The 126,836-nt window shown below is 43.7% G+C and overlaps 1 protein-coding gene, 1 long non-coding RNA gene and 3 pseudogenes across 9 annotated transcripts; 1 reads left to right on the top strand and 4 right to left on the bottom strand.

Annotated features, from left to right (window-relative positions):
- Window positions 1-1,072: 1,072 nt before the first annotated feature.
- On the top strand, window positions 1,073-3,894 carry LOC306637650 (keratin, type I cytoskeletal 18-like; annotated as a pseudogene). The gene has a single exon. The product of its transcript is annotated as a keratin, type I cytoskeletal 18-like (transcript).
- Window positions 3,895-11,420: 7,526 nt separating this feature from the next.
- Window positions 11,421-21,290, bottom strand: LOC306670337. Its single transcript, XR_013766383.1, has 3 exons — window positions 21,131-21,290; window positions 17,628-17,706; window positions 11,421-11,976 (listed from the first exon to the last, which is right to left on the bottom strand). It is a non-coding gene; the product is annotated as an uncharacterized lncRNA (long non-coding RNA).
- Window positions 21,291-66,511: 45,221 nt separating this feature from the next.
- TMEM44 (transmembrane protein 44) lies at window positions 66,512-103,219 on the bottom strand. Of its 5 annotated transcripts, none has more exons than XM_079156241.1 (12): window positions 102,647-103,219; window positions 100,237-100,363; window positions 98,694-98,787; window positions 97,401-97,567; window positions 97,088-97,174; window positions 94,418-94,588; window positions 92,826-92,972; window positions 90,428-90,532; window positions 84,273-84,431; window positions 74,296-74,325; window positions 70,073-70,787; window positions 66,512-67,472 (listed from the first exon to the last, which is right to left on the bottom strand). In XM_079156241.1, exons 1-11 carry the CDS (start codon window positions 102,787-102,789, stop codon window positions 70,677-70,679), a joined length of 1,341 nt encoding a protein of 446 aa, XP_079012367.1. In that variant the 5' UTR covers window positions 102,790-103,219; the 3' UTR covers window positions 66,512-67,472; window positions 70,073-70,676. The 5 variants fall into 5 exon arrangements, with proteins under 5 accessions (XP_079012367.1, XP_079012366.1, XP_079012370.1 ...); XM_079156240.1 differs by having other exon boundaries at window positions 74,296-74,328; window positions 102,647-103,216; XM_079156244.1 differs by having other exon boundaries at window positions 74,296-74,328; window positions 102,609-103,111.
- A 4,115-nt stretch (window positions 103,220-107,334) lies between these two features.
- LOC306637649 (myb/SANT-like DNA-binding domain-containing protein 2) lies at window positions 107,335-110,676 on the bottom strand (annotated as a pseudogene). Its single transcript has 2 exons — window positions 110,624-110,676; window positions 107,335-108,391 (listed from the first exon to the last, which is right to left on the bottom strand). The product of its transcript is annotated as a myb/SANT-like DNA-binding domain-containing protein 2 (transcript).
- Window positions 110,677-110,995: 319 nt separating this feature from the next.
- On the bottom strand, window positions 110,996-113,470 carry LOC306637834 (melanoma inhibitory activity protein 2-like; annotated as a pseudogene). The gene has a single exon. The product of its transcript is annotated as a melanoma inhibitory activity protein 2-like (transcript).
- Window positions 113,471-126,836: the final 13,366 nt, after the last annotated feature.

Below are 126,836 nucleotides of genomic sequence, written 5' to 3'. Positions count from 1 at the left end.
TGCCCAGGGATGCTTTACCACTGAACCAGTTACCCAACTTTTTAAATATTTTATTTAGAGACAGGGTCTCACTGAGTTGCTTAGGGTCTTGCTAAGTTGCTGAAACTGGCTTTGAACTTGTGCCTCAGGCTCTGGAGCTGCTGGGATTACAGGTGTGTGCCACTGTGCCCAGAAGCCCTTTTTATTTATTTATTTAATTAATTATTTTATTTTGAGATCGGGTCTTGCTAAGTTGTTGAAGCTGGCCTTGAACTTGTGATCCTCTTACCTCAGCCTCCCAAATTGTTGGGATTACAGGTGGCACCATGGTGCCCAGCTCCCCTCAACACTCTTTATCCCCATTTCTTGATTTGTTTTATGCCATAGCATCAATTGCCACCTGCCATGTTATAGACAGCATTTTATTTATTGTCTACCTCCCACTATCCACTAGAATGTAATGTCTACAAGGCCATTTTGTCCATTGCTCTCTCCCTTATCTAGAAATATTCTTAGCACATAGAGGATGTTTGACAGATGTTTGTCATTGAATGAATGACTCTTATTCTCCCAGTTCTGCCCTTTCCTCTCTCACCACTGTTCACGATTGTCCCCATGCTGACTGCTGGGCTCCATGGACTCCCATTTGGTCTATACCAGGATCTATGGCTTGAAACAGTGGAGGAACGAACTTCATGAATGTGACCAATGAATGAGAATCTGAATGATGGTGTGCCCCAGGTGCCCTTGCACCTCACTGAGGCTCTCCAGAAGGCCAGACACCTGATGCTTAGGTCTCCTCACATGTGCCTTCTCTGAGGACTACACCTCCATTCAGGGTCTCCATCACTACTAATCTTCAGCAGCCTGCTCTCTGTGCCCAGTCACTCCCATACCTCTCCTCTTCTAGATTTTGCTACTGTCTTTCCAGACTTGCTGGGAAGATTTAAGCTCCTGGCTCATCAGTTCACCCTCAGAGGCACCAGGACCTGCTCTTCATGTGATGCACAAATGAAGAATAAACACTGTGGATTTAATTTCTCAATTGTTTTCTTTCTTTCTTTTTTCTTTCTTTTTGCGGTGCCGGGGATTTGAACCCAGGGCCTTGTGCTTGCGAGGCAAACGCTCTACCAACTGAGCTATATCTCCAGCCCTGTTTTCTTTCTTGAACAACATTATCAATTCTTGCATGTCTCCGGATAGGGGTGTAGCTCAGTGGTAAAGAACTCAATTAGCATGTGCCAGGGCATGAATTCGATTCCTAGTACTGCAAAAACACAAAATCTACTTGCATGTATCATCCTCTTGAATTATCAGAGCCTGATGCTATCATCTAAAATAGGGAAAGATGAGAGTCATTTGCTTCTCTGTTTCTCTGTCTGAAAAAAGGTGAGTCATATTATTTTTGGAGTCTATGAATCCAGCAAGCACATTAACAGCTTTGCATGACACTTTTGACAAACAGCACCTATTTAATATAAAAATGTCTAATAAATGTTTGCTGACAGGAATGACAATGACAATTGAATGTGAGCTGAAGGACATCTACTTAATGTCAAAGTTCCCTTTTATCATTATGTCTGACAGCCACTTAGGATCTATAAAATGACTATCAATCACTGTATATTAGCATTAATTTTTAATTGCTAAACGTTTTCACAACCAGAAGGATCTAGACACAGAGGTCAACTAAAAGCAAAGGGGAGAGAGCACTGTCTCTTTGTAGTCTATTCTGCTCTGTTGTGTAACTGGTACTTTATCTGGAAAAAAAAATCGTCTCCTCGGGTGTTGGTTTCTATCTAGGCTTATTGGCATGCATTCAACCTGTGTTATTCCGCCTTGGTTTCGTCATTCTGCTTTATTTGATGTGAAACCTGTTTCAAAATGTAGCTCTTCTCAGAAGAGTGCCTGCTATTCTCCTACAGTCTGTCCTGAATGGAGGCTTTCTGCACCTGCCTGAGGCCAGTTTTGGGCCCCACACCTGGACAGGTGACGTTCCTGGACACAATGCCCTCCCAACACACACACCAGGAGCATCCTTTGGTAAACACTAGCTCTGCTGGTCTGCAGCCACCACCAAGATCTCTGGTTTCACTCTTGCTGTGATTCTGAGGTCAGTGTTAAGGATAGTGAACTTTTCAAAACAGTCTTCCCTTTCTTCTCTAATCTGGTAGAAAAACAAATCCTGAGTTAGGAACCAATCAAGTTGAAGAGAGTGAGGTTAAGCCAAATAATATTGCACTTGACTTTCTCTGACGCCAATTCCCAGAACCTCTGGAGAGGTGTGAGAATCTGTGGCAGGGGTTGTTTGGTTGCTTGGCTACTAGGGCTACTGCAGGGCACCCAGGTACCATAGTTCAGGGAGGACGAAGAAAGGAAAAGGGTTTTCTCCTCTATATTGCTGTCTCCTCCCATCACCTACCCCCACCAACCTCAAAAAGGGTCTTAAGAAGCCTGGTGGGTGGTATGCCTGTAAGGCTAAGGCAGGAGAATTGTTGAAGCCCAGTCATGGGCCAGCCTGCGCAACATAGTAAGATTCCATCTAAAAAAAAAAAAAAGAAAAGAAAACAACCAGTGCAGCCCAAAGTCAAATCCTGGTATCTTGCCTTTCTCTCTGGACAGTAGGAACTTCACCACTACTTCACCATCTTCTCCATCAACTGCTGGTCCTGGGGTCTGGCTAGTCTCCCAGTTATTGGGTCCAACCCACCAGCAGAGCAGCCAGCATCTGTGAGGTGCCAGGGGTTCAGGTTCCTGGTTCTTCATGTATCACTCCACCAATTTTGTGGGTTACTATGGGTCCTAGGGGATGACTGGGGGTTTTTGGGAATGGGTGGCATCTAAAGCAAGTAGACTATGCAAGACCTGAACAATTGCCTGGCTTCCTACCTGCACAGAGTGAGGAGGCTGGAGGGCAAAATCCAGGAACATCTGGAGAAGAAGGTGCCCCAGGTCAGAGACTGGGGGCATTACTTCAAGACTACTGAGGAGCTGCAGGCTCAGATCTTTGCAAATTATGTGGACAATGCCTGCATCATGCTGGAGGTTGATAGTGCTGATGACTTTAGAGTCAAGTATGAGACCGAGCTGGTCATGTGCCAGTCTATGAAGAGAGACATCCATGGGCTCTGCAAGGTCACTGATGACACCAATATCACTCAGCTGCAGCTGGAGATGGAAATCAAAGCTCTCAAAGAGGAACTGCTGTTCATAAAGAAGAACTTTGAGGAGGAGGTCAAAGGCCTTCAAGGCCAGATTGGCAGCTCTGGGTTGACCATGGAGGTGGATGCCTCAAAACCTCAGGACCTCAGTAAGATCATGGCAGACATCTGGGCCTAGTATGATGAGCTGATTCAAAAGAACCAAGAGGATCTGGACAAGTACTGATCTCAGCAGATGGAGGAGAGCACCACAAGGGCCACTTCTCGGTTCACAGAAATCAGAGCTGCCAAGATGATGCTCATGGGGCTGAGACACACTGCCCAGTTCTTGGAGATCTACTTGGACTCCATGAGAAAACAAAGGCCAGTTTTTAGAGAACAGTCTGAGGAACATGAAGGCCCTGCTACATCATGGCAATGGAGAAGATCAACAGGGTCCTGCTGCACCTGGAATCAGAACTGGCAGAGGAACAGTGCCTGATAGGACTAGGAGGCCCTGCTGCACATCAAGGTCAAATTGGAGGCTGAGATTGCCGCTTACTGCTGCCTGCTGGAAGATGGGGAGGACTTCAGTCTCAGTGATGACCTGGACAGCAGCAACTCCATACAAACCATCCAAAACACCATTACCCACAGGATCGTGGATGGAAAAATGGTGTCTGAGACCAATGGCACCAAAGTGCTGAGGCAGCAGGAGCAGGAGACCCTAGGGGAATGGGAGACCAATAAAAATTCAGAGATCACTAGACATTAAAAAAAAAAAAAAGGCTGGGCAAGGTGGCACCCAACTGTAATCCTATGGCCTCGGCCACCTATAATCCTGTGACTGAGACAGAAGGATTGTAAGTTCAAGGCCAGCCTCAGCTACTTAGTGAGACCCTGTCTCTAAATAAAATATAAAAAGGGCTGGGGATGTGATTCAATGGTAACGCACCACTGGGTTCAATCCCCAGTACCGAAAAAAAATAAAAAATAAAAAAGATTACTAAGAACTGGGCTGTCACAGACTGTGGAACCAACCTAGATGTCCTTCAATTGATGAATGGATAAAGAAACTGTGGTATATATGTACAATGGAATATTACTCAGCTATAAAGAGTAATGAAATTATGACATTTGCAGGCAAATGGATGAAATTGGAGAATATCATGCTAAGAATATCATGATAAGCCAATCTCAAAAATCCAAAAGAGGAATGATCTCACTGATAAGCAGATGATGACACATAATGGGGAGTGGAAGGGGGGCAAGCATGGAGGAAGGAGGGACTGTATAGAGGGAAAAGAGGAGTGGGAGGGGTGGGGGGGAAGGAAAAAAATAACAGAATGAATCAAACAACATTACCCTATGTAAATGTATGATTATCCAAATGGTATGCTGCTACTCCATGTACAAAGAGAAACAACATATATCCCATTTGTTTACAATTAAAATAAAATTTAAAAAAAGAACTGGGCTGTCAGTATCATCCTTCTTTTGGAAAACTATAAGGTGTCCCAGGTAAAACTGGAGAATATCTGACTTGGAAGAAAATGTTGAGTTCTCAGGGGTAGAACTGTGGCTCAGTGGTAGTGCTCTTGCCTAGGCTGTGTGAGGCACTGAGTTCGAATCTCAGCACCACATATAAATAAATAAATAGTTAATGGTCCATCAACAACTATAAAAAATTTTTAAAAAAGAAAATGTTGAGCTCTCAAGTATAACAGCTTCATTGAACTGATGGGAAATTGAGGTTCAGAGAAGGAAGGAAGCTTTACCAAGGTGACACAGTTGTGGGCAGAGCTGGCAATAGAATCCAGGGTCCTTTGAACCCCTTTCCCTCTGCTCCCACTCCTACCCTCACCTACATTTTCCCAAAGTGTAGTCTTGCCCCCTAAAACTAGCTCCTCCCCTCATTTTCCTGTTTCCATGAAAAGCCCTTTTCTTCCCAGTTAATAAGATTGGAACCCAAGGGTCATGATTAACTCATCTTTACCCCACGTTTCCAGTTAATGAATCCTGCTGAATCTTACTTTAAAATACCTTAGTCTTAGTCTTTTTTTTTTTTTTTTGCGGTACTGGGGATCGAACTCAGGGCCTTGTGCTTGCGAGGCAAGCACTCTACCAGCTGAGCTATCTCCCCAGCCCCACCTTAGTCTTAAGAAGGCATGACAGTACAGACCTGGAATTCCGGCTAATCAGAAGACTAAGGCAGGAGGATCTCAAGTTCCACGCTAGACTTGGCAACTTAGAAAGACCCCGACTCAAAATAAAAAATAAAAAGGGTTGGGGATATAGCTCCGTGGTAGGGCACTCCCGGGTTCAACCTCTGGTACCACACTCACACGAAGAGGTGGGGCCTAGTGGGAGTTCTTGGAGTCACTGAGGGTGAGGCCTTGAAGAGGATAGTAGGACCCAGGTCTCTCTTGCTTTCTTACTTCCTAGCCATAAGGTGACCAGGTTTGCTCTGCCATTTGGTCCCCCATGATGTGCTGGCCATAGGTCCAAAGCTCCAGGGTCAATCCATCATGGACTGAAACCTCCAAAACTTTGGACCAAAATAAACCCTTTCTCTCTGTAAGTTGATCTATCTCAAGTGTTTTTACATTAACAGAAAGCTGACTAATATATCTCATTTACTCCTCAAAAAACCACTATAAGCTGGTCAGGTGTGGTGGCACATACCTGTCATTCCAGCTACTAGCCAGGCTGAGGCAGGAGGATGACAAGTTTGAGGCAAGCCTGTGTAACAGTGAGACCTTGTCCCAAAATAATATGAAAGGACTAGGGATGTAGCTTAGAGGTTCAATCTTCAATACCATACAAAGAAGTAGAAAAAACCCTTCAACCTGGATGCCTTTGTCACTTGCATTTTATAGATGAAGAAACTGAAGCACAGAGCAGTCAGAGAATATGTCTAAGATCATAGAGCAAGAAAGTGGAACTGGCATTTTGAAACAGCAGGTAGTTCAGTGCTGAAGTCCAAACTTTACTACCTTACTAGAGAGCTTTTCTCTGAAGGACCCACATTTCTACTTCACTCCTCCAACTAAGCCCACTCAGTGGTTCCCCTCTGCCTGGAGCTAAGCTAATTAACTTCCCAGTGTCTCAATTTCTTCATGTATTAGTTGAGAATGATAATTGTAGTCACTTCATGGGGCCGTCATGAGGATTAAACAAGGTCACTCAGGCAAAGCACTTAACTCTGTTCCCAGCACAGACTGACGCTTGATCAGTGTTAGCTATCATTTAGTTACGTTTGGACCCTATTCTTCACTGCTTCCTTACAGGACTCCTTTGATTAGGATGTTGCTGCAAATAAATAGTGCTCAGTGCTGAATCAAATGCAGAGGCAGTTTTTCCCTATGTGTGTATGCCCATACGTCACATCTGTTCTTCAGATTCCCTCCTTCAGTCCTCCCTGTCCCATCTAAACTCTTGGAGCACTTATTCCCACCATACGTTTTTCTTCATTCTGACATTTGTTTAATCATTCATTAAACTTAAACTTGTTAAATCTTTCATGTGCTTTCTCTAATAATAACAATAACTATATTTGACCTTGTACTTTGTACAAAGGGCACCATGCCACAACCATGTATCTGTAAACCCTCCCAAAAGGAAGGGGGCTCCAGTTTTAGGAATGTTTTAGCTCTGCTGGCTACTGAGTGGAAGTCCCACAGATCTACAGACCCTGGGGGAAGCTCAGGATGATGCAGGCAGGACCTCCGACTTCAGGACATGTGTAAAGCAAGATCAGTCTCCTAGGCAAAGAAAGATCTCTGCATGCACAGTGGCGAAGTCTGGCAGAGGCATTAGAGAGAGTACTGGCAGTTTGCAGGCACAAGGATATAAACTGGATGGGCAGAGCTCCATGTCACCGAACAGTGCTGTGGCTGGCAGGGCACACCCTTGCTGAAGGCAGACATTTGGAAAAAGAAACTACTAATGCTGTGAGGATCCTGTCCGGAAGTTTGACTTCATCAGAAGCTGAGAGATCAGCATTGAGAAAAACGGGAGCTGTCATCTATACAACTGGAGGACATGACTTTCTCTGCCTTCTTCAATCATACCGCCACAGCTGCATGGCACCATCTCCTGATTGCAATCCGGTGTCCTGAGGGAGAGAACTGACTGCAACTTGACAAGAGTAAATTGCTACGTTATTTCTCACTTTTTAACCTACGAGACTGATTTTGGTTTAACATATCCACCGCTTTCCTTCCATCCAAGCATGTGAGGTGGTCTGTGGCAACAGGCTCAGGGAGAGGAAGAGGCAGACCATCTCTTCTTGGTGAAGATTTGGGAGGGGCCTTTCCTGACAGGAAGGTTGGGAAACGCCCTAATGACAACAACAGTGAACAAGTCACCTGTCCAGGTGAGTCACTCCTGCGGAGGATAAAATCAACCCTTCAGGGAGTTATTGGTTTCCTTTCTCCACATCCTAACCCCCTTGGTTCTATAGCCAGTTGTAGCTTCATACAGAAATAAGTTTCTTGGGGAATGTGGCATTATCTAGCAATTTTACATAGATAGTCACTCTTTGATTCTGAAATTTTATTTCTATTAATTGATCCTAAAGAAACACAAACTTTCAAAAATTAATTAATTATACACAAAGCTGCTGCTCATTACAGCCCTATTGGTAGTAGCAAAAGATTGGAAATAACTCAATGTCCATGGATTGAGGACAGGGTAAATCAACGAGGTGCATGCCAATGGAGTGTTCTGCCGGTGGGAAAAGAAACGAAAGTAGCCGGGCATGGTGGCGCATACCTGTAATCTCAGCAGTTCAGTAGGCTGAGGCAGGAGGATCACAAGTCTAAAGTGAGCTTCAGCAACTTAGTGAGACCTATTTCAAAATAAAAAATAAAAAGGCTGCGATGTGACTCAGTGGTGAAGCACTCCTGGGTTTAATCTCTGGTACAAAAAAAAAAAAAAAAAGGAGAAGAAATGAGGAGTGTTTTGTATTTCTTTACATTTCTGGGGTGTGATTGCCAGGATATAGTGTAGCATTATGAGTAAAAAGCTAGGTGAAAAAAATATTATAGTATGCTATCATTAGGGAAGAAAATATGAAGATCTATATGAGAAAGAGATAGAAATAGCCTTTTCCAAATATATCTTATTTTGGGGGCAGGGGATATAGCTCAGTTGGTAGAGTGCTTGCCTTGCAAGCACAAGGCCCTGTCTGAGTTCAATCAGCACTGCAAAAAAAAAAAAAAAAGAAAGAAAAGAAGAAAATATACATATATATATACATATATATATCTTGTTTCGTAAATTTGTGAATACTTTTAAATGATAAAATTCAACTTGACAAGCTTTGCGCAGTGGCAGTATCATAGCCAATGAGGTTTATCTGAGGCGCAATTATTGCTAATTGAAAAAAAAAAATTCAACTTGACAAAAATGAAACAAGTAAATTTGTTAAATTGGTGTCATAATTGTACAGTGAGGAACTATTATTGCACATGACTTTAAAACTCAGGAATTGGAATCCCTAGGGGAATATTCCTTAGTGGCCAAACCCAAACCAAATCAAACCAAAATCACCTTGCATTGTTTTTAGTAATGTGAGTCCAGGTGCCATGGTGCACACCTGTAATCCTGGCTACATGTGAGACTGAAGCAGGAAGATTTTTGCGTTTGAGACCAGCCTCAACAACATAATGACATTCTGTCTTTAAAAAAAAAAAAAAAGGGAATGGTATTGTTATTCTAAAACCATTTATCATGTATCATATGGAAGAAAGGAAGTATGGCTGTAAAATCAATAATGTTAGGTAGAAGGTCTTAAGTCCTAATAGAAATATCATTAAGTACCTTGGAGACTGAGGCAGGAGCATCAGGAGTTCGAGGTCAGCCTGGGTCACATAGTGAGATCCCATCAAGGAAGGAAGGTCATTAGGAGTTTAAATGGGCTGGTGACGTGGCTCATTGGTACAGTGCTTGCTTAACATAAGGAAGATCCTGGGTTCAATTCCCAGCCCCTGCCTTGCCCACAGGCGTGTACACACACACACACACACACACACACACACACACACACACACACAAAGAACTCATGGGTTGTTGTCCTGTTGAAAAAAAAAAAAAAAAAACAGTTTCTAGAAAACAAAATCAACTCCGGAGCAAGCAGTCCTCACACACAGAATGCGGTCTGTAAATGTCATTTTACTAAAAGGAACCAGGGCTTCTTAGAAAAAGGGCTGATTCTAGATCTGGGCACCTGGTAAGGAAATGTACAAGATGGATCTGGAATGTTATATTATATACCGGATAGTAAAAAGCCTAGTAATGATATTAGGGTGATATCAAAAGGACAGAAGAGTCAAAGAGGCTTCTATTAAGCGAAATTGGGATCAATAATAATTACTAGTGCAATGGATTCAAACTCACCAAATATATCTAAAACCATAAATTTATAATATTTTAAAAAATCAAGTCCAATGGACACCTTTGATGGGCTCTAAATAAATTGTAATGAATTCATTCTTTATTTTGAAAACTGGTAAATAAAGAGAAAGAAGTGGCTATCCCACCTTTACAATGATAAATGTATCTTAGGTAAACCGTATAGGCAATCAGGGAAGACTCTGTTTATGAATAAATTGTAACTATTAAATTAAGAAGGACTGGAAGGATTAAAATATCACAATTGTGCAATCCCTAATGAATGATTATACCCGGACTTTATTTTTTTTTCTTGATACTGGGATTCAAACCCAGGGGCATTTTACCACTAAGCTACATTCCTAGCTCTTTCTAATTTATTTTTGAGACAGGGTCTCACCAAGTTGCAGAGGCTGGCATTGAAGTTGTGATCCGCCTGCCTTTGCCTCCCAAGAAGCTGGGATTACAGGAGTGTGCTACTGTACCAGATCTGACCCAGCTTCTTTAAAAATAAATTATAGGGAGAAGGATCTTACTGAATGAAAGAAACTTGAGAGGCATATTAAAAATCTTCATAGATGAAAGTGATCTGATGACATGATTTATTTCAGAATAATCTAGGGAAGGATTAGTGATAAAGTGATATTGGCAAGAACTCTTATTCTATTCTATTCTATGAAAAGAAGTGTCGCCCAACTAGAATTGAAAATAAGGCCAACTAAGACCCTTATTTTTTAAAAAAATTAGCCATGAACTGTGGAAGCGGGGTGATAGGATCTTGGGGTTCATTATACCATTTTCTCTTTCCCTTCCCTGCCCTTTGAAAAAAATTTTTTCAGATTGTTTTTCTTTTTGTTTACTTCGTTCTTCATTCCTTCATTCCTTCTTTCCTTTCTTTCTTTCTTTTTTCTTTTTTTTTTTTTTTTTCCTTTTTTCGGGGTTGGGTCCAGGGCCTTGTATTCTAAGCAAGCACTCCACTGTTGAGCTACCTCATCAGCCCCATTCTCTCCTTTTATATTAAAAATTTTCCATAGTCACTGGGCACAGTGGCACACACCTGTAATCCCAGCAGCTCAGGAGGCTGAGGCAGGAGGATCGCAAGTTCAAAGCCAGCCTCAGCAACTCAGTGAGGCCCTAAGAAACTCAGTGAGACCCTGTCACTAAATAATACAAAAAAAGACAGGAGGTGTGACTCAGTGGTTGAATGCCTCTGGGTTCAATCCCTGGAAGGAAGGAAGGAAGGAAGGAAGGAAGGAAGGAAGGAAGGAAGGAAGGAAGGAAGGAAGGAAGGAAGGAAGGAAGGGAGGGAGGGAGAAAGGGAGAAAGAGAAAGAAAGAAAGAGAGAGAGAGAGAGAGAGAGAGAGAGAGAGAGAGAGAAAGAAGGGAGGGAGGGAGGAAGGAAAAGGAAAATAAAGAATAAAGCCTCAGAAAAGCTAAACAACACAAACAAAGCAGACATTTTCAGATGGTAGTGCCCCACTCCTAAATTGCAGTCCCAAGTATAGGCTCTGCCCCTCAATAACTTGTCCTATACCCCTGGAGCTCAAGGGTTACTTCTATCTGGGAGGGAGACATTTCTCCTGGTTTGAAGTGTCCTTCTGCACCTGGAGGCTGACTGACTATATGAAAGTATCAAGGCAGATTAAATCATTCTGCAGAGTGCAAGGGCTGAACTTTTGGGTTACTGCCTTACCAAGTTTAGTCTTTTGTTCTTCTTCTACCTATTCACTTATTCACTAAACAAATATTAAATTTCTGCTGTATAAGTGTCTTTTTGATAATATCACAAGGTGTTCAAACCAACCCAAAGTAGCCATATAGAATGAAGGAAAGAAAGTGAATTTTGAAGTGAGGTCATCTTGGTGGCAGTTCTGGCTTAGCCACTGTGACCATGGACAGGTCTGACTCCATAACACCCTGTTCTCAGTACAATGGTAAATGGTGATAATATTCACATTATTTTGTCGTTGTCAGAATTAGAGACCACACAGACATTATTACCCTATGTAAATGTATGATTACATGAATGGTGCGAATCTACATTGTATACAACCACAGAAATGAAAAGTTGGACCCCATTTGTGTACAATGAATCAAAATGCAGTCTGTAAAAATAAAAAAATAAATGCTGCTTTCACTGGAAAAAAAAGAAAAAATTAGCTTAGACGACAGCAAGAATTCATAGACACTAGAAAACTATTTTAGATCTAAGATCGAATTATTCAAAGAGTACCTTTGTAAAAATAAAATGCTCAAAGAGTATTAAAAAAAAAAAGAATTAGAAACCACAGTGGGGCAAGGCTTGGCGGAGCTCCTCGCATACAGTGACCTCTTTCTATTTATTCCTGGAGAGAAGGGCTTGTACTGTTAGACCTTTCCCTTTTGAAAACAGCTGGTACAGAGCCCAAGCAATAACCTGGCGGTAGAGCATAGGTGGCCCAGGAGTTCTCTCTTCCTGTTGCTGAAAAGAGAAAAGAGGAGACCTTTCCACCTGCCCCTCCTTCCATGTTCTGCTCTTGCCAAGTTCTGCCTTCAGGCAAAATGTTCATTAAAGGAGCACTAATTAAATCAATTGTGAAAGTGCAATATATCCATACAATGAAAGACTATGCAACTATTAAAAAGGAGGCAAAGCTATATGTCTAAAGACAGAAGTTCACAATATACACTTAAGTAAAAATAGCAAGTTGCAAAATAGTCTAAAGTTACCATTTCATGGTCAACTTTACTGAGTTATAATTTGTGTGTGTGTGTGTGTGTGTGTGTGTGTGTGTGTGTGTGTGTGTTGCTGGGGATCAAACACAGGGCCTCACACAAGATAGGCAAGCACTTTACCATTGAGTTACACCCACAGCCTCTGAGTTATAATTTAACTGAGTTATAATTTAAATGCAATAAAATTCACCTATGTTAACTGTACACTTACATGAGTTTTAACAAATGTATACTGTCAGGTAACCATCACCATAATCGTGGTATTGATAGACCATTTCAGCACCCAAAAAGTGACTTTAAAAATTTTGCAATCATTCATATCTCTATCTTTTGGCCTCTGGTAACCATTGATCTGATTTTTAAGGTTTTTGACTTGTTTTAGAATTTTATATAATAAGCTATCTGGACTTGAGTCTGGCTCCTCTCACTTAGCACAGTGCTTTTGTGATTCAGCCATTTTTTCCTATTGATGGTTCATTTCTTATCATTGTCAAGTACTATTCCATGTTGAGGATGTCTCACAATTCATTTACCGACTGAGGGCATTTGGATTGTTTCCAGTTTTTGATCAGGAATAAATTCATGAACAGACACCTATCCATCATCCAACGCTCAAGGTTCACCACCCGATCATCCAACAGCTGCCAGCAGACTGACCACAGACCGCCAGTGGAGCACCAGCTGCCTGCTGTCGCCTGGAAGTTCACTGTCACAGTACCTGCAGGTTTGATTACACGTGGCTGCCGCCATTTTGAGACAACAACCAGGCCCCGTAGGTCCCCTGGCCGGCCTGATTGAGCCCCGTCTCCAGGATCCCTCAGCCCGACCGATCACTCCCTGCCTCTGGGGCCCTCAGATCAACTGACTGCTCCCTGCTGCCAGGATCCCCAGACCAACTGACTGTGCCCTATCACCAGGAACCCAGACCGACTGATTGCACCCGGCCTCCAGGATCCCACAACTACACCAAACACGCCGGACTCCAGGACCCCTGCCGGACCAACTGCATCCCGTCTCCAGGACCTCCAGCTAACCACGTCCACCCCTGAGCTGCAGCTCCCCATTTGGCAACATATTTCGAAGCCAGAGCGGCCATCTTGGATAATCCTGGAAGCCGTAGCTCTGATCTTTGGGTGGGGCAAATCCCATCCTGAGACGCCTGCTGGAGGCTTGAAGTTCATTGTCAGGTACCTCTCACGCATCAGACTACTGAACACTGGAAGGTTTCATTAGTATATGACTGTTATACAGTAGATTTTCTCTTTTCTCCTTTTTTAAAAAAAAATTAAGTTTTTATTTCTTTACTTTTCTTGCTTTCTTTTCCTTTTGTTTACCTGTTCCCTCAGAGTCTCTTTCTCCCTTTTTGCATGCTAACATCCGATTTCTTTTGATTACACTCTCACCCTTTCTATTTTCTAGAACTTCTGTATATTCTTTTCTATCCCATTAACAGCCATATTCTACATCCCTCTGCATCCTCTTTGTCCTCCATTAGAAATTGCAGACTTTTTGCAAACCTGTTTGTTTTACCGAAGATAACATTTGAACTCATTTTGTTTATTATGACAATTTTGTTATTGTCCCCATAGGGGCTATTTGGTCTAGGATTGCATAGTGTCTGATTTGGGCACTGCTAATATTGATCTCCCCTTAAAGAAAGGGTTTTGGAAACCTGTAGGGCCACTATAAGCCTATAGGGGGAAATCTGCAATACCCCAGATCTGCACTGCTAGAGGGGAAGATACATGAACAACATGAAAAAACAAGGGAAGAAAATGATCCAAACAAATCTAGATTCTATAGTAATAGAATCTAATGACAGTATGTTAGAAGAAATGTCAGAAAAGGACTTCAGATTATACATGATTAAGATGGTTCACAAACCAAAGATGAGAGAAGAGAGCAAATGCAGGCCATGAATGATGATACCAATAAGCTGAAAGAGCAACTGCAGGAAGCAAAAGATCATTTCAACAAAGAGAGATTCTCAAAAAAAAAAAAAAAAAAAAAAAAAAAACAAACGGAAATCCTTGAAATGAAGGAGACAATAAACCAAATAAAAAACTCAATGGAAAGCATCACCAACAGACTGGACCACTTGGAAGACAGAACCTCAGACAATGAAGACAAAATATTTAATCTTGAATATAAAGTCGCCCAGAGAAGATGGTAAGAAATCATGAACAGAATCTCCAAGAACTATGGGACATCATGAAAAGACCAAATTTAAGAATTATCAGGACTGAGGAAGGCACAGGGATACAAACCAAAGGAATGAACAACCTATTCAATGAAATAATATCAGAAAATTTCCCAAACCTGAAGAATGAAATGGAAAATCAAATACAAGAGGCTTACAGAACACCAAATGCACAGAATCACAACGGATCCACACCAAGGCACATTATAATGAAAATGCCTAGCATTCAAAATAAAGATAGGATTTTGAAGGTTGTGAGAGAAAAGCATCAGATTACATATAGGGGGAGACCAATACGATAGCAGCCTACTTCTCAATCCAGACTCTAAAAGCTAGAAGGGCCTGGACCAACATATTTCAAGCTCTGAAAGAACATGGTTGCCAACCAAGAATCCTATACCCAGCAAAACTAACCTTCAGATTTGAAGATGAAATAAAATTCTTCCATGACACGAAACTGTTCCTTCTTCATAGCAACCCCTTATGTTGTCCTTTTACCGTCACATGCATCCCCCTTTCCTCCATCCTAGTCCCTCGCAATCTCTACTTTAACCACCATTTCTATCATTTTATCATTTCAAGAATGAAATGTAAGTGTAACCATACAATATGTAATTTGGGGGATTGGCTTTTTTTTTCACTCAGCATAATTCCCTGGAAATTTATCCAAGTTTTTGCATGCATCAATAGATTGTTCCTTTTTATTGATCAGTAGTGTTTCATAATGTGGGTGTACCAGAGTTTGCTTGATCATTCCCCTAGGGAAAGACATCTAGCTTGTTTTCCGTATTTAACTATTATGAATAAAGTTGATATGAATGTTTGTGTTCAGGTTTTCCTGTGAACATGAGTTTTCTTTTCTCTGGGATGAACGAGAGTAACTGCTAGGTTGAATGGGAGTCACGTGTTTCATCGTATAAGAAATGGCCAGAGCTAGGGATCTGGCTTGGTGCTTTATCCAGGTTCCTCCAATGCTTGTCTAGCATGTGCAAAGCTCTAGGTCCTAGCAAAGATTTTTTTGCACCCTGTAGATTGCCTTTTTGTCCTTTCAGCAGAGTCTTTCACAAAAAAATAAATTAATTAAAAAAATTTGATGAGATCTGATTCATCAATTTTCCCTTTTATAAATTAGCACAGATTTTTAAAATGTAGACATATGTTTTCATTCATCTTAAATAAAAACCTGGGAGTGAAATTGCTGGGACATATGGTAAATATGTGTTTGATGTTATTTGTTAAAACTATAGAATTGTTTTCCAAATTGAACCATTTTGCTTCCTACAAGCAATATATGAGAGTTCACTTGCTCCACAACTTTGCCAACACTGGTTATGACTAATATTTTAAAACTCAGTCATTCTGAGTATGCAGCTCAGTAGTAGAGCACTTGTCTAGCATGTGTGAGGTCCTAGGCTTGACACCCAAGACCACAAGGAAGGGCAGTGGGAGAAAAACTCTCCCTTTTTTTTTAATCAAAAGAGAGCCAAACATATCCTTTTATAAGGCACCCACTCCCACAATAAGAAATCCACTCTCATCGTCCCACATTAAAGTATTCATGAGGACCTTCATGGTTCACTCACTTCTTAAAGGTCTCATATCCTAACACCATCACACTGGAGATCAAGTTTCTAATACCTAAATTTTGGGAGACACATTGAACTATATCATTAGCCTATTCACATCTTTAGCTGGTTATAAAAAATGTTTGCTTTCAATTGGTTGCCATAAGACTTCCTTATATATTCTGAATACAAGTCCCTTGACAGATACATGTTTTGCAATTGACTTACAGCTTTTCATTTGTGGGCATGTAGTACTTGGGTTTGAACCCAAGGCCTGGTGCATGCTAGGCAAGTGCTCTACTACTGAGCGAAAGCCCCAGCTCACTATTTCATTTTCTTAACAACATCTTTTAAAGAGTGAAGTTTTAAAAAATTTTTATGAAGTTGAACTCAGCATTTCCCCTCTGCATTTTGTGGTCTGTTTCATATAATAAGATTGTTCAAACCCAGTCACAAAGATTTTCTCCAATTTTTTATTCCAGAAATGTTATGCCTCTAGTCTTTGCATTTAGGCCTCTATTCAGTTGAAGTGAATTTTTGCATATAATAGGAGGTAAGGGCAGAATTGCATTTGTTGACATGTGAATATCAATTTTTGCACTGTGGAAAAGAGTGCCATGTTCTCATTGGACTGCCTTAGCATTTGCAAGGAGTTTGTAAAACTGTACAGTCAGAGGGAACAGTTAAGACACCAACTGCAAGTTTGGGGGTTTCTCAAAACCACCCTCCAGTTGGATACTTTGCTAGAATGACTCACAGCACTCAGGAAAGTGCTTTTCTTACTATTAGAGTTTATAGCAAAAGGATGATGATCAAAATCAGATAAAGGAACAGATACGTAGGTTGAATTCTGGGATGGTTCCAAACATGAAATTTCCACTGTCCTGGGGAATTTGTTTTCCTGCTTGCATTAACCAAGGACATTTACCTGAGTTTTGGTGTCCAGAGGTTTTATTGAGGTTTCATTACGTAGGTTTGGTTGGTTGAATCATTGCCCGTGTGGTTGAACTCAATTTCCAGCCCCTCCTTTGTGGAAGTTGGGCTGATATCATGTGTACCAAAACCCCAATCCTCTAATCACATGTTAGGTCTTTTTGCCATGACCAGCTCCTACCCCAGAGGAACCTCATTAGCATAAAATGTCATGTGTACTTCCAAATATCCATCATGAATAGCAAAGACAACCCTATCAGTTAGAAAGTTCCAAGGGTTTTAGAGGTACCCTCCAGAAGTTGGAGAAAAGGCCAGACTCCTTTTTAGAGGCTGGATTCCTTACTATATGGCATCTTTGTCAAAAATAAAAATACAATGTGATTCATGTACAAAGATTTGGGCCATGTATATGTGAGTCTATTTCTGGACTCTATTCTGTTTCATCATCTACTCGATGGAGTTTTCTGTGGATTTTTGCAATACTTCATTTTTAAGTAATGTGCATACAATGCTTTGCGGTAAGGAAAAAATGATAAGGATATATGCAAAGAAAAATTATCACCTAAGGAGAAAAAAGTACTCAACACAGTGATTGAACTATAACACCTGGGATATTTCCCAGAAAATGAAACAAAAATAGAGATAGAAAGTAAGAGAGAAAAGTAGGGTGTGAAGGAATGCACCTGAAGTGCCAGTTACCTGGAAGGCTGAGGCAGGAGAACCACTGGAGTCTAGGAGTTTGGGACTAGTCTGTTGGCAACATAGTGAATTCCAAAATCTTACAAAGAAAAGAAAATATGAGAAAAAAGATTAAAATATTAGACTAAGAGTTCAGGAGGTCTTACGTCTGGATATCAGTGCTTCCAGAAAGAAAAAGAGAAAACAAGAAATCAAGCAATGACAAAATTACAAACAGAATGAAATATCAGATTGAGAGACCTATTAAAGGCATTACTATTTTAAGGACTAAAAGAGGATTTTACTGCCTTTAGAGAGGAAAAAAGTGGTTCGTATATGGAGTTTGGGTGTTAGAATGACTTTGGACTTCTCATCAGTAACAGTAGAAGCCAAAAACAATAAAGCAATGCCTTTAAAATGCCAACGATGATAATTTCCAGTTTATAATCTATACCCAGATATTCTATCAATTGAGTATGAGAGTAGGAATGAACATTTTCAAGTATGAAAGTTCTCAAAATTTCTACCTATCCTGCAACCTTTCTCAATAAGCTAGTGAAGAATGTGTTCCACCCAAAAGACAGAGCAAATTAAGGAAGAGGAGCTAAAGAGGAGAGAAGCAAAGATCTTCCCCAAGAAGACTGTAAAGGGAAATCCTATGATAACAGTTGTGTCTAAGATGCAGAGGGCAACCAGTTTCATTCAAAGTGTAACTCAAGAAACAGATGGTGCTGGGGATGTAATCCAGAGCCTAGAGAAAGTACTTACATAGTACATATAAGGCCCAGTTCAGTCTCCAGCACTGCAAAAGACAAACAAAACCCCCACAATGACAAAAAACAAACAGGAAAACAAAACAAAAGATAAATTAAGAACTGTCATCATTAAAATCTCCACTGACATTACACCCTTGTTCAAACTTGAGGACAGGTTGTCCTACATTTGTCACAGCATATAATCACATAATATGGAAATTTCTGCTCACCTTTCTGTCCTGCTGATAGAATTAGCTAAGGATACTCATTTCATGAAAACTATCCCATTTCTGAAGTGTTCTTCTTTGACTTACTCTTGAGAGTGGGCCACAGGTTCTAGTGAGCTTAGAAGGAGAAAGTATAAAATATCCCTTTTGCTCTAACCCTATTTCTATAGGGTATTCAGGGCCTAGTCACACTGCAGATCTGCCACATGCTCAGCCATAGGTAAGCCCTCGTGGCTAGAGACATTACTAATGAAACTTATGTTCCTTACTCAGACACGCCCCTCACAGGGCCCTGTACATAATTTATCATGTCATTTGAATTTATAACCTTCTTAAAGTGTCCTCCAAATTATATGATTTTTAGGCTCCACAAATCCTGGATCTGCTTTGCTAATGACTTTGCCCTTTGCCTTCCCCCAGAAGAGTTTTGTTTTTTTTTTTTTTTTTTTTTTTTTTTAATGGTACTGGGGATTGAACACAGAGGCACTTAACCACTGAAAAACACTCCCAGCCCTGTTTATTTTTTTATTTTGAGGCAAGATCTCGCTGAGTTGCCTTGGGTCTCACTAAATTTCTGAGGCTGACATTGAGCTTGCAATCCTCCTGCCTCAGCCTCCTGAGCTGCTGGGATTACAAGCATGCACCACCATGCCCAGTTTAGAAGAGGCTTTTGAAACCTCAGGAAATTGAATGCTACACTATAACCCAGCAATCCCATTCTGCTCGTTTTTCTGGAATTCTTATTGAATACGGGTAATGGTGCTTTTTCCTTTCACAGCTAACTTTATGCGAGCCACTCAGTTATTCAAGTCCAAGTAATGCATTATTTAGAGATATGTTATATAGGGAATAAACCATAAAGATAACTGGAATGGTTAATATAAAAGTCAGTGGAGTGTTTACCAGGGGTGGGGAAAGTTGAGGGAAGCAAATAGGCTGCCAGGCATCAAGGTACTAGTATGTAACAGGTGTTTGCTCTATTACTTATCTTTGAACTGTGCACATAATCTTCTGTAAATATGATACATGTTACAATTTTTAAAGCTGGAGCCAGGCATGCTAGTGCATGCCTGTAATCCCAGCAATTTGAGAGGTTAAGGCTATTGGATCACAAGTTTGAAGCCAGCCTGGGCAACTTAGTGAGATCCTGTGTTATGGTTTAGATAGTAAGTGTCCCCCAAAACTCATGTGTAAGACAGTACAAGAAAGTTTAGAGGTAAAATGATTGGGTTATGAGAGCTTTAACTTAATCAGTGCATTAATCCTCTGATAGAGATTAACTGGAAGGTAACTGTAGGCAGGTCAGGTGTGGCTGGCGAAGGTGGATCACTGGGGAGTCTTGGGATATATATATATATATATATATGTATATATATACATATATATATATATATGACACTGGGGAGTCTTTGGGATATATATATATATTTTTCCCTAGTGAGCAAGGCTCCCTCTCTGCTTCCTGATTGTCATGTCCTGAGCTGCTTTCCTCTACTAAACTCTTCTGCTGTGATGTTCTGCCTCATCTAGGACCCAGAGCAATGGAGCCATTTGACTATGGACTGAGACCTCTGAAACTGTGAGCACCAAATAAACTTTTCTTCCTCTAAAATTGTGTTTGTCAGATCTTTTGGTCACAGCAACAAAAAAGCTGACTAAAACAACCTGGCTCAAAAAAACAAAACAAAACAAACAAACAAACAAACAAACAAAACAAGATAGTGAAGATACATAAAGGACAGTGCTTCCTCTCTTGGTTCTCAGCTGCAGATAGTGAGAATATGCACAGAGTCATTGTCAATTAATTGCCAGTTAAATATAAAAGGAAACAGTGATATTCCAACCTTCTAACATACTAATAAACCTGTACCTGGTTAGAGAGGAAAGTCGTTCTTGACATCCAGTGTGCTAATTGGGCAAGGAAGGGAGAAAGTCCAGCTGACTTTTTCAGCCCTTTGGCATGTAGCATCATGCTGGGTTCAAAGAGAATTAAGAGTCTGGTCTTCAGTTCTGCATGTCCAGTGGTGTTAGCCACTCGCCTGGAACTTCTCAGGCTTAAAAGTAATACCTCTTTATGACTGGCCACCGTGAACTCCTTGAGGACAAGAATCCTGTCCTGTGCTTCTCTAAATTCCTGAAGCCTAGCAGAATAAGCTGTTAACAACAAGGTTAACAGGTTTTTGGCAGCCTGGATACCCTGATCCAGCCAGAGCACCCCCTCCTGTTCCACAGGGATAGCACCCTTCCAAGGGCCTGGTGGTCTGACCCTGAAGCTTAACCAGAGGCTGGAGCCCCCCCTCAGCTGAAGGCAAACCCACCCACCTGCCTGTGGGCCTCCTCCCTGCACAGTGCTCATAATAAGGATTCAGGAAGTGGAAGCAAAAAATAGAGAAGTGTAGGCCACAGGCAGACTTTCCCAGGCAGGCTACTTTGCTTATCTTCCTGTACATAATTCCTTCCGCCACACTGTAGATAGGGTCAGCTCCTGCTTAGTTGTTAGAAGGTGATCGAGGAAGCTAATACCACCAAGCTACACACTTACCAGTTTACCCTGCATTAGAGTGAGGCAGAGTTTCAGAAACCGGATGTGCAGTGAGGAGCAAGCCCAGAACCTTCCTGAGTCACAGGGGAGTCATTTGACCATTTAGACCCACCCACTCTGTATTCACGTGAATGTGCTGACTGCCTTTGGGACCAGCAGGTGGTTTCTGTGCCCTCAGCACCCTGGAAGCTGTATAAGGCCTTATCCACAGCCAGAAATGGTTTTGATTCCAAATGTTCAGTGTTGGAGTTGCAAGAATGGTTCAGTTTATCTACTCCACCAAGAACTCGACCCAGAAGAGAACTGGTTTAGAAAGATATTCAAAGAACTGGGTGCAGTGGTGCATGTCTGTAATCCCAGTGGCTTGAGAGGCTGAGGCAGGAGGATCACAAGTTCAAAGCCAGCCTCAGCAATTTAGGCAGGCCCTAAGCAACTCAGTGAGACCTTGTCCCTAATAAAATACAAAAAAAGGGCTGGGGATATGGCTCAGTGGTTAAGTGCCCCTGGGTTCAATCCCAGTACAAAAAAAAAAAAAAAAAAAAAGTGAAAGAAAAAGGCCAAGAATAGAGTGCACCTAGCAACCCCATGTTTATTGATCTGTCATGCACTCTCCAGTCCTAGATTGAGCTCCCCTCTGGTTTCTCATGGACAAGAGCCTGTTTCCTGCCATAGGAAGGTACAAAGTCTCCTCCTTGACATTAGGATAGCATTCACATTCATGTAACTGCAGAGACACCTTATTAGCTCAACTGGCCTGTCGAGATAAATGATGAACACTCCTTCTTTCTTTCCAATGTGACAAGCTTTTGGGATAGGAATTCTCATTTGCCATCTATTTTACATTCATGTACATAATGAGTTTCCGAGTCCTTGAGGAAACACTGTGATTTAATTAGTAGAAACTATAATAGCCAAACCTAGTTATGAGGAGCATTTGGGCACCCACAATAAACAGGACTTATATTTTTTTAGCAACTGATACATCCTGAAACAAGAAATGCTTTCTGGAACAAGGTGGGGTTTCTATAAATGAACACGTTATCCATGTCCCAATTTAGCGAAAGCAATTTTCCAAGAATTTCTAAGAAATTTCTAAGAAGTCGGCTACCCCAAGTACCACGTGTGAGAAATAGAAAGTCTGGTGGGTCATTTTCAAAATCTAGTATTTAACCTAAACTGGATTTGATTGTAGCCTTTCCCTCTTTTCACACCCTAATTCTAAAATTAGCCAATCACATAGACTGTAACCCGAAACTCCTCCAATCAGAGTGGAGGGCAGCGTGGGCGCTAGGTTCCAGTTATAAGCCGGCAGAGTGCCTGCCCATGTGAGCATGCTAGCCAAGGTTCCCCTAGTACGCCCTTCTGCAGAAGTAAAGGTTTGCCTTGCCTACCAACTTTTGAGCACGTGTTTGAGTCCTTGCAGCTACTGGTCTTTCCTAACAAAGGGGACTAGGTGCCTTTTCTGCCCTGCCCCTGATGTGTTCAGAAATAGGAGTGACAGGGGCAAGAAGGGAAGTACATAAAGGGGATGGGGGGCAGAAGGAAGAGTGACACAGAAAGGTAGCTGGATCATTCTAATCATTCCTTTTTTGGAATCTATTGCTGGAGTCCCTTCTGTGCGGGGGCGATGGAACATGAAATAAGACTCCATGCTTTGAAAGGAGGGTGCTGTGCTGCACTCGGTGAAGACTACAGCTGGCTGGAACAGGGAAGTGTCTTCAGCTGGAGACCTCCGCTCCAGGTCTCTAGTCAAAGCACTTTCACTAATTTGCTGCGTGACTTTGGGCAAACTGCTTTCCCTCTCTAGATCTGCATATCCTTGGCTGTGAAATCAAAGGTGAGGAAGAACTGGCAGAAGACATGGAATGTGTAAAGACCAGCCATCCCTCTATATTTTTGTCTAGGGTCAACCTGCTCTCCATAAAGAATTTTTCTAATCTCCACTCTGTTCAGATACCAAATCAACCCCATTCTCCTTAGTCTCAGCAAGTGATCTGGCTCCAGATTTTACAAAGAAAAATGAAATCTCAGATGAGTATTGACCCAACCTCCTACCCTCCATCTGCACCCAGGCCTCTCCCTGTCCCTCCAATGCATGGAGGAAGTATCTTTCTTGGTGTTTCAAGTGAGCATGTCAGGTTGGCGATGTGGTTCAGTGGTATGGCATTTGCCTAGCACAGATGATGCCCTATGTTTAATCCCCAGAACCACAAAAAATAAATAACATTTAAAACAAAATAAACAAAAACCTTCTTGGAGCTGGGTGTGGTAGCGCAGGCCTGTAATCCCAGCTGCTCAGGCAAGTCAGATCTCATATTCAAGGCCAGCGGCAGCAACTCAGCCATACCCTATCTCAAAATGAAAAAAAATTTTAAAGGACAGGAGGGGTAGCTCAATGGTAGGGTGCTTGCTTAGCAAGTGAAAGGTCCTGAATTTGATCCCAGCAATACACACACACACACACACACACACACACACACACACATACACACGCACGCACAGGCACACGAGAACATAAGTGCACACACAGAGGGTGATAAATGCCATGATAGGGAGAGGTCATTTACTTCAGGTATAGGGATGGCTTTGATGCAGTAATTTTAAGTGGTGACTATTGAATTAGGCAGATTAAAGGTTGATGAGAACCAGTGCCTGCCCGGTGAGGATCCAGCGCCTCTCGCAAGCAACATGCTGTGGCTTCCCATCTACAAACAGGTGGCATTCTCCATCTTGGGACACCTGCCAGAGACTAGAAGTTCATTATCAAGGTACCTACAGGTTAGCTGCTGCTGCCACCACCAACTAGGGACGTAGCCGCTTCCATCTAGGGATAACCGCTAGGACCTGAAAGATCATTATCAAGGGCGCTGCAGGCTTGATTATATCTTAGGTATCCCTGCTAGGTGTGCTAATAGCCACCATCTTGCTGCAGAGGCAGGAGAGAGTCTTCCAAGGGATCCATAGGTGGGAAAAGGGGGAGAGGGCATCTTGACCCTGGCTCATCCAGCCAACCAGCCCAGCACCCACCAGGACAACTCAGGCAGCACTTGCTGGGACCCGACATCAGCCTGGTCCATAACTCATTACCCAGTACAGCACCCAAAAATCACTGGATCCTGCCAGTTTGGCAATCAACAGGGCCCTCCGGCTCTTCAATCCTCAGTCTCCTAACCACTCCTGATCACCAACATGGTCCAGTGCCTGAAGCTCCATGGCTGGCCCACAGCTCTCAATGCCTGGTCCTGATTTGCCCAATACAAAACAGCTTCTGAGACAGGCATGCAGGTCTCGGTGCTCAACCCTTAGGACCTCTGGGGAGAGAGGTTCCTGCCAGGGATGTCAAAAGGGTCAGGAGAGATACAGTTTAGAGACCAGGAATTGTGGGGTCCACAAGTGAGGGAAGGGGCTAAGACCAGGCTCCTGCTTCACACGAGTATATCCCAAAGGAGAGTCCTGGGGTACAGTCTTCCAGAGGCACTGGCAATTGCTATATCCTGCCTCCAGGAGTCTTGCCTCCAAGTCTAATCCTCCCACCTTAGTAACTATCATCATCCTGAGGGTGGAGTTACCAGCAAACTCCAGACAATCCTACCTATGAGAAAAGAAGGGTAGCGGAGAACATATTGAACCCCAACAGAAACAATTGTTCAATTTTCCTTCAATACTCTTTTTTTCCTTCCATTTTTTTCTTCTTTCATTTCCCACTCACATGTCCCCAACATCTTTGAAATCAAATACTTTTTATGCATCAGGCTATTGAGAACTGGGAAGTTTGAATAGTATATTACAATTTTGTTGTAGTTTCTTTTTTATTTTTTTTACTTGCTCTCTCTATTTTTCTCTTATCTATTTCCTCAGAGTCTCTTTCTCCCTTTTCTCTTGCTAACAATCAACTTCTTTTGATTCCTCCTTCACTCCTCATATGACCTAGTACCTCTGTATTCTCACATCTTACCTCATTAACCTCACATCCTACACCCCTCCCCCATCCTCTCTTTGTCCACCATTAGAAATTGTAGATCTTACTGCAAACCTTTTGTTTATGTTGTAGATAAAAAGCAAACACATCATCTCTGTTAAATACAATACTGTTAATGTCTTAATAGGGGCTATTTGGATTAAGGATGCATATTGTTTGCATTAGGTACTGTTAATATTGATCTCCCCCTTAAAGGCAAGGTATTGAAACCTGCAGGGACACCATAAATCTATAGGGTGGAAATTATAATACCTCAGATCCGCACTGCTAGAGGGGAAGACACATGAACAACATGAAAAAACAAGGGAAGAAAGTCTCGCAAACAAACCAAGATGAATCAAATACAATCATTGACAGCATGGTAGAAGAAATGTCAGAAAAAGATGTCAGAAAGTACATAGTTAAAATGATCTGCGAAGTAAAGGATGATATAAGAGAGGAAATGCAGGCAATAAAAGATCACTTAAATAAAAAATTAAAAGAGCAAATCCAGGATGCACAGGCTTATTTCAATAAAGAGATAGAGATTCTGGGGAAATAAACCACCAGAAATCCTTGAAATGAAAGAGACAAAAAACAAATTAAAAACTTAATAGAAAGCATCACCAACAGACTAAATCACTTGGAAGACAAAACCTCAGGCAATGAAGACAAAATATTTAATCTTGAAAATAAAGTTGACTACCCAGAGAAGATGGTAAGAAATCATGAACAGAACCTCCAAGAATTATGAGATAACATGAAAAGACCAAATTTGAGAATTATTGGGATAGAGGAAGGCACAGAGATACAAACCAAAGGAATGAACAATCTAGTCAATGAAATAATATCAGAAAATTTCCCAAACCAAAGAATGAAATGGAAAATCAAATATAAGAGACTTAAGAACACCAAATGTACAAAATTACAACAGATCCACACCAAGGTACATTATAATGAAAATGCCTAACATACAAAATAAAGATAGAATTTTAAAGGCCACAAGAGAAAAGCATCAGCTTACATATAGGGGGAAACCAATATGAATCTCAACTGATTTCTCAACCCAGACCCTAAAAACTAGGAGGTCCTGTAACAATATATCAAGCTCTGAAAGAAAATAGATGCCAACCAAGAATCTTATATCCAGCAAAACTAAGCTTCAGATTTGATGATGAAATAAAAACCTTCCATGATATACAAAAGTTAAAAGAATTTACAAATAGAAAGGCTGCAATACAAAACATTCTCAGCAAAATATTCCATGAGGAGGAAATGAAAAATAACAATGAAAGTCAGCAAAGGGAGGAATGACACTAAAAGAAAAGACAATCAACATTACATCTCAAAGCCCTAGAAAAAGAACAGAACAACACCCAAAGCCGTAGAAAACAGGAAATAATTAAAATCAGAGCTGAAATAAGTGAAATTGAAACAAAAGAAACAATTGAAAAAATTGAGAGAACAAAACTGATAAATCCTTAACTACACTAACAAAGAGGAGAGAGAAACTCAAATTACTAAAAGTCATGATGAAGAAGGAAAGATCACAACAGATACTATTGAAATACAAAAGATAATTAGAAGCTATTTTGAAATTGATATACTCCAACACAATAAAAAATCTCAAAGACATCAACAAATTTTAGAGACATATGATTCACCCAAACTGAATCAGGAGGACATACACAATTTAAACAGTTCAATTTCCAGCAATGAAATACAAGATGCCATCAAAAGCCTATCAACCAAGAAAAGCCCGGGACCAGACGAATTTTCAGCCGAGTTCTACAAGACCTTCAAAGAAGAACAAATACCAATACTCCTCAAAGTATTCCATGAAATAGAAAAGGAGGAAACCCTTCTAAACTCATTCTATAAAACTTGTATCAACTTGATACCAAAAGCAAACAGACTCAAAGACACATCAAGGAAAGAAAACTTCAGACCAATATCCGTGATAAACATTGATGCAAAAAATCTTAAAATTCTGGCAAATAGCATACAAAAACATACTAAAAAGATAGTGCACCATGATCAAGTGGGGTTCATCCCAGGGATGCAAGGTTGGTTCAACATCTGGAAATCAATAAATGTAATTCATCACATCAATAGACTTAAAGTTAAGAAACATATGATCATTTCAATAGATGCAGAAAAAGCATTTGATAAAATACAGCACCACTTCATATTCAAAACACTAGAAAAAATAGGGATAGTAGGAACATACCTCAACATTGTAAAGGCTTTCTATGCTAAACCCAAGGCCAACATCATTCTAAATGAAGAAAAACTGAAAGCATTCCCTCTAAAAACTGTAACAAGGGAGGGATGCCCTCTTTCACCACTTCTATTCAACATACTCCTGGAAACTCTAGCCAGAGCAATTAGACAGCCTAAAGAAATTAAAGGGATACTAATAGGAAAAGAACTCAAACTATCACTATTTGCTGATGACATAATTCTATATTTAGAGGGTCCAAAATTCCACCAGAAAACTTCTAGAACTAATAAATGAATTCAGCAAAGTAGCAGGATATAAAATAAACACTCATAAATCTAATGCATTTCTATTCATAAGTGATGAATCCTCTGAAAGAGAAATTAGGAAAACTACCCCATTCATAATAGCCTAAAATATATATATAAAATACTTGGAAGGGCTGGGAATATAGCTCAGTTGGTTGAGTGCTTGCCTCACAAGCACAAGGCCCTGGGTTCAATCCCCAGCACCACCAAAAAAAAAAAAAAAAAAAAAAAAAAAAAAAAAAAAGAAAGAAAACTACAGAACACTAAAGAAAGAATTTAAAGAAAACCTTAGAAGTTGGAAAGATCTCCCATGTTCTTGAATAGGCAGAATCAATATTGTCAAAATGGCCATACTCTCAAAAGCTTTATACAGATTCAATGCAATTCCAATTAAAGTCCCAATGACATTCCTCATAGAATGAGAAAAAGCAATCATGAAATTCATTTGGAAGAATGAGAGACCCAGAATAACAAAGCAATCCTGGGCAGGAAGAGGTATCACAATATCAGAACTTAAACTCTACTATAGAGTAATAGTAATAAAAATGGCATGGTGTTAGTACCAAAACAGACAGGTAGACCAACGATACACAATAGAAGACACAGAGACAAACCCACATAAATACAGTTATGTCATGCTAGACAAAGTTGCCAAAAACATACAATGGAGAAAAGATAACCTCTTCAACAAATGGTGCTAGGAAAACTGGAAATCCATATGCAGCAAAATGAAATTAAACCCCTATCTCTCACCCTGCACAAAACTTAACTCAAAATGGCTCAAGGACCTAGGAATTAGACCAGAGACCCTGCACCAAATAGAAGAAAATATAGGCTCAAATCTTCATCATGTTGGCTTAGGACCAGACTTCCTTAACAAGACTCTAAAAGCACAAGAAATAAAATCAAGAATCAATAAATGCGATGGATTCAAACTAAAATGTTTTTCTCAGCAAAAGAAATAATCAATAACGTGAAGAGAGAGACTACAAAGTGGGATAAAATCTTTACCACACACATTTCAGATAGAGAACTGGTCTCCAGAATTTATAAAAAATTCAAAAAACACCAAAGATATAAATAACCCAATCAATAAATAGGCTAAGGAACTGAGCAGATACTTCATAGAAGATATACAATCAATCAACAAATATATGAAAAAATGTTCAACATCTCTAGTAATTAGATAAATGTAAATCAAAACTACCCTAAGATTTCATCTCACTTCAATTAGAATGGCAAATATCATGAATACAAACAACAATAAATGTTAGCAAGGATGTGGGGGAAAAGGTACATTCACACATTGCTGGTGGGATTGCAAATTGGTGCAGCCACTCTGGAAAGCAGTATGAAGATTCCCTAGAAAACTTGGAATGGAACCACCATTCGACCCAGTTATCTCACTTCTAGGCCTACCCAAAGGACTTAAAATCAGCATACTACCATGATGCAGTCACATCAATGTCTATAGCAACTCAATGTACCATAGCTAGATTGTGGAACCAACCTAGATGCCCTTCAATAGATGAATGGATAAAGAAACTGTGGTACATATACACAATGGAATATTTACTCAGCCATAAAGAAGAATAAAATTATGGCATTTGCCCGTAAGTAGATGGATCTGGAGAACATCATGCTAAGTGAGATAAGCCAATCCCCAAAAACCAAAGACTGAATGTTTTCTCTGGTAAGTGAATGCTGATACATAATGGTGGGGGGCGGGTAGGGAAGAATGGAGGAACTTTGGATTGTGTAGAGGCAAATGAGGGGAGGGGAAGAGGCAAGGGGTAGGAAAGATGGTGGAATGAGACAGACATCATTACCCTATGTACATGTATGAATGCACAAATGGTGTGATTCTACATTGTGTACAACCAGAGAAGAGGAAAATTGTACTCCATTTGTGCACAATGAATTGAAATGCATTCTGCTGTCATGTATAACTAAATAGAACAAACACTAAAAAAATAAAATAAATAAAGGTAGATGAGAGATTAGTAGGGTGAGGGTCAAAGAGGAAGAAAAGAGGGTTCTAAGGGCCCCAAGGCCTGAATTAGGTTTGTGTAGTCATTGTAAGAACTGAGAGTAATTCCACTCATACCTCCTTCTCTTCGACCGCTCAGCAGAGCACCAGGCACTGATGACCACTTCCTTCTTTCCTTTTCTTGACCTGGAGACACGGCACTCTTCTGTTTCCTCTCTGGCCAGTTTTCTGTTTCCTTTGCCCAGTTCTCTATCTGATTATTAAATTTGGAGCACCACAAGACCTGGGCTCCTTTCTCGTCTCATACAATGCTTTCTCCCTGATGAATCTCATTCATCCCCAGGTAGAACTGGGATGGAGCCCACGGCTCATTAGTTGACAAAGATTCATTGAACACCTTCCATGTCCCAGAATTTTAGTTAAAATGTATTGGCGCCGTGTGAGGAGCTATTCTAAAAGCTCTACAAGAATAAAGTCATTTTACTCTCATTGCTACCCAATAAGGTAGACACTTTTTTAAAAAAATTTATTTTTACAGACTGCATTTTGATTAAAATTAAATATCAGAAGCCTCCTTTTTTTGTTGTTTAATAGACATTTATTCCTTTAGTTGAACAACTTCTACACACAATCATAATGTATGAATTTTTTTTTCTTTTGTTGGGTAGAAAGGAATTTAATTCTCAAGTTTTTATGAGCCTGCTTCGGATTATTTCTTGGAAGTCAATGAACTGACTCTTGAAATTGCTTCTAGATGGACCTGATGGCTGCCGCCAGACCTCCATTTTTTTTTTTTTTAGATTTTTTTTTTTTTGCAGTGCTGGGGATTGAACCCAGGGCCCTGTGCTTGCGAGGCTAGCACTCTACCAACTGATCCATTTCCCTAGCCCTAGACACTTTAAAAAAAAAAAAAAAATGTACTTTTTTTTTTTTTTTTAATAGCAGTTTTAGCTTCACAGTAAAATGGAGTGAAAATCAAGGAGAGGTCCTGTATCCCCACTTCCCCATACGCAACCTCCCCATTATTAACATCCCGCACCACAGTGGTACATTTATTGTAATCAATGAGCCTACACTGACACAGCATCGTCACCCAAAGTCCATAGGTTATATTCCAGCAGGTTCTTGGTGTTGAACATTCTGCATTTTACATTCAACACAGGCATAATGACTTGTATCCACCACTACAATATCATAGAGAAGAGTCTCACTGCCTATAAATCCTCTGTGCTCCACCTATTCCTCCCTCCCTCCTCACAGACCCCAGGAAAACACTCAACTTTTTATTGTCTCCACAGTTCTGCTTTTTCTAGAATGTCGTAAAGTTGGATTGTATAATGTGTGACCTTTTCAACTTGGCTTCTGTCACTTAGTAACAGGCATTTAGAGTTCCTCTATGCCTTTTCACGCCTTGATAACTCCTTTCTTTTTTTTTTTTTTTTTTTTGTGGTGCTGGGGGTTGAACCCAGGGCCTTGTGCATGCAAGGCAAGCACTCTACCAACTGAGCTATATCCCCAGTCCCCTCATTTCTTTTTAGCACAATAATATTCCATTTCTGGATGTACTGCAGTTTATTTATCCATTCGCCTACTGAAGGACACCTGGTTTTCTTCAATGTTTTGGCAGTTATGAATAAAGCATCAATACATAGAAATTTTTTCCTATACTGGGGGGATGGAACCCAGGGAAACTTTTCAACTGAGCTATATCTCCACCCCTTTTTACTTTTAGTTTTGAGACAGGGTTTTGTTAAGCTGCTGAGGCTGGCTTCAAACTTGAGATTTTTCTACTTCAGACTCCCACATGGTTGGGATTACAGATGAGTGCCACCGTGCCAGCTTCCACATGTACATTTTTGTGTAGATGTAAGTTTTCAATTCATTGGATAAATACCAAGGGGCACAATTGCTGGATTAGATGGTGTCATGCACTAAATAAATATCTCTGTCTCCCCCAGATTCATATGTTGAGGCTAAAGCCCTAGAATGGCTGTATTTGGAGCTGGCCCCTGTAAGGAAATAAAGGAAAACTAATTCTCTACTCACAACACTTCTGATGATACCAAATGTGTATGTTTTTTCCACACCAGCAACCAGTTATCCAGACTCTAACTGGATGTCAAGTGATTCAATTCAATTCTGACACAAACCACCTGCAGTTAATATCAGACACCAACTTAAAGAGTTCAGTACCACAACTTCTACTTTAATGCCAGTCACAGCTAAGTGGGTCCTCAGAGTACTCACACTACTTCCTAACATGGTTACAGAGTTAAAGTTCCCTTCTACTTTGATGATTTGCTAGAAAGACCTATATAACTCAGAGAAGCACTTTATTGATATTTACCAGTTGATTAAATGATAATGAAGGGGATACTGACAAGCCATTTGGGTTGCCATAACAAAATATCATCGATTGAGTGGTTTATCACAAAAGATGTGTATTTCCCACAGTCTGGAACCTGGAAGACCAAGACAAACTTTCCTGCAGATCTGGTGTCTGGTGAAGACCTACTTCCCCATATACGGCCAGCTTTCCACTGTGTGCTCACGTGGTGACATAGAGATGAACAAGCTCACCAGGTCTCCTTTAAAAAGGGCATTAATCTCATTCATACGGTCTCTCCAGTGACCTAATCATGTTTCAAAGTCCCCACTTCTTAAAACCTTCACCGTGGGAGTAAGGATTTCAACATACAAGTTCTGGGAGATCACAAATGTTCAGACCATAGCACACACAGTTGCACAAACCAGGTGAAAACGTACACAGGACAAGGTCCAGAAGGGTCTTGAACACAGGGGCTTCTGTCCCCATGCAGTTGGGATGTACCATGTGAATACATTCACCGATTCTAAAGCTCTTTGAACCCCACAGTTTAAGGATTTTTGTGGAAGTTTCATCTTATAGGCATGGCTTATTACTAATATTCTCTGATCCCTCTCCACTTCCCAGAAGATGGGGGATAGAACTGAAAGCATGCAATCATGAGTTGGTCTTTCTGGTGGTGACCAGCCCTGTATCATAAAGCTATCCAGGAGCTCACCAGGAGTTACCTCATTAGGACAATAGATGTGCCTAACACCTAGGAAATTCCAAAGGATTTAGAAGTATTGTGCCAGGAACTAAGGGCAGAGACCAAAAGTGCATTTCTTATTATGTCACAGGAAGTAATCAAGGTTAAATGAGGTCTTAGGGTGGGACCCTGATCTTGTAGGATTATTGTCCTGACAGGAAAAGACACCAGAGAGCGCTTTCTCCCTCATTTCTCTCTCTCCTTTACCACGCCTCCCTCACCCTCTCCCTCTTTCTCTGCTCCACCTCAAGTGTCCATTCTCTAGAATTGTGAAAAAATAATGTCTGTGATTTAAGTCACTTCGTATATCGTATTTTATTGTAACAACCTGAGTTAATATATTTGGTAAGAATATGTTTAGTTTTTTTGTAAGAAACTGCCAAACTATCTTCCAAAATGGCTTTTTCCTCTTGCCTTCCTTCTGCAGTGAACAAGAGTTTCTGTTGTCCCACATTCTTGCCAGCATTTGGTGTTGTGTTTTGGATTTTGACCATTCGGATAAGTAAGTAGTATTAAACCTTTGCTTTAATTTGCAACTCCCTGAAAACATATGATTTTTTTTTTGTTTGTTTGTTTGTTTGTTTTTTGCCATCCCTATATCTTCTAAGGTGAAGTATCTATTCAAGTATTTTGCACATTTTTTTTAATTGAGTTGTTTCCTTCCTTCCTTCCTTCCTTCCTTCCTTCCTTCCATCAGGGAATGAATCCAGGGACACTTTACCACTGAGTCATATCCCCAGCCTTTTTTCATATTTTTACTTAGACAGGGTCTCACTGAGTTGCTTAGGGCCTTGCTAAGTTGCTGAGGCTGACTTTGAGCTCACAATCCTCCTGCCTCAGCTTCCTGACGTTCCACTGGGATTATAGGTGTGTGCCACTGCACCCGGAGAGTTGGTTTTTTTCTTACAGTTAAGTTTCCAGTGTTCTTTGATTGTTTGGGATAGGGGTCCTTTATCAGATGGGTCTTTGGCAAATATTTTCTGTGGCTTGTCTTTTCATTCTCTTGGCCTTATCTTTTATAGAGTAGAAGTTTTTGATCTTGACGAAGTTTAGTTTATCAATTTTTTTCTTTCATGGATGGTGCCTTTCGTGGTGGATCTAAAAGTCATTGCCATGCCCAAGGTCTTCTAATTATTTGCCTATGTTATCTTTCCAAGAGTTTCATCGTTTTGGTCTCTGATCCATTAAGTTAATTTTTATGCATGGTTTGTGTCTAGATAAATTTTTTATATAGATTTACAGTTGTTTTAGCACCATTTGTTAAAATAAACATCTTTTCCTCATTGCATTGCCTTAGATACTGTATTTATGCACTTTTTACAGAAAAAGTTAAGAAAGTTTCTCCAGAATCACCCAGTAAGAATTGGTGGATGAAATCCAACTGAGTTGCCTGCCAATGAACTTTTATTTTTACTCATGTGTCTCTAGTTCTTGTCCTTCCATATATTAATTAAGAAGCAAAAATAATCAAAGAAAGTAACTTAAGTCATAATTCCACTACCTAGACACAATCACTGTTAACATTTGGACAAATACCCTTCCAGTCTTTATTCTGTATGTATATCTCTGGTAGGTTTTTATTTTAAAAAGTGGATAGTATGTTCTGTTTTATAACTAATTTTTTCCCTCAATAATAAATCACATCCATGTTTCCCTATCAATAAACATACCTTTAGAACATAATTTTTATTGATTGTATGGTATATCCTCACACAGATATACCACCAATTTCCAGTCTTTCGTGGTGGGCATGTAATGTGTTTCTGTTTTTCTTTTGTGGTCAAGTCTTTACCAGCCTCCTTAACTATTTCTTATGACAAATTCCTAGCAGGAGAATTGCTGTGTCAAAGAGGGGCAGGGTGCCCCTTTCTAAACCTGTGCTCATGTAGCTGCCTTGGTCAAGTATCAGGCCACCACGTTCTGGGAACACAGAAGGTATTTCATGTACCCAAGACCTAGGTCACATGACAGTTTTCCTGTTTTTGAAGATGTGAATTTTCATCCTTTCCAGAGTGTCATAAGGAAATTCAGAGGAATTTCGATGGGAACTGCCTGGCATCATTTTGAACTAGAAAAATCTTAAATTTGATTCTCTGAGGATGCCTGATCCCCTGTGGCAGGGCGTCACAGAGCCAGTGTGCCCTCAGAGAACACAGACTCTGTGGGCATGGGGTGGGGGTGGGAGATGGCAGGCATGTACACAATTATCCCGAGTGCCATGCAGACAGTGGCGAGTCCTATTATAAAGTGTTCTGACAGCCCAGAGGACAGGGTAATTTAGGGTTTGGGTAGGTGGATTTGAGAACCAAGGAACATGAGAAAGACTTGGAAAAAGGCCTAGAGATGTGGGAAGACTTTGGGGGTAACAACTTGTGGTTATAGTGAATGGAATGGATTGCGTATGTGGTGTGTGTGTGTATGTGTGCAGGCACATGGATCTATAAAAGGATATGGTTTACTATTGTGTGAAGTCTAAATGGTGTGATGCTTTGGATGAGAGACCATCAAGGTTAACCCCCGTACTACTGGCAGCAGGAAACTGGGGAAGGACTCTCAAAATTAACACGCAACCCGAGCAGCACAATGGGGAACACAGAACACTGTCGGTCAGGCTGTAGACTGGTGCCATGTCATTCTCCTCCCCTTCCCTCTTTCTGATGGAGATTAGGAGAGCAGAGCTGGGGAAGATGGAGAGGACATGCCCAGAGACCTTGAGAATGTTCAACAACTCTTGTTTTAGTTTTGTTGTGGTTGGTTTTTTTTTTTTTTTGTACCATGTATTGAACCCAAGGGTGCTTAATCACTGAGCCACATCCCCAGCCCTTTTTATATTTTATTTAGAGACAGGGTCTCCCCAAGTTGTTTAAGACCTTGCTAAATTGCTGAGACTGGCTTTGAACTCTTGATCCTCCTGCCTCAGCTTTGACGGCCGCTGCTGGGATTCCAGGCATGCGCCATGCCCAGCTTTCAACAAGTCTTTACTTCTGATTCAGACAATACCTAAACCCACGCTGTTCAACAGGTCCCAGAAGCTAGTTGCTGTCTTTTCTCAGTTTGGTCCCCAAGGGCAAGGTGGTAAAGAGAGGGAAGTTGAAGGTCCAAGGTACAGTTCCTGGAATGCACAACGTCCTGACTTTTGTGCCCCAAGAAGTCACAATAGAATGAGTGACTCTGCTGCTAGGGAGAGGAAGGAGGGCCGACTGGCGGGAGAGAATGGCGGTGGGGGCAGTTTAGGAAGTTTTCCTGGGGTGCCAAAATTGCTGGTTCCTTTTGTGGCTGCTCCTAATATAGCAACCTACTGCTGTCCCCTCTAATCTCACTGTGGCCACTACTACCTTCACCCATCTGTTGCTGCTTCACAACAGTGGCCATGAACGGCAGTGGAAATCCAGCACCAGCAGAAAGGCACACCTTGTGATTCCACACGTTCCACTAACTGTTGCCGTTTAGAATTCTTTTTCAAAGGGACAAGATTTAATAAACCAAGGCTTCTGGTCAAAACGTATTGGAAAGTTAGTCCCAAAGCTGGAGAAAGGCTGGGCATGGTGGCGCACGCCTGTAGTCTCAGGGGCTTGGGAGGTTGAGGCCAGAGAATCTTGAGTTCAAAGCCAGACTCGAACAACTTAGTGAGACCCTGTCTCTAGATAAAATATCAAAAGGGCTGGGGATGTAGCTCAGTGATTAAGCACCACTGGGTTCAATTCCTGGTACCAAAAAATAAACAAATAAATAAATAAGCCTGAGAAAGCACTGGAAAGGCTTTGGAACAAGGTCAGTCCCTTCTGCCTTCATCGAAAGGAAGAAGTCCCTGAAGGAACCTGTGTTCCTGAGACAGTACTACAATTGCACTTTGAAATGCAGATGACACTGAGCACAGCAGAGGTGCAAAACCCAATCTGAAAGCTCCCTGCAGGGCTTAAGGGGTGCTGGGGGGAGGGAATCAATCTCCTCCAGCCTGAATAGGCTGCCTAAAGCAAATAAATTTCCCCAAGTTTATCATAACACCAACAAAAGATGAAACACAGTCCATCAATACACATTGCCACTTAACTTACCAACTATCCACTACCTAGCTTTGGGTAAGAGACTACTATTGTTGTTAGCAATGATTGGCAATCATTTCAAAATATAAACCATATTTTCTGAATTTTCCTCTTCTTGTTTATCAACTTCTTCTGAAGAGTCAGAGTCAAATAATGTTTGCCTGTTCCTTCTCATTTTGGGGGCCTCAGGATCAGTTCTGGGGCCTCTTCCAATCTCTATCGACCACTGCCTGGCTTACCGGGTCCAGCCCTGCAGCTTTCTGTACCATCAGATACTGACTACTACTAAAGTCTCTCCAGGTTCAGGTTTCCAAGTGCCATCAACACAAACCCCTGGATAGTAGATGTGGTTGCCTCAGCCTGGCTTTGGACGACCTGGCAAACACAGAGGAATTTTTACCTTATCCTACTTCTGCTTGTCTTTGAGGACTGGATGTCTGAAGGTAGGAAGTTCTCCTTAGGTGTGTGACTGAAACCAGTTGGATCTAAGATGGCTGCTACAGTGACCCAGACAACCTCTGGCTTCATTTCAATAAGTGCATGAATATTTCTCCCCTTATTAGCCAAGAATAAAAGTCTCCATTACTGCTCACTTGGTGCTTGATCTTGTCATTTACAATTCTCAGAGGGAAATAGAGCCCAGGCTTTGGGCTCAAAAATCTATAGAAATCAAGTCCCTGGGTTCAATCTCCAGTACCAAAAAAATTAAATAAAAATAAAACAAGTTGGTAACAAATAAGTGTCTGACTTTACATTTTACTCACACATAGACCCAGAGTCTCTCTTCCCATAGTCTTCATTTTCTCTATAAATTGGAGCCCTCTATTTCCAGCTGATTAAGTCTCAAACCTTGAAGTCATTCTATATTCCTCTCTTCCTCTAATTTTGTATGTCATCAGCAAATTCCACTTGCTCCATCTTCACAGTGTACTGAGAATCTGTCTCACCTCCTCTATTTTTACCATTTTCTGTTGCTATAACAAAACACCTGAGATTATATAGTTATAAAGACAAGAAGTTTATTCAGCTCACTGTTCTGGAAACCAAAAGTCCAAGATCAGGTGGCTGCCTCTGGCATGGGCCTCCTGCTACACTGTACCATAGTGGAAAAGCACAAGGACAACAGCACATGTGGAAGAGAGAGGAAGGCAGAGAGCCCAGGCTGGATATATTACACCCTGCTCTGCTTGTGTGAGAACAAACCAATTCTTACTCAGTTCCCAACGCCACCAAATGGCAATCAATTTCAACTTGAGGCTCAAGGTGACAAACCATAGTCAAGTCATAGTGCCATCGAAGAGCAAGATGTCATTATCTCACTCGGGCTGTATCCTAGGAGTCTCCTAGGAAGCTCCCTATAGTCAACAGGGGTCTTTTCAAAACATGTCAGATCAGGCCAACTGCTCAAAACTCACATGGGTTCTTTTTCAGTCCCTGCCCGCTGTCTCTGCGCTGCTGTCCCACCCTCTACGGCAGCCACTCTGGCCCTTCCCTACGGCACCACCACTTTCTTCATGCCTCTTCTGAGAGGTCACTCACCGGGAGGCCTTCCCTGGCCATGCCGTGAAACAGCCTCTCTTCGATCACTCCAGTCCCCTCGGCCTGCTTTCCTCCTTGCACATGTACCATTCAGTACATGTCTGTTCATTTATTTATTGTCTGTCATCCCCCTACTAGAATAGAACCTCAGGGAGGGCCAGGTCTTTATTTTGTTTGCTGCCAGGTCCCCAATGTCCAATATCTAGTGAGTAGTTGCTCAATAAATGTGTTAAACGGGGTGACTGAAAGCCTCTTAGGGTTCATTTGGTGCAAATGTGTCACTTTATACACGATCCCGAGACCAGAGAGGACAGCTGTCTGAAGAGGCCACTTAGAAGATTAATAGCTGTGCTGGGACAAGTGCCAAGTGCTCTGACACCCAGCCAGCTCTACTACACGAGGCCCACGGTGAAGAGCACATCTTAGGTCAACACCAAGCACATATGTGTGTGTGTGTTAACACTTAACTTCCTGTGTGCAATAGACTCTGATATTTAACTCAACACTATTTAATCTGACCACACACTATTAAATTCATGAGCTATTAATGGATTGTGACCCACAGTTTGAAAATAATGCACCTTACAACAGGGTAAAAAAATCTTTCTGTATCTTTTCTCCTTTCTTAATAGGACTAAAAAGCATGACAAATGCACAAACACATTTGTTTAAAGACTTTTTAGAGTGTCAGAGTAAAGCCAGATGTGGTGGTGCGTGTCCATAATCCCAGCAACTCAGGAGACTGAAGCAGGAGGATCATAAATTGGAGGCCAGCCTCAGCAACTTAGCAAAACCTTGTGTCAAAATAAACAAGGGCTGGGGTAATAACTCAGTGGTAGAGTGCTCGTGAACATGTGCAAAGCTCTGTATTCAATCCCCAGAGCTGGAAAAAAAAAAAAAAAAAAAAAAAAAAAAAAAAAAAAAAAAAAAGAAGAAGAAGCAAAAATGTGGGAGAAAAAGTAAAGAAAATAAAAAGTGTCAGAGTAAAATAATCAATTGGCAGTAATTCTACAGTGAATACAAGTATGCAAAAAAAAAAAAAAAAAAAGAAAAGAAAAGAATTGGCTAAGGTCTGCTTTGTTGGCTCTCGCATCTCAGGTGTATTAATCTTGAATGTCATCTTATTTCTGATTGTAGCCCTATCTCCTTGTTTACAGTTCTGAATTTCATGCTATGCCATGTCACATTCCTTTTCTTGGTTTTGCGTCTTGTTTTCTGCACCAACTCATGCTTATGCTTGTAAATTGCTGCTTTGTTCTCGCAGTCAGAACAGTGCATTCCAAGAGGAGGCAGGAGGGATGGCGAGCGCTTTCACATAGCCGACTTTGTTTTGACAGTGATGGTATCTGGCAGAGTGGGAACTGATTATAGCCCAACACCCAGTCCCATTGTGCACACCAACTATTCATAGCTGGTGGGGGCGGGAAGACACACAGGGATGTGGGGGTGAGAGACTGAGAAGCTGGTCACACTGAGGACAGGGAAAATGCAGTTATGCAAGGCATAGAGGTCAAGGTCATGTTAAAAATCAAGTATTTAAAATATTGGCTCAGGCACAATAACTCTGGCCTAAATTTATCCCACTCTTTCAACTCTCACAGGACTGAGAGCAGCTAGTGTTACCATTCAGGAAAAAGGCAGGATGGGGTCCAAATCTGTATCTAAAAGAAGTCTCAAGTGCAACATGCGGACTTTGACCTGGCTCCTTCAGGTGCTTGGGAATGATGCTCCAGGTCACCAGATACTAGTGTGGTTGTATAAATCTAAGATAATGTCACCATCTTCATTGTCACTGCTGCCATCAACCTGTTTTGGAATTTCACTGGGAGTGAACCACCAGGTCCAGGCCATTCCAACTTCTCCCACAGAGAAGGGGGAAAGGACCGAATAGGATCCCAGGATTCTGTGTGGGTTATTCTCCACATGCCTCTGCCCTCCGCTCTCTCTCTTGTTCTGTGTGCACTGGGATTCACTGCCTTTACCTTCTTCCATGGCTCTGGCTTCTGTGGGGAGGCCGCTCTCCCATGACTACAATTCTCCCAGGCTCCCTCCCATCTCACCATTTCTTCCCTTGCTTCTTCAGCCCTGGTCCCATTTCCGAGGACCTCACTGTTCATGGTTGGTTTCTGAACTCCGGCCACATTTTTTGTAAATGGTCCCTTCCTTTAGCTTTTATGCCCTTTTATCAAACACATTTGGGCATGGAGCTGCCACCTGTTGGGACCCTGACTGATATAACTTGGTCTCTTATCTATGATGCTCAGGCTGTGCTCACAGTGGATCTTACAGAGGTCCAAGCAGACAAAACATCTTGCTGCTGTGAAGTCTGACCCCTGTGCCCTCTGCCCATTCAGGACCAGCTTTTTCTGGATGGTTGTCAGCCAGAGAATGCTTGCAGCCAGCCAGCTGAAGGAGTCTCTGAGTCGTTGACACCATTTTAGGCAGACTCAGATGAGGCAAAGCTCACAGTAGTGGTCCCAAGTTTTCCAGGCCTATCTCCTTCCCAAGGTGTTTCGGTAGGCAGAAATGGGAAGGTTCATGCTTGTCTCTAGGGGAAATAGACTCTCAGGCCTGGAAAGAACACTAAATGTCACCCAGGTCCTCCCACTCACTCCTTTTGCACCTAGCAAAACTGCAGCCCAGGGAGAGGGTTCCTGAGAGGTCAAAGGTAAAGTAATGGCAGAGAGTATGGGAATCCAAAGTCCTGGATGTTCATCAAGTCTTCATATCAGAAGGAGTCTTGAAGGTCAAACAGCAGGACCACCGAGAACAATGAAGGAACCTGTAGTACAGGGCTTTGCACAACCCAAGGCATAATGGTCCTGGTGTCCAAACCCTAACTGTAAGCTGGGCTGTCTAGAAAGATAGCACAGCTGGATGTAAGTTGGAATGAGTCAGCACCAAGGGAAACTCCCTTTCATTCAATCACCAAGAACTCCCCATTCCTACAGTGGCAAGCTCCCTGGTGACAGGTCACATGACCAGCTGCACAAAGCCTTGGCAGCATCTAATTAAATCCAGTGGCAGAGACTTGGCTGTGTCCAGAGTCTCACTTGCTTCTTGGGCCAGCAGCTGGATAGGTTGGGTGACCAATCCTCACCCATGGAAGTGAGGAGAAGTTATGGGTCACTCCTAGTTTATGGTGCTGAAGAAACAGCTTTGTCTTCTCTTCTGTCCACCTGGCTGGAAGCAAAGGATTCCAGGAGAGCCACTGCCTAGCTGAACCTACACCATACCTTGGAAGGAGTGAGCAGTAAGCAAGACTTTGTGAAGTGAGAGAGTATGTGCTAATGACCATGGTTTCTAGGTGACGCACATTTCCTACCCATCACTCGCGTTGATGCGTTGATAACATGGAGACCTCTTCAAGCCCTCTCTCTCTCTCACCTCTCCCCAGACAGCTGCCCTGCCATAGGATCTAGTTCTAAGGTGTCTCCCATCAACCCTCTCCTCTCTGCCCATCACCTTCCCTCCTCACGCCTGTCACCTGAACTGCTCAAATGGCCTCCAGAGAGGGGCGTTCTCCCCCTGAAAGATCCCTTACCACCCTGTCAGAACCAAACTCTTAAAGAATCCTCTGATTCCTTTCAGTTCACAAGCAACATACTTAGCCCTGGCCCTACAGTGACCTGGATCCCACCAGACATTGCTGGGCCACTTTTCTTAAAAGTTGCTGGTGAACAACATTTTCTTTGGTTGCAAATGCACAAAGAAGTCTCTGTTATCACCTTTATTGTTTTAAAGGGACAATAATTTAAGAACACTATTTACATGTTTTTGATAACAACAATAATAGCAATGACAGAGATGATAACCCAGCCTTTTTTTCCATTGTAGGAAACTTCCAGCCATTCAACCTATCAATCCCTGAAAACAGTCCTTCCTCTCTAGACTCTTCCCTTCTGGGCCATGACCTGGGTTTCTGCGTCTAATCTTGAGGATCCTGGGGTGGTACGCCACACAGATTTTTTTTTTTTTAATTGCTTCAGGCCATAGGGGATTTTTCTGCCAAGACAATGACATTTGTGTTCTTTCCCACCCTCCTGGAGGAAGAAACATTTCAGGGGGTACCACACCTAAACATCCTGGAAGTGTCCAGCAAATCTCAGTCAGTGAGGAGAGGCTGCGGCGAGAATATTAGAGTTGAGGCCCATGTTACTAAAGGTTTTGAGTTAGATTACCCTCTATTGACTCCCTCTTGACTTCTTTTTGGAACTCAGGGGCTTGTGCTCTCTAGGCAAGCACTCTACTGGAAAGCTATACCCCCAGCAATATTGCTTTTGAGCTCTTAAAGGGTAAAAAGTTTTAGTGATATGATTGCATGTCATTGTGGGATGGTAGGTACCTTAATGATGAGTGAGTGAGAGAATGTGAAGTAGGAGTTTCAGGACATCAAGATGGCAGAAGCAAGATAGACGAGAAAAGTGCCCGCTGGAGTACAAGACAGGGAGTGTTGCCATGTCCCTGTTTAGGATAAATCCCATTACCATGACGATCTCTGCCACTGAGGGTTTATCGCCAAGACAACTCCCACCACAGGTTCTGTTTTCTAATCAGGTAAAAATCAAGTAACTATTGGAAACTGTATTTTTTTTTTTTTTTTTTTTTTTTTTTTTTTTGGTACCAGGGATTGAACTTGAGGGTGCTTAACCACTAAGCCACATCCCCAGCCCCTTTTTTATTTTGAGACAGGGTCTCACTAAGTTGCTTAGGGCCTCACCAAGTGGCTGAAGCTGGTCTCAAACTTGTGATTCTCCTGCCTCAGTCTTGGAAACTGTATTCTAATTAGGTAAAAATAAAGTAACCAATGGGAACAAGGTTACTTATCCCATGGGGTGAGGTCTTCAATCGAGTCGGTGCGGGGAGGAGACCAAGGGAAGACTCACCCACACATGGGGCCTTGAGTCAGCCCTCTCCAGTTGCCCACTTCTGCCCTGCTTTATGGAGTGTTACTTTCACTTTCAATAAATCTATGCTCTGTCACCTCAGTGTGTCTCGCTCAGTTCTTTGTTTGGGATGCCAAGAACCTGGACCCCACCTGCACACCCACCAGTATCAAATGAGTTATTGAATGATTTACTGAATGAACAGACATGGGAATTTATTGGCTTTATCACCATGTGAGGCAATGTGGTTCAATAGAAAGCAGGCTCACCTGAGTCAGGAGCTCAGGACTTCAGGCTTAGTCCTGTTATGGACTCAACATGTGATCATAGCAAGACCCTATCTCAAAATAAAAACTTTAAAAATGGGTTGGGAGTGTGACTCGGTAGCAAAGCACCCCTGGGTTAAATTTCTAGTACAAAAAAAAAAAAAAATATATATATATATGTATATATATATATATACATATATATATTTATATAAAGAGTGTATTAGTCTGGTTTTGTTGCTATAAGAAATTATTCAAGACTGGGAAGTTTACAAAGAATAGAGGTTTATTTAGCTCATGGTTCTGAAGACTTAGAAATCTAAGACCATGGTGCTAGCATCTGATGAGGGCCTTCCTGCTAAATCATAACATGGTGAACCTAGTTTGAATCTCTCTGCTTCTTATAAAGCCACTAATGACATCATGGGACCCCACCTTCATGACTTCCTCTAATCCTAGTTACCTCCCAAAGGTCCCATTTCCAAATACATTAATATATGAATTTGGGGATTACGTTCCTGACATGTAGACTTGTGGAGTACACATTCAAATAAGCAAAGGGGTTGGGATTAGACCAATGCTTTTCATACTTCCTTGTGGACATGTTCATGTAAGGGTATCGTTCAACGCATATTTGGTTCAAGAGGTCTGGAGTGGAGGCTGAGAGTCTTTAGGTTCACCAAACTACACGTAATAACAATACTCTGGTCCTTGGGCCACACTTTAAGTAGCAGGAGTCACAATGATCTCCAAGTTTCCTTTCCTAGTATTCAATGGCTGTTTTCAATAACCTAGAACAATCATTTTATTTATCACTTAGCTGTAGACTCTTTATAAAAGGCAACTTCAACCCTTTGGTGGCTTCCCATGTCATTCAGAATAAAATCCAATTTTTACACTATAGTCTTGCAAAGCCCCATCTGATCGGATTTCCCACTCTATCACTTCTCTGACTCCATCTCCTACTAATTCTTCCCCTTGCTTATGTTCTGCAGCCACCTTGACCTTTTGCTGTCCTGGGTATGCACAAGCCTCACTGTCTTTGCATTTGCTTTTCCTTCCACCTGGTATACTCCCCAGCCTCATATCTACGTAGCTTGATCTTTATTCAAATGTTATCTTATATAAAAAAAAAAAAAACTTCCCTGATCACCATATTAAAGTTGTTTCCTACTTTCATTTTATCACTTTTTAACCCCTTCCCCTCTTTAATTATTTTAAAGACAGTGTAAACACTATGTTGCCTGTGTTGGCCTTGAATTCTTGAGCTCAAGCAATCTTCTTGCCTTAACCTCCCCAGCAGCTGGACTACAATTCTATGCCATTGCATCCTGCTCCTCCTAAACTTGTGCATGTGTATACGTGCATATGAACCCAGGGCCTCACACATGCTAAGCACGCACTCTACTCCTGAACTGCACCTCCAGTAATTTTTTTTTTTTTTTTTTTTAATTTCAGTACAGGGTCTCACTAAGTTGCCAAAGCTGGTCTTGAACTCGGAATCCCTTATCTCAGCCTCTCAAGTCTCTGGGGTTACAGGTGTGCACCACTATGTCTGGTCTCCTCTTTAATTTTTTATAGAAAATATCATTATCTGAAATCTTACATGTAAATTTTTTACAGTTAGCAATTATCCTATTTAATTGATGGTGTATTCATGTGAAAGTAAATGGAAAATTTCATGGAAAACATCATTGAAAGAGCCTTTCAAAATGGAACCAGGAGGCCAGTAGGAAACAGCTTGCATACAGTTCCAGTTGCTGCTTGGATATGAACTCTGATTACCTCCACTCTAACTGCAGGCACCTGGACTGATCTAAATGATCTGCAGAACCAGACGGTCACATTGTGCCCAGAGGCTCAAGATGCATATCAGGAGATTATCTGACTCCTGTTTTATGAGCATTTAGTTTTGTTTATACATTCTTTTTTTTATCTTCGCTTAGTCACCCAGCCCTGTTCCTTCTCAACAGTAAGCTCCCGCTTTTTCTGCCTTCCTCAGAACACTGATTCAAAGCTATTTAAACCCTTGTCTTCTGGTTTCTATTCTGAAAACCCCAAATAAATCCTTTTCCCTTTTGTAGGTTCTGAGTTTGAATGGATCAACATTTGTTTCAATTATTGAGTATTATTTCAGGTGTTTCCATTGTCTTTCTCTCTACATTAGAATGTGAAGTTCATGAGAGCAAACATTGTATCTGTTTACTCACTGCTATCTCCCCAGAACCTGAACAGCACTTCTCCGCCATATTCGTTGAAACAGTGAATAAATGAATGGATGAATAGAAAAAGTAAGATATGGATAGACATCCAAAAACAAAGAGGGCTTTCTGGTGCTATTTGACCTATCTGCATCCTCTCCATCTGTAAGAAAAGCTGTGTGTCCCTAATTGCCAGCGGCTGCCAGATAGAAGGGCTCTGCAGGAGAATGGCTGGGTGTTCACCTTAGCCACAAAGCGGGTTTTGTATTTATCATTTACCTGACTTTCCTTTGCAGCCACTGTCACCTGAGAGGTGCATATCACCTGATGAGGGAATGGATGCATCAGGCATCACCAAACTAACTCCCCTTCTTGACTCCCAGGGCTACCATTAGCCTTCCGATTGTGATTTGGCTCCCTGTGCTGATTTCCTATAGCAAGAGAGAACAAGCTGACCCAAGTTCCTGCTTTACATTCATGCATCTCACCATAAAGTTATCATTAAGCATTCTGTTTCACCCCCTCTGGGCTCTCTGTGTGAGTCCAGTTGGCATTCTCATGTGAAAGTTTTCAGAGTCCCAATAACTTTGGGGCACTGCTGGGTTTCCATTTCTGAGCGTTCAAGACTGGACCCTGGCTACTTCTATACTAACTTGCCATCCTGCAGACTCTCAGCAGTTGCTCAGCTGGTACTTTCCAGACATTACTTAGCATTACGAAAAGATTTAATGTTTTCCTGCTGACAGCAATGCCACTTAAAGGAGTTTACATTGGCACTTTTATATCCCAGTCTGTCCCCAGAGTTTGGGTGGGTGCCAGAGATTCTCAGTCTTCAACCCATGTAATCCCATTGGAATTAGCTGATGGTGGTATCTCTCACTATAATGGTCAAGGGAAGGGTTGGTGACAGAACAGCAGTGGTTTGGTAATCTGCCAAAGCCCAGAAGTGGATGAAGCTGTGACCTCATTTATTGACCAAGGGATTAGGCAGTCACATCTCTTGTTGGAGTCACAAAAAGCAGCAACTGGTCTGGGTCAACTGAATCCTGGACCAGGGGCTGGTCCTGTCCTTGGTCTGTTTTTCACCTGAGGCAGATTTGACAGGGCATGTTTGTAAGCTGACCCGGACGTTAGCCAGGGTCAGCAGGGGCTCTAGGCTCTGATACATCCTTAAGGTCTTCCCCTGGAGTATGCCACCAGAGGCCCCTGAATACCCACCTTCCCAGGGGAGACAACAGAACTTCCCACCACCCTCTTACTCTTCAGAGAGCCTCAGCCCCACAGTTACTCCTGAACTGTATTGGAGGAACAAGCTACTTATAGTGTTCCAGGATGATTCACCCTACCCAGGGGACCATGTGGCTTCTCTCCTTAAACAGGAAGTAGTCCTCCAAGTTAGTGAAAAACTGGGACCAACATAATCTCTGTCAATCAGAGTTCATTGTTTTTTTATCAAGGTTTATTTATACGATGGTCTATTATACAATGTTTAAATTGAAAATGTAGACCTTTACAAATCACTGAGTGAAAAGAAGACTGTGACAATACTGCATTTATACTCTTCCCCCAATTTTGCAAAACAGTGGATGCATGAGTATAAATAAATGTGCATGGAGAAATAACTCAGTGATAATCATTAAAACCTTAGTAACAGTTATCTCTAGGTGGTGAGGTTTCTGGTAAATCTTTTTTTTTTTTTTTTTTTTTGGTACCAGGGATTGAACCCAAGGGAGTTTAAACACTGAGCCACATCCCCAGGCCTTTTCAATATTTTACTTAGAGACAGGGTCTTGCTGAATTGCTTAGGGCCTCACTGAATTGCTGAAGCTGGCTTTGAACGTGAGATCCTCCTGCCTCAGCCTCCTGGGCTGTTGGGATTAGAGGCATGAGCCACAGCACCCAGCCAGGATCTGTTTTACAAGTACCTGAAGATGAGGTTCTGTACCACAGTGTTTAAGGAAAAAATACACTGATAGCATAGATTCTGCTCCTGAAATTGAAGAACAACCCAACCCTCATCTGACCTTTGTTATCTGAAGGTGACATCTGGTGCCTACTGCAGGAGAGTCCAACTGGGCATTCATTGGTGGGGGCCCCTCCAGACTCTGAAGGAAGCCCCTTCCCATTGTTGTTCTCCTGGATTCTCCTTGTTGCTGACACCTTCCTCCTCCCCTAGACCATTAACTTCTGCTTTCACTCAATATTTACTTAGTTATCTCTCTTCTGCTTACCCTTCCATTCCTCTGGTAAGTTATTTTTAAACTTCTCTGTATTATTTGAATTTTTACAATGACCATGTTTATTTTATCATCAGAAAAAAATTATTTTCATTTTGAAGGAATAAACGTCCATTCAATTCCAAATTTTAATGTGCAAAAAATGCTAGAGTAGCATCCAGGATCAAGTTCCCGGGAAACACAGAGTTGAGAGAGGTATTGACTCTTCCTGATATTAGCAGGGTCAGTGTGCTCTGGATCAGATGACTTGTGTGGTAGGTCTTCCTATTTCGAGAGTCTATGATCTTTAAGACGCCAAACAGTATCTCCAGATCAAACCTATTTATAAGAATCATTTCCTTCATGATGAATTAGAACTTCCACTAACTACTTGTATGTTTAGATGACATCATCCCTGAGATTTATGTGAAATGACTCCTTTTCCTTGATGTTATCAAAGAGTTTCAGCAGTTGAGTTCCTTATAGTTCTTTGTGTTTAGATCACATTTGATGAAGCTGTCATTTGTCAAGGTTTAATTGTTTCCATTTTCCCCCCCGGGACATTTCCAGAAATTGCTGGACTGGCTTGCTAAAGAGAGCAGCAGAAAAGATGCCTACAGGTTCCTGGTTTGAGCTGAGACTTTCCATGTATTAGCTGCATCACCTTGAGTTAGTCAGTTGGTTTTTATCTGGCCTTAATTTTCTCATTTATATAAAACTGGGGAGGAGGGAAGAAGGAGGTTAAACAAGACCCTACCCCTATAATCACATGGGTCAATGCTTTTTAATAAATTGTGTGTGTGTGTGTGTGTGTGTGTGTGTGTGTGTGTGTGAATTCTTATCAGTTCTGTTTTCCTGAAGAACCCTGACTAATACAGAAGGGAAGGATAGGGACATTAAAGAGAAAGAATGGACAAGTTTAAGACTCTGATAAAATGTAGATTGGGGATAAAATGTAGATTGTAGATCAGGGGAAGAGACAAGAATGGTTCCAAGGTTTTACTTTGGGGACTTGCTATGAGGACAGTGAACTTAAATGAGCTGAGAAAGTCAGGAGGAGGAATAGGTTTGAGGGAGAAGGGAGGGAGTTTGAGAAGCAAGGGATACATCCAGGGACAGATGCACGAAATCCAAATGTTGAAATCCTGACCTATAGAGTAATGATATTAGGAGGGTGGGGACTCCAGGAGGTGATTATGTCTTGAGGGCTTAGTGTCCTTATAAAGAGGCCCTGAGAGCTAGCTAGCCTTCTTCTGCCACTTGATGACATAGCAAGAAGACAATGAACCAGGAAATGGGCCCTCACCAGACCCTGAAATCTGCTGGTATCTTGGGCATTTTGATCTTGAATTTGCCAGCCTCCAGAAGTGTGAGAAATGAATTTGTTAATTAAGCTGCCAGTTTACGGTGTTTTGTTATAGCAGGCTGAATGAAATAGACATGGCAGGAACTCAAGACTGGTTTCTGGAAAATTGGTCTACTCAGGAGAACATGATGGGAATCATCTCTCCAGGTAGAGTTGAAATTTTTAGAGTAGATGAGACCATGGAGATGATTTCAAAGATCCTTTCCATCTTTGACTCTTGTACCATGTGTTCAATTTCTGGGATTATAATTAACTATCTCATAGTACTGGTTCTAAATACTCTTAAAGTTGTCTTGCTATATAAATCTTTCAATAAATGACAGAATTATATTTTGGAATACCACTTCAGAGGCCACAGTCCTTCTCATATCACTCTGCTAGGTTGCCACTTCGTGTTTCCTAACCAGCAGGGACAGGAAGTTCACTGCCTTCCAAGGTAGCCTGTTTCTCTTTAGTCACAAAGAGAAAATGGCTGACTTTTGCGGGAAGTCTGGGATGGAAAGACTTGGAAGGGGATTTGCCAGTAAAATAGAGGAAGTAGCAGGAGAACAAAAGGAGGTCGTTATTAGGGAAGTCAAAGAAAAGGCAAATCAAGTAGGTCCAGGAGAATTTAAATTCAGGTTTCTGTAGTTAGAGATGAGGATTAAAGAGAAGATATTTTCAAAGGTGTGGTACAGACCAAAGTCAGATTCCAGGAGCTAAGAAATGTTTTGTGGGAGGAAGTAGAAAGTACTGACTGCTTTGTTTGTTCAAGAAGGGCTCCTTTAGTTGACTGCATGGTTTCTTCCAACAGCAATGTGCATTTGAGTCTTCCTTGAAACTTGAAATCAGAAGATTCACCTCTCTTAGGAGTTCTCAATAATAAATGAATGCAGTTTAAAATGTAGGTCTAGAAGAATACATCTTTGAATGGTTGTTTTAGAAAGGAGGGTGGCTCTTATCCATACATAACTAGACTGGAGTCATCTATTGCTGCCCCACAACTTGGTGACATAAAGCAATGATTTATTATCCCATTATTTATATGGGTTATGAATTCAGATGAACCACAGTAGAAAAAATTGTCTATTCCATGATATCTGGGATCTCAGCTAAGTCCCAGATGCTGAAGGCCTAGAATCATCTGAAAGCTTAACCATGACTGGAGGATCTACTTCTAGACATGGCTCACTCATCTGCCTGGCAAGGTTGAGCTGGCAAATTGGTTCCTCCCTGTAACATAGTCTCTCCACAATGTTGCTTGAGTGTCCTTACAACATGGTGGCTGTCTTTCCCTAAAGTAAACACTTCAAAGGCTCAAGATGAAAGCTGCAATTTTAAAAAAAATTGATCTCATTGGGAAGTCACACTATCCAGTCTGCAATATCCTATTGTCCACATGGATCAGTGCTCTTCATGGGGCAAGAAGACCAAGAGGTATGGTTTACTAGGGCTCATCTTGGAGACTGGTTGCCACTCCTGGCATGATAGCAGTTAGTTAAAGCCAGATCAGAGCAGGACTGATAGCTGGCAAAAGCCCAGGACTTACTGAGGTTGTTAACTGTCCTGGCTGTTCCAGCCAACGGACCTATAAATGATGTCTCTGCACTATCAGATTTCCCATCAGCCCAAATAACCTTCCACATGGTGGAGAGTGTATAGTTTTCCAAGAGGAAAGCACCAGCTGCACCTTCAAAGCATAATCACACAAAGACCCATCACTGGGCAGGATGTACTCTCTGCTGGCTACAAATCCATTAGATGCCCAGTTTCTAGACCTACATTGTCTGTGGCCACTAATGGATTTAGAGCAGACTGGGAAGGGGAAGTGAAACCACAGCAAGCTTCAGAAATGATTCTGCACTAAGCAAAGCTAAAAGCAAATGTACATGATGGAGGATTTGGATGACAATAGTCTTCTCCTTTGTAATCAGAAAGTCCTGAGTGTGAGTAGGTGGTGCTACACCTGCTCTGCATGAGCCTGCTGGGGTTTTTGCTATGGCACATCATGGCTAAATGCTGGAGCACCTCTGTAACTGTTCCACTGACCCACAGGACAACTGGAAGCCAAGTATTTTTCCTTCTCATCACCTCTTCCACCCCTGGCGGGAACTTTCCTGCCATTTTGGCTTTCCGGATAGAATGGTGCAGCTGGGGACGCCCACGATAGCTTGAGCCAGGACACAAAGGCAGGGAACAACATGTGAAAAAGCTTTAAAAACATAGGCGAGATACTGAGGTGCCAAAAACAGATGCAGAGCTGCCTGTTAGACAGGAAGTGTGGCCTAGAATGTATTCTCTCTTCTTCCTGGCATGAGAGGAGAACAGAAGTCACCTTAGACAGCTATGACCCTTTGACAAATGGAGCTCACTGCAGCTGAGACTGGCTTCTCAAGAACAGCTAAGTCATGTGAAAAGGAAGGGATTTTCCTCCAGGAAAACAAGGACCTCTGTTTCCATTACACAGCCTCTGCTATTATTGCACTGTGACCTGGACAAGTCTCAACTTTCCACCTGTAGTTCTCCATCTGTAGGTAATAATATTACCTCTCCAAGGAAAGGGCACATAGTGATTAAACTGAAGAAGGAATAAGTTAGTATCACCACATTCCAAAACACTATTAGATGAGAGGCTAATGGGAACTCGGGATCAAAGTGCACTATTTTACTCCTCTGAAACTCCACTGACAGCCTCCAGTGCCGCGTGACAACATGGCAGGGGCACGGGCATAAGTGCAAGGAGACTGGACACCTGCTTGCTCTGCCTTAGGACATGTTGCTTCCCATGGCCCTGCCACTATAAAATAAGGGCCTTGATCAGTGACTTCTGCAGTTGTTTGCTTATTCTTTCCACAGCCTTGAGTCTAGAGGCTGGAAAAAAAGAACAAGATGGAATCTGTGAAAATGAATAATAAAATAAAATTGAGAAAGACCACAAGGTGGGTTGTGAAATGCAGGCTAGATGAAAATCTAGGTTCTGCCCCAGCTCCTTAGAAGAGTTCAGACATTGTCCTAGCCTGCAGTTCTCCATCCTGACTGAACTATAGATCATCTAGGAGAGTTTGTAAAAAAAAAATATCATTTTCCTCACAATGGATCAAGGACCTTGAAGTCAGACCAGAGACCCTGCATCTTATAGAAGAAAAAGTAGGTCCAAATCTTCACCTTGTTGGCTGAGGATCAGACTTCCTTAACAGGACTCCCATAGCTCAAGAAATAAAAGCAAGAATCAATAACTGGGACAGATTCAAACTAAAAAGCTTTCTCTCAGCAAAGGAAACTATCAGCAATGCGAAGAGAGAGCCTACAGAGTGGGAGAATATCTTTGCCACTCATACTTCAGATAGAGTACTAATTTCCAGAATATATAAAGAACTCAAAAAACTCTACACAAAGAATATAAATAACCCAATCAACAAATGGGCTAAAGATATGAACACACGCTTCACAGAAGATGTACAAGCAATCAACAAACATGAAAAAATGTTCACCATCTTCAGTAATAAGAGAAATGCAAATCAAAACTACACTAAGATTCCATCTCACCCCAATTAGAATGGCGATTATCAAGAATACAAGCAAAAATAGGTGTTGAAGAGGATATGGAGTTGCTGGTGGGGCTGCAAATTAGTGCAGCCACTCTGGAAAGCAGTGTGGAGATTCCTTGGAAAACTTGGAATGGACCCACCATTTGACCCAGTTATCCCCCTCCTCGGCCTATACCCAAAGGATTTAAAATCAGCATACTTTAGAGATACAGCCACATCAATGTTCATAGCTGCTCAATTCACAATAGCCAGACTGTGGAACCAGCCTAGATGTCCTTCAATTGATGAATGGATAAAGAAACTGTGGTATATATATACAATGGAATATTACTCAGCTATAAAGAATAATAAAATTATGGCATTTGCAGGCAAATGGATGAAATTGGAGAATATCATGTTAAGTGAGATAAGCCAATCTCTAAAATCCAAAGGACAAATGATCTCACTGATAAGCAGATGATGACACATATTGGGGTTGGAGGGGTGCAAGAATGGAGGAAGGAGGGACTGTATAGTGGGAAAAGAGGGGTGGGAGGGGTGGGGGGGAGAAAAAATAACAGAATGATTCAAACATCATTACTCTATGTAAATGTATGATTACACAAGTGGTATGCTGTTACTCCATGTACAAATAGAAACAACATGAACCCCATTTGTTTACAATAAAAATAAATTTAAAAAAAATATCATTTCCCTGCCTCACCCAGATCAAGTGAAGAAGAAACTGAGGGTGGGGCTCTTCCCTGAGTATGTTTTTTAAAACTTCCCAGGTGATTCAAATGTGCATTCAGAACTGAGAGTCATTTAACCTTTCATGATATACAGCTTTTGGCAGAGAGAAGCTGAGGTACAGGCATTGAACAAAGGGCACTGTTCTTTGGCAGCAGGGCTGGAACTGGACCTGAAAGTTTGTGAAACTCCAATCCTTGAAGGGTACCTAGAAGTGATTCTGAGAAATCACTGTCTCTTCCAGGTTTTCTCAATAAAATCCATCCACAGTCCTAAAGATGGTCCTAGGAATGGAGGACCATCTCCACACCAGGAGAGGCAACTGGATCATGCGCTGACTCTGATTTCCTGAGAACCCTTTGGAGGGTTCTCTTTGGCAATCCCAATAACATAAAGGCTATCAACAACTTAGTGAGACCCTCAGCAACTTAGTGAAATCCTATCTCAAAATAACAAATAAAAATAAAAAGAACCGGGGGTGTGGCTTGGTGATAAAGTGCCCGATTCAATCTCCAGTATCCACACCCTGCCCCCATCAATATTTTTTTTTTCTTAAATCAGTACCAAATAACACAGAGGCTAATACCTAACAGAGGGTCCCTAACTCCCAACTAAATACAGTTTCACAAAATATTGAGAGACAACTGATGGGAAATGGCTATGGAAAGGCACATCTACCAAGAAAATCTCCTATTTTAGCTTACTTGTCTTCCAAGGAGGACACCTGCGTCTGCCTCACTGCCTAGTTCATGTGGCAGAGACCATTTTCCTTCTCCAGCTAGAAAGCTTCATTAGGCCTGACTGCAGTCTTTGGAGTTCAGAGCGAGGGGAAAAAACAGAAGATAGTCTAAGGACCGTCTTAAAAACACAAGAACCACCCTCCCTTCCACCCGTGCCTTCCACAGCTGCAGGACCTCATCCCTACTCTTCTTTCAGAAAACACCCCAAGAGCAAGCATGGGAGTTTGGGGATTTTTTTATCCTGCTCTTTTTCTAGCTGCGATTCAAGATCCTTTAACAGAAGAAAGGGTTCATAGACCAATAGTAGGTAGGTCTTTATTCTGTTTGGGGGTGTTTGTTTTACTTGCTATATAACCTTAAATAACTCTTAATTCCTGTGATCACATTAACTTGGGAGGCTCAGGCAAGTGGATTGCAAATTCAAGGCTAGCCTGGACAACTTAGGGAGACCCTGTCTCAAAATAAAAAGTAAAAAGGACTGGGGATGTGGCTCAGTGGTAAAGCACCTCTGGGTTCAATTCCCAGCACCATAACAAACAAACAAAAGGGCAGGGGGAAATACGGGGCCCTGTCAGGGTTATGAGTATGCTGAATCTCATCAATGTTTGTGAAAGATCTTCATAAATTGTGCAGACTGCCTGAGTGATGGTATTTATTTATTTATTTGTTTGTTTATTTATTTATTTTGAAGGATTGAAAAAGGGTCTTGCTTGTGCTAGGTAAGTTCTCTACCACTGAGTTAAATCCCCAGCCCTTTTATTTTTATTTATTTTAATTTAATTTTTATTTTTTTATTTTTTTGAGACAAGGTGTCACTAAGTGGCCCAGGCTGTCCTTGAGTTTATAATCCTTCTACATCAACCTCCCAAGTACTTGGGATTATAGGGATGTGCCACTGTGCCTGGTGAGTGAGGGTCTTTATTATTAGAAATGAAGGCTTGGGTGGGAACACAAATAGTCAAATGGATTAATTTTTTCAGGGAACTGAAATATTCTTCCCAAAGCACTCAGGAGCTGAGAAATAGATCTAGGAATCTTTGCCTAAGTCAACAGTTGCTGTGGGACTTGGGGAAAGGCAGAATCTTCCTTATCCTTCCAGAGTGAAGCCTGCTGGTATTTGTGGACTCACTGAAGGCATATAATGGCATACAGAGGAAGGTTAAGGCATTAATTTGTCCCCTCCTGAGTGGTAGAAGCTGCCTCAGAGCCAAGGAAGGCTACTTGCATCTGTGTTGTTGCAAAACAATGAATGACCTTCACAGCTCTCATCTACTGTACCCAGTACCTGGAAGATGCCCACCATCGTTTGTTGAGTGAATTGATTCCAGTATAAAGTAGTGCCTATGCCGAACTGTTTATTCTCTTGAGATCTGCAACCTAAGCAGGAGTAATAGATAATACTGAGGATTAAATTAACTGAGAAAAAAAAAAAAGAAATTACCAAACTAATCTCTTTAATTATAGGTTGATACACATTCTTAGTCTGTGCTACTATAACAAAATACCTGAGACTGGATAGTTTATAAACAATAAAACTTTCTCACAGATCTGGAGGCTGAGATGTCCAAGATTGAGATGCTAGCAGGTTTGGTTTCTGGTGAAAGCCCTCCCTTATAGATGGTACTAGTGTTCACATGTGGTGGGAGGGATGGAAGGACTAAAGGGATGGACACCATGTTCTCCTGTGGCAGAGGAGATGGAAGGGCAGAATGAGGACTTAGCTAGTTCCCTCCAGTCCGTTTTAAAGGACACTAATTCCATTCATGTGGGCCAAGCCTTCAAGGCCTAATCACCTCCTAAATGCCCCACCTCTCTTTTCTTTCTTTCTTTCTTTTTTTTTTTTTTTTTTTTTTTTTTTTTGTGGTACTGGGTATCTAACCCAAGACTTGGCACATGCTAGGCAAACACTGTACAGCTGAACTACATTCCTAGCCCATAATTATTGATCATATAGGCTTTTAAAATTCTTATTTTTTTACAGTGCTTGGGATCAAATGTAGGGCCTCATGCATGCTAAGTGGGCACTTTATCATTGAGTTACACCTCTAGCCTGGTTTAATACTGTCGCTGCTAATTGAACATAAATTTGAGAAAGGACAAATGTATCAACATATATATTCACTGTAGCTAAGGCATAGTTGTTATAGGTATGTTAAATACACACACAAAAAAAAGAACTAGGAGTGACCCAGTTTCTTTAACTTTACTAGTGAATATTATTAATATGTGCCCCAAACTATGTGCGGCATTGCTGCAGGCAGAGAATATAAATGAATCACCCACAGTAATATAATTAAGGTGAAAGACTAAACGGTCATGAGGGGGACCAGGGAGAGTTTGAGGTGTCAGAGAAGGGGTTCTGGGAGAATAGTCCAAGCAGGAAATTGTGAGTAAAGGGAAATTCTACCGCATGCCACAATTAGGTTACTTACATTCCTATTCATTGAGCACTTACTATGTGAAAGCTAAAGGCTTTACAGTCAATATTTCATTTGGTCCTCACAGAGTGTTCTTATTCCCATTTTACATCTGAGGAAAATGGAGATCAGATAGCCACAAAGTTAGTAAACAGCAGAAGCAGAATTCAGAAACTGGTGTGACTTCCAAGTCCTGGGGCTTGTAGACCAGTGTGGATGGAATTCATTGCCCAGGAGTGGTACAATGGAGAACAAGCTCAAGGAAGACCACCACGGGAATTGCGCCTTAACGTCCCTCTGGTGGCAACAGGGAGGATGGACCGTAGCCATGGTACTGGCTTAGGGTGAGCAGATCTGCTTGCCTTCAAGCCTTGCTACTCAAAGTGTGGTCTGCATATCAGCAGTCTCTGGGTCACCTTGAGCTAGTCAGAAACTCAGACTTGTGAGCCTCACCCAGACCTACTGAATCAGAGTCTGCATTTTAACCTAACACTCAGATGACTTTAAAGTACACTGAAATTTGACCAGCATCAACACAAAGGATAAGAACTCTGCTGGGGATGGGGGTCTCTCTTCCCAGAGACGCATACTTTTTTTTGATCACAAATCCCTTTAAGAATCAGAGAAAAGTCAAGGAATACTCCAGAAAAAAGTGCAGATGTATGCCAACTTTACCCAAAACTCTAGGGGGTTCACAGAGGTCTGAAGAGCATCAGGAGCATGGGTGGGTCTGCAAGGAATCCCCAACTCTTAATTCATTTATAGGTTAGTTGGGGAGGGTTGGTAAGGATTTGGCAATTAAAGAAAAATTTAAGTCTAAAGCCTTGGGCTGTCATTGTAGAGATCCCTCCAGAGCCCAGGCAAGGCCTGGTCACTGCAGCCCGGGCCAAGACTCAGTTCCCATCCCCTGCACCCCCCATCTCCTGCATTGTTCTCAGTCCCCTGGGATCTGAGCAGATACCCTTGAGGGAGAAAGGAGGCCCACCCGGCTTCCTCCAGCAGGACAGGGCCTGCCTGTGTGCTTTTCTTTAGTCTCAGAAAAGCCAAAATTAGCCTCACTGTTGTTTCTTTTCTCAGGAGCCTCTAAATTGTATCTCAGGAAAGGATTATTGTGCTCTGGGGACCCTATCTTATCGTGGGGTATGGGGGAGGCGATGAGTGAAAGGAAAATGGTCTTTGACAAATTGGTTCAATTCGGACAATCACATGACCTTCCAGGAACTGCCCACCGCTGCTTTAGTGAAGCTATTGTTTTAGTTCCCAAATATTTAGCCAACTAGGAGGCCCAAGAGGGCAGGCGAGTGACAGAGGTTCCAGAGCATGATGACAGGGGGAATGGACTTTTTTGGGGTGATCTCTGCATTTGGCTGGGACTGGTGAGCAGGCCTGCCTCTGCCACTTGAGTTATCACTAACTCTGAAGGAGTAGGGTAGGGAGATGCCTCAGGTTGCTCCTTAATGCTAAGAAGCTGTAGAGGTTCCACCTGAGCTGTGTGCTCTGCAGCTAAAAGCTCTTGAGTCTCCTTGGCCTCAGCTCTTCCCTACTTCAGCTGGCCAGGCAGCCTTTTGGACCCCTCTGAGGAGATGTGGGTATAGTTTCAGGGTGAAAACTCCTCAGAAAAACAAAATCACACACAGCAGGTCAGGGGATAGATGTGACCTAAGCTGTCCAGGTAAAGGTTTCACATGAGGAATTTAAGGCGCGACCAGGTATTTGCCCTTATGCAACTCATCAAAAATTCCTGAGCCTGCTGCATGCCTGTAATCCCAGCTGCTCAAACACTGAGGCAGAACTATAAGCTCTAAGCCAGCCTGGGCAACTTAGGAAGACCCTGTCTCAAAATAAAAATTAAAAAAAGGGCTGTGGGTATAGCTCAGTGGTAGAGTGCCCCTCGGTTCAATGCTCAGTATGGGGAGATGAAAAAATCCTGGATTTCCAGGGAAAAGAGAGTATGAGCTCTGGACTGGCCTCACTCAGTCTTGCTCAGTCAGCCATCATGGGATATTTGGGAGACAAGGCTGGGGGTGGGGACAGCAGCACATGAGGAAGTGTGTTATCGATGGGGAACACTTTTCCCTTGTACTCATGTGGTCATCTGTCTGATATGCCTGTGGGTGGAGGTGGGCAGAAGGGAAGGGAGTGTCCAGTCACCGGCGACAGAAAAGAGCCATGAGGTCATCGGAGCACAAGGCTTTCTTCATGACCATTGGCAGCAATTGTCTTCCCAGCACATTCCCAGGGGTTTACCTCTGGTCCCACAAAGGGTTCTGATATTGGGATCCTGCTTTGGACATACTTTTTCTTCAATCTGAAAATATGCCCTGATAGTTAGACAGGGACTCTATAGCATTTGGCAAGAGATTTGTGATTTAACTTTGAGAACTGCAATTTGTTTCCAGATTCTGATGACAACTCTCACGTCTGATTCTGTCTGAGATGCTACTCCTGCCTCTCATGACTCCCTGCCTTCCCCACCCAGCATCCCTCACCAAGGCACCTCATTAGGATCTGGGCTTTCTCCCCACTCCTCCATCCTCAAGATCTACTGAACCAGTGTAACTGATGGAAAGCTGAGCTGAAACCTGGAAATCCATATTATTAGCACAACACCCTGGGGATTCAGTTGCCCACTGGATTTGAGAATCATTGACCAGCTAACGTCAAAGAATAATGTTGCTCCAATATTTGAGGATTGCAATGTTCTAAAGGATGCAGCCTCAAATGAATATGTTCACAGCTTCCCACTTGTGTTTTAATGACCATGAAGTCTCAAACTTCCTACCTTAGTGATTCTCTTTCTTGGCTGCATAGGAGAATCATGCCTGGGATTTTTGAAAATTGTACATACTATGATTTCTCAGCAGGGGATAGATGTGGGGTTTTCTTCTTTTTCTAGGGAAGCAAAAAGTTGCCTTGGAATCTCAGACAGTGGCTCTACCAGAAGTGTAGGTGTTAGCACACCTGGCAATTGCTTGAGGAATCTCCTTTATGAAGGTCATCACCATGGGGGACAACCTTCTGAACAGAGTGGGGTGTGGGGATCCCAGCACCTACCATGGTCATCTCCTTTAAAACCACAGCTGCACTGTCTAAGGAAAGGGATGAACTCAGACCCTTTAGATTCCAGGGTGGCCAATAAAAGCTGCAGCCCCCAGGAAGGGTCTCAGGGAAGAAGGCTAGAGATTGGAGGTTCTGGTTCCATAAGCTGGTAGGACTGGAATCAGATGACCTGGCATTCTGGGGCCAGCTGGTGTCCTGGGAGGAGGCTGTGCAGGTGAAATTCCATATTAGGAGTCCAAGCAGCTTCCCTTAGCCAAGGTTAGCAAGGGAGGAGGGATAATCTCCTCTCCAAGGGCCACAGTTGTCCCAACAGGCTGCTTGAAGCAGCCAGGGGGTGCCAGCAGAAGACAGAATAGGATCAGTATATGACAGTGACACCATGAGGTGGTGAGGAGTCACAGCAGAGGTGATCATAATTGCTCATATTTCTTTGATGTCACTTTGCCCAGCATTGATCCATGTGTATTATGCATTCTTTTAATAACATTGAATAATTGTTCTGTGATGGAGTCATTATCATCCCCATTGTACAGAAAAGGAAACCGAGGCATGCAGATTACAAAATTAGCAGTTTCTAGGTTGCGAACCTAGCAGTTGAGTTTCAGAGCCCACATCCCTAACTCCTGGGCCTTGCTGCCTTCATAGCAATAGACTTTATTTATTTCTGTGTCACTAACAATTGAACCGAGGGCACTCTATCTCTGAGCCACATCATCAGCTCTTTTTATTTTATTTTAAACAGGGTCTCGCTATGTTGCTCAGGCAGACCTCGAATTTGCGATCCTCTGCCTCAGTCTCGTGAGTCACTGAGATTATAGGCATGTGCCCCTGTGCCCAGCACAGCCGTCATTTACCCAGCACTCACAATCTGCTATTATATTCTCTGTGCACTTTTATTTTATTATTCATATTTGGTTACTAATGTATCTTATTTGTGCATATTTATAAATAGATACATTTCATATGGTTTAATTACTAGAAACATATTTATTTTGTTTTGTGTATTTAGACATGTGTATCAAATATGTATCTCATTCTAGGAATATGGTGAGACCATCAAGTCAGGCAGACAGAGCCACATACATATATGAACAAATTTCCACGTTTTGTACACAAACACAAACGTATTTATATGTCTGCATATATATTTCTAGTCATTCCCTCCATATACATATTTACATGTCTTTTGAACAATAGGCCATATAGATCTCAGCCTAGCATGAATGACCTAAGAGACACCTGGAAACCTCCTAGCAGGGCTGCTGGTCTTGTATTTCTTGTTTTTGAGTTTTTAAGTCTTCACCATGATTGCATGAGATGGGAAGCATTTTTATTCCCATTTTGCAGATGAGGACAGTAAAGCACAGGGAAAAAAGTAGTGGACTGAGCTAGGCCTACTGCAAAAAAAAAAAAAAAAAAAAAAAAAAAAAAAAAAAAAAAACCATGCACATGCTCGCTCTTTCTTTTCTCTTTCTTTCTTTCTTTCTCTCTCTCTCTCTCTCTCTCTCTCTCTCTCTCTCTCTCTCTCTCTCTCTCTCTCTCTCTCTCTCTCTCTCTCTCTCTCTCTCTCTCTCTCTCTCTCTCTCTCTCTCTCTCTCTCTCTCTCTCTCTCTCTCTCTCTCTCTCTCTCTCTCTCCCTCTCTCTCTCTCTCTCTCTCTCTCTCTCTCTCTCTCTCTCCTCTCTCTCTCTCTCTCCCATCTCTCTCTCTCTCTCTCCTCTCTCTCTCTCCTCTCTCTCTCTCTCTCTCTCTCTCTCTCTCCTCTCTCTCTCTCTCTCTCTCCTCTCTCTCTCTCTCTCTCTCTCTCTCTCTCTCTCTCTCTCTCTCCTCTCTCTCTCTCTCCTCTCTCTCTCTCTCTCTCTCTCTCTCTCTCTCTCTCTCTCTCTCTCTCTCTCTCTCTCTCTCTCTCTCTCTCTCTCTCTCTCTCTCTCTCTCTCTCTCTCTCTCTCTCTCTCTCTCTCTCTCTCTCCCTCAGTGCTGGGATCAAATCCAGGACCTTGGCATGCAAGGCAAGTGCTCTACCATGGAGCTACAGCCCCAGCCCTGTCCATTCTTTGCTCTTGATCTTCCCTTTGCCTTTTCTATTTGGAAAATCATGAGTGTGTGTGTGTGTGTGTGTGTGGCTGGGGATGGAACCCCTCAGGGCCTCCAGCATGCTAAGCTTGTGATCTTGCATTGAGCTACACCCAGGCCCCATGATGTGTTCTTCAAAGTCAGGTTCAAGCGTCTCATTCTTGGTGAATACTCTCCTTCTCCCAACCTCTGCCCCTGGCACTGTGCTCCCTCCACCAGCCAAGACACACTTGCAGTCAAGGACTGGATGGTATTTACACTCCCTCCCTCCAGACCCAGCAGACTGCCCTGAAAATAGCAGCCTCTCAGAAAGTGTTAGTTAAATAAGCGTAAGGGAAAGAAAGATGGGAGGAGTAAAATCGGAGAGATAGGAAAGGCAAAAAGGGTAAAGGGGTAATCATGTTTGGAGGATGGCTACTGAAATATGATCTAATGCTGACCCCTTGACTAAATGTGCCTTTTCCCTGGCCTATGGGACAACCAATCAGTGAACTCAGCTGTCACTCCAAAACTGTGGCCCTTTCTTAGAAGGTTGAAAGAGCCCTGACATGTCATCTGGTCCAACTCTCTGGGTAATGGTGCACCGTCCCCAAACAGGAATGGTGAGGGACTGTGTTGGAATGACTCTAGTCGTGGGGAGCGATGAATGCTTGCTCCCTTATGCTGAGTTAAAAGCCTCTCTGTCACCTGCCCATCAGTTTAGTCTTCTCCTCCCAAAGGCCTATCCAAGGGTGCCAGCTCCCTTTCTACTCCACGGGCTCTGCTCTGCCACCCGATTCATCATGCTGACCTCCTGGACTGAGTCTAGACCCTGCTTCCATCCCTTGCAGCAGAGGGCTGCCAGCGTTGGCTACCTTAGGACACTACTGACTCACGGAGACTGGGGGGTGAGTCACTGCTTGACCACAGGGATCTGTTTCCTGGTTAGGGTGCTATCAAAAACTTCCTCTGCCGCTCTGCTCACCCAGGAGTCAACCCAGTCTTTCAGTGTCTCAATCCTGCCTCCTCAGAAGTTCAACGGTACACACGACTTTATACCAAGAATGCACTCAGGCCCTAAGAAACATCCAGGTGATTTTCAAGGAAATCTGGAACTGAACTTAAAAATGGGAATACCTACAAAATAATTGCTTCATGCCAAGGAAGTAATGATAATAACTGATATTTTTGGTGACTCTTAGGAGTTGAAAAAGTCCTTTCATGGTTTGTTATCACTTTTTACAACCATTCGGTAAGGCAGGTAGAAGAGGGGTATATATACACACACATGTAATCTTTTTTTAAAGAATAAAGGGACTTGGGCACTGGGTGGTGTGGCTGGAGTATAGAATGTGCTTAGCATGCACAAGGCCCTGGGGTCCATCCCCAGCACCATACCTAAGAAAGACAGAACAAAGACTAGTGGGAATCGGAGCTCCACAGCTGGTGAGTGTTGGGACTCGAGACCTGCCCCAGACTTTCTAAAGACAGTGATTTTGTCCCATGAGTAGCAGGCCAGCGCCAGGCCCCTGGAGGCTACGTGCCTGCCTCTGCTGGGCCTGTGCACAGGCTGCTCTCTGTGGGTGGTGGCAGCACTTCTTTGTAGCCCACGCTTTATTGTGCACTATCTTATCTCAATAGGAAAAGGCAATTCAGGGGAAGAATTTCCTTGTCATGCTGCTCCAGGCTTTCCGTTGTCCAGACTTCTTAGCCCAGTGCGTCCCCTGGGTCTGACCATTACTCATATCCATGGAGGCACCTTATCAGGGCTGTCTAAGATATAGGGCCTATTTTTTTCTCAGCACCAGACAAACTGGAATCTGTCTACCCTTTAAGGCCTGACATCACAATCAGCGGGCTCAGAATCTAGCACACTTAGCATCTGCTTAAAAAGCAGCCCCTAGTCATCCAGCTCTTTCCTTCACAGATTCTCAGGAAGTCTGTTGCTAATAACACAATATCAACAAACGGTTCTTAATGTTGGGGTCTTGGATGTTGGGATATGACCACAGCCTCTGGAGAGACACCTCAACGAGGAGGCTGATTGTGCGTCTCTTCACCCCTATACTTTCTCCAACATCTTGCTTTGAAACACTTCAAACCCACAGGACTGATGGAAGAATAACACCAAAACCATGTTTATCCTTTTTGCCTAGATTCTCTAATTTTCCCTTTTACACATTTGCTTTATAGCTTCTGTCTACATAAACCTGGGAGGGGGATATATAGTTTCAAACCTCTGGGCTCAAGTGGTCCTTCTGCATCAGTCCTCCCAGGGGCTGTGACAACAGATAGGCACTATTGTGCCTGGTTATTTTTCTTCTTCTTTTTGGTGCCAGGGATGGAACCCAGGGCCTTGCACATGATTGGCAAGCCCTCTGCTACTGAATTCTATCTCCAATACCACTCCCCACCCCAGCTGTTTTTCAAATGCCCTTTTTCTTTTTTTTTTTCCTTTCTTTTTCTTTTCTTTTTTTTTTTTAAATGCCCTTTTTCTTATTCAGACTAAGGCCTCTAGGAAAATTCTGCGCCCTGCCTTATTGTTTTTTTTTCTATACTAGGGATCGAACACAAGGCTGCCTAACCACTGAGCCACATCCTCACCCCTTTTAAAAAATATTTTATTTAAAGACAGGGTCTTGCAAAGTTGCTTAAGGCCTCCCTAAATTGCTGAGGCTCTCTTTGAATTTATAATCCTTCTGTTTCAGCTTCCTGAGTCACTGAGATTACAGGTGTGGGCCACTGCACCCAGCTTCCATGTAATCTCTTTATCATGGAATCTCATGATTTCTGATACCAATAATTTTCTCTTGTAATTACTAGTAATGGCACATGGTCTTTTGTGTTCTTTTTTTTGGGAGGGGTACTAGAGATTGAACTCGGGGTGCTTAACCATTGAACCACATTCCCAGTTCTTTTTATTTATCTTTTATTTTGAGACAGGATCTTGCTAAGTTACCTTAGGGCTTCTCTAACTTGCTGAGGCTGGCTTTGAACTTGCGATTCTCCTGCCTCAGGCTCCCCAGCTGCTGGGATTATAGGCTTGCCCCACTGCGCCAGACTTGAGTTGTTCTTTTATTTGACTCGTTTTGTATACATATTTTTTACCATCCAAAGGATTCAGCTCCCTTTCCACTCCATGGGCTCTGCTCTGCCACCCCTGATCCATCACGCTGACATCCTGGACTGAGTCTAGGTCCTGCTTCCATCCAGGACAGAGGGCTGCCAGCGTTGGCTCCCTTAGGACACTATTGACTCACTGAGACTGGAGGATGAGTCACTGCTTGCCCACAGGGATCTGTTTCCTGGTTAGGGTACTATCAAAAACATCCTCTGCCACTCTGCTCACACAGGAGTCAGCTCAGCCTTTCAGTGTCTCAATTCCTCAGAAGTTCAAACATGCAACTTTATAACAACAATACAAAAGAAAAAAAAAAGGATTTTTTTTTTTCACCATGTGGGAAATGGAAATTCATTATGAGAATAACATTGCACTCTGGCATTGCACCAAGTGATTTCAAGGTAATTCAGGTGTGTGCCTCAGTCTATTGTCCTATAATCTTTTAGACTTCGTGGAAAAATGCAATTTCTTCATTAAAGTATACTATTTTAGTTGGGCATGGTGGCTTACATCTGTAGTCTCAACAACGTGGGAAGCAGGAGGATTACAAGTTTGAGGTCAGCTAGGCCACTTAGAGAGACCCTGTCTCAAAATAAAAAATGAAAAGGGCTGGAGATGTAACTCAGCATAGAAAGCCCTTGGATTCAATCTCCAGTACCACATTTTTTAAAAAAAAGTGTAATGTTTAATCTTCCCCTATAGTGGGGTATTGGAGCTTTAACACTCCCCGCACCCCCCCCACCCCCCCCCCACCCCCGCTATTTTAAGTACTTTCACAAGAACAACTTCTCATACAAATATATCAGTTTTAAAGTGATTTCCTGATGACAGTGTTTCTCAAAGAGTGGTCCTAGATCCCCTGTGACAAAATCACTTGAGGTGCTTAAGATCCCCAGGCCTTGTCCAGACCTAGGAAATCATGGGGGCTGCAGCTTAAGAACCTATATTTGAATATCAGAGCTTTAGGATAAGAACATTTCACAAAGTACCACGGTTAGTCAGAACATTAGGCCTATGAAACGGTTCCCCTCACACATGGCCAGGCTGTCCTTGGGAAAGACTGTGGTGGCAAAAGTGTATACACAAAACCCTGTTTTCCACTGGAGACTCCAACTGCTAAGAAATCCGCTAAGAGAAAAGGTGGAAGGATAGAGAGGGAAATGTCAAGTCCAGAGAAGGTAAGTGGAACTTGCCAGGCTGTCCTGAAGGCAGATGTCAGAACCTGGACTCAGAAGCTGGGTTCCAGTGTGGAATAACCTGGTGGCCTAGGAAACCTTGGTACAAAAGACTCCGCACTAACCTGCAGATGTGTAGACAGTTCTTAACACCATTCTCAACACGCCAGTATCCCTGTCCCAGCTGCTATGCCTCCTTGACCTGTACTTAATGGAAATTAAGAGATAATCTAGCTAAGAAACTATAATCTTAGAACTTTGTTGCCAGAAGATGGGTTCCAAATCAAAACTAACAGAGGCTGCGGGTGCACCTCTATGTGCTTGAGTGAGATCCAGGGTTCCACACCCACAAAACAAAAAGCTAATGGAGAAAACAGGTGGAACAAACAAAACACTTTGAGAACGTGAGCAAACGTGGCTGCGAGAGAGGAAGGAAGCAGGCAGGTTGGGAACGGAGGGGCAGGGCCCTGTTCTTCAGAAAACTGGTAGAATGCTTTTTTAAACCACGCACCCGTACTACCTTTATTTCAAAGAGAAATTTTAATGTACTTAAAGAATGGTTTACACTACAGGCTAAGGCTGGGAGTTGGTCCCAACAACGATAGGAACCATAAAATAACTGTATAACTAACCTTAAAAACTCAGAGGGAAAAGTGGCAACCAGCACCCCTAGCAGCCTCCCCGGCCGCGGCTGCGCACGAAAGAGCCCACGTGCTGCAAACACCGCGGGGGCGGGGTTCGCGCTCCCGGTCCGGTGGGGGGGGGGTGACCGCGGAGTGCGCAAGCGCAGAGCCGCGTGCTTCCATTCCCCCCCCCCCCGGCCCCGCCCTCTTCGCGAAAGTACCGGGGCAGTACTTCCCAGGAGGTAGGTTTGGGGAGACGTTGTTCAGTTCCGACACGTGCGGACAGTGGGCCCTCACCCCGCTTTTGAGGAGTTCACCGACCGGCCCTCAGTTGGTCGTGGACTATCTCTCTGGGGTCTGAAGAGGGAGCCGGTGCAGGAGAAAGACCAGACCCCTCGGCCATCGTAGCTGCAGAACCTCTGAGGACTCGAGAGGAGGCTGAGCCTCCCAGGCAGTACCGGCGCTGATGGGAAATGGCCTAGGGAATTGGGAGGGCGTGCTGAGTCCTCCAGGCGACAGATCTACGGAGGTTGTTGAAGTTAAGGCTGGTTAATGACTTGCCCAGCTTGGAAGGAGCAGTCCTCAATGCTCCCCACCTCCCCCATGGCTTATTTGGCTTTCAGGGTTTTTGTATAAAGAAAAAGCAGATTCGATGTTCTAAGTTATTTTTTCTAGCATCGTTCTTGAACTTTAAGATCGTCCCTCTCACATGATGACTCTTGAATACCAGGAGAGGCTTGTGTAAACTTCTTGAGGAGCTCTTCCTCAGCATTGCAATATACCTTGGGTTCCTTCAAAGCGGAGCCTCCTCTGCCAGGGCATGGGCCTTAACTTCAGAAAACACAAAGTCAAGAGAGTAGGTCAACGCCTGCATAGTTGAGGAGAATAATAAAGGGCAGAAAAGGAAGTACAGAGAATTTTGGAAGTATCACAGTGTAGTGTGTGTGTGTGTGTGTGTGTGTGTGTGTGTGGAGGGTTGAGCCCAGGGCCTTGCACATGCCAGTCACACCACTGAACCACATTCCAGCACCTGTGTTCATCTTAAATGAATAGTAAAACTCAAAGAAATATATAATGTACTTATCTTCAAGACATATCAGAAATTTGTCTTAATATTCTCTTTCCTGAGTGTTTATAAAAAGATGTTCATTTTCTGTGGGAAACATACTGACTGGCATATTCATAAAAAAGGAAAGAAATGGGCTGGGGAAATAGCTCAGCTGGTAGAGTGCTTGCCTTATAAGCACAAGGCCCTGAGTTCGATCCCCAGTACCGGAAAAAAAAAAAAAAAAAGGAAAGAAATCTAACCTAACTTCCAATTTACAGATGAGGAAACTGACCCAGAAAGGGAAATGACAGATATATTGAATCAGACCTGGGAAATGGAGCCCTGTCATACTCCTTGGCCCAAGGCCTCTCCTTACACTAGTAGCTCATACCTACTGTAGCAAACATGATGTTGAGTATATCATCAGATGATGCTCACACTGAATTACCAGAGGGAGATAAGAAAACTAGTTATTCAGGCTCTTCAGAAAATTGTAGTGATCAGAACTCTCTCTAAATTATATAAACTTCTTTGGCAGATGAAATCTCTCCTTTTGTTTTGGAGATGAGCTTAAGCAGGGGCTGGATAATCACTTATTGCGGTTGTTCTTAAGGAGATCCAAATCTCTGAAATCCCTTCCATCTGTGGATCTGATTCTTTGGTTTCACTGTCTTTCAGCACATGTGTCCAAAAGCATAGGGAGGAAGGCAACTAATCCCTCTTCAAAATCTGCTGTTAGTCAGGTATAATGCACTTCATATATGTTAATTCACTTAGTTATTACCATAAGCTTTCTGAGACTTCACAAAGGTTAGGTAACTACTTTGAGAAATGCAGATAATAGGTAGGACAACTAAGACATATTACACCATCTCCTCTCCCAAGAGGATTATTGCATGGTTTGTTCCCCACCCTTCACAGTGGAGGTAACCTCTTGCACTACCCTCTTGGGTCCTCAGGGCAAGGACCTTCCACAGCCCTCCTGGGCAGAGTAATGGCTAAAAATGAAGCCACAACAGAGACCCACTCCTACTAGGAGAAAGGTGTTTCGGTTGGCACCTCTTCACAAAGGTGCTGGGTAGAACCCCAGAGCTTTTCATACAGGCAGGTTCTCAGTAAATGATAAAGCCAAACTTAACTTCCCAAACTCCCAGGGTGGTTCACTGTGGATGAAGAGACTTGAGACAAACTGGGGCCATGATAGGAACTGGTTTGTGAAGGGAGGAGCTCAAATAACATCTGGAGCTCAAATAGTTTGTGCTACTCCAAGGCAGCAAGATCATTTGGTGTTCTTGAGGATTGGCCACTCCCCTCAGGACTCAACAGATTTATGATACCTCACTCAGGGAGCATGATCCGGCCTCCCTTTGATAAGGTATGTGTGTGCTAAAGGTGAACTTCAGAATGTCATCCCATCCTTATGCCTTCTGCTTTTCTAAAGATGACCCCTCCTCCTGCCTCCTATTACCACTCAGTAGTCTTTAAATATTCCCCATGTTCACTTCGTTCGTGACTGTACATTTCTGTTTCCTAAAAAGCTTTGGCAATAGGAATGAAAAACTAAGTAGCTGAGCCCCTGAGCAAGTCAGTCACCCTTTGGTATCTTCCACGATGACCATCAGCCACAGACTCAAGCACCGACTCCCAAGCCTCCATAGTCTGGTTCCTTTCCAGTGTCTTACACCCTCTACAATGGACACTGCACCATCCACTAGATTCCACCCTTCCCTGCCCCCAGGCTTCTACCATTTCACCTACTGGCGTGCTCCCTTCTACCCCCTCTGCCCTGAGCCTCCATTCACCTCTTCCTCCTTCAGAGTACAGCTGCTTTGGCTAAGACCACAAAACAAGCGTTCTTTTATAAGACAACGAGGGACCCAAAGCTGATAAATGGAATAAAAAAAGTAGCTTTGAGTTCTCTTCTAGTTCAGAGGTCACCCCGGGGATTAGGATCTATGCAGAGACCTGTGGATCCAACCCACTTTCCCAGCACCCCCTTCCTTAGGCTGCTGGGATTTGCACAAGCCCTTAGGAGAAACTGGGCAGCTGCAGTTGAGTCACAGGCCACTGTGGGCCAGTCAGGAACAGAGCTGTTTCTTGGCATTTCTCCCAATTCCCCTCACAGCAGACTTGTGTGACTGCTGGGATTCTGACTTACCTTACCACTGTATTCCACCGTGAGATGCTTTGATTCATTCAATTAAATTTTATTCACTAGTGGTTACTCCTACCTTACCACATTCCCTTCACCCTTCCCCTCACATGTGATCATACTACCAACAATTTTCAAACGGGGTGCCCATGCTTGAATTGACACGTCCCAGCATACCTATTACACTCCATATGCTTTCAGTTACCTCCTAAAGCACACAGTCCCCCTCACCTGCAAACACTGCCTCCACACACGTTGCCAGGCTGCAGGAAGTCCTCTTGTTTAGAGCAACTGGCTTTGCTTGTGCTTGCAATACCACTGATCTCACAGACACTTAGTTGACCAAGCAGTCCTATAGATAACTTCCAGCAGATACTGGAGGGTAGAAGCCAGGGCTTGCAGGACGGGCTTTGCTGAGGTCCAAACACATGATTTGTTTGTTAGGTGAACTCATTCCTGGCATCCAGCAGATGATATAAATCATAAACTGAGTAGTTTATGATTACATTTCATGGGAATAGAAGGAAAGGAAAGACAGGAAAAGAGGGTCCATTGTGTTTTGGAGGAAGGCTCATCTTTACAAAGCAGGAGCCATCTTTGAACTTCTAACCTTGAGAACAAATGGAATATCCAGGTCTGTCCATAGACCCAGAGTCTAGTTCTATTCTGAACCATGTAGACCAGCCAAGCTTAGCTCCAGGTCCTCACTTCCCTGGGCAGCTTCTGCAGCAGCTTAAAGTCCTGCCATGGGTATCACTGTAGGTTGATCTCTGCTCAGTTAGTGATAAGTGCCTGATCTTGGGCTTTGAGCTGATGAACTGTATTTCTGAAGGCGCTAATTATCAGAGGTCAAGTCTAATGTCCTCAAAGAGCCCCTCTGCACCTGGGATCTGAAGATCTCCATGCTGTCGTTGTTCCTTTCAAAGTTGACATCTTCAGGGTCCCACTATGGAGAAAAGACATAAGGATAGTTGGTGGGACAGATCCTTTCCATCTATTACTATCCCCACTCCCCAAACAACAATGTAATCCAAGTTCTCATGACATAGGCAAAGACAAGGACAAATGGGTGAGGACAAGTTAACCAGGCCTATGTTTCCTGCATGTAAGGGGAACAACTACTGCTTTAAATCAAGGACTTAATGAACAGCCACCATGGAGAGACCAGCCCCATTTTCCTTGCCACCTCCTTTTCCACTGTTGTCCATGTTTAGCAAATTCTTATCTAGTGAGACAGAGACATGTTCCCTTTATCTTGAAAATTCCTACCTCCATGCCTAATTCATTCTGGGAAAATACCAATAAAAACCCTTTTTTTTTGGTTGGTACTAAGAATTGAATCCAGGGCCTCACGCATGCTAGGCAAGCACTCTACCACTGAGCTATATCCCTTCTTTTTATTTTTTATATTTTATTTTGAGACAAGGTCTTGCTAAGTTCCTGGTTTGGCCTGGAACTTTTGATCCTCAGCCTTCTGAGTAGGTGGGACTGCAGGTGAGTGCCATCACAAATGGCCTCAACCCACTCTTTAGAGGAAATATCTCCTCCTGCCTTGGCTGTGTTAGCCCAGTGAGCTCTCATCTGCTTCTACCTTGTTTGTGTTACGTTACCACTCACTCATCTGCACCTGCACATGGACAGCCTTTCTTTGGACATCTGCCTTGTTCTCTTAGGGAGATGATGAACTCCTAAAGAGGAGGGCATAGGACTGCTCTTGTTCCCACATGGGGTTTCCTTTCAATTTGAGGCCAGCAGACTTGGCAAAAATAAACACTTAAGCTAGGTGTGGTGGCACATGTCTGTAATCCCAGCAGCATGGGAGGCTGAGGCAGGAGGATCACAAGTTCAAAGCCAGTCTCAGCAACTTAGTGAGGTCCTAAGCAACTTAGCAAGACCCTGTCTCAAAATAAAATATAAAAAAGGGCTGGGGATGTGGCTCAGTGGTTAAGTGTCCCTAGGTTCAATCCTTGGTACTGAAAAAATAAACATTTAAAACCCAATTCAGAATGGTGGGCACTTGTAGTGAGTATTTCATCACTCTGACTTAGATAGGTATGGGAAATTGAAGTTTTCAAGGGTAAAAAGTTAAAACAAGAAAGGTGGCACGAAGTCTTTATGAAGGTGTTTGCAAAGGCCCCTTGTCCACAGATGATGTATTAGAGAGAGGACTTTGCACATGGTCAAGACTCAAGGGAATCCTTGGTGCTACCCTTGCTAGTGGGGGTGGGGTCAAGTCCTCCTCCCGTCACAAACTTCCTTTCTCTTTGGGCCTCAGTTTTTTAGCAATTAGACAATAAGATCTCTTCCACTGCTGAGCTTCTATGACTGATGATGTTAAGCTATGAGGTGACATTTGACAGTATCTGGAGACCCAGAAACAACAAGCAACAGTGACGGAAAATGTGGCAGCCTGGCTGGATGATGTATTTGGACAAAGATCATAGACTCCAGGTATAGAGTTGCACTCTGAAAAAGATGCTGTACCAGCTGTTAAAACTTAAGCAGAATTCAACCATCCAGTTCTTAGAGGACCCAAATAAGGTCTCCCAGATAATGCTCATGTCATGCCAGTTATAAAACGCACATTGTGGCTCTGTTTTGAAAAGAAAGCCTGATTCAATTTTGATAACAATTGAACCAAGTTCTACTACTTGGTGATTTAAAAACCCATCATATTAAAAAGACCCTAGAGGCCTGGGGATGAGCTAATTTGGTTCATGCAGCCCTGCCTGCTGTACCTGTCTGGGACTGTGCCAGCCACTCCTGGTGCGAACTTCTCATTTACTTGTGGTTGCAGACTTGGCTGGACACCTTTAAGCAAATTCCTTCCTGACATTATCAAAGATTCCAAGTAAAAGAGCTCACCAGCCAGCCTCTGTGACCCACTTCCCCAGTGGCACAAGTATGGGCCTGTTCTGTTCTCAGAGGATGGAAGTGTGCTCTCTGATGAATGCAGTTTTTGAGCTGAGGCCTGGGTCCTAGATCAGAGTTCTCAGAAGGTGCTCTGGACCAACCCCACCAGAAGGACCTGGGCTGCTGTTTAAAAAGGCTGATGCTGAGGACCCACCCCAGCTCCTACCTGCAGTTGAGATCTATGGTCTGACTTTTCAGCAAGTCCCTATGATATTTCTTAGATGCTCTGATGTTTGAGAACTATGGCTCCAGCTGTTTAAATGATTTCTTAAAGTTATTCTTGCTAATCCTGACCAAGTCAGCTGCCTACAAACAGAAACGACCTGCCACTTTGACCAGGTGAACTCTTTGAAATGAATTAGGTATTAGACAACATTTAAAATCTCTTTCTTTTGAACCCTCAGAACAATGTGTTTTAAAACTTCATTTTTTGCCACATCCATAATCCCAGTGGCTCAGGAGGCTGAAGCAGGAGAATCACAAGTTCAAAGCCAGACTCAACAATTTAGCAAGATCCTCTCTCAAAATAAAAGATAGAAATGGCTGGTGGCTAGTGGTTGAATGCCCCTGGGTTCAAACCCTGGCAAAAAAAAAAAAAAAAAAAAAAAAAAAAAAAGAAAGAGAAAACATAAATAACAACAACAACAAAACACAACTTCATTTTCTCCAGCTTGGTATTAGGGATTGAATCCAGGGTCTCACACATGCTAGGAAATAGTCTACCACTAGGCTACATCCCCAGCCCTTTTTATTTTCATTTTGAGAAAATGCTGAACTGCTGAGATAAGACTTGAACTTGTGAGTCTCCTGCCTCTGACTTCCAAGTAACTGGGATTAAAGAATGTGCCACTGCCCAGTTAAAAACTTCACTTTAATAAAAAATATTGTGAGAAACCAGTCATAAAAATAATTTGAGCAAAAGATGATGTACTTATATCAGAAACAATTCTGGGAGACGACAACACAGGTAGTTGTCATAAAACCTGCTCATCTATTACTGGGAGATGAAGATGGCATGGTGACAGCAGCCAGGTGCCCAGGTCTCAGAAAGACATAGTACCTTTATTTTTATGTGGTGCTGAGGATCAAACCCAGTGCCTCACACATGCGAGGCAAGTGCTGTACCACTGAGCCACAACCCTAGCCTCCCTCAGAAAGACAAATGTGTAGGACTATTTATCACATCAACTGCTGCAGCTGCGTCAAACCAGCACTACCATTGGTGACCTACAGCAACTCTTGCTTGCACATAGGCTCTTTTCCAAACTATGGATCTTCACTGGGTTATGCATATTTTCTGAGTCCCTAAAGGATAGTATGGGCTTATCTGAAAACCCGACAAAGCACAAAATCTTTGAACCAAGACAGCCCTGAAAATCCCACTAGACCTCAAACTTCTCTTGCTTTTTACATGCTTTTATTTTATTTTTTTTAAAATGGAATTTGTCATGTATCCACCATCCAAGGGGGTCTAACAAAAACAAACTGAAATCAAGCCATAGAAGTCCCTCCTGGAAGAGAGACAGCATGATTGTCCATACCTGCTCCGAGTTTAGGGCCTCCCAATACTTCTGCTGCAGGATAAAAAGAGAGACAGAAAAAATGTTGGACTGATTTTGCTACCATCATACAGCATAGCAGAGCAGATCTCAGTGCCAGCCCATCTGCTCAGGGAGCCAGGAGACAAACCCTCAGATGGTTTAGGGCAAAGGGACAGCCGATTTCAGCAAGCAGAAAAGCAGCAGTTATTAGCAGTGACAGTTTAGTGAATGATCAAAAGGATAATCACAATTATTATGAAGGGCTGCAGGCCCTGGGAAAAATGACTATAGAGATTTTAAAATTAATATTACTATAAATTAGAGTTATTAGGGACAGTAATAATAATAATAATAATAGATCTAACCACATGGCTGAGATGATTCAACACAAATCCATAAAACTAAGAAAGAGAGATGCAAATAAAATCCCCACCTTGAAATACGGGGTGTTTGCTACCAGCCAAGATTCATTTTTAATCAGCATTTACTGCAGAGTTGGTTCTACTCCAAGCCTCAAGTATGTCTGACTCAGGTTCCTGGAGCGCGGGCACCAAGGTCAGCTCTCCCTCCTCCAGTGCGCTTGCGCAGCCGGGGAGCCCTGTAGTTCTGACACAGCAGGGGGCTGCAGACGTGTTAGGTTGATCTGTGAAATGTCTGTTAACCTTACTAACTGTGCACAAGATTCAGGGTTACTGTCACATGAAAACAAAGACTCTGCTATTCAACTCCTTTAAATTTTCATTTTAAACAACTTCTTTAAATCACACAGAAAAGTGTAAAAGTAATCTAATGAGTGATAATGGATAAATCTATTTTATTTGATCTTCTGGCCAAATCTTTATTTGCTCAAGTATTTTAAAGTAAATAATTTCATTTGTAACTACTTTATTGTTTTTGGTTTTTGTTTTGGTACTGGGGATTGAACTCAGGGGCACTCAGTCACTGAGCCACATCCTCAGCCCTATTTTGTGTTTTATTTAGAGACAGGGTCTCACTGAGTTGCTTAGCACCTTGCCATTGCTGAGGTGGGCTTTGAACTCAAGATCCTCCCGCCTCAGCTTCCCAAATTGATGGGATTACAGGCGTGCACCACTGTGACGGGCTATTTGTAACTACTTTAGAACGTATCTCATAAAGACTTTTTCTAAAAAATCCTAAACATAATGCTATGATTCTACCTAACAAAATCCATGGCAATTCCTTAGCATTCACCTTTTTTTTTGGGGGGGGGGGGGGGCTGGGGATGAAACCAGGGTCTCACACATGCTAATAAGCACACGCTCTATCCCTGAGCTCCACCAGCTAGCATTAATCTTTTACTGACTTCTGCTGTAGGAACATAAACTCAACATAAATGATGGTTCCACAAACATGGCAAAAAACGGAAATGCAGATGATAGAAATTAGGGATTGAAAAAGTTTAATAACTTATAAATGTCATGGAAATAGAGAAATTATTTATCAAATGGATGTTGAACTCAGGGGTGCTTAACCACTGAGCTACATCCCCAGTCCTTGTTATTTTTTATTTTGAGACAGAGTCTCACTAAGTTACTGAGGGTCTGGCTAAGTTGCTGAGGCTGGCCTGGAACTTGTTATCCTCCTGCCTCACTCCTGCTTCAGCCTTCTGAGTTGTGGGGATCACAGGTGTGCACCACTGCACCGGGTGGCTAATAAGAGAAATTAAATAAAAATGCTACCCTGCACCTTTCTGGAAATTCAGGTATTCATGCAAAATGTAATGGTAATTTATGATTATTACAGTTAGTGTGTATTTGTTTCTTTAAAAAAATTACTAAATACAATATGGTGTCCTGGATTGTAGCCTAGAATAGAAAAAGAACATTAGTGGAAAAACTGGTGAAATCCAAATAAAGCCTGTGGTTTAGTCAGCAGTAATGTACCAATGCTAATTTCTTAATTTTGATAACTGTAGGAAAGTTATGTAAGATGGGACATTAGGGAACTTGGGCAAAGGGCATACAGGAACTCAGTACTAATCTTGAAACTTTTCTGTGCACCTAAAATTATTCCAAAATAAAAAGTTTATTTAAAGTCAAACAAACAAGAAAGCAAACATATAAATAGGTTTGAGTTTCCCAAGTGGTTTGAAATAAAACTTTAGAACTGCCTTTAAAATCTCCAGTATCAAAATTGGAGAAGAGTGCCCTCTAGTGGAGATAGTAGTCAGGATTTTCTTTATAAAAAGCTACTGTTTCAAGTGAGTTATGATAATGTCCTAAGAACAGTTGCCTCAAATCTTTTTAAGTGATGTCTCTTCACCTCCCAAACACCATAAATGAATAACATTTTATAGTCTTTTCCCTGCTTGAATAACAAAATGTGCACCAGGCACAGCGTGTGCTCCTGTAATCCCAGCTATTTGGGAGGCTGGGGCAAGAGGATTACAAATTTGAGGCTAGCCTCAATAACTTTGCGAGGCCCTGACTCTAAATAAAAAATAAAAAGACTGGGGATGTGGCTCAGTGGTTAAGCGCTCCCCCCTCACCCTGGGTTCAATCCCCAGAACCAAAAACAAACAAACAAACAAAAAATCAAAATGTGTTCATCATAGACAAATTTTCCAAAAAACACAAGTCCCATTCTATCCCTAAAGAGCTCTTCTATGAACTGTTACTGAACAGCCCTCTGAAACATATACATTAATATATATTTATAATGAAATATAGTAAAATTATGCAAATAGCTTTTCTACCACTGCATACGAGCATTTTCACATGTCCGTTCATTCCCTCTCTCTCTCTTTCTCTCTCTCTCTCTCTCTTTCTTTCTTTTCTGAGCTGGGTTCTTGCTTGTGTTGCTCAGGCTGGCCTCCAGCTCCTGGGCTCAAGCTGTCTTCCTGCCTCCCAAGTAGCTGGGACTACTCCAGTTAGCTCCATATATTCTTAAGTTGTGTTCAGGACTATGAGTCTATTGTCTCTGTGGGCCACAGTATGTGGCATTTCGATTCACTTCATTTCTTTTTTTATATGTGTTGTGGGGATTGAATTCAGGGGCACTTAACCACTGAATCAGATCCCAGCTCTTTTTAAAAAATACTTTATTTAGAAACAGAGTCTCCCTAAGTTGCTTAGGGCCTTGCTAAGTTGCTGAGGCTGGCTTTGAACTTGCGATCCTCCTGCCTCAGCCTCAGGCCTGGGCCATCCCGCCACACAATTCACCGCATTTCAGAAAGCACACTTTCCCAAGCTTCTGGGAGAGGCACCCTGAAGCTCTTGTCTATACAGCATGTGGCAACATTTCTCTCATTCTTGAGGAATCTGAGGTATGGTTAAGTCACTGAGGAAATAAGTCACTTTCTTAAATTTGAGAGTATGGAAGCTGGTGGGCCCTAAGAGACCATCCTTCCTCCTACATCTGGGGAGAAGTGACTTTTCCCAAGGCTGGGCAGGGAGATGGTGCTGGACTTGGCAGGGGCCGTAATGTTTTCAGACTGGCCAGCTACACACCAGCCTCAGGTCTCCCAGATTCCATTAAATGGATTGCCTTTTGACAGAGTCCCTTTAAAACATTACAGGGAAAACAAACAAACAAACAAACAACAATCAAAAAACCCCTCATCACTTCTATTTCTTTTTTATTATTTATTATTTTTATTGGGAGGTGGGCTGGAGATTGAACCCAGGGTCATGACCAACCTAGGTGACTGTTCTGCCACTGAATTTCATGCCAGTCCTACTTTTTAAAGCATATATAAATATATACAACCTAAATTATTAAATATGTACACAAACTATACAATGTACATACTAAATATATAAAATATATACACAAATTATTAAATATAGAACCCGATGATAAATATTGTCCAGGATAATTAGTCAACTCCATAGCACTTACTCTGGATCACCCACGGCATCACCCGCAGTGGGCTGTATCTCCTCCTCCCTAACTGCCCTGTTTCCTGCACGCTCTTCCTTCCCAGGATGTTATGGAGGGAAAGAAGTGGCATGGAAGAAGGGAAATGTTCCAAAGGTCCTGAAGTGCTCTGTGCAAGGGAAAGCTTTCATAGCAAAACATGTCCCCGTGACTGGTTGGTTTGGCCATGCAAATCCTTCTCCATGCAGGTCTGCACAGGCCTTTCTTGAGCTGGATCAGTGACAGCAAAGTTCTGACCCACTGTGGACAGACCTCCTTTATTGAGATGACACAGCATCCTCAGAAGCACCCCAGGGCTGGAAGGAAAGCCTACCAGGGCAGTAGAATTGGAAATGCTCTCGAGACCTGGAAGCAGAGGAGGTTTCTGGGTGGAGCTAGGCAGACCCAGCAACCATGTTAGCAAGGATGCTGGCCTAGTGTGTGCGTGAGTTGCCCATTTGTTTTCCTGAGAGAAGCTGTCTGAGAACTGACCCCGCATAATTGCCCTCCGCCTGCCTCTTCCAACAATGCATCTTCCACTCAGGGCTCCGTTGCTAGGTGGGCCTCCCTGCAGATGGCCCAGTTCGAAGCTGGAGTTTCACAGTGGCCTCTGTGTGGACAGTGTTCTACAGCCTCTCAAATCTCCTTCACATCTGATTTTGGCCAAGCCTCCTTTACCCTCCTGGGCTCATCATCTCCTCTCCAGACCAGGTTGAGAGAAATGAATGGGTGGTGCCTTTGGTTCTCTTGCAAGAGCTGGCAGTACCCACACTGAACCCTTCCAATCCCTCTGTCACATGGGGGCTAGGTCTCATAATTCCCATTTACAGAGGGAGAAACTACAACCTGAGAAGTCCAGTGCAGGTCCCAGCCCCAGACAAGCCCTGCATGTACCTCTCTGCTGGGCCGCTGTTGTTTCCCTTGCATGCCCACATTTCCCTCGGGGCTAGTGAAGCCTCTCCTCACCAGTGGGTAACCAGATGCCCCATGCACTTCAGGACAGATTGTGTTGTACTGCTTCTTATGACTGGTGTCTTCACCTTCCTGGGGGGAAAAAGGCCTGTGGAGGGCAGAAGCCACATCCTGGACTTCATTCCTGTCCTTGCTGGGAACCCAGAAGGAACAGATGAACTACTGCTGCCTTTTAGCTTCCTTCTTCAAGTTTATATAAATTTTCTTCTAAAATTCACACACCGCCCCCATTATTGGGATTGAACTCGGGGCACTCTACCACTGAGCTATACCCCCAATCCTTTTCGTTTTTTGTTGAGACAGAGTCTCACTAAGTTGCTGAAGCTGACCTCAAACCTGTGATCCTCCTGCCTCAGCCTCCTAAGTCAGAAAACAGGTTTGTGCCATCACGCCTGGCTTAGAATTAGCACTTTCATAGTCAGTTCTCTTCTTTTTCTCCTAAAAGAATGACAGCTTTAACCAAGGGAATCTGTCCTGGTTGACTGGGTCAGGATGTGGTTTAGAGGCAGGATAAGCAGTCTTGGTTATCAAGAGCTTGAGGCGCAGAATTAGCAGGAACACTGGACCCTTTTCTGATGGAGCAGTCTGGTGCTTGGCGCTATTTACATGCCACACACACACAATGCTGCATGCACTCAATGTGCACAACTGTGCACACACGCGGCTACAGCAGCTCCTGTCCTGGACATCTCCACTGTGCACCCTTTGTTCCAGCGACAGAAACAGCTCCTTGCACAATTCCTACACAGCTTATACCAGGCCTGTGTCCTTGCTGGGAACCCAGAAGGAACAGATGAACTACCTGTCATAAACACTCTTGTCACAGAGCTGGACTCAATCTTTTCTTGAATCCCACAATCCAAAAGGTAGAAGAAAAGAAAAAGAAGCCATCAAAAGCCCCAGGAGCTGCAATCGCCAGCCCTCCACCAGCTTCATCCTCTGAGTTTCCCAAGTCTCTCTCTACACTCACCCTCACTCCCCTTTCGGCACAGGGGGACATCTTCAGCAGTTCCAGTGCTGGGGAAAGTCAGCACTGCGCCTATATGGCTTCCTGGAGAGTGACAGGCCACTCCTGCAAGCCCTGCTACTGTGTCCCTTTGGCCCCCCCACCTATGGACCATGAGCCCAGTGACCCTTACTCAATAGCTGTTCAGTGTGCCCTTTGGACGTCTGTGCCAGGAGTGGGGCTGCCCTTGTGCTGGAGGGGTGGGTGGTGGCCCAGTGAGAGGAGCTGTGGTGTGTGGAGGGCGCCACCTCCTGGGAGGTATCTGGAAATTACAGGGCCCAGGTGAATGGTCCCTGTCTGTGGCTGTTAGTCTCACTGGGGCTCTCAAACCTGTCATCTGGCACCCTGACCAATCCAGCCCGTGGGGTCTTTGGAGAGAGGCAAGAACAATCCAAGTTTCCCTCCAGGGGAGCTCCCACAGCACCGCGGTCCTGTCCGCCTCATCCCTTCCTATGTTCTGCCTTCACTGGCTTCATCTGTGAATCCCAGTGTTTATCTGCTCTTACTTAGGACGTTCCCTGAGAACAGAAAGGCAGAACCCATGGGAGTAGAAAGACTCCTGGGCAGAGTCAGTTTTCTCATTTGTTCAGTGGGAATAATGGATAACAGACACGGTCCTGCATAGCCCTCTGGGTACTAGTCTCTGCAAGGCAGTGGAGTGCAGTGGTCAACACGGGCGGTTTCAGAGCAGACGGGGCTGGGTTCAAACTCCAGGTCTGCCTTCTCTCCTTCTCCTTTCCTTTCTTCTCCTCCTTATTTGTTTGGCTAATCGAACTCCTCTAGTCCTAGTCCCCTGCTCTTCAGGGCTGCCTAGACAGAGTTCTGGTGTAGTCACTGCACCACCCTGTGCCCGGCACAGGACACGTGCACTTTGGCAAGTACCGTGATCTTTATAAATGGATTCAGAGACACTTCGTGGACTGGAGTGCTGTGGAGACTCTGTGCTGAGACCGGCTCATTTCCCTGCTCCCCCAGCCCACGGCAGGATGGGGCGCTCAGAGCAGTGAGCACACACCCAAGAACACGACATAAAAATGTCACCTCAAGGTCAGTTATGAGATGATCACGGACCGTGGCGGAGACGGACACATCACCTCTGACATACAGAACAGCTCCCCTGCGCCTGCACGGTGGGACTGGGGACGCATTCACTTGTCAACCCAAGGGATCAGGGAGAAGCCCAGGTGGTCAGTAAGAGGCAGACCACGGAAGCCAGCCTCAGTGGAGGCCAGGGCAGAGGCCAGGGCATGGGCAGGCCAGAGTGGGGAGAGACGCCTGGGGTTATATGAGTCCAGCACCATGAAACATGTAAATTATGCAAGAGAAGTCACAAACCACAGGAAGTGATACCTAAGCCCCGAAACTCATCTATATGCTTCCATCTTGTCACACTCCTAAAAGACAAGGTGTAAGGTGAAGGACCAGACTCTGGATTGTGGCCAATTTACCAAGCACCAGACCCACCAGGCAGGGGCAGGCTTGGGCCAGTCCATCTGTCCTCAGGTATCTTCCCTTCCAATTCCTGCCCTCAGAACACATCTGCTGAATGAGTCACCAGATGGCCTGGTGAGGTGGACTGTTAACCCATCTGCTGAGCCACGCCTCCCCTTCAGCCACAAACCAAGCAGGATCTCCAGGGAATACTACTTCAAAAACCGGGGTGGCATGTCAAGCACGCTCAATCCCACATTGGTGAGTGGGCTTGGGGACTCATTTTAATTTTTTTCTCTACTTTCTTTGTTTTCCAAATTTTCTACCAAAACCATGTATTACATTTATTTCTTCATTTAGAGACAGGGTCTCACTACATTGCCCAGGCTGGTCTCAAACTCATGAGCTCAGGTGACCCTCTCACCTCAGCCTTCTGAACAGGTGAGCTGTGTTTAAAAACAGAACCCGTGATGGGTCATTTACCTGAAGAAAGCTACACAGCCTCCTGCTCAGAGATTAAACAATCAATACTGGGAGCTTCACAATTCTGTTTGATCTGCTTGTGTGTATGGTTAGTTAAAGGCGAGGTTATCTCTTTATGGAACCCCTTGTGGCCTTATTATCTAGAGCGCATGTATGTTTTAGGGCGTGAAGCAGAAAGACTGCTGGGGAGAGGCTGGGGTGACTGGGCTTCTGATTATTCCTTCTAATGTGGACAAAAGCATTCATTTCTACTTGCTTACTTTAAGAGTGTGACCCTGTATCCTTGGAACTGACATATTTTAAACAACAAATTTCTAAAAATGGAGAGAAAATAGAGTAGAAGAACAAGGACTGCAAAACAGAGAAATGGCCCAAACCAGCCACAAGGACAGATTTCTCAATTTTCCACATTCCCTGTCCAGTTCTCATCTCAGCTGAGGTGGGCAGCAAGATACCCTTATTTCCACAGAGCTCATGTTGCCCCCTCTCCTCCCAGTCTGCCCTCACCAGCCTGCCTGTCCCTGCTCCTCACTGAATTCAGTGTCCAGTTCATCCCTTCTCTCTTAGCCTTAGGCCTTGGCAGAGACTGCCAGGGGCCTGGGTGTCCCCGCGTGTTCTGAAACTGGAGCCAAGAAATACACAACATGGACTGACACAGAAATATGGCCCCAAAGGGTAGAGAAGTCCTAACTCCAGCCCAGCTCTCAACGCCCACTGTGTTCTAGGATCAAAGGACAGAGAAAGATGACAGTCACCCCACAGCCCACCAGACCATGCACACACAAAATGGAGGTGTGCAAGAGACAGTGTGTTCTAGGAACTCAGAGGAAAAGGCCACTGATGGGGGTGGTCACTCCCAGGGGTGGCATCTGGATAGGATTCTGACCCGTGGAAATGGGGCTACACAGGAGGTAAGGCCCAAAGGCCTGGGGACAAAGAAGAGTCTACAGTCAGGTCAGAGAGCTTGGTGAGGGCAGGGAAGAACAGGAGGCTGGGCAGACTGAGAAAGGTCTAGAATATCACATTAAGGACTCTGGATTTTATCCCAGTCAATGGCTCTGAGTTTTGGATTCAGGGTCCAGTATAACTTTGATAAATCTGGACACCTGGGATAGATGCCTGATTATTTTGCCAAATGAGGCCATTAAAAACCAAACCAAGCTAGGTGCAATACCACACACCTGTAATCCCCCGAAATCTGGAGGTTGAGGCAGGAAGAAAGCAAGTTCAAGGCCACCTTCAGCAATTTAAGGAGAGCCTATCTCAAAATAAAAAGGGCTGGGGATGCAACTTAGTGGTCAAGCACCCTTAGGTTTGATCTCCAGTACTGGGGGTGGGGTGGGGTGGGGTAGGAACCAATCCCAAACCAAAAACTCAACACTGACTACCACCTGTTATTACCATCATTTCGAAAAGGGCACTTAACACCAAAAATGGTGGAAGGACACAAACTCAGAAAGAAAGACAGTCCTTCCCTCACCAAAAAGTGACAGCTGGGACCCTTCTGCCAACATGCACATGGCCACCACTTCGTCCTCATTTTCTTTTTCCCTCAGACAAATGCAAACTTCCTCATTGAATGGGACCAGGAACTACAGCTATGGAACAGCTCAGGAATGAGAGTCACATCTGCTTGGGCATCCAAGATGTGACATGAGTTTTGAGGCAAAGTTAATAAAGTGTGTAGCTTGTGTGGGACACTGCTGGCATGACAGGAGGAGGTGACATTCGCTGGGACAATGAAAAGCTTCCATGGTCAAATGGGTTTGGGAAGCACAAAGGCTTTTTTCTTTTCTTTCCTTCTGTTTTTGCAGTGGATGGCACCCAGGGCCTGGTGCATCTGGTGTATGCTAGGCAAGCACTCTACCACTGAGCCACACCCCCAGCTTTTAAGACTTTTTGAAACTTTAAGAAGTTTATTATTCATGCATTTACTTCTGTGGGACTCAAATGTGCAAGTGATCCCTCAAGACTGAACTCCAAAACACAGTGTTCCCCTGACCAGATTGACCATGGGGGCCTCTTCTCTGTCCAGAGCTGGTTTGGGAAGCTCTTGGGGCAGACTGGGAGCTGCGCAGAGGTGCATTCCTTAACAGCAGGGTGAGGTTCACTGGCAAGATCAGAGAAGGGCAGTGCAAGCCCGAGGAGGCAGGCGAGTGTTGGTGAGTGACGCATCCCTACACCCACCAGCAGACAGACCCTGTACCTCCAGGTCCGAGTTGATGGAGGACACCTCAGAGGAGCTGCTGGAAGACACTCGGGCCCGGATGACCTGGACGGGTGGGTACGAGGGGGGCTCCTGCAGGGACGCATCTCCTGTGCTGGTCTGTCCATCGCCAGGCAGTCTCATGGCACCATAGCCTGCCTGCAAGGTGTGTGGGAAAGGGCCGGCGCGGACACTTGTTTTAGTCAATTTTTGAATTGTCAATCGTCCACACACTTCAATTTTACAAGGTCCAAAGGGTGTGCAGTGGTCACCCTGTACCCCCACCCTTTGACCACCCTGACGCAGTAGTGCCCAAGGTCCTGTGTCCTTCCAGATCTTACTCTTTCTCTCTCTCTCTTACACACACACACACACACACACACACAGTTTCCCCCATTTGCACAAATTCTAGTGCACTCTATATTTTCTTACACATTTATTTATTTATTTATTTATTTTGACTTAACAATGTGCCTTGGGATAGTTCTATCTGCGAAGCTTTGGAGCTTGGGGATACCATAGAGGATGTTTATAATCTATTAATCAGTCCCCTGGTGTTGGATGTTTAGGTGCCTCTGGTCCCTTCTATTTACAATCAGTCCTGACCACAGCAAATTACACTGCATATCCAACATTTCAGGGTATTCAGAGGATAAATTCCTAGAGGGAAACCGACGAATCCAAGGGCGTGTGCATGTGTTATTCAGCTCTTGCCAAAATGCACTCCATCTGGGCTTTACCAACTCACACCCATGGCAGCCAATGAAAGAGCGTTTGGGAGAGTTGGGAGGTAAGGGAAGAGGTAACCTGAAAGATCATCTATTTATCTATCTAGTCCCTGGTAAGACTCATAGGGGGCTTCCTCAGAGATCAGAGAAACTCCCTCACTGGACTTTCAGAGTCATATGGGATTCCGGACAGTCCACACCACAACAGAGAAGCAGATCACTTGCTTTCTGGGCCTCAGAAGGAAATGGATCCTGAGTCTCAGTTTCCTGGTCTATCCAAGGGGGAGGCGATTCCTGCCTTGCCTCTGTTGAAGGAGTGTCACAGGGCCCGGTGTAAATGCTCTGGATATCTGAAAAGAATGCCTGGGAGTGTTTGTCCCCAAATCAGGAAGGGCTTGACCCTCCATGGGTTAAATGCACAGTGTCATGTGAATCATTGGAACAGGTGGAGAAAGTACACAAAGAAATAAAAGCAGTGTTCAGTCTAGGAACATGGGTGAGGTGCCAGCCCTGCAGCCCCCCTGAGAAGGTGCTGAAACAGGAAGCCGTGGGCGGAGGTGGAGAAGCAGGTGGCTCCCAGGCAACAGGGATAAATCTTATAATCTCCTAGGGCCCGGTTACGCCCGAGTCAACAAAGAAGACAGAATCTTCAAATGCTTCAAGCAAGGATAAGGCAGATGACCTATGAGGCCCCGTGCCCCTCTTGAAGCTGGACTGATGGATGGGCGGCACCCCTGGCACCTCTTGAAAGTCTCCCCTTAGGATTGGCGCTTTGTTAGCAAGGGTTGCTGGGAAAGCAAGGAATGTCCCTGTGGCTCTCATTACCCATTTCCAGATGGCCATTCAAACAGGATCTGTGTCAGTGTATGTAACCAACTGGGCACCTATCTCACCACAACCTAGCTCACTGGGGCCCCCTCATTAAAAAAAGATAAAACCAAAAAAAAAAAAAAAAAAAAAAAAAAAACCACTGAGCAGGTACAATATGGCAGCAGAGGAGGCATGTTCTCTTCATAAAAGCTTAGGCCCCAGACTCAGAGAGGCTTAGTTTGAAACCTATTTCTGTGATTTCCTAACTGTGGAATCTTAGCTAAGTTACTTAGCTCTCTGTGCCTCTTTTTTTGTTATTATTGTTGTTGTTTTGTTTTCATACTGGGGATAAAAACCCAGGGGTGCTTACCATGGAGCTATATGCCCAGCCCTTTTGATGCTTTATTTCACTAAGATGCTGAGGCTGGCCTTGAATTTGCCATCATCTCGCCTCAGCCTTCCAACTTGCTGGGATTATAGGCTTGTGCCACTGCACCTGGCTTTTTTGTTGTTGTTGTTGTTGTTGTTTTGGAGATTGTGTCTAGCCATGTTGTCCAGGCTGGCACTGAACTCCCAGCTCAAATGATCCTCCTGCCTCAGCCACTGCATAGATGGGAGTATAGACATGCACTGCCATGTTTTGCTCTGTGACTCAACTTAAAATAATTATTATTAGTTAAGATTAAAAAATAGAATTAATAATAGCATCTACTTCAGGGGCCGTTATGATAATTTGTATTAATATTAACAACTGTTTATAAAGCACTTACTTGGAGTCAGCCATGACACCTGCTTGAGGATGGGCAGCAGAGGCGGGCAGGGCACAAGCTCAGGTAGAAGCAGGTCTCAATCCTGAATCTACCACCATTCAGCTGTGTGACCTGAGCAAATTGCTTAATCTCTCTGTGTGTAAAATGAGAATAGTATCTCAAGGGTTGACAATGAGGGTGAAAGAGTTAATCTATATAAAGGACTTAGACCAGTACTCTATCCCATAATATGCACAAGGCAGGGTTGGTGGTTATTGTTTGCTCAGAGCCTGGCAAGTAGCCCTCAGTAAGCAGGCTGCCATGGGAGCCAGGGAGCCCAGGGAAGAAGGACTTTCTGCAAGGGCCGGATGGACTGTGAGGCTCTGGACTCCCTTCCTTGGGACACCTCTCGCCCTCTGGTGGACGCAGAAGGAAGAGGCAGGCAGACGCTCAAAGCAGCTGGGGACTTCAGTGGGAGCAGAAGAAAGAGGAACATGCTCTTCCTTCTCAGGCGGGACCCCAGCAGGAATCCAAGCAGCCCCGACTTCCAGATCAAAACGAACATATCTTTTGCACCTTCTTTTCCCGCGGTGCTGGGGATGGAACCCAGGGCTTTGAGCATGCTAGGCAAGTTCTCTACCAGAATACATACCAGCCCTGCACACTGCTTCTTTTTCAGAAGATAGTTCCATGATTTAAAATCGTCTAGTGCAAAGCTTTGGCCAAATGCCACCAGAATTCCCTGTGTCCTCCTGAGGGCTTCCCAACACCCAGTCGCCCTTCTCCCTATCATCAGAAGGATGGTTTCATGGCTGAAGTGGGCTCTTAACTGTGACAGCACACTCTAACTCTGACCTTCATTCACATCACACACAGAGGTGGCTGCATCCAACATTCAAAGAACAACGACAGCTGGGTGTAAAGCTTATCTGTCAGGTCAAACTCACTCCCAGCACCAGTGTCCTCTGGGTAGCTGGGCAAGGACCACACTGCTGAGCATGTGCTCAAAACTTCCCTTTACCAAGGGGTCACAATTCCCTGGTTATAGGTACTGGAGTAATCAAGACAGGAGACAAAGTTTGCACCCCAGCAGGAGATGGACAGCTCAGAAAAGTAAAAGGCAGTGGGACATGCATTGCAGAGAACTTAAGAGGTAGTGGAGTGACAGGACAGAGTAGTGGAAGCTACTTCTCCCTGGGGGTCTGGGAAGGTGACATTTAGTCTGAAAGATCAGCAAGAAGCAGCCATGGCAGGCTGGCACTTGTTCCGTGGTGGGGCACCCTGTGCAGCACTGCCGAGAGGAGAAGCAGGAAGAGGAGAGGAGACGGAGGGGAGTGGGGCCTGGGCCGGAGGGGCTTGAAAGTCTCTGTAAGGAGTTTAGGTTCTTGCCTGGCGCAGTGGCCCACACCTGTAATGCCAGCTACTTGGGAAGCTGAGGCTGGAGGATTGAGAGTTCAAAGCCAGTCTCAGCACTTTAACAAGGCCCTAAGCAACTCAGCCAGACCCTGTCTCTAAATAAAATATAAGAAAGGGCTGGGGATGTGGCTCAGTGGTTAAGTGTCCCTGCGTTCAATCCCTGGTACCAAAAAAAAAAAAAAAGAAAGGAGTTTAGATTCTTTTCTGTGTGAAAAGGAAAGCCAGAAGTGTGCTTTAATACAGCGAGAACAAGACCGTGACCAGTGTGTATGAGATCCTCTAGCTGCTGGTGCAGGTGGAGGGGGCAGGACAAGAGTAGCAATGGCAAAGACCAGCTAGGAAGCTGCTGGTCTCTTTTATTAATTATTTCAATTCATTTTATTTTATTCGTCCTGGAGACTGGACTCAGGGCCTTGTGCATGCTAGGCAAGTGTGCTACCACGGAGCTACATCCTGAGCCCTCAAGACTTATTTTATTTATTTTATTTTTTATTTAAAAATTTTTTTAGTTGTTGATAGACCTTTATTTAATTTATTTACTTAGTTATTTAATTAATTTATTTATATGCAGTGCTAAGAATTGAATCCAGTCCCTCACGCATGCTAGGTGAGCACTCCACTACTGAGCCACAACCCCAGCCCAAGACTTATTTTAAAGGAAGCATTTACAGAAACCATTAGTGGCCTGCGGGCATGGGGTGTAGAAAGGCAAAGGGAGGAACTTCTGGCTTGAACCCCTGCATGGACAAGGGTGTCATTAACCGCGATGAGGAAGATGGGATTGAAGCCGGGTTGGGCAGGAAATCCAGAATTCTGTGTTGGAGGCTAATGTGTGAGACGCCGTGTGGCAGCTGGAACTGGAACTGAGTGGAGAGGAAGAGGGCATAGTTGCAAACCAGGGAAGTCAGTGAGAGCTGGGGCTGTGGTCCCCCAGGGCACGCCCAGAAACGGGGGCCCTCTGCTCTAAAGCCAAGCTTGCCAGGAGAACCAGCAGAAGCCATGGGGGAAAGAATAGCTTGTGAGCAGGGCAGGAAAGCCAGGAGCACAGGAACCACAGAAATCAGAAGAGAGATGACTGGATTTAGCAACAGGAAGGTCACTAGTGACCTTGACAGGAAGAATCTTACGGAATAGTGGGACGAGGGGGTGAACTTCTCACCTCTTTCTCAACCCTCCTCCCCTGAGGACCTGGAGCGTGGGCTGGGACCCTGGGAGTCATCCAAAGCCCTCCTTCCCCTTGACCCCACATCCTTGGCATCTCGCATGCTCCACTTCCCACCTCTCAACTCCACCTCTGCTCTTCCTGCCCCATCTCTTCCCAGGACTCACCACTGCCCTGGCTGACTGTCCTGCTCCTAGTCTCCTCTCTCCTGCTCACCCAGCAAGGTCCAGTGAGGCTCTGAAATGCACGACCCACCTCGAGTCTAGCACTGAAGCCTCCCAGGTGAGGCTCCAGTCTCCCTGGGTGGGGATCTGTACCTTTTTACCTCCCTTACTCTCGGGGGGTAACAGAAATAGGGCACCTCAGATACGACTTCTTGGCTTATTATGGATTATTTTGAGTTAAACACAAACGAAAAGCAGTAGAAGTGGGAGAAGATATGTGCCTCCCGCTGACTGCCTAAAGCGGAGAAGTCATCCCTTGTCAGTGGGGAAGCGGTCCAGGACCCCTCTGATGGACGCTCAAGTCCTTTAGCTAAATGGGGTAGTATGTGCATGTGATCCAACACAGCCTCCGTACGCTCTGAATCATCTCTGGATACACCTAAAGCCTAATTCAAAGTAAATGCCATGCGAATGGTTGCTAAGTATATTCTCTAGGAGACAAGGACAACTAAAAAAGATGACATTTTCAGCACAGAAATAAATTTTCTTTCACATATCTTTGATCTGCAGTGAATTGATCAAGGATGCAGGACCTATGGGTGTAAACGTTCCTTTTGTAAAGGAAATTTATATTTACAAAGGAGCTTCCATTTGCGCCCTGGGAAGAGGCACCTCCAGAGGACTCTCATGGCGGGAGACTTGTGGCATTAAGGAGACAACCCTTAACTACCATACATTTCCTCCCTCGCCTTCCCTGCCTTGCCTCCCCACCCCAGAAGCCCCCAACCGCCTTTCCTGCACAGTTTTCTTCGTGAACTTCCATGTACAAATAACTAAAGTGTGCTCTCTCTTACTCGTAACTGTCTTTTGTTGGTTTGATTCACAATCCTCAGTCATTATACCTAAGAGGGTAGAAGAAAAGTCTTTTTCCTCCACTCCACTTCCTTCCATCTGTCCCACTTTCCTCCATCTGTCCCACTTCCTTCCATCTGTCCCACCTGCAGCTTTGTAGAGCTCCTTTTTCACATGGTTCCCATCAGCTACAGAATCACCTCCTCCAGGAAGCCTTCCAGGACTACTTCTTACTCTTAGAGACACTCAATCATGGCCCAGGCTGGCCACTCACCTGCTGCACAGGTTCGATTGTCAGCTCCATGTAGTGACTGATTGCTGCCATTGTCTTCAGTGATTTGCAGTGTGATAGGGTGGTGAGTGGCACCCAATCTGAATTCTTTCAAGTGGAGACAGGGAGAAAGAAATTTTAAAGTCAGAAGGCATTTTCTAAAAACAAGGTCCCATTTTATTTAAAAGACTCCCCTAAGGCATTTTGCTTGTTTTTAGGACACAATCTCACTTTTAGCTTCCTAAAAGATGAGCTCACTTTTGAGGTCACCCATGGGCCAGTGGTTCTCAAACTTTGCAGCACAATGAAATCAGCTGGGGATCTTAAAAAGCAACTCAACTGGTGCTTAGTTGCCCACCCAAGGACAGTCCAACTTAATTGTAAGGGATGGGACCTAGGGCTGGGTGATTTAAAAGCTTCCAGGTGGTTCTAATGGGCTGCAAAATTTGGGATTCACTACCGTGGTGTTAAATAAATGCTTTTGTAAACTGGGCACAGTGGTGCATGTCTATAATCCCAGCGACTTGGGAAGCTGAGACAGGAGGGTCACAAGTTCCAGACCAGCATCAGCGACCTAACAAGACCCTATATCGACATAAAAAGTTAAAAGGGCTGGGACACAGCTCAGTGGTAGAGAATCTCCAGGTTCAATTCCCAGTATTGCAAATAAAGAAATGCTTTTGTAAAGCAGTGGATCTCAAACTTAGCAAAAGCTTGTTAAAATACAGATTAATGGACCCCGTCATAACCCTAGAATTTGCATTTCTAACAAGTTCCCAGGTGAGGCTGGTTCAGAGACCACACTTTGAGAACCACTGCTGTCAAGGATTGCTGCGAGATTCCAAAAGCTTCTACTTCTCTATTCAGAATACTTAGATATGCAGAGCTTCAAATCTTTAACTTTCCTTTGGGGTATGATTTCATAACAGCTGCTAGAACGGAATGAGAGTAACTTCCCCTTGGGACCTTCCTGGGAACTTGAATCTAAGCATCTTAAATAAATGGCTTTTACCTTTGTCCTATGCACCATCATCTTCTAGGTCATTAACTCAGATCGCAATTGTGAGCCTGGAACACTTTTTACCTGTTCATATACACTCACTGTCTCCCTCCCTTTTCTTCCATCCTGACCACAAAGGACATTGGCTCACAGCCTCATTCCCACTCTCTATAAGAGGAACCTAAGGTAGTGAAAAGCCCAGGTAATAGGCAAAAAATACCCCCCCACCAAAAAAAATTAGTAAAGAAGAAGCTATCTTACATTTAAGCCTTTACACGTTTTCCTGTATTATGGGTTACTGTCTTAACAGTTTGGAACCAAGATCTTTTGATGAAGACAAATTACCTCAATTAGAGTACATTCTGGCTACTCGTAGAGGTTACTTGACTGAATTGTTATAAGAGAAGGCAAAAGTCTAGGGCATAGCTCAGTGGTGGAATGCCTGCCCAGCACGTATGAAGTCCTGGGTTCAATCCCCAGCACGACCGGAAAAAAGGTGGGGGGAGGGGGGCAGAAGGATCGCAAGTTCAAGTCCAGCCAGGACAACTTAGCAAGGCCTGAGGATGTAGCTCAGTGGTAGAGTGTCCCTGAGTTCAATTCCTAGTAACAAATACACATGAAGGAAACAAATATATTTGTCTCAGACATATTAAGTTACTAGTACTATGACAAAATTATAAACGGTGGACATTATTGTAAACGACCCTTTTGAAGATCAGCTTTTTAGTAATATCAACTGTACTGTAGTGAGGTTACAGTGCAGTGACCACGAATAGCACATGGGTCCTTGTGGCTTAAGATAAATATCTAGAGTCGTCATTGCACACAGATTCAAAGTCCAGACCAAACAGCTTGATATGGTGACGGGCTCTGGAATACTGCGTCACAGGGAGGTGAGGATATGAGTGTCAAAGAGCCATGTGACAGTGGGCATATGTATTTCATGAAATATGAGCGGAAATCAAACTTTGAAATTGATATATTGATTTATGTAATATGGAGTTTGTTTGTTACTAAACAACAAAGTGGATATTTGATTATTCCATATACCCTGTTAAAGAATATCACTTGGGCTGGGGATATAGCTCATTGGTAGAGTGCTTGTCTCACATGCACAAGGCCCTGGGTTCAATCCCCAGCACCGCAAAAAAAAAAAAAAAAAAAAAAAAAAAAAATCACTTAATGAACTTGATATCCTTTTAAAATTGGGAAGATGGAGGATCCCATTGCATTTGGGGTCACTTAGCTTTGGACATAAACTGCAGTTTTTTAAGTGACCAAGTGGCCAACAGTGGAAAGGCTTCCAGAGTCCCCAAGCCCAGCCCTCTGTGAGGCTCACTGATTCTGTCCCCTGCAGCCAGTAAACACTTCTGTGGGACCAGAAGTTTTCCCAAGAGAGACCTTGTCCTTGGTCCTGGTCTCCTGGTTCTCTCCCTCTTCCTCTGCACAGGTCAGAAGGGCCTGAGTGTCGGGGCTCTCTCTGGCTTCTGTGGAGAATCCTAAGGCTTGTCTCATTTTGTTCTTCATCACACACGACAGGAAGATGATCTGAGATATGGAAGTTAAGGGACAAGAAAGTGGAACGCTTCCAGCCCCCTGACACTACCTCTCCCAGCAACCCCCACTCCGTTCTGCCCACCCTGGGCTCTCATCCCCTCCTTTCCCAGAGTTATCCTGCCTGCATCTGCCCCCAGACATGCGCTCATTTGAGAGCAGGGCCAGGTGTCTCTCTACATTCCTGCCCCTGGCAAACACTTGTTAAACAAAAACATTTTGAAAAACATCTTTCCTGAAGGGCCTGGCTTCCAGTGGCAGAACATAAAGTGGGTTGCAAGTGTCTCCTGAAAATTCACATCCATCTGGAGCTTCAGAATGTGACCTTAATTTGCAAGTAGGGACTTTGCTAATATAATCAGTTAGGAGGAAGTCAACAGGGTGTGGTGGCCCTGCCTGTAATCCCCATGACTCAGAAGGCTCAGGCCGGAGGATCTCGAGTTCAAAGGCAGCCTCAGCAACTTAGTGAGTCCCTAAGCAACTCAGCAAGATCCTGGTTCTAATAATATATAAAAAAGGGCTGGGGATGTGGCTCAATGGTTAAGGGCCCCTGGGCCACTGGGTTCAATCCCTGGTACAAAAAAAAAAGGAAGCCATAGTGGATTGGGGTGGATCTTACATCTAATGACTACAGTCCTTATAAGAGAGGACACCAGAGATGCATGAAGGAATGAAGGCCACGTGAAGACAGAGGCAGAAACTAAGATGAGGAGGCCACAAGCCAAGGAACAACAGGGGCTACAGAAGCTGGGAGAGGCAAGGGAAGACTCCCTAAAGCCTTCAGCCTCAAGCACCACACTGCTAGATTATTCACACCCCGCCACCAATGCAGGCCAGTCCCACGGCAGCAATCCTGCAGTCCACTGCCCGAGTTTAGCTTGCCCTTGAAGCACCCATGCCAAGGTCACCTGAGTACCAGCGCATCAGGCACACCTGGGGTACCAGAAAGATGCTCTGCAGTCACCAACAGATTCAGCACTTATGAGCTTCGATCCCTGCTCCTGCACTGCAAGACTCCAGCTCCAGAGAGCAGAGCAGAAAGGAGCAACTGCCTGTGCAGCAGGTGGGCCTGCAGGGCTGGAGAAAGGCTGGGATCAGAGGCTCAAGGGAGAGGCAGGACCAGCACCAATCCAGGAGGAGATGCACCCTGGGGAGCTGAACTGAGCCTGGAACCTGAGCCTTCTGACCGCAGGGCCAGGAGCCTGCCACTCCCCTGTGCTGTTTCAGAGGGCCCCAGCCAGGAGAGAAATTCTTCTGGTTTTAAAAAGCGAAAGCACCAAACAACAAATAATTGCATTATGTCTGCCTGCCCCAGGCTTGGGACCCTACCATCGCACACGAGTTCTACCTAGCAAGAGGGAAGGCAGGCTGTCGGGGGTGAGATTCAGGCCTCTTCTGCTTGCAATCAGCCCACCCACCCCTAGGCCTGGGGTGGATACAGCAAGGTCCAGAGCAGCACGGCCGAGGGAGGTCAGGAACCAGGGCGTGGCCCGAAGCAGGTACTCAGGCTGTCGATCATGGGCCACAATGGCTGAGGCATAGAGGAGGCCCGCCAGGGCTGACAGAAGCCACGCCCATAGGTGGATGTAGGAGAATGACTTCCCCTGGCACTGGGCAGAGAGAGAGGAGGGAACTGGGCAAGGGGAACCCCAGATCCTGAGACCCAGGCCCCTCAGTGGCATAGCAGGTGGCAGGGGCAAGACCACCACCCACAGCCATTCTCCAGGGGCCATGCTGCTTCTGTTTGGCTTTCAGCTTTTGCTCAGGCTGCTTCCTTTGTCTCACAAACTCCTACACATCCCTCAAAACCTGGCTTAAACTAAACTCTAGGAAACCTCCCCTTATCCTTCCACCCTAGGCAGAGCAAGTAACCCTTTCTTCTGGGCCCTGTCACACCGACACAGCCTCTGGCAGAGTGCCTTGTGCTGAGCATGACTTCACTCTCTACACATTCAGAGGGCTCCTGTGGGCAGGACTGGGTCCTCGCCATCTCAGTGCCCCAGCTCCTGAGGCTGAACTGTAGGAGCTCGTGACTGTCAGCTGGGGGGTCATCAGACTGAGTTATAAAATGCCACACCCATCCTTCTCCTGCTGGGTCCCCCAAAAGTGAACAACTAGAAAAGGTCAGGAAAATTAGAGGTAATAGCCTGGAAATTTTGAAGCCATGGGGACATTTCTGGAGAACAAGTAATGGAAATATATTGGTTCAAAAATAAGAGACATGCAATATTTATATATAAGTAGCCTTTACAGGTATTGAGACACCACATACATAGATGGATAGATAGATATCGATATATAGATAATATATATGCATGTCCACAAAACTATTAATTAGATAAAATTACATAACATTTTAAATTACTTCTATTTATGAATATATCATATTTTTACTAGATGACCATATTTAGAGGCATTGGGACTTGGCTAAGGAATGAGAAAAAATGCAGGGAAGAGCATGTTTGAGCCAATTTCCTCCCATTTTAATTCTCAAAAAGAATTCTCAGGAATGTTCCTGCATTTCATCTAGTTTTGCTCCAGGGCCTGATTCTGGCCACCATCCACTGGAGACTGGTGAATAGAGACAGTACCGTCAGGTATAGAGTACTGGTCAGCAAGGATGGGCCTGGCCCCTGGCCCCTGGCCCCAGAGGCTGAGGATGGAGATGATGTCCTTTCCCATGGGCCCTTTCCACCTCAGGAAGAGAGCAACGCAGATGGAGCGGGAGGCCCTGGGGTTCCCCAGCCTAAAGGCCACACCAGGTAGTCAAGGCACTGTCCTGGCTCCCTCAAAGGTCTTCCTGCAGTGGGGCTCCCCGGCCCCCAGGCTACCCTGGAGACCCACCAAGTGGGCTGCTGAGCTGAGCCCAGGGCTCCTATTCCCCTCTTAGTCTGAAGCCAGGACACCTGCTGGTGAGGTACACCCCGGGTGTTTCTGTCCCCAGCATAGGCTAAACCTTCAGGCGAAAGAGCACCAGTTCCCCACCCCACCTCATCCTTGAACCCTGTTCCCTTCTGTTATTAAAACATAATGCTTCTGGGCCTGTGATCCCTTTTAGGTCCACGATGGGCCCGTTACACTTCATTGTATCCATGAGACAGGAGCACCTGTGTCAGCCTGCTGAGGAGGCCTGGCAGAGCGGTTTCACACAGCGCTAGAGCTTGTCCTTCTCAGGCTCCTCTGCCCGAAGGTCTTTCCCTCACCTCTGCTGCCTCAGATCCCACCTTCCCTTCTGAGCCCCCATGAGAGCTCCCTGCTGCTCACTGCCTGGCAGTGGGGACAGTTTCCCCCTTGCTTGCTAGAACTGCTTAGGAGCCTTCTCCCCTGTCTTCCAAAATGCCAAACATTCTTTACTACCTTTCTTAGAGCACTGAAATATCATGTCGCACATTCTGACCCTGATGAGACTCTGAGCTCCCCAAGGGCTTCCCCTCACTCCAGACACTTGCAAATAGCTGCCAATAAGATGCTCTGGGACTACAGAGCCTCAGGAGTTGAATGCATCTGACCTCTAAGCCCTTTGCACTCTTGAGAGGCATCCTTGTTTGTCCCAGCCTGGTGGCTTTTCCCTGGTCTGCTTTTCCTTGGCTATACAAAATGGGAAAGAGGCTGGTGGGATGGCACATGACTATAATCCTAATAACTCGGGAGCCTGAGGCAGGAGGACTGAAGTTCAAGGCCAGCCTGGGCAACTTAGTGAGACTCTTACTCAAAATAAAATAAAAAGGGTTGGAGATGTGGTTCAGTGGTAGAGCACTTGCCTAGCTTGCCTAGCACACATGAGGCCCTAGGTTCGATACTCAGTACCACTACAAAAAAGAAGGAAAAAAAGAAAAGAAACGGGAAAGAACACAGCGGGCCTCCCATCAGAGCTGCTGAAGGCTTAGGACCCCTGGCTCAGTCGCCCAATCTCTGTATACACACCCTCACTTCTGTCATGAACTGTGCTTCCTCAGAGAAATATAAATAATGTGTGTACCCACACGCAGAGTGACACCACACCTCCAGGATGACCTGGAGTCTCCAGGATGCTACTGGTGTCCTGGGACCTGCCACATGACCCACAGGTAGTCAAGGACCCAAAAGCCCCAACCCCATCCCAGTCTCACGATTCTGGAGAGTGGGGGTATCCTGGAGGCCCAGGCGCCCAAGGCAGCAATGCCACCCAGCAGGTAGCCGAGGACTTCAGTATTTTCCTGCAAAAATAGATATTTTCAGCACTCCATGGTGACCATCCATGTGTCCCAAGAAGCAGAAGAACCTGATGGGCCTTTTTCTGCTTTTATAAGTTTCCTTCCCCAAGTACAAGGGTTCACCGGCCCCCGGCCCCACTCCCAACACACTCAGGGCATTCAGCAAGCAGGGACAAGGAGGGAAGCAAGCTGCACCACTTTGTGTGCTCACCGAGGGGCGCAGCCTCACCTGCAGCAGGCTTCCCAGCAGCCTCCGCTGGGGCCCCTGCACCAGGGCCGGAGCCTTCTGAACAGCAGCCCAGAGAGCCCAGCTTGGGCCCAGGCTCAGTGGTAGAGCCAGGGCAAATATGCCAGCTCTGAGCCGCTGCCTCCTCTTCCTCTCTCTGGTGCGGCGACCTGCAAGAGACACGGAAATCCCAGGTGTCTCTTGAAACCTCGAACTTGCCACGTGGCTGCATGGGAAGAGCGGGTGTGGAGTCCACGGAGACCACACAGGCTCCCACGCTGCCCTACAGCCGGATCCTCCCCATCCTCAAGTCCCTGGGGTTATGCCACCTCTTTGAGATGCCTCCCCCTTCCCTTCCCCCAACATTTGCTGCCATTCTCCTTCCACAGGCAGGGGACATTTTCTTCTTCCTCCTCCTTCCCCCGCCCCTCCCCCTCCCTCCCTTTCCTCCCCCTGCCTTCTTTCTCCTTCTCCTCCTTCTTCTTCACACACACTAGGCAAGACTTTATCTTTTGTCCTAAGTGTCTGTGTGCAGACAGCAGCAGCTCTCCTATTCCAGAGCCCCAAGGATGGGCGCCATGCCCTGACCATTTCCATCATCTGCACACAGCAGAACTGGGCCAAGTTTGGTGAATGTGCCAATGAGTGAATAGTCTCTGTGCCAGGCAGGTGCACAGTAAGTGGGGCAAATAGCAACGAGGAAAGTCTTTGAACGTTTACTTGAAATCTAAGACACACTTTCCTCTGAGGAATTCTAAGAACATTTCTCCTCTGGGCAGCAAGGAGCGGCGAGGGGCCCCGTACATTCCCCACCGGGACAAGCACACCCTCTTTCAAACAAGGGCCCAAGCACACTGCTGTCCCTTCTCAGGAGCCCTTACTCTCACATACTCAGGTCTGCCCATCCCATCTGAGTCACTTCCTGGTCCTGTTCTGCCAGGGGTGGTCCAGACTTTTTCTGGTACCCACTGCTGTGCACACCTGCTCCCAGCAGTGGCCTAGGCTCTTCTGCACACCTGCCTGCCCCTCGCTGGGCTCCTGGTTCCAGTGGTGAACGTTTCCCCGATACCTACAGCCTGTTCCCTCCCTCTGGGTGCCCACAGTGTGCATGCACGTCCAAGCTGACAGCACTGGACAAGCTTAGGGCCCTGGCTCTCTCATCTGGCAGAGGTCAGGGGCCTCATTCGTCTGTGCCAGCCCCGGGCCCATTCAGGGTGTGACAAGGAGCTGGCACTAGCCTACTGATGAATGAATGAATGGATGGATGAAGACAGGAACACATGGCCAGACACTCACCGGAATGGGACTTGAATTTGGATATGCAGACAGGGAAGAGAATGAACATGAAGTTGGCTAGGTCGATAGTTGCTAGGTAGGCACCACTGAAAACCTGGGGGCAAATGGAGACAGAGTCTTGGCATCTGAGCATCTTTCCCAGCCACTACAGTGGCTCTCATCCCAAATCCCCTCCACCTGTATAATCAGTCCCGTGATACCTCCCACCCATGCGTGAGCCCATGGGGCATGCTCAAATGACTGACCCCAAGTACACAGATGCCCACTGGCAGAGACCAGAACCCAGCCCTTTGCTTCCCCCACGTGCTTTCCACTGCACGGGGGTCTTGGCTGTGTAACTGTGGCCCAACCACTGAATCTGTCCAAGCTTACAGCTTCCCCATCTGTAAAACAGGCATGACAACAGTGCCTGCCCCCAAACCTGTTGGGATTTCTTGAGACAATTGGTGGGAGGTGCTTAGAACAGTGCCTGGAGAGAGCAAAGGACCTACGAAGCGCCAGTGACTACGGCAGCACACTTAGGTTAGGAGCCCACGTGGCAGAGTGGGAATTCCAGCAAGACCTACTGGCTGGGTGACCTTCAAGAAATTATTGAACCTCTCGATGCCTCAGTTTCCACCGATGTAGAAGGGGAAGGGTGAGCACCCATGCTGGAGGAGGGTTTGAAGATTGAATGAGTACCAAATGAAAGGCCCTTACCGCCCAGGAAGGACGTAGTGAAGTGTCTAATAAACACTGGCCATTATTAGTGGACTTGAGTGGGGCCTCATTCTATGAAAATGAGCATCCCCCCAGAAAGGGGGTTTGCTTCCAAGAGAACACTGCTCACAGCAGGGCCTAGGACTCTCCCAACCTACGTCCTGGCCACTAGGTCACCTCCTTTGCTTCACCTTGGTGGGCACAAGGCCCAAGAGGTCCTTGCAGTGGGACCCAGCAGGTTTTCCTTAGAAGATATTTGCAGATAGGACCTTTCTACATAGGTTAGTTTGAGGGCCTCAACTAATGGGAAACTAGAAATGGCTTCTCACTCACTCCAAAGCCCACGTCAGCACCTGGGAAAGGATTCAGCTGCCCTGGAGTCAGCTGGGGCTGGGTTTGGAGCTCTGGAAACTGAAACGACCACAGTAACTATTTCTTGAGCATCTACTATAAGCTTTTTGAAGTGGTGGGGTCTGACAGTAAGTAACTCCTTGCCCTATGGAGCTGACATTCTGGTGGGGTTAACATACAATAAGCAAGAAGGGTAAATACATGGTCAATGAGGGATTAAGCTATGGAAAAAATAGCGCAGGAGGAGAGGATCTGGAGCACTGGAGGAAGAGGTGGATTACTATTCTACACAAGGCGGAAGACTTATTTTGAAGGTGACTTTGAGCAAACACTTGAAGGAAGTCAGCAATGAGCCAAGCGGATATCAGGGGCAAGAGCTTTTAACAGGAGAAGAAGGAATAGAAGGACACAGGCCCTGAGGGGGAACTGCCTTGCAGGTGGAAGGAAGAAGACAGAAGCCACTGAGGCTGCCTCCACCTAGGGCCCGACATACCTGGATCGTGAGCTGTCTAGCCAGAATTGCTCCAACGGTGTCACACAGGCTGGTCAGGAGGCAGCAGGCAGCGCACAGTGCCGACTGGCCCTGCCCGGGTTTCTTTGTACATCTCAGGTAGAGAAGCCTGGAGTGACAGGGTGCGCACAGAACACAGGAGTGGTGACTTTGAGCAGATGTCTAAAAAGGGCAACTGTGACTTTGCATCTTTATGAAGCGCCTTCTCCCCTAGGCATGTAGCAGGTGGTTCTGGACTTAGCTTACAGATGGGGAAGAAAAGATCAGAACGCTAAGCCTCAGGTCAAGAAGTCCAGGCCAGGGCTGGGATGTAGCTCAGCGGCACAGCACTTGCCTAGCATGCGTGAGGGCCTGGGTTTGATGCCAGAGCTCACCCACATGCAGTGACTTTCCTCCTCCAAATCAGGTCAAATCCATGTAATGACCCACCTCTCCACACTGACTGCTAGCTCTTGGGTTCCACTTTCTAAAAGGGAAGCAAGAGGGTTATAAAATTCACCCAAGCACTGCTCTAACTGCAGAGCTAACGGCACCAATTGGAAAGATAACTTGGCCAGGTGCGGTGGCCCACACTTGTCATCCCAGCAATTGGGAGGCTGAGGCGGGAGGATCACAAGTTCGAGGCCACCCTCAGCAACTTAGTAAGGTTCTGTCTCAAAATACCATATAAAAGGGCTGGGGAGGTAGAGGTAGCTCAGTGGTAGAGTATTTGCCTCACGTGCCCGGGGAACACACCCAGAAGGGCAGGGCCGGTGGAAGGGCCCCGAGGTCTCTCTGGCAGCATTGCTGACTGATTTCTGGTATGATTTGTTCTAGATGTCTCCTCGCTACATTTCCAGGGGAGCACTGAGGCTTGACACTGCTCTGGTTTCATTTCCTTTAACCAGACGGTGGTACTCACTGCCCATGGTCAGGTTCTGAGCCGCAGTCCTCGAGAATAATGGATGGGATGGAAGGCGGCTGGGTTCCTAGACACTTCCTGACCGACAGCCTAAGCCCAAATCTCATACTGGGGTCATCCACTGTTAGCCTGGGCTCTGGATCCTGAAACCAGTTCAAGGCCAAGGAGTTAAGACTCAAAGTAGGGACCCTCAGAGTTGGATCCAAATGAGAAATAATTTCCTTCAACCCTGCCATTTAGGAGAGAAGACGAGGCCTACGTTGATAAGGCAGGCTGATGGCAGGCCTTCAGGCTTCACGTGTGATGACCTTGCTCTGTATCCTAGTGCCCTCAGCCATCTCTTCAGCTTCAGGGGCCAGCGATCCTGGAGGACCTTGACCAGGCCACATATGTGGAAGAGACACATTACCCTAAGACAGCTGGAGGTACTGGGTTAGTGGGGTCCTACTCCAGGCAGGGTGAGAATGCAGAGGCCCTACTCTGCCTGGCCAGCTGGGCATGTTCAGGGGAGTTCCTTAACCTCCCCAAGCCATGTGGGTAAAATGCCTACCACTGCTGACCTCAGAGGGTGACTGTGAGGAACAAAGGAAAAAATGCAAAAGCAGGGTCTCCTTAGTTTCCTTCCTCTGATCCAGAGTTCAGTCCTTATAAGTCTGCCCTTTTGTAATAGGATCTGGGGCTTTGCTCTCTCAGTAACTCAGAATCTCTGCAGCACTATCAAATGCCTGAGAACAATCCTAGGGTGAGCTGGTTCCAGTCACTCCTGGAGATTGCTGGTCCATTCTCCCCTGCCAGGGATACTTGGGCAGCACTATACTGCCATTGTCTCTGGATTTCTTTGCTCTGGACAGAGTGGCTGAAGATTCTGAGGCTTCACCCTTAGAACCCAGGCTACCCTGACTCCTGGCCAAAGCACTACAGGTGCCAGACACAGGCAAAGGCTGTGGTCAAAATCTGATCATCACCAGACCCCTGCCCAGCTAGAAGAGCTCTGGGTAAACTGTGGCCAGAATCATCAAAGGACTTGCCAGGGCCCCCAAGGGTTGGTGGCAGGGCTGGAGTGATAATGATGTTTAATGAGCACTTACTAAGTGCTTTTCCTGTACTGCCTCATTTCGTCCTCCCATCCATCTTATGATGAGTTATTCCCATTTGCATGAGACCCGAAGTCTTTATAACTTGCTCAGCTCACGCCCTGAGTCAGTTTAAGAGCTGACAATAGAAGCCAGTCGGGGCCCCATTCACTGCACCACCTAGCCTCCTTCTGCTGGCTCACAGCCCAGCTTCCCTGTGCGTGGAATCCGGAAAGAAGTATCCGACTTCAGTTCGTAGAGAAATGTTATATTTCACCCGGACTTGTGCTGCCTCCTCCACCCGCCCCCTTTTACAGCTCTTCCTCTGGGTTTCCAAGAGGGACTAGCAGGAGGGTGGCGCCAATCCCCCCACTACAGACCCGCCACCCCCTCGCGCGGCGGGTCCCGGCCCCATTACAGCGCGTGGGCGGCGATCCAGCAGGAGGAGGAGCAGATCCACAGGCCAAAGGAGATGCAGACGCGGTGGCGGGCGAAGCAGCGGTCCAGGTAGTCCCAGTCCCAGAGCGTGGGCGAGGGCGCGGGGCTGGCCGCCTCCCCCATGGCACCGCTCGCCGGGCCGGAGCTCCAGCCTCCTGCGCTGCGGGCGGCCCGGGCGCCACCGCCCGTGCCCCCTTCTCCAGGCTCCCCTCCGCCTCCGCGGCAAAGGTGGGCGAGCCCCGCTCCGCGCTCCCGGGCGCGCGCGGCGACGGCGACACCCGGGGAAAGTTTCTCTGACCGTGAGGCTCCCCACCCTCGCGCTATTGTCGGGGGTCGGCAGGGTGCAGGTCGCCCCCCAGCGGCGGGAGCCGGAGCAGCCTCTGCACAAAGGCTGTGGTCCCCGCCCCTGCCACACCGCCGCGGCGCCCAAGCCCCGCAGACTCTCCGCCGCCACTCAGCCAGAGTCCCGCAGCCAGACTGGACCAGCGCCCCGGCTGAGGGAGGGCCGAGCTTCGGCCGGGTCTCTTAACGTACCTTGTCCCCTCACTAATTCACATTTCCTGACCCAAACAATACACACCCTTGTCCTTGGGAGCTGGCAACCCGAGGGGAGCGCGCCATGGTCCCGATCGTTAGAAGAGTGCAATACAAAGGGTGGCGGCGGGGGCGGGGGACAGGATAAAATAGCAAACGCGCCAGTCACCAATCTCTACATCCTACTCTCCTCTCTTTCCTGCGGCTGTCAACTTCACCTCTGCCCAAGGGACGTCATCTAGAGCACAGCCCCCGGCCAAGGAGCCGATTCTCTTTGGAATCTGCCCTTTCCCTTACAATCACACTGCTGCACAACTCAGATACACAGGCTGTTTTTCTTGAAAACAGATTGCTCTAATTTTAAAATATCCTTATTAATTATAGTAAGTTTGCTTAAAGCAGGACATGGCTATCATTTCATTTTTTAAAATGACAGCTTTATATGAGCCATAGCTCATATACCACCAACTTTACTTTTAAAAGTGTACTTTCATGGTTTTTGTACATCTGGAGTTGGGCAACCAACATCAGCGTTCTGTTTTAGAACATTTTCATCACTCCTCCCTACCAAGCACCTACCTAGCAGATACTAGTCATTTCTTCTCAACACTCCTAGCTATAGGAATCATAAATCTGTTTCTTGATCTGTTTCTGTTAGGACATTCCATATGAATGCAGTCGTTCAGTATGTGACCTATTTGCGACTGGTGTTCACTTAGCATGATGTTTCTGAGTTTCATCAATGTTGTAGTATGTATTAGCACATGCCTTGTTGTGAATGAATAGTAATACATTGTATAGATATATCACATTTTATTTATCCATGCATCAGTTAATGGACATTTGAGTTATTTTCACTTTTTTTGGCCATTATAATGCTGCTGTGAACATTTGTATAGGAGTTTTTGTGAGACATATGTTTTCATTTATACTTGGGTAGATACCTAGAAGTGTAATTGCTGAGTCATATGGTAACTTGATGTTGAATGTTTTGAGAAACTGCCAGAATGTTTTCCTAAGTGGCTACCTTATTTCACTAGTCCATTCATTTTTTAAAACTTATGACCCTGTTAGGCATTGCTGTGGTCTGAATATTTGTATCTCCATATATTGAAACCTAATCACCAATTTGATAATATTAGGAGGTGGCACCCTTAGGAAGTGATTGGGTCATGAGGGTGGACATAGCCAAAAGTCACCATTTATGACCCAGGCTAGCAGGACAGAAACCCTGCTGGTGCCTTGATCTTGAACTTGCTAGCCTCCAGAACTAGGAGATACATGTTGTTTATAAACCACACAGCCTAGAATATTTTGCTATAGCAGCTGAAATGGACTAAAACAAGTATTGAGCTAGGAGCTAGAGACATATTGTTGAGAAAAAGTGGTCCCTACCTTCATGAAGCTTACAGTCCAGCAGCAGAGAGATGTTCAACAGGTGAAATCTATTATTAACCAAATGGGACCAAAATAAAAATAAAATGATTAAAATAAAGTGATGTAAAATGAATACCAGTGAAGGCATGATTAAGATGTTAAATTAATAGAAAGAAAATGCATAAACTCAAGTTTCTCACAGTCTGTAATAATGTTAAGTTCCCACAGTGTCCTCTAGCTGAGACACTGCATGTACCCTAAAAGGACCCCAGTCTGAAATCTCTGCCCCTGGTTCCTTGAGGGTTTTGGTGTACAACTGTGTGTGTGTGTGTAAATGGCCATTCCTTTCTTACTTCTCTTGGATTGTGACTGTGATTGCTTGCATCCTCTGCTCCTCTGGTAATGCTGTCTATCAACCATACCCAAAAGAGAATCTAGTTTCTCTAAAGAAGGGGAGCCCCCCCATCAATCCCCCTCCCAGGCCCTGAGGCAGAGTGACCTTATGCTCTGTTTTGTGTTTTTGAAGATAGCACTATTAATTTGATTCAATCTTTATTATAGCTTTTCTCTGCTCTGCCTGAGATTCTGCATAAGCCCTCAGAGACTGGGCAAAACTTTAAAATTGCTTTATTTTGTCCCTAGCAGCCTGGACCAGGTTTATGCACCTAGGTGGTTCACCTTTTCTGTGACTCCTTTGAGAATCTGAAGAAAACCTCATCCTTGAAAAACTTCTCAGTCTTTAGCAATGTGTGGACCCCTCTGAAATTCAACTTTGGGGTCCATGGAGGAAAGAAGTCCAACCTAAACTAAACCCCTCTAGTTTAAGGGTTTAGGTTTCTTTCCTGTGAGGCTCTGCCTGGGCAGTTGGGCAATGTGGTGCATAGGTTATATCAGAACCATGCTACCTGCCTGTCAATAAAGCAGACCCATTAAACCAACTCTCTGGGCATGTGTCCTTGGAATAAGCATGGCTTCCTTCCTTAACAAGACACCCATAGTGCAAGAAATAAAAGCAAGGATCAATAAATGGGATAGATTTAAACTAAAAAGCTTTTTCTCAGTACATGAAACAATAACATGAAAAGAAAGCCTACAGAGTGGGAGAAAATCTTTTCCACACACACTTCAGACAGAGCACTCATCTCCAAAGTTTATAAAGAACTTAAAAAACTTTACACCCAAAATACAAAGAACCCAATCAAGAAATGGGCTAAGGAAATGGGCAGACACTTCACAGAAGAACATAAATAGGTGGTCAACAAATATATGAAAAAGTGCTTATCATCCCTAGTAATTAGAGAAATGCAAATTAAAACCAACCTAAGATTTCATCTAACTCCAATTAGAATGGCTGTTATCAAGAACACAGCAATAATAAGTGTTGGCATGGATGTTGGGAAAAAGGCACACTCATACATTGCTGGTGGAGTTGTAGATTGGTGCAGCCACTCTGGAAAGCAGTACCGAGGTTCCTCAGAAAGCTTGAAATGGATCCACCATTTGACCCAGCTAGCCCACTCCTCGGTTTATACCCAAAGGACTTAAAACCAGCATACTACAGAGATGCAGCCACATCAATGTTCATAGCAGCTCAATTCAAAATAGCTAGATTGTGAAACCAACCTAGATGCCCTTCAATTGACGAATGGATAAAGAAACTGTGGTATATATACACAGTGGAATATTACTCAGTCATAAGAATAAAATTATGGCCTTTGCTGGCAAAGGGATGAAGTTGGAAAATATCATGCTAAGTGAAATAGGCCAAGCCCAAAAACCAAAGGCAGAATGTTTTCTCTGATAAGTGCATGACAATATATAATAATGGGGGAGTGGCAGGGGAAAGAGAAGAAGGAACAAACTTTGGATGGTGTAGAGGAAAAAAGGGTGGGAGGGGATGGGAATGAAAAAACAGTAGAATGAAACAGTATTATCCTATATATATGTATGATTACATGAATGGTGTGAAAAAAAAGTTGTACCCCTTTTGTGTACAATGAATGAAAATGTGTCTGTAAAAATAAAAAATATTTTAATAAAATAAACAGAATAAAAATTGTAAGGAAAAAAAGCATGGCTTCCTGAGGCTCTTATAATAATTACCAGAAATATTGTGGTTTAAAGCAACGGAAATGAATTCTCTCCCAGAATGGAGGCCAGAAGTGGGAAATCAGTTTCATTGTCCTAAAGTCAAGGTGTGGGCAGGGCTGCACTCCCTCTAGGGGGGTTGGGGGAGAATCTCTTCCTTATCTTCCATCTTGCAGCTTCTGGTGACTGCCTGGTCTCAGCTGCATCCCTCTGAGCCATCTCTGCCTTTGTGGTCACATTGTCTTCTTTGTGTCTGTCAAATCTCGGATGCTCGTAATTGCATGTGTGGTCTACTCAGATAATCCACAGTAATCTCTCCATGTTGAGTTCCCTAACTGGATCACAATTGCAGAGATCCTTTTGCCATATAAGGGAGCATTTACAGGCTGTAGGGATTAGGATCTGAGCCTCCTATAATGTGTTCCTCCAGCTTTCTGGAAAAAGCCATTGGATATTCCTTAAAATTTTCATAAACCAGTGTATGGAGATGGCCCTCAGTGGAGAAGCTGCTTGCAATCACTGACCAAGCTGCCTCATAGAAAGACTAATGGGAAGAATGTGCACTGTGAGGCCTGCACAAAGTAGACTGGAATTCGTGCCCCCGCCGCCCCACCTCCTTGCAGCTGTGACTTGGGGCAGAGCGTTGAACCTCTCTGCACTTGTGTGTGTTCCTACCTAGAAAATGAAGGTGGTTGGACCCAGCTTAGTGTTGCAGTGATTCTTAGAAATCCTGCAGGTCAAGCAAGGTACATGTCAACAGTGGAAGTTGTGATTGTCATTATCTTGCCTAGGAGGTGACTCAGGTTCACCAAAAAAGAAAAGTAAATAAGAAAGAAAAAGTCCAAAGAGTATGAAAGTGTGGAGAGGAAGATCAGCTAACCAAGGGGAGACACATAGCTCAGCTCTTGGTTCTCTTCCCTACCTGCCGTCTTGAGTAGAGAAGAGGGGGTAATAGCCCAAATCCTTATGAAGGATGTCATTAAGTTGTTAAATTTTAAGGAATATCCAATGGCTTTTTCCAGGCACTCAACTAAAGAGGCAGTGAAAAGAAAATCCCGCTCTACTTCCACAAATTTGATATAGATGGATTTTTGGGAAACTACGGGATCCACAATACAGTTCTGAGTCAAAAATTCATTAATACCAACCAATCTTTGCTGAAGATTTTAGTATTTGCTTGGAAATATAAAAATTAGCATTGCTTCAGAGTCCTGACCTCAGCAATCCCAATGTAGCAGTAGATAATTCGAGTGGGTTTTATTTCCACCTGGCTTGTGCTGAAAAGGTTTCCAGGTCAACCTGGCCCTCTTTTCCTGGGTCTAGGGAGCATGGCTCCATGTGGGGTGGGAGGGGCCTCTCGATACAGTCTTCACAGCCAATGGCATCAAGGCCTGGGCTTTTAGGAATGCCTCCTGGCAATAAATAGTGAACAACACTCCCACCATTTGTTTTGGAGTGGGCAATAGGTATCCAGTCAATTTCCATGTGCAGTTCTAGGCACCTAGGTTACTAATAGTGATCGCTAAAAATTTGTAGTCACATTTTTCCAGTTCATTATTTGGGTCATAATGATTTGTCCCTCAGGCTTCTCAGAGTTGAAGTATTCCTGAAGTCGCTTGTCAAGGGGCACCTGGGAGCTGATCTCAGCATATTGGTAACGGATATCCTCTTTCCAACGGGTATTATAACCAATTCCAAAAATGGCCAGTTGTTAGAAAGATGGAGCCTTGAAGAGCCTGCCCATCTCTGAAATAATGAACTATCTTTTCACCTGTGTTTCCTTCAGTTTCTTTCATTAATGTTTCACAGTTGACAGTACACATATCTCTTACCTTCTTGGTTAGAGTTATTTCTAAGTATTATACTTTTTTGATGTTATTGTGAGATTTTGAATTTTTCCCTAGGCCATTATTTGTGTATAGGAATGTCACAGATTCTGTGGGGTATGGTGGCCCCTGCCTCTAATCCCAACTGAGGCAGGAGGATTGCAAGTTTGAGGCTAGCCTCAGCAATTTAGTGAGACTCTGTCTTGAGATTTTAAAAAGTTTTTAACAAAAGAGTTGGGGATTAACTTAATGATTGAATACCCCTGGGTTTAATCCTAATACTCCCCCCATGACAAAAAAAAAAAAAGAGCACTACCACAGGTATTTATATGTAGATGTTATGTCCTTCAACCTTACTGAATTCATTTATTAGATCTCACCATTTTTTGGTGAAAATTATTAGATCTCACCATTTTTTGGTGAAAAGTCTTTGGAGTTTTTTATGTGTAGGATCATGCCATCTGCAAATAGATAATCTTTTTCCTTTCTGATTTGTATGCCTTTTACTTCTTTTTCCTAACTGTGCAAATTTTTTTTCTTGTACTGGGAATTAAATCCAGGCATCCTCTACCACTGAAATATATCCTTAGCCCCTTTACTTTTTTTTTTTTTTTTTGGTTAGGATCTTGCTGAATTGCTGAGGCTGTCCTTGAACATACACTTCTCCTGCCTTAGCCTCCTGAATAGGTGGGATTACAAGTGAGCACTACCACAAATGGCTTGTTTTATTCTTTTTTTTTTTTTTTTTTTCCTGAGGTGACTAAAGGATCCAGCCAGAACAATTATAGAGGAGGTAAAGTTTATTTGAGGGCTCACAGTTTCAGAAGTCTTAGTAAATAGGAAGCCGGCTCCATTCCTTGGGACTCCAGGTGAGGCAGAACATCATGGCGGAAGAGTATGGCAGAGGGAAGCAGCTCACATCATCAGGAAGCAGAGTCTCCACTCTTGAGATATAGGATATATTCCCCAAAGCCATGCCCCAATTTCCACCTCCTTCAGTCACACCCTACACTTCATTTACCACTCAATTAATCCCTATCAGGGGATTAATTCACTGATTGGGATAAGACTCTTACAATCCAATCATTTCTCCTCTGAACCTTCTTGCACTGTCTCACACGAGTTTTTGGGGGATACCTCACATCCAAACCATAACAGAACCTATCTAACTAGTACCATGGGGAACAGAAGTGGTGAGTGTGGCCATCCTTGTACCAGATCTTAGAGGAAGAGCTTGTTTTCGCCCCACTTACAATGTTTGCAATGGGTTTTTCATAAATGGCCTTTGTTATATTTAGGAACTTTCTTTTGATACCTAAACTTTTAAGTTTTTCCTTTTAATCAAGAAAGGATATTAAACAAGATTTCTTGAATGCTTTTTCTGCCTCAATCGATGTGATCATGTGGTTTTTTTCTTGCAGCCTGTTAGTGATAGATCTCATTGATTGATTTGCATATGCTAAACCAGCTTTGCATGCCAGGGATAAATCCCACTTGATCATGATGTGCAGTCTTTTTGATGTGTTGTTGTATTTGATTTGCTAATATTTTATCAAGGGGTTTTGCCTCCATGTTCTTCAGAATTATTGGCCCGTCATTTTCTTTTCTCATGTTGTCTCTGTCTGAAATAGGTATTAAGCTGATGCTGGCCTTGCAAAATGTATTAGGAAGTATTCTGGCTTTTGGAAGAGTTTAAGAAGTATTGGTATTAATAACTAATTGGTATTAATTAATTAATTAATTGAATTTTGTCAAATTCGGCTATAAAGTCATTTGGTCCTGGGTTGCTTTCATTGTTGAGAGAGTCTGCATTTTTTTTTTTTTTTTTTTAAATACTGGGGATTGAACCCAGGGGTGCTTTACCATTGAGCTACATTCCCAGTCCTTTTTTACTTTTGAGACGGGGTCTAAGTTGCTGAGGCTGGCCTAGAACTTGCAATCCTCCTGCCTCAGCCTCCCAAATTGCTGGGATTACAGGCATGTGTCACTGTACCCAGCTGTTGGGAGGTTTTTAATTATTACTTCAATCTTTATTATTTATTGGTCTGCTCAGGTTTTCTGTTTCTTCCTGATTCAACCTTGATAGAGACTGTATTTTTTCAGAATTTCTCTCTTTCCTCTAGGTTACCAACCTCCCAGGCTTGAGAGCCACATGCAGCTGCCCACTGGAGGTTTCCACTGGCATGTCTAATTGAATTTGTTGAAAACCAAAATTTTTTTTTCAATTAAAATATTTTATTAAGAATAAAGTTACTTTCACATTTGCTACAATCATAGTAAATACATTTCTTGGCATAAAGGCACAGCCTTTGTTTGAGTTTATTATATTCCAAACTTCAAGATTACATATATAAAACTCCATTGTTGTTTATGTAATAGTGGATTAATCAAATTAAAATTTATACTATCTAAAAATAAAATGAAAATAATTTACTTATAAGATTCATATTTAAGTCTTTATGTACAAAGTACCATCCTAAGAATTACAATTCCCTTAAGCTTCAATTGGAGCAAAAGTAATTACTTAAGTAAAAGTAGTTAAACTAAAAAATAAGATAAGTCAAATTTCTTTTGAAGAAAGATCAAAAGTAGATTTCTTGCTGTGTTTCTGGATGTTCAACAACAGGCTCATTTGAAGGTGGAATCGACCCTGAAGGGAACTCACTTCTACTTTCAGAATGTGGGTGTGGGGGGGAAAATCCAGCTCTTAGTGGAAGATAATGAGGAAAACGTCTCAGTGAATAGATATTTCAAATTGGGAATGGAGGGGCTGGTGGGCCAGGTGGAAAATAATCTCAAGATGCTCCATACATGTTTCCTGGAGGAGATGGAGGAAGAAAAGATCCTCTTCTCATGAAATTATTCCTTGGATCTACTCGAAGTGATGGATTTCTGATTGGAACAAGAGGTAAAAAAAAAAAAAAAAAAAAAAAAAAAAAAAAAAACAAAGCCAGAGCCAGTTGCTTGATTTTTAGAAGGGCGAGATGAATCCGGCACATTTAAATTTATCAAGATCATCTTTGGTATCATTTCTACTGGATTCCATTTCTAAAGACATATGCCTATGCCCATCCACTTTATCCAAAGAAGGCATATTAAAACTTCTGAGTTCTGCTGGTCTGGGTAGTCTACTATAATTAGAATAATATCCATCTTGCCTTTGTAGAGGAACAGATAGATCAGAATACGCTTGGCCTGGTGGAAGGCTCATCATCTTATGGTCCGGTTCCCAGGGAGGTGATAGGGTCGCAGTGTCAGCAGGTACTCTATGAGGATCAGTTAACCCATCATAGCTTGATTCTCTTATTTCATTGCTAATCTGATGGTTTGGATGATTCTCTGGGCCTCCTGAACCTCTTCCTCCTTCCCCTGGAAGCACAGGTGAGAGTGCACCCTTCTTTTCCAAATGAAAAGCTCTCATTTCAGATGAAGGTTGACCCAATGGTGAGGGACCATATAGGGCATGCTCTCTGCCAAATGCTGTATTTGAAACATCTAGTGCATAAGGATCTTTTTCTAAAGGTTTAAATTCAAACTCTATTTTAGTTAATTTTTGTCTGTTGTGAGCATTTACTTTCCTTAAATACTCACCGTTTCTTTCAGCAGTCAAAGCTGCCAAATCATCATCACAAGCTTTATTCTCTTAGATAAGAATCTGCCTCTCATAAAAATGAATGCTACTCTCCAATTCTTCCTCCAAATCTTTGGCTTGCTTTCTATAGGTCTCCAGCTATTTAGCTAAGAAACTGATCCTTTTATTCACTTTGCAAAGTCTCTCCTCTTCCTCTAACCGGCACTTTTCCTCAACTATTAATTTCCTGTGAAGTTTCACTTCATTTTCTTCATACAGTTTAATTATTACTTTAAGTTTCTGCTGAAGCTTCTGATTCTCATTTTCAAACTGTGTATTTTCTGACTGCAAAAATTCTTGTTCAGTCTGAAGATTTTTAATACATTCTATAAGATCTTTTGTTTCATTTACTTCAGATAAAGTATAAATTTGATTTCTTTCTCCTTCTAAGGTTTTTAAAGAGGCATTTAACTTAACAGCATAAACCAGTTCCTTCAAAGCTCCTTTTGGCTGATTACCTAAGTGAGCACCAATTTCTGATTCACTCTTCATTTCCAACTTTAAGTTACGATTATCTGTTAGGGTTTCTCCAAGCACTGGAGCCCCATCTTTCATCTTTAGCAAGCATTTGGTCAGAGACTTAATGTGATTTTCTTTATCACATAGAACTTGCTCTGCCTGTACTTTAGAGTCTTCCAATGTTATTTTTGTGTTTATGAAAGTCACTCACTTTTTCCTTCCATACTTTAGCTTCTTGTAAAAGGAGTTTCTGACTTTCCTGAAGTTGGGAATTTTCACTCAAAGCCTCTTTTATTGCTACCTTAAGTTCTTTTTTATTCATTTGAAGTATTCTGAAGGTTTTTAGCTTCAGTTACTTGTGATTTGAGGGACTTTGATTGGGACTTTAACCTTTTTGCTATATTCGCCATACATTCATCCTGTTCAGAATGTTTGGATTTATCTTCCTTTATCTCTTTTTCTAGAATAAGTATTTGGGCTTCAAGTTTACATTTGGACCGATTCAGCTTTTCATATGTCGCCTCCAAATTTTGTGCTTTTTTTGACTCTTTCACAAAACTTGCATCCTGTAAGGATGATTCCAAGCCATCATACTCTTTTTGAACAAGGCTAAAGTTTTCAAATAGTTCGCGTTTTTCTTCAAGTAGTTCAGAAAGTTTTAGAGCAAGCTCTCTTCCCCTGGAAAGCCTGCTTCTAAAAGACTGAAAACTTCTCCACAAAAAAAAGAGAACAGTAAAAAATCCAATAGCTGCACATACCACCAATTCCCAAGGAAAGACACAAGTATTAGGGCCTGGTCTTACATCTTCAGGCAATGCTGGTGCAACCCTGAATACTTCTTCCAGGCCCAGGTCCAAGCAGGCTGAGGGGTAGCCCTTGGCCCCTCCATCACGCCAAAACTGATTGGCCAACTACATCCTGCCCAGCCACAAAAGCAGGCTGTGGACAGTAATCTTTCATTGGAGCACAAACCTGGCGGTCTGACGGCGCAGATCACAGGGAGCCAAATGCCCGGGAGCGGGCAGGGAGCTACAGCGACCAGCCACCAGAGGTTTTGTGGAGAGGAGAAGCTGTGCGGCGAGCTGTTTGGACTTAGAGCAACCGCTTCTGAACACCGGGGCCTGCCCGGAGGAGGAGGAGGAGGAGGAGGAGGAGGAGGAGGAGGAGCGCGGCGGGTCGTTTGGACTCGCAGTGACTGCATTAGAGCTCCAGGCGGCTGCTCAGAGGAGAAGGCGTGTGGTGAGTTGTTTGGACTTAAAGCGACCGCTCCTGAACACAGGGGGGCTGCCTGGAGGAGGAGCGCGGTGGGTCGCTTGGTCTCCAGTGGCCGCACCAGAGCTCCGGGCGGCTGCCCAGAGGATGCATGCAGCAGGTCATGTGGATTCAGAGCCACTCAGAGCGACCGCTCCTGAACACCCGGGGGGTTACCTGGAGGAGGAGGAGGAACAGGGAGGGTCATTTTGACTCGGAGTGATTGATTGCCCCGGGCTACGGGTGGTCGGTGGGAGGAGGAGGCACGCAGTGAGTTGCTTGGACTCCTAGTGACTGCACCGGAATACTGGGCGGCTGTCTGGAGGAAGAGGCGTGTGGCGGGTCTCTGGGACTCAGAGCGATTGTATGGGGCCCCAGGTGGCTGCTCAGAGGAGGGGCTGCATAGCCAGGCGATTAGGTGCAGAGCAGGGTCCCAGGATCTAGGAGGCTTCTTGGTGGAAGAGCCGCACAGAGACAGGCTTAGGGGCGTAGCAAAGGTTCCAGGCCTGCGGGCAGATTCTCTGAGGAGGGGCAGCCTAAGGAGATTCATCTGCGAAGGATGAGGCTCCCAGGCCCAGGAGGTAGGGCCGGGCCCTGGGAACTTTGCAGAGGAAGGCAGCCCAGCCCAGGCAGTAGCTGTAAATTGAGGGGAACCTCTAGGAGGGAACTGACCAGCGAGACTTCCCCACCGGGTGAGTCTTCCCTGCCGGGTGAGGTTTCCCTACAAGGACGGTAAAACCAGAGACACAGGCCCAAACAGGCCTTGCCTCAGCCCGCAGCCTAGTTCCCCTTTGGATGACCATTGGTCAACAAGTGGAGGCACCTCTGCCCACTAGCAGGGATTATACCCCACCTGAAGGCCACCACTCCTAGAGAGGCAGATTCCTTGTGGAGCACCGCATTATCAACTTCCTCCAAGACTTCAGCCTACTGAAGGCTAAGAGGGGATATATATAGAAATCTTCAGGGACATTGTAAGTCAATAAAGGAAATCTGCAATATCTCAGCGGTCCACTGATACCTGAACAATATGAGAAAACAAGGAAAGAAAATGCTGCAAACAAATCTAGATATTACATCAATAAAACCCAATGACAGCATGGCAGAAGAAATGACAGAAAAGGAGTTCAGATTGTACATAATTAAAATGATCAGGGAAGCAAACGATGAGATGAAAGAGCAAATGCAGGCATTGAATGATCGCACCAATTGACAGTTAAAAGAGCAAATACAGGAAGCAAAAGATCATTTCAATAAAGAGTTAGAGATATTGAAAAAAAAACCAAACAGAAATCCTTGACATGAAGGAAACAATAAGCCAAATTAAGAACTCCATAGAAAATATCCAGTAGGATAGAACACCTGGAAGACAGAACCTCAGACATTGAAGACAAAATATTTAACCTTGAAAACAAAGTTGAACAAACAGAGAAGATGGTAAGAAATCATGAACAGAATCTACAAGAACTATGGGATATCATGAAAAGGCCAAATTGAAGAATTATTGGGATTGAGGAAGGCTTAGTGAAACAAACCAAAGGAATGAACAATCTATTCAATGAAATACTATCAGAAAATTTCCCAAATCTGAAGAATGAAATGGAAAATCAAGTTCAAGAGGCTTATAGGACTCCAAATACACAAAATTACAACAGACCCACACCAAGGCACATTATTATGAAAATGCCTAACATACAAAATAAAGACAGAATTTTAAAGGCTGTGAGAGAAAAGAACCAAATTACATTCAGGTGGAAACCAATACGGATATCAGCAGATTTTTCAATCCAGACCCTAAAAGCTAGAAGGGCCTGGAACAACATTTTTCAAGCCCTGAAAGAAAATGGATGCCAACCAAGAATCTTATACCCAGCAAAACTTACCTTCAAAATTGACGATGAAATAAAATCCTTACAGAGGTTTTGTGAGCTCACTGCTGCCCTTGTGAGCTTACAGGCCCGCCCCTCCCACAAGCCGTGCATAGCAGTGAAGCCCCTCCCACTGGAGGTCAAGACCCACCCACTCCTCCCTTTGGTTTTGACCAGGCTCCATCGGAGCCTATTATGCAGTATTCTGTATACTCATATTATTATCCAGTTTGACATAACTAAATTCTAGAGCTTAGTAAACTTTTTTAAAGAGCTTTTAGGCCATATTTTGTTTTAATGACTCATTCCTTTCCATCCCCTCCCCTTTTCTTTCCTTCTCTCCCTTTTCCTTCCCTCCCTGTCCTTTTCTTACAGTGTTGGGGGTTAAACTCCAAGGCCTTGTGCAAGCCAGGCAAGCTTTCTACCACTGAGCTTCATCCCTGGCCCTGTTGACACTTTCTATGGAAGTAATTTTAATTACTTCTTGTGTTACATTATTTGAAAAGTTTCTAACACAGGCACAAATTAGTTATGACAAGTTAGTTTTTAAAAGTACAGCATATCTAATGTTTCTAAAAAGAAGGAGCTTAAAACTTGAGTGTGGGCTGGAAATATAACTCAGTTGGAAGAATACTTGCATTCTTTTGACTTCTCATAGTACTTCAGAAGGTCTAAGCTAGCTGGTGGCTCTAAATATATAGCAAAGAGAAGGATAAGCTATGACTCTTTGAAATGCTGAAGGTAAATTATGTTAAGATAAATAATTCATTGCTTCATGTAAATAAAAGACATCCAAATATATTTTTTATTCCTGGTTATGCTTGAATTGTTGATGAACCAAATCTAATGTTTGAAGGAAAACATTCACTAATAGCCACTGGTTTTCTGAATATCTCTTAAGTACATGACAAGTTCGAAGGCATCTTGCCACCATGTATGATTAAACTGATTATTATTTATACTTCTATGGCCAGAGTTGTACCTGTGTAAACTAAAACACTTATCCTACTCTGTATAGTATGAAAGTTTAGAAACTTTTTAACAAATGTAATTAGGTAAGGTAATGAATATGTTAATTAGTCTGTGGTGAATATTTCACAACGTATATACGTGTATCAGAATCAAATTATCCGTTGTGTACAGTATTGCACACCTATGATCCCAGGCACTGTGGAGGCTGAGGCAGGAGGAGTACAAGTTCAAGGACAGCCTCATCAATTTAGTGAGTCCCTGTCTCAAAGAAAAAAAAAAAAAAAAAGACAAGCCAAAGTATCAGGTTTGCAGCTTGAGATATTACAATGCTATAATTTTAAACTGTCAATTATAACTCAATAAAGTTGGGAGAAAAGTTTAGAAGTTGTACTTTCCAACTTTAGAATGACATGAAATGTGCGAAAGAGATCATAAATACGGACAAATTAGGTAAAACATCTCTAAAAATAGGATAACAGTCCAAAGTTTTGACTGATAATTTTATCTTTTAATCAGTGAACATACTGTGCCTGAGAAAATAATTTCAGAAATATTTTTGTGGGAGTAGCAGAGTAGAAATCAAATCAACTTTATATTCCATTGTGATCCATGTTTGACAATAAATCTTTGGTCTATCAATGTTAGATAGAGAGGCTGACAAGGGAGGGAGTTTGTCAAAATCTGCAAAGGAAAACGTTCAATATGGAAGGACAGGAACAAATATTTGAATAGGGTTGCAAGTACTTTCATCCCACTTGATAAGTTTCAGATCCTTTATTTTAAATGTTTATTAGTCTTTCTTATAAATGTGAATTTCCTATTTGTTTTCTAGTTGTAGTGCTATTTCTACATTCTTCTTTTTTAAAAAAATTCTCACATTTCAATACTTATTAAGAAATAAGAAATTTTTGTTGTTTTTTCCTACTGACCTCCTTTAAACAACATAGTAAAGGAGGAAAATGAGATATCAGATAACTTTTATCAGATAACTTTCATAATGATAAAATTTGAAAAGCCACAAAAAGAATTTATCTAATTCATGCTATTCATCCCATTTTTATTATATAAAATTATATTAATGTAACTTTTAATTACATTATTTTTAACTTATTTGTAATAAATTTGCCCAATCAAGAAAATTTAGAAGCCAGGTGTGGTGGTGTACACCTATAATCCCAGCTTTCAAGAGGCTAAGGCAGGAGAATCACAAATTTGAGGTCAGCCTTAGTCACTTAGTGAGACCCGGTCTCAAAATAAAAAATAAAAAGTGTCAGAGATGTGACTCAGTGGTAGAGCATTTGCTTAGCATGCACAATGTCCAGGGTTCCATCCCCAGTATCACAAATTAAAAAAAGAAAGAAATTAAGAAACTTAGAAACACCAGAATTCTGAATAGCAAGAAATGCTCATTTTGATACATAAAATTGTTAAAAATCTTCATGGTAATGATGATCATTTAAGAAAGTAACTTAAATGACAAATATTTTTACTTGTTACCTCACCCTTACCACTTGTTCATAGGTTAAGATGTAAAGAAAAATTGGGGACTGGGATAATAGCTTAGTGGTAAAGCACTTGCCCTGGAAAGCTTGAAGCATAAAAGCTTGAGCACCACAAAAAAGAAAGAAGGGAAAAAATCAATGACTGGGTAAGTTGGCAATTCAGCAGAAAAACATTACACTTTCTGAATCTATTTCCCAAGGCTCTTGTAGTCATCAAGATAGAGAGTAAATCTTTTCAATTAATTCTTGCTGTTTTGTGACCACTTCAGGCGTGTTTCCATCTCAGAGTCTTATCCTGAGGTCTGCATCTTTGTCCTTCCCTTGCTCCGGCTCTGAACCGGCACCTGTCCCTTCTCCACCACCAGCAGCTCCCCTGATCTTCCAAGACTCAAACGTCCACAGCTAACACTGCTGCAGGCCTGCCAGAGGCCAGTGAGGACCCGCAAACCAGGGAGCTGCAAGGATCCTTGCAAACACGGTTTTCCGCCGCGTGGGTTGAAAACCAAACTCTTGATTTTCCCTCACAAAGCTTCAGGATGCTGAATTAGCCTAGGCACAAAGATTGCGAGTGGAAGAGTTTGGGCAGCCAGCTCATGCCTTCTGGCACCACCCTGCCAAGGCCTCCTGGTGACCAAAAGAGGATGGCAAGAGAAAGGCAAACAGCTGGAGTGCCACAGCAAGTATAGGACCCGAGCAGGGAGGGACAGTCAGCTCCCAGCCATGGGGAATTAGCAGTCCACCTATGGACAGCACTTGGGATTATATACATTGGAACCCCTCCTCCCCAGAACCCCCCTCCTGGATTCACTCAGTACCTTCCATAGGGCTCTGCATAGTAGGCCCTCAGAGTGAATCTGTTCCTTTTCCAGGCTCCTCAGAAGTCCCAGAGCCGCCCAGGAGATAAAGACATGCTTTTCTGGCCATGGTTCAAAGTCTGCTGAGAAGAAAAACTAACAAGAGGACTGTAGCACTTGTCCCCTTGGGCAGCGGGCCACATCACTGCTCATAGGCATTTCCCGTTGGCGGCGGCCGCGCGATCTCGGGCATTGTCCTTGTGAAGAAGGAAGGGCTGTAGGAACCTGGGCAGCCTGCAGGAGCTTTCCCTTCTGTGAGGGCTGTTTCCTGCCAGTGTTCTTACCAAACATGTTATTTAGAGGAAGGCTTGTGGCTACTAGGCAAACAGTAGTGACAAAAACAAAAATAAAAACATCAGTCTGGTTTCATTATAATAAAGAAACCAATTTTTTGGGGGGGGTACTGGGGATTGAGCCTGGAGGTACTTTACCACCAAGTTAAATTCTCAGTTCTTTTCATTTTAAAGGTCTTGCTTTAGTTGCCAAGGCTGGGCTTGAACGTGTGATCCCCCTGCCTCAGCCTCCCAAGTTGCTGAGATTAGAGGCATGTGCCATGGTGCCTAGTAAGAAACCAATTCTAAGAAAATGCATTAAAATGATTTTGTTAAAGAATGCATTTTGAAGTAATGGCATTTCCAAATATCAATCAATCCTGTTGTGGACATGTTGGGATGTCATGACTAAAACAGGTGGTAGGACTGATGGGGTCCTACACTCTGTTGTCAAGACACTGCATGATCTTGAGAAGGTTGTTTTACTCTTTCCCCTCATGAGCCTCATTTGCAACATGCAATTGCTGAAATTCACTTACCTCATGATACTCGAGAAGCTCGGAAAGGGCTAATGGAACTGAGAGATGTTGAAATGTTACATCAAGGAAGGTTCTGCATTTTTAAAGAGGCAATATCAAGGCATGCTGTTTATCAGCAAGGCCACTTAGTTTTTAAAGAGCCAATTAAATAGAATTCGGCACTTGAGCAGCATGCGGTGGCGCACACCTGTAATCCCAGCAACTCAGGAGGCTGAGGCAGGAGGATTTTGAGTTCAAGCCAGCCCTAGCAACTTGGTGAGGCACTTAGCAACTCAGCGAGATCCTATCTCTCAATAAAATGTAAAAAAAGGGCTAGGGATGTGGCTCGGTGGTTAAGCACCCCTGAGTTCAATCCTCAGTACGAAAAAAAAAAAAAAAGAATTCAGCACTTAAATATTTATATCCAAGTAATTATTTTAAAGAACTATAAGTTCTCATTGTAGTTTACAATTCAGAAAGAAACCAACTTCATACCAAGTTCGTATATGCCATCATTAGCCAGATGAACACACTTCCCCAAACCTAGTTACTGGTGAAGGCAGAGAGGGAAGACAGGAACTACATTTCTGTTTATCATGGTAACAATTTGGTTCAACTCTGTCCATTCTTCTCCTAGCTGCTCCTGAGGCCTTATGGTATTTTACTGTCTCCTTTTATGTCCCTTCAATTTTTTTTTTTTTTGGTACCAGGGATTGAACTCAGGGGTACTTAAAACACTGAGCCACATCCCCACCTCTTTTGTATTTTATTTAGAGACAGGGCCTCGCTGAGTTGCTTAGGGCCTCTCTAAGTTACTGAGGTTAGCTTTGAACTTATGAGTCTCTTGCTTCAGCCTCCTGAGCTGCTGGATTATAGGTGTGCACCACCATGCCTGGCCTGTCCCTTCAATTTATTGAAAAACTTTTTTGAAAAATTTTAAGCCTATAGCAAAGGTGAAAGAATACCCACCTAGATTCATCATTTGTTAAACTTTTTGCCACATTTATTCTCCATTTCTTGCTCCAAACTATTTGAAACTAGTTTATCGCAACACTTTACTCCAATGCATTGGCATATATTTCAAGGACATTTTCTAACACACCATACTTCCATTACATTGATACACAATGTTATTGGATATGTAATCCATATTAACATTGGCTCAGTTATTCTAATAATGTCCAGTGTGGTGTTTATTTCCCAGTTTGGGATTTAATAATTTGTATGTCTCCTTAGTCCAGGCCTCTTATCTTACAGAATGTCCCATATCTGGAATTACCTACTTGTTTCTTTGTGATTCATTGAGTTTCTGTGTTTTTGCAAAGATAGTAGAAGGTGAGATGTGTACTTCCTATGGCACCCCCTCAGGGGTACAGCATGCCAGATGGGGGCATATCTAGAGTGCCAGTTTTTATCACTTAAGTTTAAGGTGATGTCTGCCTCATCTCTGCACTATACAAAGCACTTTCCTTGATGATATTTGCCTGAATCATTGACTTCTTTAGTGATTACAAAGTGGTGATTCTTTCATTCCTTCTACATTTACTGACAGGTTCTTGTATTTAAAAGAAAAAAAAGCTTCCCTTCTCCTTGCTCCCCCATCTTTTTATATACTACTGTGAACTCAAGAATTCTTTTAAAAATTCAACATTTTATTAATTCATATAAAACATAAGTGTTCTAATATTGTTAGTTGTCTATTTATTTATACTGGGGACTGAATCCAGGGTGCTTAACCACTGAGCTACATCCTGAGCTCTTTCTGTATTTTGAAACAGGCTCTTGCTAAGTTGCTTAGGGCCTCACTAAGTTGCTGAGGCTAGCTTTGAATTTGAAATCCTCCTACCTAAGCTTCCTGAGCCACCGGGATTATAGGCATGTGCCACTGTGCCTGGCAGTAGCCTACTTTTAGAAGCAGACAAGATATATAAATTATAAATGTGAAACCTACACTAGCACCTGCCCAAATCTCATCTTCTGTCCTTGATTGTTGGGTCAGGCAGGAGTTCCAGGCATTCATTGTCTTTAGTTTTGGACTTCTGAAGATGCCTACAAGCTTACTACCAAACTGTGGTTCCTGGACCAGCAGAATCTGCATGACCTAAGAACTTGTTACAAATATAGACATACAGGCCCCACCCAGATCTAAGCATTCAGAATCTACATTTTAACAAGAATTCCAGATGATCTATATGAACGTCAAATTTAAGAAGCATTGATTTCTAGAAGACACTTTAAAAGTTCTGGGTTCAAGTCTATAAGACTGAATCTTTTATTTAGTTATTTTTGGTGCTGGGGATTGAACCCAGAGGCACTTAACCACCGAGCCACATCCCCATCCAACTCAGAGTCTCACTGAGTTGCTGAGGGCATTGCTAAATTGCTGAGGCTGGCTTTGAATTCCTGATCCTACTGCCTCAGCCTCCTGACCTGCTGGGATTATAGGCATGCACCACCATGCACGCCATTGAAAGACTGAATCTTAAACAAAGAAATAGCCTGAATACAAACAGCTGCCAAGTGCAGACTTAAGTAGCAACAGAGCACATGTCTGTCAGCTTGCCTACTATCAGCTAAGCAGATTTTATTTTTCCTGAAAAATATTTTATTTTTCTCTATTCCCCAACAGCTAAGCAACCAAGAAAGTAAAACACAAAATCCCACTCAGAGAAGTTACTGCAAGTGCCCAAAACAAGGGTAAAAGCTCTTGCATTTTTAAAAAGTATTTTCCAAAATGACTCTCTATAATAGTTCTCCCTTCAGTTGTTGCTGCTTCAAAATCAATCCAACAATAGTCATGGCACTTTCAACACTATTTTAAATATACATGCCAAATTGGTTGGTTTTGTTTCTTTCTTGGAAGGGGCTCAACAGTTAACTATGCACTGGAAAACATGATGGTAGTCACTTTTTCAATGTACAGTACAATGAAGATTAGAGTCTGAGATTAAGGAAAGAAAAAGAACAAAGGACATATTTACCTTTAAGTCTGTCTAGTTGCATTCCTGAGTTGTCCTCTGCCAGAGAAGAGACTCAGGTAGAGACCTAACCAGCATTTCCCCAAAGCTCAGGAATGCGGCTGAGTAACTGAGCACCTCTTAGAATCTGCCCAGGCACTGGATTCAGTTGGAGGAGAAAAGACGCTCAGATCCAGGTTCTGTCTCCTGGACATTCTAGGAGGACCCTAGACTCTAAGATACCAGCAATAGGCTTGATATTATCTACACCTTATTGGGAAGAAGAAAAGTACAATGTCAATTTGCAGATATTTCAGATTTGATGTCAGCACCCCACACCCTTTGTCCCCTAACTAAACACATGGAAAAAACCTGAGAGGATCTTATTGACCTATGACTTAAGTGCTAGTTCAGATTGACTTGCATCAAGGGTGAGTTCCCGCTAAGGGGAGATACCTGAGCTAGACACGGTGATTCCACTCATAACCCCAGCAACTTGGGAGGCTGCAAATTTCAGGCCAGCCTCAGCAATTTAGCAAGACCCTGTCTCAAAGCCAAATATCAAAAGGGCTGGGAATAGCTCAGTGGTAAACTCCCGAGTTCAATTCCCAGTACTGCAAGAAAAAGAAATACCTGGGAGGAAACTGGTTGGCACTGCAAGATGACGTTCCTAGTGACCTTACCACAACTTCCTGTGAGGGCACAAGTCTGGAATATCCAGGCAAGTCTATAAAAACGAAGTCTAGTTTCAGCCCCCATGAAATAAAAGCAGTACCTAGAGAGGTAAATATTTCATCTTCTTTCCTATAGAAATATATATAGATGAGGAAGGAATGGAAGTAAAATTCATTGGGTGTTTATAATTCTGAACATGTTCATACCTAATGGCTTCAGAATTTTACTTCTGGAAACATGCCCCTCAGAGATGCATCCTGTTCACTTAAAGGTATGCATTAGAACTGTGCTGATCATAGTAGCCACAAGACACATGTGAAATTTATATTTAAAATACTTAATACAAATAAAAATCCAGTTCATCAATCACACTGAGCACACTTCAATTGCTATAAGTACTATGTCTACAGTGACTTATTGCAAGCACTGATCATAGACCATTTCCATTATAACAGAATGTTCTATTAGACATGCTGTATAGGATACCCATGGCAACTCTACTCTTGAAAACCTGTGCTTGTACACCATCCACACATCCAATAGGACAGGAAAACTGATACATTCACACTACAATATTATAAAACAATGCAAACAAATGATCAACAATTTATTACATGTAAACAGTGTGGATGAATCTCACAATATTGGATTAAAGGAGTCAGATACATAAGAGATTGTACTATAGACTCAATCTGCAGTACAAAGTCAGGGCAGGTCACAGCAGTAGTTAACCTGGGAGGATGAGTGTGACTGAAGGCAAGCACAGGGTTGTGCTTTCTGTGTCCATATTGCACTTTAATCAAACGTTAAGAATTTTCAGTCTACTGGGTATTGTGCACTTTTCATTCAGAATGCCCTATGATAGTTGAAAATGCAAAATTGTTTCTGGAAAGCAAAATCTTTTTTCCCACGTCTTCTTCACCATCAACTGGATACAATGTGCAGAATGCGACACGCAGCAACTGGACATTAAGGGTGAAAATTCTGAATGATTTTCCTCACATTAGAGACTGGAGAAGGGCAAGGGCTATTAAACAAGGTGGCACTGAGTAGATTTCTGGCTTGCTGCCTGATTTTCCAGTTACCCACCAAGAAAACATACATGGCTACTAGCTTCTTGACAAAAATCTTAGAAATTCTTATTTCCTGAAAGTAAACCAATGACAGATGTATAGCAGATTCTATTTTAAAAGTGTGGCATATTCCTTGGAATAAAATGCCAGAGAAATTCAAAACACTAGTGATAATCATAATGCCTAATTTGTAAGTCTAGAGTACAAACCTCCACGAGGATGGGAATACTTAGGAAAAAAAATGCAAGGAATGCTTCAAGAGTTGCATTTGGGGCAGAAGCAAAGGTGAAAACAGAAGTCTCCCATACAGGGGTGTCCTAGTTTGGGACCCTTGCGCTACGCAAGGACTTTGGCTCTCTTAGTTTACTGGGGAGGCACGTTCTGGAAGCAGAAGTGACGAGGTGGAGAAAACAATAAAAGGGAGAAAAGCAACGAAGGGCGAGTTCATGGGATGGTTCTAGTTGTGGGCAACTAAGGCTACTTCCTCCAGGCTCTTCTGAGGAACACATGGAAGCTGAAGGATTTACCAATCAACCCTCACCCTTACCAACATTTTATTTGTATAAAATGTCCAGAATTGTCAACCTATAAAGGAAGTTAGATTAGTGGTTGCTTAGGGCAGGGGGAATGAGAAGATTGACTGCAGGGTCTGGGCTCTTTGGGGTGATTAAAATTTTCTAAATTGATTGTGGTGTGTGCATATGCTAAACACCATGGAATTGTAAGTTTTGTATCAAATAGTATGTATGGCATATAAATGTCTCAATAAAACTGTTGTCAAAGTCAAAGCTTACTCTAAATAAGTACATGCTTTGTCCATTCATTATTCATTTCTTTCAAATGCCTGTGCCTGGCTCAAGGTGTTTTCATATTCCACTTGTTTTTTTCTGAGTCCAGAGCCTTCGACATGCTAAGCATGTGCTCCACCACTGAGCTCCATTCCAGCCCATATGCCAATGCTTGCTTGCTTCTCTTTTATCATAAGTTTTTTATGCTCTTTTCTGACATAAAAAGGAATGACTGGAAGTAGGATGTCACAGGAGACACACACTTCCAGCATCTTCAGTTTTGCCTCCTCTACCTCAGCCTTGATCTGTAATAAACTTTTGCCCTTAAGAATTTGAGCACATCTCATTATTCACTTGTATAAAACTTGTTAGCTTACCTTATTTTTCCGAAAATACCCAGAACCCCCTCAGAGGCCCTACAGCCCCATGTGATATGGCTCTTGCTACCTTCCGCCCCCAGGGGCTTGCTCCTACTTTCAGGACCTCCTCAGCTGTGATCATTTTCTAGGTTGCTCTTCCTGCCACAAGGTGGCTAGTCAATAAGTATTTGTTAAATGGATAAGAATAATTTAATTTCCTGAAGTAACATTTTCCTTGGGAAAACAGGTCTTAAAAACAGTCACATGCTGCTTAGTGACAGGAAAGTTATTAAGATTTCATCACCATGTGAACATCAGGACATATGTACATAAACAAAGATAGCTATGATGTCAGTAGATGATAGTTCAAGGGCCCACCGTAGTATATACAATCCACTGGTGACTGAAAAGTTACATGACACTGACTATAAAATTACTATATAACGATATAATATATATAACTATAGTCACTTCTTAAATATAAACTCATGGATTAAACAAAGATATCAGTAAATTCTCTGATATTTTGCAACTTGTGTGTTAGGTTTTCACATTTCTCTACAGGTTTCCCCCAAACATTTACAATATCAAACAAGGCTAAGGGCCAGGCATGGTGACGCATGCCTGTAATCCCAGTGGCTTGGGAGGCTGAGTTAGGAGGATCTTGAGTTCAGAGCTAGCCTCAGTAACTCAGTGAGAGCCTGTCTCTAAATAAAATATAAAAAAGGGCTGGGGATGTGGCTCAGTGGCTAAGCATCCCTGGGTTCAAACCCCAGCATCAAGAAAACAACAACAAAAAAAGCAAGGTTAAGGCTGGGTGTGGTGGTGCATACCCATAATCCCAGTTACTCAGGAGGCTAAAACAGGCAGATCAGAAGTTTGAAGTCAGCTTTGTTAACTTAGCAAGACCCTAAATCAAAATAAAAAATTAAAAGGGCTGGGGATGTAGTTCAGTGGTAGAGTACCCCTGGGTTAATCCCTAGTACTAAAAACAAATAATAAGCAAGAAGGCAACTGAATTAAAGGGATAACAAGATGCAGAGAAAAAGGGACACAGAAGAAGTGAGGAGTTGAAAGTCATAGTATATTACACAGAATGTGACTATAAAAGGTACAGTGTGCCAGCTCACCCTTAATGATAAGTACCAAAGGACATCTGGGATCTC

Source organism: Sciurus vulgaris, assembly GCF_902686455.1.
Source record: "Sciurus vulgaris genome assembly, chromosome: 10".
Taxonomy (NCBI): domain Eukaryota; kingdom Metazoa; phylum Chordata; class Mammalia; order Rodentia; family Sciuridae; genus Sciurus; species Sciurus vulgaris.
This window is presented reverse-complemented; position numbering and strand designations above follow the sequence as displayed.

What these genes read in the sequence shown, in the direction of transcription:
- TMEM44 (XM_079156240.1), bottom strand. Translation starts at nt 102,789, where the DNA reads ATGGGGGAGGCGGCCAGCCCCGCGCCCTCGCCCACGCTCTGGGACTGG. An exon ending in TACCCCCACTCTCCAGAATC is followed by an intron (nt 94,589 to 97,087) that starts GTGAGACTGGGA and finishes CTCTCTGCCCAG; the next exon opens with TGCCAGGGGAAGTCATTCTC. An exon ending in GTGCTGCTCTGGACCTTGCT is followed by an intron (nt 92,973 to 94,417) that starts GTATCCACCCCA and finishes TCCATATCTCAG; the next exon opens with ATCATCTTCCTGTCGTGTGT.